The 144,179-nt window shown below is 35.2% G+C and overlaps 1 protein-coding gene and 2 long non-coding RNA genes across 8 annotated transcripts; 1 reads left to right on the top strand and 2 right to left on the bottom strand.

Annotated features, from left to right (window-relative positions):
- Positions 1-7,519: 7,519 nt before the first annotated feature.
- On the bottom strand, positions 7,520-21,883 carry LOC145957032 (uncharacterized). The gene is made up of 4 exons (XR_014433464.1): positions 21,492-21,883; positions 10,379-10,557; positions 7,946-8,202; positions 7,520-7,849 (listed from the first exon to the last, which is right to left on the bottom strand). It is a non-coding gene; the product is annotated as an uncharacterized LOC145957032 (long non-coding RNA).
- Positions 21,884-87,276: 65,393 nt separating this feature from the next.
- On the top strand, positions 87,277-102,219 carry LOC109789071 (uncharacterized). 6 transcript variants are annotated; one of them, XR_003803048.2, is made up of 6 exons: positions 87,277-87,672; positions 87,780-87,974; positions 89,194-89,263; positions 98,513-98,844; positions 100,491-100,545; positions 101,613-102,219. It is a non-coding gene; the product is annotated as an uncharacterized LOC109789071 (long non-coding RNA). The 6 variants fall into 6 exon arrangements; XR_002238795.3 differs by lacking the exon at positions 100,491-100,545; XR_002238796.2 differs by lacking the exons at positions 100,491-100,545; positions 101,613-102,219 and adding an exon at positions 99,839-100,477.
- Positions 102,220-117,257: 15,038 nt separating this feature from the next.
- Positions 117,258-122,543, bottom strand: LOC109789072 (cytochrome P450 71D11). Its single transcript, XM_020347938.3, has 3 exons — positions 121,069-122,543; positions 117,902-118,516; positions 117,258-117,546 (listed from the first exon to the last, which is right to left on the bottom strand). The coding sequence occupies exons 1-3, from the start codon at positions 121,981-121,983 to the stop codon at positions 117,496-117,498; spliced, it is 1,581 nt and encodes a 526-aa protein (XP_020203527.1). The 5' UTR covers positions 121,984-122,543; the 3' UTR covers positions 117,258-117,495.
- Between the last annotated feature and the right edge of the window lie 21,636 nt (positions 122,544-144,179).

The following is a 144,179-nucleotide window of genomic DNA, read 5'->3' as shown; positions in this document are numbered from 1 at the left end:
GTTATATCAGGGGTGAGCACGGCCTGAGATTGTTAAATGGGTAGCGTGACCTTGGCATAGTGTGAAGTGCAAGATTTGTGATGATTGGTGTGATTGAGAATTATGACGTGATGACGATGTATGATTGATTGAAATACGATATGTTGAAATATTTATGAATATTAAGTTATAATAAGATAATATGTTATGTTTTCTTATGTGCTATATATATAGATGTTTTCTTTTCTCACCGTGCGATTTGTGGATATTTTAGGTGAGGAAGATCCGGCTACGAGTGACATCTAGAATGCTAACGGTTGAGTTGTGGTTATGCTCTGATATTGTGACATCGGGGCAGAGGATTTTCTTTAGGACATAGATTGTTATATGAAATTAGAATTGTAAATATTATTTTTGAAAATAATTTGTAAACTCTCACGTTTCATTTTTATCGTTGTGGTTATTGAAGAACAATTTTGAAGATTCTCATGTGAACCCTTTTACCGAAATTGAAAATTGTTTTTGTTAAGTTTTCATTATTACAATATATGTGTTGGGGTAGTAAGGGTGTCACATTTAGTGGTATCAGAGCAGGTCGATCCAATCGGCCGTGAGTTGTGAGTCTACTAGGCTTGTTCGATAGATGAATGATGGAATGCATTGAGTGTGAAGCTTATTTATGTGCTAATGTGATGATTGATTATGTTGTTGTTATTTATTTATGTGCATTGTGTTCTCAGGATTTGTCTGTTAGACATGATATAACTTGATGATGCTATTTTTGATTGTTCTTTCTTAATCTCATGATTGCTTAATTATTTTGATACTTCTTGCTTATGTAAGAAGTAGTGGTTGGGTGGCATCGCTCGTGTTGCGAGCATAGGTGCAAGTAGTGGTAGTAGACGAAGTATCTTGCTAACCAACTAGAACTAGAGGAAGCTTGGATGTGGGTAAGAAATTGACTTATCGAATATATTAAGAGTTTACGATTGGTGGCGTTTCTGAAAGTTATAGTGGTAATGATTGAATCCAAGAGGTTATGTGTCGAGCGTTAGAACTTTGAGTGTTCTTGATGAAAGGTCAAAGTGTTGGTGATTTCCTTAAGTTTTGATGCTTGCATATTAATCTTGTTAGGGGTTAGGTTGCATGAGGATTTGATTTCAGCTCTAAGTCTTTTGTGGAATAGGTGAATTATTTTCGTTTAGGGATTGTAGTTGGAAGCTTGGATATGAGTTTAAGGTAGAAAGAAGTAAGTTCGGAAGGGTTGAGGTATTCTGTGGGATGTTAGTGCACTATTGTTGTCTAGTGTAGGAGATGTTTTCACTGTAGTTTTGTTATGCTAGTAGGAGTATCGTATTGATAGATTTGGATTTTGTGGTCTTCATGGAAGTTGTAGTCTTGGATGTGATCTTTTCAATGGCACTGGAATGAGGTAAAATGAAGGTTTAGAACTCCATTTATAGTTGTTTTGGTAATTAGAGGCTAGTTATAAGCGTTAAATATATCTGTTGTGATTTTGAATTGTTAGCTGAGAAGAGGATCTATTCAGAATCTCATGTCTTCATAAGAGTTATAACTTATTCTTTTATCTTTCTTTTGAGATAGGATTGAGATCGTTGGACAAGTGTAACTCTCTAGGTATCATTTTCCTTGACAGTTATTGATGGGATATGTATGCTATCATGATGTTTTTGAGTTACTAGGCAATGCAAGGATAAAAATGATTTTGTTATGATGTTCTGAGGTGTTGTCATGTGGATTGTAAGGTTATTCAAGGTTTTATGATGCTATGTGGTAAAGTTAAGTTCATGCACATGTTATATGGTGTGAAATAGTGATAGATTTATATATATGATTGGGAAAGATGTATATATGAAGGTTTAAATAGGTATTCTAATATGATATCCATGTATGTGGATATGAGGATAGATGACCTTATGAATTAATTAGTAAAAAGATTATTATTTAATTTTCATTTATAGGATTATATGTTTCTCATTATTTAATACATCATGATATATTAATTATCTATTTTAAATTATATAATTTATATTATTTATAAAAAAAAATTAATTTTGTTGGGAGGGTATTGATTTTTATTTCTTATCATTAATATTTTTATCATTATGAAAATAATATTTTATATTTTTATATTTGCTTTCATTTAAAAGAAATATATTAAATTTTAAAAAAAAATTTACATTTAGCGACCGATTTTAATTTGGTCGCTAAAATTATTATAAATAATAATATTTTTTTAGCGATCGATTTTAATTTAGTCGCTAAAATTATTATAAATAATTATATTTTATTTTTTTAGCGACCGATTTTAATTTGGTCGCTAAAATTATAATAATTAATAATATTTTTTTTTATTTTTTTAGCGACCGATTTTAATTTGGTCGATAAAATTATTATAAATAATAATATTTTATTTTTTTAGCGACCGATTTTAATTTGGTCGCTAAAATTATTATAAATAATAATTTTTTTTATTTCTTTAGCGACCGATTTTAATTTGGTCGCTAAAATTATTATAAATAATAATATTTTATTTTTTTAGCGACCGATTTTAATTTAGTCGCTAAAATTATTGTAAATAATAATTTTTTTTTATTTTTTTAGCGACCGATTTTAATTTGGTCGCTAAAACTATTATAAATAATAATTTTTTTAATTCTTTAGCGACAGATTTTAATTTGGTCGCTAAAATTATTATAAATAATAATATTTTTTTTAGCGGCCTATTTTAATTTGGTCGCTAAAATTATTATAAATAATAATATTTTTTTATTTTTTTAGCGACCGAAACTCGTTCCGTCGCTATTTTAATCAACAATTATTATTTTAGCGACTGATTTTTTGCCACTAAAAATTCGGTCGCTAAATAAAATTTGCAACCGAATCATATTCGGTCGCTAATTATGTCGCTATTAGCGACGAAAAAAAATCGATCGCTAATTTCGGTGGCTAAATTGACTTTTTTTTATAATGTGTTCTAGCTTGTTGTGCGACTTAGCTCCTCTAGAGTTTGTTGTTTGGCGATTAAAAGCTCATTGAGCAAACATATCAATTGATGGGTCCTTCTTATTAGGCGACCATAACTCGTTGAGTGATTAGAACCCCCAATGGATCTTTCTCGTTAGGTGTGCTATGTTTCACTAGGTGAGATCTAAAAAAGGCTACCATAGAGTCATCATCTTGTTGAAAAGAAATGACATCATTGAACAAGAACACGATTTTGGGCAGAGGATCCCCAACCTTGGTTGAACGTTGAGCAACCATTCATCTTGTTGGGCAAAAAATGTGAACCCTCCTTATGTAGATTCACCTTCTTTAATCAAAACTAACCACCACAAACATGACCTATCATATGCAAACCATCAAGAAACATCTAAACAACCTATATATCATGAATTCAACATCAATTTCACCACGCAACATCAAAACTCATAAATCACAACTTCCTTGGGTTACAAGTCTCCTTACACTTGAAAAACCCTAACTTTACAATTTAAAAAAAACTTCAACCCTTAACAACTAAGCCACCAATGGGCTAAAAAATTCCAAATAAAAATTTAAATCGTCTTAAAGTTTCAAATAGTAAACTTTTTTTACTATATGCTTCACAAAGCAAAGAAAAGAAGAGAAAATGGAGAAGATCTCGAAACCTCGTTCCTGACAACTTCTCACTAAGATTCACAACTCCTAGGCTTGATACTCTAACTCATCTACTCAATCACTACCTTAGGGAAGGATCTAAGCGCTCTAGGTGAAATCAGAATAAGAAATGAGCTTCCTTTTCTCTAGAGCTTATCTTTCTAAAATTTAGAGAAATGAACTTTGAAGTTTAAGTTCGTTAAAAACCTTATATATCTTTCGCAAAACTTGATTAAGTTTGACCTCAACTTAAATAACTCAAAAAATTAACTCTCAAGAATCCCTCGATCCTCATAGTTCTAAAATCAACAAAAGCTACAACATAACAACATGTAAAACAACACACACATATCATATAATCATACAATAAACTAATATCGTACAAAGTGTTACATGATATACTTTACCCTTCCTCTATTTGAAATATTTCACATTCCTTAGTGAGTGTACGCTTTCTATCTCTTTTCACATTGGAGGTTCCTTCATGAGTCATCTTTAATATGTCCCATAATCGTTTAACACTTTCATAATGTTTTTCCTTTTCATCTTTTGTCCAATCTTCCCATTCTTTTCTAGTTGAAACACCCTTAGTCTCATTCATAAGAATGAATGAACCCTTAATACTTGCTTTCCAAATATTAAGATCAATGGATTTCATAAAGATTTTCATATTTATTTTCTAAACAGTATAATTTTCACCATGGAAAATCGGTGGTTTGTGGATAGGACCCCCTTAAGAAAAACCAATTGGATTTATCATCTTTTCGGACCTTGAGCAAGATTCAAGGTGTAGATGTTGATGTTAATTGTTAAAAAAGATGATTAAATCAAGAGGGGTCGGGGTTGAATCGATTTGTTACAAAAATTTCCCCCTATAGATCTTTAGAATTTCTAACCGAGATCACTATGAATCTTTATGAACATTAATGATCTAATATTACATAAACAACAATAAAAAGATATACACTTTAGAAATCTTGAATGCAAGAAATGAAATGATAATGTGTATAGCAAGAAATCTAAAGAGAATAAACATGAGAGAAAATAGACAAGTGTTTTATACTGGTTCACTCTCTACTAATAAGAGCTACACCCAATTTCTCAACTAACCACTAAGATTCCACTATTATGTTAGATATCTCACAAAGATTCCACCTTGGAACAAGACTCTTCAAGATAATGCTACACAAACACCATGAGAAGACTCTGAACTTATTTCTTAGTCACACCAACTAATTCTTGATAATCTATGAATAGTCATGAAATATATTCTTTCAAATCTCTAAAATTTTGAATAAACATTTTCCGAATTGTTTTTAGAATGAGAGGTTCAAAGATTTGAAAAAAAAAATTATAACATGTAATTGATTACAATTATGTGGTAATCGATTACCAAGAGTTTTGATCTCTTCAAGACTTGCAAAACAATCATGATAATCGATTACAACAATTTTTTAATAGATTAGAATAAGAGATTATATTTCTAGAATACACTATGTAATGAATTACCATTAAGCTAAAATTGATTAAAACCAAACATCAAGATTGATCATGAAACCCAACAAGCCTTATAATCAATCAAAATAGAAAGAGTCATAATTTTTTCTTAAATAGAGAAGGCCTTTGTAATCAATTCCATTATTTTGTAATTAATTAAAATAGAAAAAAACTTATATTTTGAAAACAAAACACCATGTAATCGATTACATATTCTCTATAATCAATTAAAACGAACAAATGATTTCTCTTGTATAACAAACTTGTACTACACAATCGATTACCAGAACTTGGTAATCGATTATTTTGCTTCAAAATCATTAAGACTTTTCTCTTTTCATCATCACTTTGTGCTTGGTTCATTGTAATTATAAAAACCATCTTACCACTTATGAGTAGTCACTTTTTAATCAAGGTAGTAAGGCTTAAGTTGATTGAACCAACTGAACTTACCTAATAACTCATCTAAGTCTAAAAGGAATTATTTACAATGACAAAGACATGAAAAAGCTAAAAAACACATTTTACAATCTTCAACCTTTGCTTACTCATGCATCATCGTTGCTAACAATCCAATTCAATTTGAATTGTGATGCATCTATTAGTGAGGGTGAAAAGATGGCTGCTATAAGAGGCATTTTCATAAATCATTTAGGTATGGTGTTATTTTCATTTGCCTTAAAGGTTCGATCTTGTTTTGTCCTTTATGTTGAATTATGGGTTGTCTATATTAGAGTTAATCTTGCTCCGAACCAAGGTTTCAAATTTTTTAGTTGAATCTGACTCACAATTGGCTATTAATTTGCTGAAGAAGGGTTGCCCCTCCTATCAACATTGTTTTAGTGTTGTGTAGTGCGTGTTGTCCTTGTTGATGCAAGGGGTGTTTCAAAGTGGTCTCTTGTATTGAGAGAAGAAAATCATGTTGCTCTTAAGCTGGTGCTTTATGGGTGTCTCAGTGAAAGTATACAATTTTATAATTATGTTTTTACTGTTGTTCAACCCGATGTAAATGATTAAAATGAAAAGATATTAATTATCATGAGAAATAAAAATAATATACATTAATTATTTGATTATATTTAAATGATTAAAATGAAAAGATATATATACATGACTATCTTAACTAGTTATTTAACTACTAATTAATTTTTACTCAACTAATATGTGACCTATATAATACACATCAATAATATATATATATATATATATATATATATATATATATAGAGAGAGAGAGAGAGAGAGAGAGAGAGAGAGAGAGAGAGAGAGAAGAGAGAGAGAAGGGTTCAAACGACACCGATGTAAATTTTTCTAAGTATTACACCATTCAATAACTTTATATTAAAAATGAATTTTATAAATCCAATTGTTAGATTGAAAGTTCTTTACTCTTAGATTATATATACAAAATTTTATATTAATCCAAGATTATTTGATATTTTATTCTTATAAAACAAATTTGACGTAATATAAACATTTCAAAATATAATAAAATATGAATATTTTTATTACCTTCAAGTTGTTGTTCAATTTTAATAAAATTTGATATACACATAAAGTGATATGAACTTCCAATCTATCGGTTAGATTTATAAAATTCAAATTTAATATAAAGTTATTGAGTGGTGTAATACTTAGTAAAGTTACACCGGTGTCGTTTGAACCCTCCTCATATATATATATATATATATATATGAGGGATATGTTTACTGCAAGAGTAAATTAGACTTACTCTGTTTAATAACTCATGTTTTACATCAAATTTTAACAATCCAACAGTTGAATTTAAAGTTCTTAATGTATAGATTAAGTCTGCAAAACATTTAAAATATTTGAAAATTATTTGATATTTTGTTTCATTAATTCAAATTGACGAATAATTATAAAAGTATTTTATACGTTGATTTGAATTAATGAAACGAAGTATTAAATAGTTTCCAAAATTTGTAAAAATTTGCAAACTTGATTTATGCATTAAAAACTTTAATTCAACGGTTGGATCATTAAAATTTGATATAAAATATGAGTTATTGAACAATATAAGTCTAGATAGACGTATTCTTGAAATAAAGAGATACCCCCTTATATGTTGCTATTGTAAGAAGCTAATAAATTAAAATTATTAAATTATTTTGAATCGATAAAATTATAAAACTTTTTAAAGTGATTGAACGAGTTTTGACTAACTAATAAATTTTATGATCTATATATGATTGAAGTCTCAAACCACATCCTTAAAATACTTATTTATTTTTATTTTTATATATGCTTATTTTTTAAAGAAATATTTTAGCAAGCACCGTTTTAGATACCGTGTATTTTAAAAAGTATAAAATTATAAATTGATAATATATTATCTTTTTAAAAAAATATGAAAGGATATTAACATCTCTAAATATGTAGGTATTTATGAATGAGAGGATGGTAGTATACTTACCTACATACAACTACTGCATGTTAATTAAGGGAAATTAAACCCAGAAAACTTATGCATGTGACAAGCATGCTCAAAGAAGGTTCAAAAAGTTTATATGGTTTTGAGAGTTCAGAGTATCCAACCAGCAAGGAAGTGATATATGTTGCCAGAAGAAAAGAGAGCACAAAACTGCTCATACACAAAGCCCTGCTGGGTATGTTCAACTGTGCTCTCTATCTTCTGTCAACAATTAAGATATCATATGCAATTATGCATGCTCTTCATCCTTCATTCTCTCTGCGCATAAAATTACCAAAGAATATATATTTAGGATTGGGATTATGATCACACATATAGGGGGAGAAATTAAGTAAAGGGATATATATGTGGTACCTTTGAACAAAGTTGTGACACATGGTGATGTTCAATCTCTCTGCAAGAGAAACCCTAGATCGAGAAGATTGAAAAGAGGAAAGCTACCAAGTGTTTTAGGATTTGAGAAATGGAAGTGATAACAAAACATAAAGCGGCCATGGCCATTTATGGTTACGTCAGGAAGCAACTGGAGAAGAATCAGGCTGGCTGTTGGAAAAGTAGTTAACCAAAGTCTTGTCCATGAGATATTTAGAAACAGTGCCTAATTTCTAGACCTGTAGAAAACAACTGCTATGCTCAATTTCTGATATGGTAAATATCATTATTAATTTATTATAGGATTAAATCATCTGTTCTATATTTCTTAAATCTTTTTGAATTACAAAATGACACATGATTTGATAATGAGTTGTGATATTCATATATAATTTGTATAATAATCTAAATATTTTTTTGAATAATATCATTGTATATCATGTATATATTTTTCTCTTTTTTATCTCTTAATTAATTGTTGTACAAATAGTATTTTTCTTAAAAAAATCTACTTTCTATTTCAGTGATTATTTTTTCTTCAAAATTTTTATTGTATTTTTTAATTAAGAGACACCACCAAACAAATTAAGTGGTCATTTTCAAGACTATGATAGAAATTAAAGGATTTCTAAAGCTTTCTCTTTTGATTGTCTGGCCCAATTTCAGTACAGACTTAAAAGACCGGCAAGCTTTGACATTTGACAGCTCCAAAATGATCATTCGGGCAATACTATTCTGTGAACTGTGAAGCATAGGAACAAAATTGAAAACAACAATACTCTTTAGATTTAGACACTTAATTAACTCATTCTAGATTTAAGTCACTTTTTAAATTTCCACACGTTGAAAAATGAAAACCACCTTCATCATTTCCATTTATGTGTCTATTTCTTCTCATGTGACACAACGAGACAGAAAGTCTATAAGTATCTAGCTATTGGTTACCAACGGATCAAAATTCTGGAATTTCATAACCAAACGCATCCTTTTGAGGTCCTACCTTTATTTAATTTTGAAGAGGACAAAATGCTAGTTAAAAGCTACATTCCTACTCGGTTGGATATGGTTTCGCAAAAGTACAAAGTTGGGAAAAAAATATATGGAATTTTCCCTTCTTTCAACATTTATAGCTGATGAATGCTACAGTTTGGTCACTATAGCAACTTGCTACGTTTCGTGATTGTATTGGACAAAATTGAGTAGAAAGGACAGTAAATATTTTGTTTCATCACCATAGCCTGATAAGGGCTATTGCGTGGGGTTTGACTAAACGTAAACATGCAAGCAATTAATTAATGCTATTTGGCAACCACTGAATTTTCGAAAGATTCACGAAACGGGTAATATTCATAAGCTCTCCCGTTTTCGATCCGGGCATCTGAAGTTACTGAACCAACTCTCACTACTGATGCACTGTTGTTTTTTTTTTTTTTTTTTTCTAAGAGAAATATAATAGCAACAACGAAATTTAAAATTAAGAACATGTTGGCATACGAACTTATAAGATTTTTTAAAAGTTTAGAATTTAGAGTTGAAATAGAAACATACCGAGATCCATTCTTGTGTTATGAAGTACAACCCTGTTTGCCAACAAGCACGATCGTACTTCTTCTTGAAGCATCCGTGGTTAACGAAGCATGTCCTTACCATTGGATGTGTAACATTCAAAACCATATAAACACGTACTTGCCTTAGACTCCATAAGAAATTATATATATATGGTTTATATAAATTTTTTTTTACATATTTATTGTTTAATAATTTTTATGGAGCGATATCTTTTCCAAGATTTAATTATATAATTGATTCAGTTCATTCTTAAAAAAATATCTATCAGGATATAAAAAAATATTAAAATTTGGAGTTGTGAAACTTTTTATTGATAATTATGATAATTAATTTAGAATGTTGTTAATTTTGAAATGTTATGCTATTTAGTAGAAGTCACGAAAAAAATGTTATAATTTGATTTTCTAAATACATTTGAAAAACAATTGAGTTAAATTATTTTAACTACCTTATTCTTTTTTCCCTTTTACTTTTCATTTTTATATGCATTTGAAATTGAAGTAATTTTAAAGTGAATAATTAATTTAAATTTGTTATGGTGAATAATATTAATGTATAAGTATTTATATTTTTAGGTTTTTGTCATTTTATCCTTTTTCTCTTTCTTTCAATATCATTAATTTATATTTATTTATTATTATCCTTTTTATATTGTTTTAGGCTTAAATATGTTTTTAGTCATTGTAATTTTATTTTTATTTTTTATCCTTCTAAAATTTAGAATTATTGTGTTTAGTCTCCATTATTATGAAATTATTTTTAACTACTTTTTTTTAACATTATTAGGATCAATACTAGAATTTAGAAACACTCAAATATTATTTTTGTTTAAGGTAAATTATGTACCTCTTTCTGACATCTTCTATAACTCTCCCTTGGTGTCACAAAAAAACGTACACACGTGTATACGTCAAGAACAGACTCTTCCACTTGATCTCTTCCCCTTTCACAGATTGACCCCTTGATGGAATTGTGAGCTGTCAGAGAGCGTATGTATCTCAAGAATCAAGTGGGGATCCTGCCTCCTTTTAATAAAAGAATAAAATAAAAACATGGGTCACCTAATTACCGTCCATCATGAATATTAGGCCCATTAGGCCCTACACATACTACTCAGCACACTTGCATATTGGACTCAGCCCAATAATTATATGTACACATGGTGATTCTCAAAATCCAAAATATGATCACAGAATAACATATCAGATCATACATTCAACCCATTTTAATAAACTAAAATTACAACAATCAATAATAATCCAAATAAAGAAAATTCTAACATTCTCCCACTTGGACAATATTGATTGGGTTTTACGATGTTATTTTATTTTAAATTCATTTCAAAAATGACTCTCAAGTTGAACAATTGTGGCCACAAAACAACCTGAATATAATCACCACAAAACATGACTGATACCACTAACAAAATTATTAGCTAAGAGTCATAAGCAAAATTAAACTATTCAGAGTTTAGTTCACCAATGACCACGTAACTAATGACTTCATCAGCATGATCATAACACAAGTGTGCAAGTGTAGGTACACATTATAGCATAATATATGGTTCCTTTGCATGGTAATGTGTATGGATCCTACATTGTGTCCTCCCAAGAGAACACAACCATCCTCCCACGGAGATCACTAACATGTTTCTCATGAAACATCATTCCCTAAAAAGAAATACAATATCTCGAGACAAAGTACAAAAATTTCATTATTGCATTAATGATATGGAACTTCTACAAGAACATCACCAAAACAAAATGATACAAGTTCAATGCAATAAAATAAAATAAAACATAAAATAATGATAACAACTCCCACTACCAAATGCATCAAAAGACCCTACGATGCCCATATTCTCAACATGTTTCATAAATACCATGGGTCTAAGTCCTTTAGTTAGGGGGTCAGCAAGCATCCTCTCAGTGAAAATATGCTCAACAAGAATCTCTCCATTCTCCACCATCTCTCTGACAACCAAGAATTTAATCCTAATATGCTTAGAAGCTATAGTGGTTTGTTGTTCTTGGTAAAGAAAACAGCAGAACTGTTGTCACAAAAAAAAAATTAATGGTTTACAAATGCAGTCTACAATTCCAAGAGCAGAAACAAAGTTTTTTAACCACATAGCATGAGATGTAGCTCCATAACAAGCAACAAACTCAGTCTGCATAGTAGAAGAAGCAGTCAAAGTCTGTTTTACACTTTTCCAAGATGCAACTCCTCCAGCCAGCATAAAAACATATCCAGAAGTAGATTTCTCATCATTTGGACAACCGGCAATATTTGAGTCAGAGTAGCTAGTAACATCCAAGTTATCAACTCTCCTGTAAACAAGCATGTATTCATTTGTCTTTTGCAAGTACCTCATAACCTTCTTAGTAGCAACCCAATGAGCATGCCCAGCATTTGATAAGAACTTACCCAAAACACTAACAACAAAAGACAAATAAGGTCTAGTACACACCTGAACATACATCAAACTACCAACAACACTAGCGCAATGAACATTCTCCATGGAGTGCTTTTCAATATCATTCTTGGGACATTGATCCTTACATAATTTATCCCATTTGGCAATAGGGACATCATTAGGTTTACAATGCTCCATATTGAATCGCTTCAAAATACTATCAATATAAGCTTTTTGAGATAAACCCAAAACAAAAGAAGCCTCCCCGAGGTCCTTCATGTCAAAAGGCACTGATAATATGTTCTTTGTTTCAACAAGTAGATCATAATCATTGCTAGCAAGTAAGATGTCATCTACATAGAGAACAAGAAAAATAAACTTACTCCCTCTAAGTTTGAGATATATGTATTGATCTACCTTGTTTTCTACAAAGCCCATGGATGTGATGATCTCATCAAATTGAAGATACCATTGCCTGGATGCTTGTTTCAAACCATAAATTGATTTCTTCAATTTACATACCAAATGCTCTTTTCCACTCTCTACAAAACCTTCAAGCTGCTCCATATAAACCTCCTCAAAAAGATCCTTATTCAAAAAAGCCGTTTTCACATCCATCTTATGTAATTCTAGATCATAATGAGACACTAAGGCCATAATGATCCCAAAGGAATCCTTAGAGGAAACAGGAGAAAATTTTCTTTATAATCAATACCCTCCTTTTGAGTGTACCCCTTTGCCACAAGCCTTGCTTTTAAAACGCTCCACTTTTCCCTTAGAATCTTTTTTAGTCTTGAAAATCCACTTACATCTTATGGCTTTAGTACCATCAGGAGCTTCCACAAGCTCCCACACACCATTATGGTTCATAGAGAGTAGCTCATCATTCATGGCATCAATCCATTTATCATACAAAACACTAGAAAATAACTTCCTTGTAATTTTCTGGATCTAACATGCAACCAATATTGAAATCTGACTCTCCAAGAAAAGTATAATAATCATCAAGATCAACAGGTCTTTTTTCTCTTTGTGATTGCCTAAGAGGAGGATTTTTAGTTGGCTCTTCAGGAGCTGGTGGTGGCACATTTTCCACAACTTCTTGTTGTGGGACTTCACCTACTCTTTCAATTGGTTGATACACAACTCTTTCTTAAATAATAGGAATTAGAACAAAAATATGCTCTTTATTATAACTTGTTCCCTCATCAACAAAGATGTTAAAATCGCCCATATCATTTTCCAAGAATTTGGCAGAAATTGCCTCAATTATTTTTGTTCTACGGATAGGACAATAGAATCTGTAGCCTTTAACATTAATGGGATAACCAATGAAGTAACATCTGGTGGTTTTAGGACTTAATTTTGAGGTAGTAGGGTCATAAATTTTTACCTCAACAACACAAACCCACACATGAAAGGCTAGGTTTCCACCCCTTAAAAAGTTCAGAAGGTGTTTTAGGAACAAATTTGGAAGGTACTCTATTTAGGATATACATGGTTGTTTTAAGGGCTTCTTCCCAAAGGAATTCAGGTATTCTAGCCTAATTCATCATAGAGCTCACCATGTCCATCAAAGTGTGATTTCTTTTGTCAGCCACCCCATTCTGCTCAGGAGCCCCTGGCATAGTAAATTGTGAAACAATTCTATAGTTCTTAAGATATTTAGCAAAAGGTCCCTTTAATTGTCCAGTCTCACCATGTCTACCATAAAACTCTCCACCTCGATCCGACCTCACAATTTTAATCCTTTTACCGCATTGGTTTTCTACCTCAGTCTTAAAAATTTTAAATTTTTTTAAAGATAAAGATTTATCATTTATCTGGTAGACATAGCCAAAATGGGAAAAGTCATCAATGAAAGTTATAAATTATTTATTTCCACACAAGGTTGGTTTTAGAGGACCACAAATATCAGTATGAATGATTTCCAAAAGATCTTGACTACGTGTAGACCCTTTTCTATTTGTTTTGGTCAATTTTCCCCTTATACAATCTACACATTCTTCAAGATCTTTATAATTAAGAGGAGGTAGAACCTCATCTTTTATCAACCTGCCAATCCTTTCTTTTAAATATGACCTAGACGCTTATGCCATCAAGAAAAAAGAATTTTCTTTAATAAAAGCTCTTTTAGATCCAATTGCTTGAACATAAAGGGAATTTAAAACATTGGAATCAAGGTTCAAGCAATATAAACCATTAGATTTAACAGCTTTATTACCAACAACTTGGGAATTGAAAGACAAGTGACAAAATCCATTATTAAAATTAAAAGAAAAGCCACAATCATCAAGTTTTGACAAAAAAATCAAATTGCGCCTCATGGATTGTACAAAAACAGTGTCTTTCAAATACAAAACAAAACCAGACTCCAATTTTAGTTCAATCAATCCTATAAATAGGATATCAACTTTACTTTCATTCCTTACATATAGATTAAATTCAGCTTCACTTGGCTTTTGCTTGCTCTTGAACCCCTACAAAGAATTAACAACATGAATACATGCTCCAGAATCAATCCACCATGAATTTAGTGGAACATCTATTAAGCTAGATTCATGAAAAACGAAAGCAAGTGGCTCACCTTTACCCTTATTTTTCAAGAAAAATTTAAAGGCGTTACAATTTGATTTTATGTGTCTTGCTGATTTGCAAAACCAACACTTTATTTCTTTCTTTTGAATGACAGGTTTAGGACCAAGGGGCTTATGAGATGGATCGGGCTTCTAATCAGGACCATTGTTTGTTTGGAACTTGTTCCATTTTTTGTTAGGAAACTTCTTATGGTGAGGCTAAGAAACCAAATTCACATTTTTAGATATCACATGGTTCATCCCATCCTCTTCTTAGGCACAAATTGAAATAATGGTGTTTAAGTCCCATTCCTCTTTCAGCTGGGTATTATAAGAAGTTTTCAAGGCATCAAACTTACTAGGTAAGGAGTAGAGGGCATGATGAACAAGGAATTTTTCAGCGACGGGGCACTCAATGATGGAATAACACTAAGGCCAAGAAGTCCAAGAGGTGGTGTATTGAAGGAAGAAAAAGGAATGGGTTAGTGTTGAAAAACCATAAGAGGAGTGAGGCCACTTTTAGACCTTAGCTCCTAAGTTTTTATTAGCATAGCATTTATTTTTATTCCTATTTTTTCCCTTGTCTTTGATTTCCTATTTTACCCTTGTATTTTGGGGTATCTTAGACATAGGATCTATTTTACTTGTATTTCCAATTTTACCCTTGTATTTTGGGGTATTTTAGTCGTAGGATTTATTTTCTTTTGTATTTTCCATTTTATCCTTGTATTATGGGGTGCTTTAGATCATAGGTTTTTTTTTTGGGCTAAGGTATTTGATTAGGGTGGGAATAAAATCCTAGACGTATTTTTGTGGCTATTGGACCTATTTTTGGTGTTAGAAAGGCTTAGGCCCAAGTGGAGGGCAAAGGTTGCATGGTCTTATCATGCACCTAGATGTAGCCTAACTAAACCCAAAGATTCCATCCTTGGCCACCAAGTTGCATCTAGGGTTCATTTGAGTTTCATTTAGTGTGCATTTGGCATTGTGAATTTTGGCCAATGCAACCCTAAATGCAACCCTAGATGCCTCCCACTCCTATAAATACCCTAGGCTATGCATCATGTAAATACTTTGGATATTGAATATAAAGAGAGCATTTTGCCTTTATATCATCCTTAGTCACCTTGGCTAATTTCAGCCACCTCCCATCCTATCTCCACCTTGAGAGCTAAACCCTAGAAGTGGCCTTCATCATCATGAAGTGAGCCAACCCTAGAGTACCCTTCTCAAGCATTTCCTCAAACACCTTCTACCCAACCTCCATTTTCATCCATTCCATCATCATCCACCCTAAAACCTTGTGCCACCTTTGAAGAACTTGATCCTTGGAGTAGGCATTCTCTTCCTTTGCTCATCATCTCATGTTCATGCAAGTAAGGATGCCAAGTGGTATCTAGAGCCTTGGTTCTTCAAGGGTAACAATTTCTTTATCTCTAAAAAAAAAATATTCGGTCATGTCATGTCTTCCTTACATGTCTCCTAAGTGTGCCTAAATGAATCATCATCATTGTCATATTTTGATGATCCATAAATCTCTTCTCATGTGTTGATTCATACCATATGTTCTTTGTGAATCATCTTGGCATTTTAGGCTTTCTTATTTAGGTTCTTGCCTTTTTCTTTAAATATTTGAGTTGCTGGAAATTTTGGGCTGCATGATATACATTAATGTTTTTATTTTTTTAATCCATCCGGTTTTGTCATGAGCTTGTCTCTTTGAACTACCTTGAAATTTTTTTTCCAAGTTTTATGCTTAACCATTGAAATGAGAAAAAAAATATGACATGCATGCCATGTGTTTGATGAATTGGCCGTGACTTATATGTGCTTTAGAGAAGTCAATCATGCATGCTAATTAGTTCTAGCATGTTCTACATTCCTAAAATATCATGTGTGATTACATTCTTTGCACATCTTTGCCTTGAAATTTTGGCCAAATTTGAAGTATCTCCTAGTGCAATTGTATGCCTATATATTGTTTGATATTTTGAGCATGAGAGTGAATTTTATGTGCACATTTTACTGCTGGACATTTGCACATTAAAAAATTTTAAAATTCACTCAAGTTGTCTCATTAAGCCATCACAAAATATTATAAAGAATACTCCTAAAATTATTGCTAAACCATTTGTTGGACACAAGTGTAAAACCCAAGCAAAGGAAGGATTATAATTCAAAAAAAAAAAAAAAGTAGTTGGACTTTGAACATCAAAACCGAGACTTGGACAAGCAAAAAAAAAAGAACAAAAGAAACAAAAACAAGAAAAAGGGAACCTTACTAGACTTGTGGACCTTGGGACAAAAATTTTCCTACCTTGGCAATGGAGTTATTCTTGGACCTTTGAACAAATTAGTGTATGGCTGTAAGAAACATTAAATCAAACATATTAAGTGCATCATTCCATTTTAAGCCTACTTGCTAAATTCTATTCTAGTTCCATTCTAGGAATTATTCTCTTGTGTGCTTACCTTTCTTTAACGTGCCTTAATTTTAGTTTTTTGAGTCTTTCTTCTATTCTTAAGTTTGTCTCATCAATCTCTACTTGAGTTTAGCCTTTTTAATTGTGCCTTTTTAGTTTTTATTCCTTGGCCTCTTGTACTCTTGGTTTGGTTTATTCTTGGCTTAGGTGAGGAAAATTTCTAAACACCACACATTCTCTTGGTGGATTGAGTGGAGGGGCTGTATGAATTGGTGTCCAAGGTGCTTTGGAGGATCCAAAAACCACTAAGAGAGAAAACACCAAGGGGAGGACTAACTTGGGTGTTCATTGTGAAGGAAAGCAAGTTGGAGACTTGAAGACTTTATTTTCTTCTAAAAATTGTTTTTCTCTTATGCAATTTTCGGCCACTTGTATTTTTGGCCTTTGTTTTCATTGATTTTGGTTTGTAATTGGCCTCTTTAAACCAAGTAATTTTTAGGGTAATTCGAGTAGTGCTTGTGGGAGTGGCTTGAATACCACCAAGGTCACTTCAAGCTCCCACCCTAGGGAATCCGACTAGCACATGCTTTAGTTACTTTCTTTGCATGCTTTAGTGCTTTGGTAGTATAATTGTTTAGGTCTTTTACTTTAATTGTTTTCGTTTTATAAGGCTTCAATTTGCCTACTAGGGGGTCGTGCACACACACACACACACCTAACTTTAGTACAAAAATTGTTTTGTAAGAAAAGTGTGAAAGGGCTTAGTGATTCCTACTTGATAAGGCTTGGTTTTTAAGTGATTCCTTGTAGTCCACCTCCCTTTGATAGTTCAATTTGTACACTTAGGCCTTTTAACACCAATCCTACACCTTTAAAAACTCTTTGTGAAAACCTTTTATAACTCACTCTTTGTGAAAACCCTTTTCCAACTTTTTTTTTGAAAACAAATTTGTGAAAACCTTTTCTTGATCAAAGATGAGTGATCATTCTAGTGTACATGGTCATAATTCTTGTAGTACTAGGTCTAGTGTTAGAGATGAGATTAGAGAGTTAAAAGAGTACATAAGAAAAAAAAGAAGACGAACACATAAAAAGAGAGGAAGAAATTAGAAAAAGGGAAAAAGAAAATGCTAGGAATAAGGAGGAAATACAACAATTACTTGCAAAATTAGTTGAGGGGAGAGAAACTAGTGGATCCAAACCTAGGAATGTTCCAACTAGATCTCAAATAGGAAAAGAAGTTAAAGTCCCTAGGAGTATGCATGAGGAAGAAAATACAACAAGAGAGGTAGAACTTAGAATAAAAGAAAAAGAAAAGAAGATAGAAAAGAAAGAAAAAATAAAGAAAAAGTATAGAAAAAGTTCAAGAGTGGTTAGAAAATGAAAAACAACAACCAACACTCTTAGAGAAGAGTAAGGAGGATAATGTCTCTTCCAAAGGGCTTATGCTTGAAGAGAGTCACTTTCCCATTGAAAATGATTTAAAAAAGACTCTCTTCATTCATCAAGACCTTAACTCTTTCTCCCATGTTGCCACTAGTCATGAAGTGGAGATTCAAAAATAAATCCTTTTTAAAGAAAAAGAATCTCAACTTCTGAAGAAGAAGTGGACTTCACTTAGTCCCACTTCTTGTGCTACTTCCTTGGTGGTGCCCAAGGAAGATAAGCCTTCTTTCTTTAAGACTCTTTCTACTTTATTTGTCCTCAAAAAGCACCCAACTTTTGATTTGTATGATTTTTTGGATACATCTCATGGTGTCCTATTTTCTATTTTTGATCTTGAGGGAAGTTCAAACTTATTTGAACTTAACTTGGTTACTTCCCTACAAGACAAACTTAGATTATATGAGTTTTCTAGACTCCTCTTCACACCTTTTTCTCATATGTATCTAACAAATAATGCAATACAAAGTTGTTTAGGTAATTGTTTAGTTAAGTTTTCTTTATTTTCTAGTACATACCTAGGTCACTACATTGGGTACCTCCAACAAGATATTTTAGTTTTTGGGACTAATGCATTAGTGTGCTATAGTTTTAGTCTGTTTACCTTTTTAGGTTTTGGTTATACATCTAGACTTCACCATGGGGAGGATCTTATCTTTCGCATTAGAGAGTCTAGTCCTTTTAATTTAGACAATCTTTTTAGCATTTTTAGTAGAACTCCTCTTAGGATACACATTCCATTTCTAGCATATACTATTACCTCTAATGCTTATTTTTATGTTTTTGTTGGTCATGATTCCCACCACGAGGAACCTCTTGATTTGAGGTCAAATCCTTTTCAAGAGGGAGGGAATGATGGAATAACACTAAGGCCAAGAAGTCCAAGAGATGATGTATTGAAGGAAGGAAAAGGAATGGGTTAATGTTGAAAAACCATAAGAGGAGTGAGGCCACTTTTGGACCTTAGCTCCTAAGTTTTTATTAGCATAGCATTTATTTTTATTCCTATTTTTGCCCTTGTCTTTGATTTCCTATTTTACCCTTGTATTTTGGGGTATCTTAGACATAGGATCTATTTTACTTGTATTTCCAATTTTACCCTTGTATTTTGGGGTATTTTAGTCATAGGGTTTATTTTCTTTTGTATTTCCCATTTTACCCTTGTATTATGGGGTGCTTTAGATCATAGGTTTTTATTTTTTGGGCTAAGGTATTTGATTAGGGTGGGAATAAAATCCTAGACGTATTTTTGTGGCTATTGGACCTATTTTTGGTGTTAGAAAGGCTTAGGCCCAAGTGGAGGGCAAAGGTTGCATGGTCTTATCATGCACCTAGATGTAGCCTAACTAAACCCAAAGATTTCATCCTTGGCCACCAAGTTGCATCTAGGGTTTATTTGAGTTTCATTTAGTGTGCATTTGGCATTGTGAATTTTGGCCAATGCAACCCTAAATGCAACCCTAGATGCCTCCCACTCCTATAAATACCCTAGGCTATGCATCATGTAAATACTTTGGATATTGAATATAAAGAGAGCATTTTGCCTTTATATCATCCTTAGTCACCTTGGCTAATTTCAGCCACCTCCCATCCTATCTCCACCTTGAGAGCTAAACCCTAGAAGTGGCCTTCATCATCATGAAGTGAGCCAACCCTAGAGTAACCTTCTCAAGCATTTCCTCAAACACCTTCTACCCAACCTCCATTTTCATCCATTCCATCATCATCCACCCTAAAACCTTGTGCCACCTTTGAAGAACTTGATCCTTGGAGTAGGCATCCTCTTCCTTTGCTCATCATCTCATGTTCATGCAAGTAAGGATGCCATCACTCAAGGTCTTTGAGTTTATTGGAAAGGGTCACCATTTTCATTATGTATTGCCTAACACCATCAATCTCATCATACTTCATATTGATGAAATTATCCATCAATTGTCCAGCTTCGATTTTTGCAGAAACTGCATACCTTTCCCCCAATGGAAGCAAGAAAAGTTTTAGCATTCTCAAATTGTGGGATTTCCTTCACCAATGACTCATGAATGGATCGCTTGATTAGCATCAAACACTTACGATTAGCCTTTGCCCATTCCTTGTGATAAGCCTTTTGTTCATCAGTACTTTCATCAGTTATGATAGGCTCATCTTCCCTAATTAATAGCTATGTCAATATCCAACAAGCTAAAGGCCAACTCAATATCATCTTTCAATCTCTTGTAATTGTTTCTAGTCTAAAGTCACAGGAGCTGAAAAATATCAAGAAAATATTAACGATATGGCCAATCTATAGTAATAAAAAAATAACATTAATTAAGGGACATAATACATATAATATAAACTACCATGTGGGTGGAGAATATATTATACAAAACAACAGTTGCAAAAGTCCTACACCAGTGGGCAGAAGGATTTTACTGTCATGCTCACCCCAAAATAAACATGTCTCATCAAATTAATTAATGAATTAACCTCCTGTGGGTGAGTTAAAAAAAAATTAATTGAGTGACACAACATCCCAATAATAATTTATATATTTATTTATTTAATAGGTAATTCCACCAATTTTATAAATGAGCCACTGTGGTGAGATACATTTACTCAATTAATAGAGTTCCAAAAATGGATGTTCAATTGCCCAAAATATTTTCTCGTACAGCTCCATTTTTTTTTTGTAGATTTCAATCATAGTGGAACATATCAAATTGATATATTTCAATCCAAAAGTTCAGTGAGAAAATAAAAAAAAATGACAACACTGAACACAATTTGATCAAATAAATTAATCAAATAAAATGATTACAATCAAATCGATACAACGATTTCAAAATGACAACTGTAGTGCGACATTTCACAAATTAATCTCACTTGTTAACATATCTCAATTTCATGATTTTGAAACAGTAATAGCACTATAGCATTGAGGCATTTCTCGAATTTATAAAATTGATAATATATGTAGTTTCATCCAGAACAGGAAAAGTAATAAATTTTAGGATTCTAAATCTAGTATAATCTGCTCTGATACCACATTTTAACATTATTAGGATCAATACCAGAATTTAGAAACACCCAAATGTTATTTTCGTTTAAGGTAAATTGCTTACCTCTTTCTGACATCTTCTATAACTCTCCCTTGGTGTCACAAAATATGTACACACGTGTATACGTCAAGAACAGGCTATTCCACTTGATCTCTTCCCCTTTCACAGACTGACCCCTTGATGGAATCGTGAGCTGTCAGAGAGCGTATGTATCTCAAGAGTCAAATGATGATCCTGCCTCCTTTTAATAAAAGAATAAAATAAAAGCATGGGTCACCTAATTTCCATCCATCATGAATATTAGGCCCATTAGGTCCTACACATACTACTCAGCACACTTGCATATTGGACTCAACCCAATAATTATATGTGCACATGGTGATTCTCAAAATCCAAAATAATGTTCCAAATAAAGAAAATTCTAACATTTGTTTGTTCATTAAAGGGTTAAGTAATCATCTCAAATATTATTTGCAATTGTTAATAATATTTTATTAGTGTATGACGTATCTAAAAAGTTTCACAGATTCTTAAAATAAGTATTATTTATATATTTTAGGACCAAAATATAAACTCGTTCCTTTTATAGTGTGACTAAAAGATATTTAGATCATAATTTTATTACTTATTATAGAATTATAGTAATATTAAATGTCAAATAAAATATAATTTGATTGTGAAAGGTAAAATATTGATGAATAATTTCACAACTCCAATAGTTAGAAGATTCCTTAGAAAGTCAATAACTAATTTTATATTATTAAGTTTCTTTATAAATTTTGTCTTGTAGACACCCAATTTCATCCGGGGTACCCAAATCAATTACTAAGGTCTAATAGAGCGAGACAAACGACCCTTGAGGGGCTCAATGCGTTGGACAACATTTTTGTTATGATAATATCTCTCGTTATAAACTTAATTTTGATGATCCATCCGTTGAACTTAAAGATCAATGTATTGAGAAAATATCGTCAAAATTTAAGCATGATCCAATAGTTAATGAATGCTCTAGAAGCCTCGCACTGTAGTTGGAAAAAGTAGCACGTACAGCCCCTAAGGGCCCAATAGAGAACCTAAACGGGGCAAGATGGCTCCGAAAGGCCCATAAAATGAAAAAAAAAAACTTGATCCGGGGTGCGGAACGGCCGTTCCCAAATTGGAACGGGTTGTTCCTAATGTTGGAACGGCCCGCTCCCTTTTCAAGAAAATTTTGCATCGGACAGTATCTTTATTCTGATAATATCTCTCACTAAAGACTGAATTTTAATGATCCGATCGTTGAAGTTAAAGATAAATGTATTAAGAAGATATCATCAAATTTTTAGCATAATCCAACGGTTAATAATTTCTCTAGAGGCCACGCATTGCAACTAGAAAATATGAGTCTTATACCAAGCAATGTTTTTTTTATGATAGTATCTCTCACTGTAGACCGTATTTTAATGATCCAACAGTTGAAATTGAAAATCAATATATTTTGAGGATACTATAAAAAAAATAGCACAATCTGACAGTTAACGAGTTCTCTAGAGATCCTGCATGGTGCCTAGAAAAAGATTGTTTTTTTATAAAATTTAGTCCCACATCGAATAACTCTCTTATGCTTTTGTCTCCTAGTTGGCTATATAAGAAACCCTCTGGCCAAGGGACTAGGAGGAAAAAGATGCATAGCTTCCTCCCTCTCTATAAATCTTCGACTGATAGTGAGGATTTTGTAGAGCGAAGGGCTTCCAAAACGCGTCTCGCACGCATTTGGGAAGATGAATTCCCTTATAAAATGCTTGCTTCAGAGGTTCTAAATTCTTCTATTTTATTTATTATTTTTATTTATTTTATTTATTATTTCATTTCTTATTTCATTTATTATTTATTTCTTTATTTATCATTTTATTTATAATTCTTATATGCCAATAAATAATCATATAGATAATAGGTATTTTTCGTCATGTAAATAATATTAAATAATAAAAGAGGATAAGATATTTAAAATATTACTTATTATTATACTAATATCATCATAGGGTACCAATTTAGGACATTGTAGGGTGCCTAACACCTTTCCTACACGTAATCGATTCCTGAATCCAATTCTGGCTATGAAAGCCTTTATTGTAATTTCAAAACCTTTTCTTTTTCCAATATTTTGAGTAAAATATCGGTGGCAACTCCTTCAAAACTTTTTCAAAAGCCGTTGGTTAGGGATTAGTCTGGTCTCTAGACATTCCCTTGATAGAAAAGAATGGCTCAATCCAAGAGGGGGGTGAATTGGATTCTATAACACTTTAAAAAATTTCAGAGTATTTAGGATCTTTATTTCAATTAAACTTTTCTAAAACTGAATTTTCAATGAAGTTTCTAAAAGACTTGTTATTGAAGAATGAATCTTATATGCTTTCTTGATTAACCAATGAGGTTCAAAGATAATATCAATATGTAATGCTTTGATTCAGTTCAAACCAATGTTATTCATACACACATGTTAATCAAGAACAATCTTCTTTAATGCACAATCAAGATATTACACAAAGTAAAAGATAAGGGTAAGAGAAGATTACACAAGTCTTTTATCCTGGTTCAGCCACTCCACATGTGACCTACATCTAGTCCTCAATCATAACCTGATCAAGATTTGTTCCACTATCTTAATGAAGAAGGTTTACAAGCATACCATACATGCATATACTCCTACATTCAAGATAACCACTTTCTTGACCTCAAGAAAACACCCCTTGTAGAAACCCACTACAAGAATTCCTTACCACTTGAGAAACCCTCTCAAGATTTACAAGTATTCACAAAGAATTAAGGAACGAATTCACCTGGAATTCCAAAGAAAATCTTAATCTCTTCCCTTTCAAGAATGTGATGATGATGATCTTTTCTCAAAACTTTTCACAAACGTTTTTCTTCTTGGATTCACAAAGAAAACTCTCCAAGATTGTGACAGAGACTTCACAAAAACGCTTTTCTAATTTTGATTCTCAATTCTAACTCTGTTCTGAAGTTTCAAAATGTTTAAACTATTTATAAAAGTTTCAGAACCAGATAATCGATTATTTTAAAGAATAATCGATTATTTTGTTCTTCAGATTTTCTGGAAATCCACCAAGAACAATTTAATCGATTATTTTGCTGGATAATCGATTATTCCAGAGAGTCATTTCTGGGATAATCGATTATTTCACAAATAATCAATTATTGCAGCAAGGCATCCCTTTTTGCCTGTTGCTGGAATAATCGATTATATTTAATGATAATCGATTATTTTGAGTTAGTTTTCAAAACTTTGTTTTAAGTCTCAAAATAACTTCTTAATCCTTTTAACTCATCATCATACACTCCTTAATTAGATTAGATATAGATTTAGCTCATGCACATAGCACACACAAAAGATAAACTCAATCAAAACAATTTTATACACTATAAACTTCTCCTATTACATAGCATCTTCCTTTGACTTTGTTTTTGACTCCTTTGTTGTTGATGTCCTTGGTACACACTTGTTATCATCAAAACTCTTCAAACTTCAGAGGTGATCAATCTCAGGCTCTCCAATCCCAACATCCCTAACCGATAAGCTTTTCAAAAATGGAAGTCCAAACCATCTGTGAGCAAGATTAGAATTTTTTTAGTTCCGACATGTATTATGCCTCAAATTGTTTTAACATGACTTTACCACTGATGAAGCATGGTTGTGGTTGCCCATATGCATGGTTGAACTTCTCATTTTTCTAATGAAGCACATCATGTTATTAAACACGATCATATTTACTAAGATGCACATTTGTGCTTAAAAGTATGCCCTAAATTTGATTATAAATAGGAACGTCTAAACAACATTTTATTCATTTAGTTTTTAACTTTAATTTCTCATATTTTCCTTTTTTTTTGTATTCATAATTGAGGTTCTATAGGAGACTAAAATCCAAATCCTTAGAGAAGGAATCTTCCATTTATAATTAATTCTTTTCACTTTGTTTAATGGATTATAGCAGTATGTTGGGTTATTTGCCTATCTTGTTTGCCTAATCTCCCTATTTTAGGATTGTAATATAATTCTTCTTAGTGAACTCCTAATAATAAATTGTGTAGAAAAAAGAGAGACACTAAAAAGAGGAAGGTTGAATAGTGTCAATCAAAAAGTCACACTTTTTTTTATGGAAATAGTGAAGTTTACTTTACAAAGAAGTGCAGACACATAGTAAAGAAACTAAACACAAGGTATTTTTGTATTGGTTTGTCTCAACCATTGAGACTACATCAAGTTTTTGATCCAACAAGATTAAGTTCCATTATCTTATGCAAAGATACAAGTATTATTTTCCCAAGCCACTTCTGGCTCAAATTTAAGTATTAGTTGACTTGTCTCTTCAAGCAACTACCTAAGTATTCTTTCAACACAAAATCACCCTAGGCTTTAAAAAGAAAATGTTCTTTTAACACAAAGTCTATGCAAGCTTCAACAACCAAGTATTCTTTTACTGTTAAACCTCTCTAGGCTTAAAATAATAGCAAAAGGTTAAAGTTGTAATCTTCCCCTTTTTGATGGTGACAAACACATTCTTGAAAAGAAAGAGTTTTTAAAACAAATCTAAATATCTTTTTTATTATAGATGAAATATTGATTTCAAAAGTGCACAAATGATATATTCCTTATTGGAAGACTTGTTGCGTTTGTGTTAAAGGTTTATCTTATCAGAATAAAAAAACGTGTTTGAATCAAATCAATTATATTAATAACACAATTTTCATTTTATACAAAGATTTTTTTTTACCAAAACTTGTGTATAGCATATGGATTTATAAGAATTTTTTTAGATTCAAATCAAAGTTATTTTAATCAAAGATATTCATACTTATGCATTTTTATCAAAATATTTGTATATATCAAAGCAATTTAAATATACTAAAGCATGATACATTAGAGCATTTTGAGTATAGCAGAGCATAGCATATCAAAGCATTTAACTATATTAGAGCATTCAAATATCTATATATTAGAGCATGTCATTCAAGAATTATCAAAGTATTCAGAGTAAAATATAGTCATGTATCTATAATAATGAAGATAAAAAAATGTAGTTCCCCTTGAAATGAAGAAATTGTTTAAAAGACACAAAAACATACAAAAAAGAAAAATATGCAATGTTATACTAAAAAAATTATTTTAAAAACTAATACTACTTCCCTTTTGGCACCAACAAAAACTAGTCCAATTAGTCAAAATCCTCATCAAAGATGATGTTTGTGTTAAGTTTGGAAGAAGCTTCAAGAATTTTTTCTTAGAAGACTAATGTTGCCTTCGTATGGAGGCAAGAAAATCTTGAATGAGAAATTGGACCACTAAGTGCATAATGGCTTCACTTGTAGATTAAGTTGGTTCAGGTTCTAGAGTGGGAGGATCAAGATAAGGGAACGTTCAAGAAAATCATAAAAGAAAACAATATTTATAAGTAAATGAATAAGACTTTGAAAATTGAAAGGAGTGTCAAAATGAAATTTGCAGCATGGTTGGTAGAGAAGATTATTATCAAAGGGTAAAGTGGCCAGATGAGGTGGAGTCTGATGAATATAACTTCCTGTGGCATACAAGGGATAAGCCTTTTCCATGTTGAAAACCCCAGATTGATGATGTCGAGCAACTTGCATATGCTTCATATCATTAATGTAGGTAGCCTTCTTCTCCTTCCTTTTACAGAAAGAATATTGCATGTCTTTGGTCTTGGAGTGAGCAATGAAGAACTTGGTCCAAGGATGGATCATGCACAACCTTCATTGCCCCATCAATCATTAAAGGAAGATTATATGGATTTCCCTCATAACTTAACTCTAGAACAACACAAAAAGTATTCAAGCTTGTGGCATTATTGATTGATGAAACTCAAAGTCTAAGCATCCAGATGATGTTGACCATATAAATCAAGGGGAAAAACTTTAGTCTACATATTTTAGGATGGATGGTGATAGGTTTCTCATATTTATAGCACATCTAAAGATACTCTTTCATGTTATAGTAGGGATACCTCCTTGTAGAGTCATACATAGGGGGTTCCTGATGGAATAACACTAAGGCCGAGAAGACCAAGAGGTGATATACTAAAGGAGGCAAGAGGAATGGGATAGTGAGGCCATTTTTGGACCTTAGCTCCTATGTTTTTTTAGCATTTATTTTATTTTCTATTTTACCCTTGTATTTTGGGGTATTTTAGTCATAGGATTTATTTTCTTTTGTATTTCCTATTTTACCCTTGTATTATGGGGTGCTTTAGATGATTAGGGTTTTTAATTTTGGGCTAGGGTTTAACATTAGGAGGTGACGCATTTTTGGTGACCTTGGACCTATTTTTGGTGTTAGAAAGGCTTAGGCCCAAGTGGAGGGCAAAGGTTGCATGGTCTTATCATGCACCTAGATATAGCCAATCTAAACCCATAGATTCCATCCTTGGCCACCAAGTAGCATCTAGGGTTCATTTGGCATTTCATTTGGAGTGCATTTGCCTTGTGAATTTCGGCCATGCACACTCCAAATGCAACCCTAGATGCCTCCCCTCCTATAAATACCCAACACCCCACAACTTGTAAATACTTTGGATTATATGATATTGAGTGAGCCTTTTGTGCCTCAAAATCTATCCTTAGTCCCTAGGTTAGTTTCGGCTAGCCCCCTTCATTCTCCACCCTTGGAGAGTGAAACCCTAGAGTGGCCTCCACCTACACTTGGAGTGAGCCAACCTTGTGAGCACCAAACACCATTTCACCATATGCTTCCGCCCAACACCTCCTTTCACGCCCATCTCCCTTTTGTCCCACAAAAACCTTCCTTTGTCTACCCCTTGGTGAACCTAGATCAAGGGCAAGGAGTCTCCTTTCAACCACTATCATCATCCATGGAAGGAACTACTCCATCAGTTCCATATATTTTTCATCTATGGTAGCCTACTTCACCAGACATTCAAACTCGATTTCTTCCTCATAATCAAAACTCAAAATTTCAACATCTTTTCTTTGTGGTATTGTAGAGATGAAAGCTTTAGGGCTGCAAGGATCAGTAAAAACCAAGGAGGGGCTAATGCTCATAGGTATGGCCTTTGATACAAATAATTCAAGTGACAATTATGCAACACGTGCATCAATTATTTCTTATTGGACTTTGGGAGTGTCTTTAGCATCTACTTCATCAACCAACGTCTTAGTGACAAACACATTTGTCTATGCTAACTAAGAATCACTTTAACTTCAAACACTTTCATTTGAGTGGATGACGAGATCTTAGACCAACCTAGATAGATGAGTCTATTATGGCGAATTGCTCAGTGGACAAATGTAATGCTTCCTCCAACAGTTTGTCTTCTTTAGATGCACCAAGAATATTTTGTTGGACTATTGAGGTTGTTAGGCTTGGGTTTGTGTTTATGGTGGTGGTGTGGAGCGACAAAGATGGAAGGTCAAAGGTTTTCATCTAAGTCAAATGAAGAGTTATGAACATAAATCTTGAGTGGTATAGGGGAAAGAATCTTAATTCTAATTTTTGGTGGTGGAGAAGAGGCTTGTATTTGGGTTTGAAGTTAGGCTGATGGTTGGGTTATTGTTTGGGCTTGAGGATAATTGTGGAGGGTTTGTTGGATAGTGATAGGTTTCTTTTGGGTGGCTCATCCTTAGGCTAAATTTTCAATTCGCTTGGCATCCTTTTTGTTTTCTCAAACAAATGGACAACCTTCATTTGCTTCAAAGTGGTTGATGTGACCTCTCTAACCTTTTTTCCTTCTTATAATTGGAGGTATTGATGTTGACTTGCACAATCACTTTGCCAAAAAAGAATTTTGTAGGGAATGGCTGCTCTCTTGCTCCTTTTTTTTTTATCTCTTTGGCAGATAAAAGACTTCTAGTGGTTAATATAAACCAAATTGGGCAAATTAATCTTCACCCACAAACACAGATGGTAAAGGCCTAAATGATACTCCTAAAAATATTATCCTTAGAGCCAAACCTTGGGATGAATGTGTTGAACAATAGGTTATGTAGAAACCTACAAAGAGACTTCAATTTGTTGTGTAGAGATACATTTTCAAATGTATCTTGTCTGTTGGTCAAGGAAAGGGATGTAACATAACATCCATTGTATCTTGAGTGATGACCTCCTCCTAGTGGTTGGAGTAGGTCAAACCTTTTTCTTTGCAACTAGAGGCTATTGCAATGGTGATAGGGTTGATCCTAATCAGTATCTAGTCTATCTATCATGTAATGGCATGAGCTTCCACCCTATTAGAGGTCCCAAAATAGGTATATGGAACATGGAACCAGTCATTCTTGAGCTCAACAAATCTGGTCTATCTAATCTTATCAAGGTAGTGTTTCACTAGATACCCTTATCTCGTAATTGTTGAACTAAAATGTTTTTACCAAAATGAAAGGTAGTCTTATGGTATTTTGCAGTGGAATTTTAGTATTGGTGCTCACTTGAGTCTTAGATTCCATTTGAAAGATTAGGGTTTCTATTTGGGAAAGAAACATGAAAGTTTGAAAGAGAACAGAAAGGGTAATGAGATTTTTTGAGAACAATTACATGTTTGAAATTTCACAGGTAGAGAAATTTTGGTTTTCTGAGAAACATGTTAGGTAAGGTGAAAGGATAAGGAGAGAGAAGAAAAGATTTTTGATGCAACATGCTTCTAATTGTCCCACTATTCCATAATTTTTTTTTACCAAACCCTAGTTTATAATCATTGATAAGAATTTAAGAGCATTAAATACAAAAGTTACCCTTTCATAAGAGAGATGAAATGTTAGTGAAAATATAGTAATAAATTAATATGCCTTAGATTAATGAGTCAAATGAAACAAGTATGCCCATATAAGCATAAGATGATGCATGTCAGATAAAGAAAAAATATAAGTAAAATGATGATCAATATTAATAAAATTTATGTCAAAAATTCCTATTGTAAATAATCACGAATGAAATGATATCTTATTTCTACATTCTTTACTTAAGAATATTATGTGGGATTTTTAGAAAGATTAATGACACTAGTGTTAGCACAAGAAATAGGTATATTATGTTCAAAACTTGAATAATCTTCTAGTTTATACTTTACCCATAGTAACTTTGAGCAATAACTAGTTGTAGAGATGTATTTTGCTTCTATAATGGAAAGAGTAACTGAATTATATATTTTTCTTGCCCATGAAATGAGATAGGGACCTAAGAAATGGCATTCTCTAATTGTGTTTTTTCTCTTAATCCTATCACTAGCATATTTTGCATCACTGAATCCTGCTAACCTAAAATAATTATTTTTCTCCTAGAACAAACTTAGGTTAATAGTACCTACAAGATATTTGAATATGCATTTTATTGCTTTAAGGTGAGTCTCTTTAGGATCAGACTAAATATGAGCACAAAAACAAACAGTATACATGATGTCAGGTCTACTAATAGTCAAGTAAATGAGTGAACCAATCATACCTTTGTAGATCGTATGATCTACTAGTTTTCTTGATTCATATTTTGATAGACCCATAGATGAATACATAAGGTGATGACAGAGGCATAACCAAGGGACCCACCACTAGGGTCATGACTACGAAGATGTAGAAGGGTTAAGCCTATGTTGAGTTTAGTGGGCCTAAACTCTTCTTGAGTTGGGATATTACTTAAAGTCCAATACTTCTTATTTTGGGCCATGTATTATGGGCCTAGTAGTGTAGGGTTTATCGGGTTTTGTATTTCTTGGGTCAAGTAGTATGGGTTGGGCCTTAGAATTTAAAATTTGTTCATTTGGGCCTAGACACACATTTGATTTGAATTAGAAACATATATGACCAACCATGTGGTTAGGCACACATGGGCTCTTAAATGCAAACACATATGTGCATCACATGGCATTTAAATGCAAAAATCCAAATCCTAGATCCAAGTGCACATGTGAGCACATGGGGAAGGGAAGGTTCACACACCAATTTGAATTTCAAATTCAAATTCACACGCCAACCCACCTTGGTTAGTTAATCTTGGTTCATTTTTGAACCTTGGTTAAGCTAGCTTCTCCTACAAGCCACCTAGATCTATTTAAGGCCCATCTTTCCATTTTTTGTTTTTGGAGATATAAGATATTTGAGTGCATTGTCTTCTCTCAAGTTTCTCTCTTAGAAATCCCTAGGAGCCTAGTGAATTAGGTCCATTTTTCTTTCCAATTTGTGAGAGATTTAGAAGTGATATTGGCTTGTCTTCCTTCATTGAAGTGTGGCAACAAGTGTTCTTCTTGTTCTTCAACCATTCTTTGTTCTAAGTCTTTGTTCAGTCAAGTGGAGGTTTCTTCCATCATTTGATATGAAGAGCCTTGGTTCCACCTAAGGTCCTTCTAAACTTTCTTAACTCAAAATTTTATTCTGTCATGTTCAATAATCTTTGCTTGTCTTGTGTATGAACCGTTTGGATCTACCTTAGTTGCATTGATTCTATAGATCCAATAATTGTCTTGATGTTTATGGTTCAATTTTATGCATGTTCATATTGAATCATCCTTATAGTGCTTTAGGATTCTTAGAGCTATCTTAAGCATCAATTATTATAATTTTTTGTGGTTGCAAATTTGAAAATTAGATCCGTGATTGACACATGATTTTGAGTCATTTTATTTTTGAATCCATATGTTTTGTCTAGAGTAATGTGTAGTCCTTTATTGTCAATTGATTCCTTGTAGTGTGCTTTTAAATTTTGAAATCTAAAATTAAAAAAAAAAGTGTAGCATGATGAATGAAGTGGCCGAGACTTGAAAGTGAATGTCCAAGAAAGTTGAGTCTAATTTGATTTTAATTTAGTCATGTGTGCCTTTAGATCATAAGCATATTCCATGTGGATGAATCTTGTGTGAAACTAACTCCTTAATTCTAAAATCTTTTGGATTCAAGCTAGTATCACATGTGCCAAACCTAATTGTTTGAAATTTGAAGTTGAAACCATCAAAACATAAGTGGAAATTTTTGGAGCCAAAAATTTTATAAGATTCCTAGTACTAATCAAATTCCTCTAAGTATTTGAATTCAAATTTCAAATTCAACTCGTGCTAAATGTTGGCCCAATTTGTTGAAGTTACTCAAGTGTACATGTGTTGAAAGTAAAAGCAAGAAAAGTGTGTTTTAAAAAAAAGAGGTATAAAAGAAAAAAAAAATTTATCAAAGGAAAAATGCAAATTCACACATTAATATATATATATATATATATATGTATATATATATATATAGGCACATGTAATACTTGATTTGGTGCAATATCTTGAAACATTAATCTACACTTTTATGACCAAAAATGTGTACAAATTGAATTTCATTTTGATCCAAAACATGTGGTGAATCTTTGTTTTTAATTTGGTAATCCAATCTAAACCTATTCTAGGATTTCCTTTAGTGTGCTAGTCTTTTAAATTTGGCTTAATTGTTTTCAATTTCTTTCCAATCTTTCAAGTTGTCTTCATCATATTCTAATTTGAGTAGTCTTTTTCCTTAACTAGCCTTTTTCATTTTATTTCCATTTGGATTCAATTACTCTTGGTGTTTACATTTTTGGTGAAGGTGTGATAAGTCAAATCATTCTTAAAACTCAAAGATTTTGTTGATTGAGTGGAGGAACTTACTCACTTGATTCCAAATGTAACACCCCGTTTTTTAAAATACTATTATTATTATTATATAGTATTTGGTCAATATTATTTTATTATTATAAGGGAATGTTATTTCATATGTTTTAAATAAGTATTTTTATTAGCATTTTAAATAATTATTTATATGTTTTAAGGGATAGTTTGAGAGTTGATAAATTATATATTTTATTATAAAATCTAAAAGGTTGATTTTATATGATATTTTAATATTAAAATTATATTATTATATTTTAGGTTAAAAATATATTATTATTATTATTATTATAGAGAAAAAATATTTTATATAGTATGTGTATATATTTTATTTATTATTTTGGGGAAAAGAGAAGCGAGTCGAAAAAGAAGGAAGATGGGTTGGGTTGACCTAACCCAATGGATTATTTTAAGGAAGGGGTCAGACAGAGTTAACCTTATCTACTTCATTTTCATTCTAAAGGGTTAGGAAAGAAAGAGAGGAGAAACAAAGGGCTTTGAGGAAGAGTGCTCTAGAGTTGCTCAAAAACAATCTCAAATTGTTTTAGGACTATTCTATTTAACACAACCAGGTATAGGAGAAAAAAGTTTATTTGTATGCAAAGTCACATGAGGGAATGGGTAGAGAAGGAATTTCGTAGGGCTATTGGTAAATTTACAATTGTTTCTGTTTGAAGAATCGATGATTCCATTAAATTCTACATGTATTGAGGATTAGGAATATGCGAACAATTAGCGAAGATGATGATCTGGGAGAGAGAATGAAATTGTAGAAAATTGCATATGAGTTAGGTTTTGGAAAAATTGAGAGTTTTACTATTTGAGTTAAGATTCTATAAAATTGATGATTTAATTGGGTTTTACATTGATTTATAAATGTGGTTGTTATATTATTGGTAAAATTGATGATCTAGATGATAATTAGATTTATTGGGATGTGCTTCGTAAGTTAGGATTTTGTAGATTGATGAATACCCTTAATTATATGAATTAATGAGTAATTAGGAGATTTTACTTATGGACGTACCTTAGTATTTTTTGTAATATCTTTCTGTGTAATTAACCAAATCAATTTTCGTTTATTGTGTTAGAAAGTAGACACTTGGGGCTAGAATTTTGACTCTAGAATCGTGTAAAAATGTTAAGAATTGATTGAGTTATGTGAGTTATAAGTCCAGTCTCCATTCTAGTGCGTGAAATATTAAGTATTGTGTTGTCAGCCATGCGAGGTGACCATAACGAAACTTTTAGGCTTCATGTTATTCACAAAAGTTGTAGCCTTTGGTTTTCGTTTTCTAATGGCTTTAGAATCACTCAAAAAGGATGTGCATAACTCAAGTTATGCGCAAAATAATGAGTAGAGGTCAAGTTGTCAGCATTTACAAGTGTCCAACGCATGTATTCTATTTTAGTTTGCATTTTTGACATTTTGGGACTCCCTTTTTGGCATGTTTGTCATACTTTATGATTTCTTAGGGATGCTTTATAATACTTATGATATGATTGAGTGATTTTGATGTGGGATTGTGAAATATGGTATTATATTGATTGATTTTGATGATGGTTGTGAATCATATGATATCTAGTAATGACTATTGTATGAAGATGTATAAATGGTGTATGGCGAATGGAATGAATTAATTGTGAATTAAAGATTGATGTGTATGAGGAGGTTGTGCAAGATATGTGTATGACTTATGATGAAAATGTTGGTTGTGCATGTGATATGGAATTGAATTGTGAATTATGATGTGATGATTAGGCATAGTTGTATGCATGGCATCGGGCTGTAAGGACGTACACGTGATACGGTGCTATTTATATGTTGTTGTGGGCATGGTCATATGTGTAATACGATACAAGATGTGTGATGCATCGGTACAGTTGTTTGCCTGATATCAATGCCGGTAATGGAATGCATTGGCACAGTTGTGTGTGTACATGATGCTAGGCGTGTGATGCGACAACCTAGGCGTGTACGTGATACGGTGCTGGATGCGTGACACGATTTATATGTGAAATTTTTTTATATGTACATATGTGGATTGTGATGAGATAAAGGAATATGTGGATTGTGATGAGATAAAGGAATATGTGGATTGTGATGAGATAATGGAATATGTGGATTTGAGAAATGATGTTGAACATGTTTAAATTACGAATGTTGTGTTTATGGAATATATTGCTTTGAGATTGTTTTGTGGAATTTTGTTATGTGCTTTCTATATAAATAATTTCTTTTCTCACTATACATTTGTGGTTGTTTTTAGATGAGGAAGATATGGACATGTGTGACATTCAAGTTTAAAACTTTAATTTTTATTGTAATTGGGGTTTTTACATTTCCTTTGAAACTATTTACAAACTTATTTACATTGTAAACTTTATTTTAAATTGATCGGATTGAAAATGTATTTTCTTTTGGACATGTGAACCATTTTACCTATGTTAAATTGATATTTCTTTAATTTACTTTATTGTGTATATTGGGGAAGAATGTGTGTCACACCAAAGGCCTAAGAGAGTGTAGACACCAGATTTTGTCTGGGTTGTCATTACCAAGGGCAAAAGAATACTAGGACGACACAAGCAACCCTTGAGGACCCAATAAAGCACCGAAACGGACCAGAATGACTCCAGAAAAAGCCCTAAAACTCAAAAGCTGACTTTACTCGTGGAACAATCATTCCTAAACTAGAACGGGTCATTCCAAGCCATAAAATTGGCCTACAACCCTAATTAGGAACCAGTCATTCCAAGGGCCCATTTTATGTGTAAGTTTATGGGCCAGAACAGTTGTTCCAAGCTTGGGAATGACTGTTCCCCTTTCTGGAAAAAGGAGAAAAGCTTTACGTGGGACAACATTTTTGTTCTAATAATATCTCTTGCTACAAACCTAATTTTAGCAATCCAACCATTAAAGTTAAAGATCAATGTATTGAGAAAATATCATCCAAAATTTAGAATGATCCAATGGTTAACGAATTCTCTAAAGGCCACACATAAAGAGAAAATATCATTTGTGGGAAAGATGAGAATTTTTTGGGTTCTGAAAAATAGGAATTCAACATCTAAAGAAGAGTAGAAACACTTGCGAAGGTAACCACTTGTTGCTAAATTGTGCATGGAATTCATTGAAAAATAAGATATAGTAACAGATTTAGAGGCAAAAGTTTCTATCATTAAGTTATTCATCACAAAATTCATTGCAAAATCAATCTTTAATTATGTCGATGGCAATGGAAAATTTGTTTATTTTGTTGTATAAATTTTCTTGTTCACTTTTCTTGTAATATGGCCTTTGTGGTGTCTTGGGAAGCCTTTGTTGTTATGCCATATCCCCTAGTGTAGTTTTTGTATTGCATTTTAGACTTGTGGAAGTGGGTTGAAAATTTCGTATGTTCTTCAAGCTTCCACATTAGGAGATTCAACTTTGAAATGTTTTATTGCTTTCACGTATAGGAAATGTTCATAAGTTCCAAAGGTCTATTGAATCACTTTAGAGTCTCGAATTCTAGGTTAGAGTTTTCTTTGTTTAATCATGAGTAATCATTCTTCTTCACATAGTAGAAGTGATTCAACCTCTCCATAAACTTTTTCACATTAACTACAAGAGCTTAAATCACTTAAACTTTGGAGAAAGCAAGAAACTTTTACCAAAGAAAAAGAAATAATTGAAAGAGAGGTTCATCATGCCACTCTTGAAGAAGAAATTGGATTCGTTAAACACAAAGAAGAAAAATTGACTGAAAAGCTGAAGAAGAAAGAAAGAGAGAAGGAAGTGAAACATCTAGTACCTCCACTAAAGTGTTCAATCATGAAGGTAGCCTTCACATGAGTGAGTTCTGTAACAGCCCAATTTTTTGCAGGGCCAAGGGCCCAATTCGTTGCCCGGAACAGGCCGTTTCAAAAGTGAAACGGGTCATTCCAATTGGAGAACGGGCTGTTCTGGTTTGGAGAACGGGCTGTTCCAGTTTTAGAACGGGCCGTTCCAGTTGAGAAATTTGCGTAGGTTTGAAGGGTCCAGAACGGGCGTTCCACTTTTGGAACGGGCCGTTCCGGGAAGGTGAGCCTGAAATCCTATAAATAGCGCCTCTCACCTCTCATTTTCACACATCTCTCATTCTCTCTTCCTATTCTCTTCTGTTCTCTCTTCTTTCCCTCTTCTTCTCTCTGAAGACCAAGGGGCACTTAGAGGAGGAGACCAAGAGATTCCTATTTGAGTTCAATTGCTGTTTATCCAGGTACGGGGGAAAAATGGATTATTTATATGTAGAATTACATGAGGGAATTGGGTAGAGGAAGAACCCTAATTTTATAATTATTTCTGTTTAGAGAATTCTTTGTTTTATGTGATTATGTATGAATTTAGGATTATGAATATATATTTTATTTGTAAAAATGATGCTCTGGGAGAGAGAACAAAATTATAGAAAAGTGCCTGTAAGTTAGGTTTTAGAAAAATTAGACTATTTCTATTTAAGAAATTGAGGATCCCATTAGATTCTGTATGTGTTGAGGATTAGAAATATATATTTAATTTGTAAGAATGATGATCTGAGAGGGAGAACGAAACTGTAGAAAAGTGCCTGTGGGTTAGGTTTTGGAATAATTGGGGGTTTTACTGTTTACGTTAAAATTATATTAAATTGATAATTTCATTGATTATAATATTAATTTATGAATGTTATTGGTATATTATTTGATAAAAATTGATGATCTAGATGTGAATTGCTTGAGGGGTGTGTAAACCCTTATTTTGTTGGACTTGTCTGTTGTGTATGTGATATGGAATTGTGCATGGAATTGAGATATGAAATGAGATGTTGTATGGATGTGATTATGATTGTGATTGTGGTGCCTCACATCAATGACTAGGGATGACACGGCCCCTGGGTAGGTGGTGCTACAGGGAGGGCATGACCCTAGCATGGTGTGGGATGAGTAAGATAGTTAACACACACCACTTATGTCGATTATGGCAGCCCTGACATAGGGTTAATTGCAAGAGATTGTGTGGATTGCGATGTGATTGTGGTTCCTCACATCAATGACTAGGGATGGCACGGCCCCTGGGTAAGTGATGCTACAGGGAGGGCGTGACCCTGGCATGGTGTGGGATGAGTGAGGCAATTAACCCGTATCACTTGTGTCAGTTGTGGCGTGGCCTTGGTATAGTGTTAATTGTAAGATTGGCGTGAATTATGGATGTGGAAATGATATTGTTAATTGTAAGATTTATGTGGATTGTGATGGATTGATGTATTTGTGAATTGATATGTGAAGATAATGACAGATTGATAAATTGTGATATAAATATATATACTTGTAAATATTTTATTAAGTAATGAGTTGTGAATTGAGATGATATGTTGTGTGTTTGTATGTACTTTACATATAGATGTTTTCTTTTCTCACCGTACAATTTTGTGGATGTTTTAGGTGAGGAAGATCCAGCTGCGAGTGGCATCTAGAATGCCAACAATTAAATTAGGGGTATGCTTTGATATTGTGACATCGGGGCAGAGGACTTTTAGGACAGAATTTTTATATGGATTTGGGATTGTAAATATCATTTTGAAAATAATTTGTAAACTTTTGTGTTTCATTTTCTAAATCTTTAATATTGTGGTTATTGAAGAATGATTTTTGAAGTTTTTCATGTGAACCCTTTTTACCGAAATTTAAATATTTAATTGTAAAGTTACAGTATATGTGTTGGGGTAATAAGGGTGTCACAAGTTCTATCAACCTCCACCTAGAAAAGTTAGAAAAAAAAACCTAAGGTAAGGGAATCTAAGGTTGATCTCCCTTATTTTCATAGCAAATATGATATGGATTCTTACTTAGATTAGGAGATGAAAGTAAAACAACTTTTTACTTGTCATCAAGTAAAGGAGGAAAGAAAAGTTTCCTTAGCCACTCTAAGTTTTCAAGGGCATGCTATGTACTAGTGGGTTGCCTTAGAAAGAGAAAGAAGGCTCCACAACGATCATCCAATTCAATATTAGAATGAATTGAAAGGATCATTAAGAAGGAGGCACATTCCCTCATATTATGGAAGGGAGCTAATGGACAAGTTCCAATGGCTCTAACAAAGAAACATGAAAGCTGAAGAATATAAGAAAAAAGTAGAGCTTTACATAATGCGGGTAGGTTAGAAAGGAAGAGAGACTCAAAATAGCTATATTTTTAAGTGATTTTAATATGGAGATTAGAGATAAAGTAGAACTCCAACCTTATAAGGACTTAAATGATCTAGTTTGACTTTGCATTAAGGTGGAGCAACAACTATTGAGAAAATCTTTTAAAACTTTCCACTTTAAATTTTATCCTAAGAAAGATTACAAGTGGAAGGGAAGTTCCTTCAAAAGCTATCCCAAAAGTGAGTCCTCTAAAGAAAAACAAAAAGATAAAAAAATGAAAAGGGAAAGTTACTTCACACACTGGCTCTAAGACTAGTGACATTAAGTGTTTAAGGAAAGGCCACATTGCTTCTTAACTACCCACTAAAAAGACTATGATTTTGAGGGGTAATGACATTTATAGTAATGAGTCTTGCTCTTCTTCCTCTTCTAGTGAGAGTGAAGAAAAAGATAGTGAAGGTGAAGTTGAATAAGTTATTCCCTATGAAGGAGACCTCTTAATGGTTCGAAAACTTGTTGGAAGTCAACATAAGGAAGAACCAATGTCTCAAAGAGAGAATATTTTTCATATTAGATGTAATATTTCTAACAAAGCTTGTTTTCTCATTGTTAATAGTGGATTTTGCTACGATTGTTGTAGCACTAGGTTGGTAGAAAAGTTAATAACACTATTCCACATCCCAAACCTTATAATCTTCATTGGCTTAATGATGATGGAGATTTGGTGGATGACCAACAAGTAAATGTCAAGTTTTATATAGGTAACTATGAAGATCAAGTTACATGTGATGTAGTGCCTATAGAAGCTTGCCATAACTTATTAGGAAGGCCTTGACAATTTGATAAGAAATCCATTCACAATGGCCATACTAATGAGATAAACTTGACGCATAGAGAAATAAATTTGTACTTACTCTTTTATTACCTATACAAGTGGTAGAGGAACAAGTTCAAATGAAAAAAAAAAAGAGGAAGAGAAATAGAAAGAAAAGAAAAAGAGAAAAGAAAATAACAAATCCTCAAAGGGTAAGGAAAAAGATAAATAAGCTAGTACTTCTTCCTTAGAAGTCATTCAAAAGGAGAACATTTTTGCTAAAAAGCATAAACTTAAGAAAACTCTTTTTGTTGAACAACTTACTTATCTTCTCCTTTGTAGAAGTACTCTTGTGTGCACTACCACATCTCTTGGAAATGAAACTCTACCTATTAGCGTTAAAGAGCTTTTAAATGAATTTTAAGACGTATTCCCTAATAAAGATCCCAAAGGGTTACCTCCATTTAGGGGTATAGAACATCAAATAGATCTTGTTCTTGGAGCTAACCTACCTAACAAGCCTGCTTATAGGAAAAACCCGCACAAAACAGGAAATAAAGCTTCAAGTTTAAGAGTTTTTGGATAAAGGTTGGGTTCAAAAGAAACTTAGCCTTTGTGTAGTTCCTGTATTTTTAGTGCTAAAAAAAGATGGGAAATGAAGGATATGTTGTAACTATAGAGTCATAAGCAACATCACTATTAAATATAGGAACCGAATTCCTAGACTGGATGATATATTGGATGAATTACATGATTCCACTATATTTTCCAAAATAGATCTTAAGAGTGGTTATCATGAAATTAGAATAAAAAAAGGTGATGAGTGGAAGACTGCTTTTAAAACTAAGTTTGGACTATATAAGTGGTTACTGATGTCTTTTGGGCTAATTAATGCACCTAGTACATTCATGAGATTAATGAACCATGTCTTGAGAGTTTGAGTAGGAAATTTTGTAGTTGTATACTTTAATGACATCTTAGTTTTTAGTAAGATCCTAAGTGATTATTTAGGCCACTTAAGTCAAGTTTTATTAGTTCTTGAGGGGGTCTATGTTGACCTAGAGAAAATCAAGGCCATCCAACTGTGGCCTACCCCTAAGAGTGTTGGAGATATTAGGAGCTTCCATGGATTGGTTGGATTCTATAGACCTCTTGTTCCTAATTTCTCCATATTTTCTTCACCACTCAATGAGTTAATGAAGAAAGATGTTCCATTCCTAGAGAAAAAAGAAGAATAATTGATTGAAACCATGTGTCTCAACACAGATCACATGAATGTTTATATAGATTTATTTGATAGATTACACATGAATACAAAATATATGATTTCTGATAATCTATCTAAGATATTATCTCTACATACTATATTTAAAATCAAGATAGTAATGAGTTAATATTAGTAATAAGATGAGTTGTGTAGCCCAAACTACTGATCCACAAAGTAATTTTAGAGGCCTAAGTGGAATAATTTGTTTTTATCTAATTTTTCAATAGAGTAGAATATTAGAGGAAATTGTCGGGTCTGGCTTAGTAGACAAAGATGGTCCTACTACAACCATGGTACTTACAAAAAAAGAAGAGAGTAAAGTGTGTACACAATAGTGACGGCGGTGGCGGTCATTGAAAATATTGTTGGAGTAGAGTTCTAACCAAATGAAAGCAAACCAAAAATTAACACAGTTTGCAAAAAAAAAATTATTCTCTAGAGTGATAGCATTGTTGAATCACTATAAAAAAATTACTAGATTTTTCTCAAAGATTTGTAATATAGGAAACAACCTAGGTCATTCTTCTTGTAGAAACAATCATTAGGATCCAAAATTATCACGCAATTAGGGAGAAGATTTTTTAGATAATGAACAATAATCAACCATTAAAAGTACAAACAAAAAATTCAATTGGAAATTTCAAAAAACAAAATGTATTGATTCAAGATTTCAATCATTATGGTAAAATTTTCATGGTTCACATTATAATCCGAATTCAATCAACTTAAATCAACACAAACATAATAAAAAAAGTAGATCTGAATATAGATCCATTGAATTTCATAAAAACGTGAAACACTATCATAATCTTATAATTTTCATTAAATTCAAGAACAGTGAATAGTTGATTTAAGTTATTTAGGTTGTTTTAGGTTTAGAACTAAATCTAGATTCAAATTAATCTTCAAATATGATTTAGATCTATTAAAAAATTCATAATCATCAAGAACAAAAAATAGATCTAGAATGAAGAAGAAGGTGAAGGAAATTCGTACAAGAAAAATAGATTGGGAAATCAAATTTTGCTATAATTCATGAAACCTCGAATCAAATGAAAGAATTAGCCCTACATCTTCATCAAGATGCTACAATTCTTTCGTGTAGAAAAATAAAAAGAGAAAATTTTGAGAGAGAGAGAATTTAGAGAAACTATTTTTTTTTAAATGAGAGCTTAGGTGAGTGAGGCATCATAATAGAGCAGTCAGATCCCAACTAGGTTTGCACCTCAAGACCTACTACTCTAGAACCTTACACCTAAAATAACATAAAGTAAAAGAAAATATAAAACAAGAGCATTGGGGTACTATACCAAAACCCATAAAAATCAACAAAACCTAAAGGAAGGTAGTCCACATAAATTACGAAAAAACTCATTTTATAAAAGTAGGCAAGGTAGCCCACCAAACAAAATCACCTCTATTCATTAAACCATATCTAACTAGTGCATCTGCACATTGATTCCCTTCACACAAAAAAATATGTGAACTCACGAAGGCTAATATAAGAACAAAGTTGTATTCAATGTTTCTATCTATTGTGAATTGATTAAATAACTATGTTAACATTAGAATGAAAAAGCATCTAAACCAATTTGGAATCACACTCTAACCAAAACTTGTGTCAACCTCTCGTATATGCTTGTTCAATAACGAGCAATACCCCCACAAGTTTTACTGTGAAATTTGAAGAAATACCAATAAAAAAGGATTAACCCGCAATAAAAGCTCTAGTACTATCATGAAAAAGACCCCCACAAGCCGCCTGACTAAAGGAACCTATAGCACCACCATTATGTTGAACTAAACAAAATCCTAAATCGGAGGGTGCTAATGTACCTACTTCACTACTAGGGGTTTTGGTGGATGAGGATGTAAAAGGAACCTATGCACTATGCATGCATCCTGCCAAGAATATGAGATACATCCAAGTGAAAAATGATTAGAAAAAGAGATCGAGACCATTACACTAGAAAATGCATGATGAAGTGACAACATTTGATTCTTACAATGGAATCATTTCTAGCCACCTAGATAATCCAAATGACGTGTACTAGTTCTGAAATCAACAACTCCTTGATTTGACTACACCAACACCTGTCTATTGTCGCAACCCGAAAATTTCTGATCTCACAACCTATGGTTTAGACATCCTTTCGAAAATCTCATCAATTAAGGAATACCCGGACACTAGACAAATCCTTAATTAATGGTTTTGAAAAATGGTTCATGGAGTCGCCACCAATGTTTTACTTAAAATATTGGAAAAAGAAAAGGTTTTTAAAAGTCCAATAATGGCCTTGATAACCAGAATTCGGTTCGGGGGTCAGTTACGTGTAGGGAAGGTATTAAGCACCCCTACAATGCCCTTTATCGGTACCCATATAATAAAGTTAGCATAGTAAAAATAATAATATAAATACTTAATCCCCTTTATGAATGGTTATTTACATGGCTAAATTTAAATTAAGCAATTGACCCTAAAATGTCTACATATTTGCTTTCATTATAACAATATTTAAAATAAAAGAAGTGAAAGATAGAGTAAGAGATTGATGAGAAATACCTCGTAGCAAGCTTTATTAAATCTTCAATTATGGAGACTTTTAGGCACTTTTTGGCTACCTTTCACACTACAATATACCTCACAAAACTCAAGAAATACAATAAGAGGGAGAGAGAGAGAGAAATTTCGAGCTCTAAGGAGTCTTTGACAAAATTTTGTGGCCCTGAGAACTGTGCCCGAGTCTGCTATTTATAGGCATCAAAAACTGGCTAGAAAGGCTCGTTCCAAAATCGGAACGGCCCGTTCTGGATCCAACCATTTTCTGTTAATTTTGTAACTGGAACGACCCGTTCCTAAAACCAGAACGGCCCGTTCCAAAGGTGAGTTTAACACATAACTGCCTATGCTGGAATGACCCGTTCCAAACTAAGGTTTTAGGCCTTTTTTGTAACTTGGAACAGCCCGTTCCAATTTAGGAACGGCCGATTCCAAACTTAGGTTTTAGCCTTTTCTAGCAGCTTGGAGCGGCCCATTCCAGTTTGGGGATGACCCGTCTCAAACTAGGGTTTTAGGCCCTTTTGTAACTTGGAATGAATTGTTCCAGTTTAGGAACGACCTGTTCTAGTTTGGGAACGACCCATTCCAATTTTGGAACAGCTCGTTCCGAGCTACTAAAACCAGCTTATTTGGGCTTTAAGCTTTCTGATGTCATGTCCTATTGTTTCCATGCTTCGGGAGGTCCTTTCGTTGATAATAGACGTCCATTTCATTGCTTTTATGGGTCCGGACGAAATTGGGTGTTTACAGCTACCCCTATTTACTTGTCCTTTGGAATAGCTATGATGGAAATCTAATCCCCAAGGATCCCTTTGGAAGAGGTAAGACCAAGAAGGGTGAAGGTTGATCCAAGGAGGCTGTCCATGGTTAGGAGGCTAAAGGAGACTTCTACAGAGGAGGTGCTTCTTAAACCTATGCTCAATATGAGTGTTGAGTATGATTCCTCATTTTAGTCTCATAGTCTCTATTGTACATACATTGTATAGTTGATTTCTTGTACCTTGTATATAGTAGATACTTGTACAAGTATATTTTTCCTTTGTATTTGTGAGGAACTTTCTTTCTTTTATGTTAGGTTATCCTTTAGGAATTTAGGGTATGTTGCTTGGAGACTTTTGCTCCATTTGACCTTGTACTAAGGGTCATTCATTTTTGTATTTTTCAGTAGGAAAAGTGGGGTGACAAATAGCAAGGTGTGTAGGTGCAACTAGTAATTGGGCCAGAACTGGGCCTAGGCCAAATTTTACATATTGGGCTTGTTTTGCTCCATATTTTCCAAGTAATTGATTTAGCTAGGTCTCACCATCATATGGTGAACCTAACTAAACTAACTCCAAGATTTTGGATTGGATTAATTATGGAGAAAGACAAGTGGGCCGCCTAGCTTGGAGTCTTGGCCGAATTACTTAGCTTCTCTTGCACACTTGGGAAGCTTGTACTACAAGCTTCTAACTTAGGTTGCTTCCCAAGATTCTAAGTTAGAAGCTTGCTCCACAAGCTTCCTAAGCTAACTAGACCAGTCAAGCTAAGCTAACCATGCTTCTCTTGAACCATAGTTAGCCTAGCTTGCACCACAAGTTTCCTTCACCCTATATAAACCTTTTTCTTACATTTGTAATGACTTTTTGACATATTTGAGAGTAAATTCCAAAACTGTTCAACAATTTTCTCTCTTACAAAAGTCTCAACCTCTTTGATATTCATCCAATCCTCTTATCCTTTTCATAGAAAAGTGTGGTGAGGATTAAAGGGGCTTATCTTTCCTCCAAAGAGTGGCGCTTCTTGAAGGGTGTTCTCCTTCCATTGGAATCCTTTGGAGAAGCTTCAGAAGAATTAAGGAGCCAAAGATCGAGGGAGAAACTTGAAGAGAATCAACATCAATCCGGTTCTTCAACAAGTTTTCCATCATTTGGTATCAAGAGCTAAGTCTCCTTGGTAAATTCGTTCTTAAGCTTTCTTTTCTTATTTGGTTCGGTCAAAAACATGTAATATTGTGTCTAAACTGTTCCTACATTTATTTCCCTTTATTGTCTTGTGTTTGTGTGCCTTGAGTTGTTCTTGTGTCACATTAATAAATCTATACAACAAACTCACAGTGTCTTGCTTGTTTTTGATTCATGCACTACTTCTTATGAATCAATCTTTGTGTGTGACTTTAGGTATTCCTTGTATGTTCTTTTAATGTTTTATGATTGCTTTTATCTTCCATTGGACTCCTAATAATTCGGTCAAAAAGAAACTCCTAAAAAGAAACAAGAATACAAGCATTTTTCATTTCTTAATCTTCTAGTTTTGTCTTAGAGTCAGGGTGTAGTTGCTTTGCTTGTCGTTAAATCCTTTGTGTGCTTTTTTATTTTTGAATCTATATTCATTCATCTCTGTTCCTTTATGGTGTTATTTCTGGCTGGACATATATGAAATCTTAGATGTGCTCATAAAATGATTCCAATGCATGTTATTAGTCCTAACATGTTCTAAAGTCAATTTTTTGTGAACTTCAATTGCTATTAGTTTCTTAGCAATTTTTGGCCAGAAATTCCTTTTGTATTTTGTGTGCTTATTTTGAAAAACAAAATAGAGTAATAAGTGTGTTAAAAAATAAAATCAAAGGTGTACAAAAAGAAGAACAAACTAGAACCAAAACTAGTAACATTTGTGATTGAATTTTTTACTAGTACACTTACACTTCTTACTCTTCTTTTCTCCACCACTTGGAAACCTCTTTGTTAATTGTTTGGCCTCTGTTTTTAAGTTCTCACATTCATTATTAAAAGGAAAAAGAAAAGAAAGAGTCAAAAAGACAACAAAAAGAAAAGAAAACAAAAGAGAAAAAACCTAGAAAAAGAAAAGTGAAAAACAAAGAACTATTAGGAGCACTTGGCCTTGAAATTTTTGTGTGATTTTTCTTGAGGTTTGCTTGCTGTCCAGTGGCTGGAAAAAGACTTTTAAATACTCAAAATAATAGCACAATTTTTATTTTGGTTTTATAATCAATTTTAGAGCCGTTCCTAGGACTATTCCTTTGAGTGCTAGTGTTGAAAATAAACCCTTAATTGTTGCTTTGTGTCTTTCTTGGCTCTCTTTGAGTTTTGTCACATTATGTCCTATTTGAGTGTAGCTTCTCCTAATTGTGCATTTTTAGTTTTGCTTTTATTGGACTCCACATTCTCTTGATGGTTGTTAAGCCTTGGTGAAGATAATCCTTTTTCAAGCCATTACACTTGGAAAGGAGGGATAATTGAGACATATTGGGTTCATCTCAAAGAGGCCACCACTTGAGGAAGATTGAGGTAATAAAATCCTTGAGTGATAAACTTTGGAAAGGCTCACTTTTTTTCTCATTTTGCATCAAAGAAACTTTTTGTTTTAGGTGGAAGATTGGAGACGGTTTTAGAGATGGAAATAGTGATGGAATTGTGGAGTTAGTGACGGATTTGTGGAAAAAACCTACAACTCCTCAAATTGGTCACTAAAGTGGTTACAAGGGCTGTCCCTAAATTCGGTCACCAACTTCCTTGGGTGAAACTCTTCAATTTCTTGATCTTTATTCCTTACTTACTTGTAAATCTTTAACCCTACCCTTGGGTTAACTTTTACTTTTCTTTGTTAAGTCAAACTCACATTTAGGAGTGGTTGTTTGGGAAAACTCTCTTGTTTAAGTCCCATCACTTCCTAAATAGTTCTAAATAAAGATATCAAAACCGTTTAGTACTTGTGGAAGGGTCCCTAAAAGGCTTCAAGTGTCATTTGGGCTTCCACTAGGATTCGTCTAGCTTTATTGCTTTCATAGGACGTTTAGTACTTGTGGAAGTGGTCCAAGGGATTCTAAGTGTCACTTGGACTTCCACCCTAGGGAAAACCAACTAGTGTATGCTTTACTTGCTTTCCTTTACTTGTTTAAATTCCAAAGTTAGTTAGAAGGCTTCCTTTGCCTACTAGGGGTTTCGTGCACGCACACACAAATATTTGACTTGCTTGTGTGAAAAGTTGTTTTGTGAGACAAGTATAAGGGGGTTTAGTAATTTTCACTTGAAAAGGCTTGGTTATTAAGTGGCTCCTTGTAGCTCACCTCCCTTGATAGTGCAACTTGTATACTTAGACCTCTAAGTACTTAGTCTTGAACCAAAAAGAGAAAATCTTTGTGAAAACCTTTATCACTCAATTTGCAAAATCCTTTAAAAATTTGTGAAAACCTTTCTCTTGCAAAAATGAGTGATCATTCTCATAATAGTAGTGTGCATGGTCATCATACTCCTATAAGTCATAGGAGTACTAAAGATGAACTTAGGGAGTATATTAGAAAAAAAGAAATAGAAAATGAAAAAAACAATGAAAACATTAGAGAGTTGTTAAGAAAACTTGTGGTGGGGGGTGATTCTAGTAAACCCAAGGTCATGAGGACCATGGGCCTTCTAGGCCCAAAAGACATAATGGTGAAGGGCCTTCTAAGCCTCATAGAGGCAAACATGTTGAAGAGCACTCACAACCCAAAAGCCACCATTCACACACTCACTCATCTTCAAGTGAAGGATTTTATAGTAGTCACCATGATAATGTCTACTATCAAAGACCCCCTAGGCAACATAGGCCTAGGCATGAAACAACCTCTCTAAGGGAACCTAGAGTTGACCTTCCTCCCTTTCATGGAAAAGATAATGTGGATGATTACTTGGATTGGGAGATGAAGGTTGAACAACTCTTCACTTGCCACAATCTGAGTGAAGAGAGAAGGGTTCCCATGGCTACCCTAAGCTTTCAAGGGTATGCCATGTATTGGTGGACTTCCCTTGAAAGGGAAAGAAGAACTCATCATGAGCCTCCAATTCAATATTGGAATGAGCTTAGAAGTGCTTGAAGGAGAAGGCACATTCCTCCTTATTTTGAGAGGGAGTTAATGGACAAGCTCCAAATACTCCAACAAAGAAACATTAGTGTGGAGGAATATAGGCAACAAATGGAGTTGCTTATGATGAGGGCCGGTATTAGGGAAGAGGAGAGAACCACCATTGCTAGGTTTCAAAGTGGTCTAAACCTAGAAATTAGGGACAAGGTTGAACTACTACCTTATAGAGACCTAAATGAACTAGTTCAACTTTGTGTGAGGGTAGAACAACAACTTAGGAGAAATCCTAGCCTTAGGAAGGAATCTACCTCATACCCTAGGAAGGACTTCAATAAGGAGGGTCATTCCTCCTATTCAAAAGATAGACCACTAGAAAAACAAAAAGAAAAACCTTCCAATGAGACTAGAACTAGTTCCATTAAGTGTTTTAAATGCTTAGGGAAGGGACACATAGCTTCCCAATGCCCCACAAAGAAAACAATGATCATTAGGGGCAATGAGATCCTAAGTGAGGAAAGCACTTCATCTTCTTCATGCTCCTCAAGTGAAGAAAATGAAAGCCTTAGTTCTAGTGAGGAAGCACTATGTGAAGGTGACCTATTCATTGCTCAAAGGTTACTTACCAACCAACCCAATGATCAAGACCAATCACAAAGAGAGAACCTTTTTCCATTCTAGATGCAAATTTTTTAAGAAAACTTGTTCTCTCATTGTTGATAATGGTTCTTATAATAACTTTGTAAGACAAAGTTTGGTTGATAAGCTTAACCTAACTACTATAGCCCATCCTAAATCTTATAAAATTCAATGGCTTAATGAGGATGGACCTATAGATGTTAAGGACCAAGTAAATGTTCCTTTCTCCATTGGAAAATATAAAGATGAAATTTTATGTGATATAATTCCAATGGATGCAAGCCACATTTTACTTGGAAGGCCTTGGCAACATGATAGGAAGGCCATTCATGATGGTGTTACAAAAAAAATTCGCCTAGTCCACCTAGGCAAGAAACATACCTTGACTCCTCTTTCACCTTCACAAGTGTTGGAGGATCAAGTATTTATGAAATCAAAAAAAGAAAAGAGGAGAAAAAGAAGGTTCTAGAGTTGGAGGGTAGTGTCTCCTCCAAGGAAGTTGTTCCTAGAAGTCAACTTTTAATAAAACATTCTATTAAAAAATGTCTTCTAGTTGAACAACCTCTTTACCTTCTTAATACTAAAAATACACTACTCTTGGAAAAGAGTAAGGAGGATAGTGTCTCCTCCAAAAATCTTGTGAAAAAGGAAAGTCACTTTTTAATTCAAAATGATTATAAAAAGACTTCTCTTCTTCACAAAGATTTTTTCTCTTTTTCTACTACTGCCATAGACTTAGAGCTTAAGATCCAAAACCAAAATATTTTTGAAAATAAAGGATCTCAAGTTCTTAGTCTAATGAAGAAGAAGTGGACTTCACATAGTTCTACTTCTTATGCTATTACTTTGGTGGTGCCCAAAGTAGACAACCATTGTCTATTTAAGACTTCTATTACTTTAGTTGTTTTAATAAAGCACCCAATCTTTGGTTTATATTGTTTATTAGATACATCTCATGGTGTCCTATTTTCTATTTTTGATCTTAAAAGAAGTTCAAACTTCTTTAAACTTAACTTTACTACTTCCCTTTAAGACTAAATTAGACTACATGACTCTTTTAAAATCTTTACACCCTCTTCCATGTTGTATCTAAATAATATGATCAAGGGTTGTCTAGGTAGTTTCCTTATTATATTCACTTTGTTTTCTTGTAGAAGCCTAGGTTACTACATAGGGTACTTTAGGCAAGATACCTTAGTATGTAGGAGTACTTCATTAGTTTCTTATAGTTTTAGTACTTTAGCATTTATAGGATTTAGTTTTACACTTAGACTACACTATAGTGAGGATCCTATTCTTATGCTTAGAGAACCCATCCTTCCTAGTCTAAGGACCCTTGTTAGGACTATAGAAGGAATTCCTCATAGGGTGCACTTTCCACATATGTTATATGAATATATCATCCCTAATGCTTTGTTTCTTGTTTTCATTGTAGGTTATGCTATCTTTGTGGAAGGACCACTGGATTTGAGGAAAAATCTTTTTGAAGGAGGAGGGTATGATGGCAATCTAATCCACAAGGATCCCTTTGGAAGAGGTAAGACCAAGAAGGGTGAAGATTGATCCAAGGAGGTTGTCCATGGTTAGGAGGCTAAAGGAGGCTTTTACAGAGGAGGTGTTTCTTAGACCTATTCTCAATATGAGTATTGAGTATGATTCCTCTTTTTAGTCTCATAGTCTCTATTGTACAAACATTGTATAGTTGATTTCTTGTACCTTGTATATAGTAGATACTTGTATAAGTATATTTTGCCTTTGTATTTGTGAGGCACTTTCGTTCTTTTATTTTAGGTTATCCTTTAGGAATTTAGGGTATGTTACTTGGAGACTTTTGCTCCATTTGACCTTGTACTAAGGGTCATTCAATTTTTTATTTTTCAGTAGGAAAAGTGGGGTGACAAATAGCAAAGTGTGTAGGTGCAACTAGTAATTGGGCCAGAACTGGGTCTGGGCCAAATTTTACATATTAGGCTTGTTTTGCTCCATATTTTCCAAGGAATTGATTTAGCTAGGTCTCACCATCATATGGTGAACCTAACTAAACCAACTCCAAGATTTTGGATTGGATTAATTATGGAGAAAGACAAGTGGGTCGCCTAGCTTGGAGTCTTGGCCGAATTACTTAGCTTCTCTTGCACACTTGGGAAGCTTGTGCTACAAGCTTCTAACTTAGCTTGCTTCCCAACATTCTAAGTTATAAACTTGCTCCACAAGCTTCCTAAGCTAATGATGGGATCCTTCCTTCCATGGTGTGTTCTTTGGCTTCGAAGGAGGAGCTCCCTCTTTCTCCTCGGTCTAGGAAGAAGGATGATGGCTGGATGTTCCTCAAGGGTGGTGGAAAAACAATATTGAAGGGTGGAGGTGAAGATGGACGAAAATGGAGGTGGGAAGGTGGAAGGTGTTTTTGGTGCTCTTGGCTAGCTCTCTCCACCAAGGGTTGGTGGAGGCCACTCAAGGGAAACTCAAACTCTCTTTAGGGTAGAGAGGAGAGGAGGTTGGGCATGAGGACCCTAAGAGACTAAGGAAGGATTTTGAGGCACAAAGGCTCACTCAAAATGCATATATTCCAAAGTGGGTACAAGATGGAGGGACTAGAGTACTTATAGAGATAGGAGAGCATCCTAGGGTTTCTTGGGAGCATTTGGCCGAGACTTTCAAGTCCAAATGCACCCTAAATGAACCCTAGATGCAGCCCAAATGAAATGGCTCTCATCTCCCCAAAAAGACTAAAGTACCCTTAGTCCTAGAAAATGAAAGAAATGGACTTTTGACCTTACTAGTCAAGGTTAAGTCCCTAAATACATCCTAAGCCTATTTTTGCCCCATAATACAAAGGCTAAATAAAAATACACAATAAAATCCTAATAGATAATGTACCCCAAAATACAAGGGCAAAATAGGAAAGGAAAACAACAAGCTAAGGAGAGGGCCCAAAATCCACACACATGATGATCATGGCTTTTGGTGTGGTGTGTTCTTCATCTTCCTCTACTCTCCTAGCCATGGACCTTGTGATAGGCCCTATATGATGTCTCAAGGATGGTCCTCCATCAGCTAACTAGACCGGTCAAGCTAAGCTAACCATGGTTCTCTTGAACCATAGTTAGCCTAGCTTGCACCACAAGTTTCCTTCACCCTATATAAACCTTTTTCTTACATTTGTAATGACTTTTTGACATATTTGAAATTAAATTCCGAAATTTTTCAACAATTTTCTCTCTTCCAAAAGTCTCAACCTCTTTGATATTTATCCAATCCTCTTATCCTTTTCATAGAAGAGTATGGTGAGGATTGAAGGGGCTTATCTTTCCTCCAAGGAGTGGCGCCTCTTGAAGGGTATTCTTCACCAACTGTGGTGAATCCAAGGCTTCTCCTTCCATTGGAAGCCTTTCGAGAAGCTTCAAAAGAATTAAGGAGCCAAATATCTAGGGGGAAAGTTGAAGAGAATCAACATCAATCTGGTTCTTCAACAAGTTTTCCATCAAGCTATGTGTTACTTTTCCAAAGGCAAGTAAAGACGTAGACATTTTGTCTAGGTCTTTTCTCTGTCTCTTCGTGTTGGCACTTCTGCGTTGCTTCTCTTGGATAGGTGTATTTTCTTGTATCCTCGCCCTTTAGAGCAGCTGAGTATTGGGTTGCGTACTTTATTGTGTAACAAGGGTGACAAACTATACACCTGATCTTCAATCTTCGAGTAGATGCTCTATGGCATGGCTCTAATTACTTCTCTTGCGATAGTGAGGTGGAGATCCGGGTCTTCACTCTTGTTTTAACATTAGATGCCTCCACGTCGTTTCCTTCGAGTATATGTTGTTTACTGGTATCCTTGCCCCTTAGAGCAACTGAGTGTTGGGTTGTATGCCCTATTAGGTGTTCAAGGATGGTAAACCGAAACATCTAGGCTTCCAGTCTTGATGTAGATGCTTCCTACTGCTTTTGCTTGTCTCATGGTAGTGTGTTCCTTTATTTGTAGCTTGTTGAAGAGGGAGTATTTTCGTAGCTCAGCTTCCCTCACGGCTTTGTCGTATACCGGATTGGGAGGTGACTACAGTCTCTCCAAACGTTTCCTTCACGGCTTTGTCATATACTAGATTGGGATATCAGTATAGTCTCTCCAGACCTTTCCCTCACGGCTTTGTCGTATACCAGATTGGGAGGTGAGTACGGTCTCTCCAGACCTTTCCCTCACGATTTTTTCGTATACTGGATTGAGAGGTGAGTACAGTCTCTCCAGACCTTTCCCTCATGGCTTTGTCATAAACTGATTTAGGAAGTGAGTACAATCTCTCCAGACCTTTCCCTCACGGCTTTGTCATATACTGGATTGGGATGTGAGTACAGTCTCTCCAAACCTTTCCCTCACGGCTTTGTCGTATATCAGATTGGGAGGTGAGTACAGTCTCTCCAGACCTTTCCCTCATGGCTTTGTCGTATACCGGATTGGAAGGTGTTTTGTGATGCCTCTAGTTTGGGATGCTTTTGTCTTTTGTTCAGATGTTGTCAATTGGAATTTGTGTTTCCCTTTATTTTAAACTCGTGACCATGGGAAAAGGTCATGAGTTTGAGCATGAATTTAAATTTTTTTTTTTTGAAAAAGAGAGCCCTCTACTCTAGTAATCTCTTAATTTTATACTCCAAGGTCACTCCTCGTCATGCTTGTGTAGTGGGTGCTTGTCGATGCTAGGTGTGTTGGTGTCAAATTTCAACCACCCAGCGTCTATTAGTCCTTGCACACGGAATTGTAGGGCCTTGTATCGCTCCACAGAGTGCCCCGGAGAGTTAGAGTGATTAGTCACACCTTTCCTCAGGTTTGTACCAAGGCGGGTAAGGAGGGTCCATCTTCTTCGATTGAGGAAGTCGGACTAACATCGAAGCCTCTAGGAGTTGAGGTAGTAGCTCTGCGTATGTGGTGGGGATTTTGTTTACTACTTTGTCGTCTCTAGGCTTTGCCTGTTGTGTGGCTTGAATTTTTGGAGTAAAGATGACGACGTGGACCCCTTTTTCCCTCTTCTTTTCATAGACCGATGTGGGACTTCACAACTTGTCGGAGCCTTCCCTATCTTCCCGCTTTTTAAGCCTTGCTCAACCCTTTCACCTATGGTGACTATGTCGGCAAAAAGGGTCGACGTGTTCCCTATCATCTTGTCATAATAGGGTCCATTTAAAGAGTTGATGAACATTGTCACCATCTCCTTGTCAGATAATAAAGGCTCTAATTGCGCAGCCAATTCTCTCCATCTCTGTGCATAGGTTTTGAAAGACTCATCGCCCTTCTTTCTCAAGCTTTGTAAATTATACCTATCAGGAATTAGGTCGATGTTATACTTGTATCAACGGAGAAAAGCGTTGGCTAACTGTTTCCATGTCTAGATTTTCCCTCCATCTAGCAGCATGTACCAATTGAGAGCAGCATCTGAAAGGCTTTCCTGAAAATAGTGTATCAGGAGCTTTTCATTGCCCATGTAGGCTGCCATATTCCTACAGTACATTGTTAGATGTCCTTTTGGACAATTGGATCCGGTATACTTTTGGAAGTCAGTGATTTTGAACTTGTCGGGGAATTGGATGTCCTACACCAAGCACATATCCGCAGCCTCTTGAACGTCAAAATTGTGGCCTTCCACAACTCTCAGTCTTTCTTCCAAAGCGTTCAAATGATCTTTGGAAATGTCACCGACGTTGCTAGTACTATTGTCGTGCTGCAATTTGTTCATGGCCTCAAGCATTCTAGCCATTTTTTCCTTGCACTGTTGAAGCTCCTCATTGAGGACACGATTTCTTTCCTCTAGGCCTTCCTTAGCTTTTATCTTTTGAGCTCGTGCGAGTACAGAATGTTGAAAAGCCACCTTTAAAGGATAAGATAATTTCCTATCAAGCTTATTTAAATGGTAATGCATGAAGGGAGTTTCTATCAAAGACTTGATGGCTCATCCTTGTCGAGAGGTGAGTTATCGGTGTTCCTCTTCATAATATTTTATGATGTGATAGAGGTCACACTGATTTCTCGTCTTTGATACAAATCCTCTTGTGATCCTAAATATATGATATGCATGTTCCCTTTTTTATTGTCCTTTTATTTATTTATTATTATTATTTTATTTATTTTTTATTTTTTTAGAAGATGCATGATGCCCCTCTTTTTTTTTAAAGAAGGGATGTATGTTTCTCACGGATCTTATTTTCACACTAGGTTTTCTCTCACATGATAATACATTTTTATTTTTATGTTTTTCTTTACCTTAGGGGAATTATAAAAAATAAATGAATGCTTTGAATAGACAAAATCCAACAAACATATGCTCATACAATCAACAAACAGTCGCGTATAAATCCATCGTCTATGGTCCTTGTTAAGAAAAATGCATTGTATAGGGCGGTTCTAATTATCTTCACTTTGGTCTTAAGGTCCCCAAGTTGCCCCCATTATAGGGACCGAGTATCTCTGTCACCGTCACCTAGCAAACTCTAAGGTCTATCGCAGTATTTCAGACTAGAGTAACCAGTTATCACCTTGAGTGTGATTTTCGACAAGGCTCGCAAGCTCCAAGGCCAAACTTGGGCCGGTCGTACGTCAACCACTCCCTATGTTTAATACCCTCATGCCCCCGGATGTATGGGGAACTGTTGTGTGCAAAGGTTTGTGTACAATTTTTATTTCAAACATGTGCGGAATTTAAATAAGCATACAAATAATAAAGCCATACAGGTAAAACAAACAACTAAAGGGGAAAAATATTTAAATTATTATTCTTATCATGCTATCTTCATCATTTATATGGGCATGACCCTCTTTAAAAGTCCCCAGTGGAGTTGCCATCTGTCACAACCCGAAAATTTTCGATCTCATGTCCTATGGTTTAGACATCCTTTCGAAAATGTCATCAATTAAGGAATACCCGAACACCAGACTAATCCTTAATTAATGGTTTTGAAAAATGGTTCATGGAGTCGCCACCAATGTTTTAATCAAAACATTGGAAAAAGAAAAGGTTTTTAAAAGTCCAATAATGGCCTTGATAACCAGAATTCGGTTCGGGGGTCGGTTACGTGTAGGGAAGGTATTAAGCACCCCTACAATGCCCTTTATCAGTACCCTTATAATAAAGTTCGCATAGTAAAAATAATAATATAAATACTTAATCCCCTTTATGAATGGTTATTTACATGCCTAAGTTTAAATTAAGCGATTGACCCTAAAATGTCTACATATTTGCTTTCATTACAACAATATTTAAAATAAAAGAAGGGAAAGATGAAGCAAGAGATTGATGAGAAATACCTCGTAGCAAGCTTTATTAGATCTTCAATTATGGAGACTTTTAGGCACTTTTAGGCTACCTTTCACACTACAATATGTCTCACAAAACTCATGAAATACAATAAGAGGGAGAGAGAGAGAAATTTTTAGCTCTAAGGAGTCTTGGACAAAATTTTATGGCCCTGAGAATTGTGTCCGAGTCTGCTATTTATAGGCATCAAAAAGTGGCCAGAACGGCCTGTTCCAAAATCAAAACGGCTCATTCTGGATCTGACTGTTTTGTGTTAGTTTTGTAACTGGAACGACCCGTTCCTAAAACCAGAACAGCCCGTTCCAGAGGTGAGTTTAACACATAACTGCCTATGCTGGAATGGCCTGTTTCAAACTAAGGTTTTAAGCCTTTTTTGTAACTTGGAACGACCCATTCCAATTGAGGAACGATCCGTTCCAAACTTAAGTTTTAGCCTTTTTTAGGAGCTTGGAACGGCTCGTTCCAAACTAGGGTTTTAGGCCCTTTTGTAACTTGGAACGGCCCGTTCTAGTTTTGGAACAACCTGTTTCGAGCTACTAAAACCAGCTTATTTGGGCTTTAAGCTTTTTGATGTCATGTCCTGTTTTTTCCATGCTTCGGGAGCTCCTTTCCTTGATAATAGACGTCCATTTCATTACTTTTATGGGTCCGGACGAAATTGGGTGTCTACATCTATGATAGAAAAAATAGATTGCACTAAAGTGAGATCTAATTATTGTTGAAAAATATCCTAAATCCATTGCCAAAAAGACATCGCAAAACGGCACCAAAGGAACAAATGGCATGAGTCCTTTATGTGCTTGCCACATACTACACATTGAGACAACCGTTATACCACGAGAATTTTCATCTGTTGAAATTTTATTATGTAACAATCTTCAACTAACATAAGCTCATGAAAGGGGAATATGTTGAGCCCAAATGTACTTGTACCATGTAGAAGAAGGCATAGTGGCATTGATGTGGAGGAAAGATTCCTTAAAAGAAAGAATGGCATTATCTATATGCCTCCATATAGCCTGGTCTTGGCCATGCCCTGGAGGAAGAAAATGACACACTACCTGAGATAATTCAGGAAACTAAGAGAGCAAAATTGAGGGAATCACCAAAGAAGATCCACTCCAAAAATAGTTTATAGTGGCTAAAAGCTTATGAAGAATCGTCAAGGGAATGCCTAAAGCATCTGCTACAAACATGTCAAGACACCAAACATCATTCCAAAAGTTAACTACATTCCATTATCCAATACCTTTCTTGTGTTATCTTGAATGGTTGGCCAATGTCGATAAATAGATGACCAAATGGACAAGGACTTGAATCCCATCATAGAAGCTCCAAAATGCAAAAATCGGTTTTACATGAGAGAAGCCCATTACATATCCGAATGAGCAAAACCCCATTCAAGTTTAAAAGTAGCTACAACATTAACGGATGAAAGTGACTTAAGATCTAAACCACTGTCACGTAAAGATCTACAGACTATTTCCAAGCCACTGTGAGATGTTTCCTAACACTTGTATCACTATATCAAACAAAATTCCTAATCATACCATCAATTTTCTTCAACAATGATTTAGGCCACAAATAGATGTGAAAGTTATACAATAACATCCCCAAAATCATTGAGTTCACCAATTGCAGTCGAGCCACTATAGATAGGAGAAAACCCTTCCATTCTAACAACTTACTCTTGATTCAATCAATCATTCCTTGAAGATGGAACAAACGTGGTTTACCTTTGAAAATGGTTACCCCCAAATAGGTAAAAGGAAGGCTTCAAACAACAAAACCTAGAATTTCCTTTATACTTACCACACAAGTAGGAACCAAAACCCCATGGAAGAACTAAGACTTCACACAACTAATATGTTATCCTGACACATCATCATACATTTGGAATAAACACATGAGACACCAAAAAAGAGATCCCTTTACTAAGAATATCCTCTACAAGACAAAAGCGCAATAGAGGCAAAGGATCACTTTGACGAACTCCCTGCCTACAGGCCAAGTACCTTATAGCTAAACCATGTACGTTAAATGACAACCTAGCTGATTCTAGAATCATACAAACCTAACCGCAAAAAGTCCCATGAAACCCAAATGCTTTGAGAACAAGGAGGAGAATGTTCCAATCTAAAGTATCAAATCTTTACAAATGTCAAGCTTAATCGCCAAATTACCATAAAAAAATCCTCTATCAAGCATAGTAATAGCCTTAGATTCAACATTATGTAGTCAGATATACCTTTCCCACGTATAAAACCCCTTTGTTCAAGTTTAATAACCACTACTAGAAAAATTAAAATTAGAGAAAGAACGAATCCGTCACTAAATTTTATAAAATCCATCATAAAAAAAATTAGTGACGAAATTTGTGACAGAACTGATTTTGTCACAAAAATTGCCATCACAAAATATTTAGTGACGGATAATTTCAGTCCGTCACAATCAATGACGGAATTAAGGCATCACAAATATTATATTTTTCGTCACTAATTTCTAATATTAAATGTTCATAAATAAATAAAATTTCGTCACAATTTGTGATGGATTAACTCTATCACAAACTTCGTCACAAATTTGTGAGGGATATGTGCCTCTTATTAACGCCACAAGTTGAGAGGGATGTTGGCCTCTCAAGGGTTCTATTTTACGAAATTTCACTTTTTAGCGTACGTGTTTTATCCTTACTTGCACAATTTCTGGGAAACTTCCCAGAAAGTCACCCATCTTTATATTACTCCAAGTCAAGCATGCTTAACTGTGAAGTTTTGATGAGATAAGTTGCCAAAATGTATATGCATGTTGTCAGTATAACTTGTACAAATTAATTCATTTAAGTCATCCTCAACTATACAATCTCATACTTGTACTATAATAATAATATATAATAATTTTAGGCTTAAATATGTTTTAAGTCCCTCAAATTTAAGACAAATTTGATTTTGGTCCCTCAAATTTAAAACTGTTGTTTTTAGTCCCTGTAATTTTCAAAAGTTTTGTTTTAGTTCCTTAGGTTACCAATAACATAATTGAAAGTGACTAATTAAGACAGTTATGCAATATCAACCGGATTTAATGTGATATTTTCACTAATAGGGACACCAATAGGTAGATTTTATGCAATAATATTTGATAAATTTCTTAACAAAATTTGAATATAAGGACTAAAATAAGATTTTTTTGAAATTATAGGGACTAAAAACAACAATTTTAAATCTGAGGGACCAAAAACAAAATTACCCTAAATTTGAGGGACTAAAAATATATTTAGGCCTTTATAATTTTATAAATTATATTATCATTATAAATTATAAGAATAAATAATTTAAATTATAATTTTAAATAGAAATAAGTAGATTGTTAATTATAAAAATAAGTATATATAAATAAAGATTAATTAAATATATTATTATTATTATTCATAATATAAAATTATAAATATTTATTTATTACATACTTATAAATTAAATTTTAAAATTTTAAATAAATTACTAAATAATTCAATATATTTATTTATCTTAAATCAAAGATATAAAATTCAAAAAATGTATTTATCCTTGTTTTATTTTCTAACTATCAATCATTAATAAAAGACTAACTTAAAATCTTATCAAATTATATCATAATATTTTCACATCAAATTTAAAACCAGATATTAATTATACAAAAATATTAAGATCATATAGTAAATTTTCAATAAGATTTTAGTTAAATAATTTAAAATAATTAATGTTTCAATTTTATTGTTAATTAGCAAATAATTTATTCCAAAGCTAATTAATTTTTTCTATATTAATTATTAGTAAAATTTAATAACTTTTAATTTAACAATTAGATCGATGAAATTCAACACACACCATGAGTTATTGAGCGGAATAACTTTACCAAGAGTTATTTTGTAAGTTATTTGATTCCTCCTCTCTCTCTCTCTCTCTATATATATATATATATATATATATATATATATATAGAGAGAGAGGAGGGTTATACTAATATCGGTGTAACTTTTACTAAGTGTTCTTACCTAAGATCGGTCGAGAGGGGAGGTCTGTTGGGCAAGATTGGTGAGCTTCCTATGCTGGGTACGACGACTTTCGAGATGGGGGTAGTACCTGTAAAAGAGACTTCGATGCTAAAGTTAGTCTTTGATAGTGTAGGCGTATCATATATATAGTGCACGTACCTTGATGTAAATTAGGGTTTCCCTCTTGGGCGAGGATAAGGTTGATCTGGGCCTGAGGTTGGCCGCAGTCCATTAGACAGTGGGCCCTTGCTTTGGCCGACGTCCTGTAGCGCCTTTCCGATGTCGTGCGGCACTTGGATGCCGAGCTTGAGCTCGGTGCTTAACACAGATAGTACACTAGCCCCCCGAGCTCTAAGGACCTCGGGTCGAAGAGTTAATGTCGAGTGAGTGCAGGGTCGTGACCTTTCATTTCTGCCTCTTGGGTGAAGCGCCACGTGTCATGGAGGTGTTGCCTCGTTTCGCAAAACGCGAGGGCGGCTTGTAATGAAGAGTGGCGGCTTGTAATGATGGGGCGTGCCCTGTCATTATGAGCCCTATTAAATGTGTTGGTTCCTTTGTCATTTTTCTCATTTTTTTTAAAACACTAGTTCCTGTCTCATTCGTGTGCTCATTTTCTCATTCGCATTTGTTATTTTCTCTGTGCGTTTTCTTCTTCGTTCTTCCCCTTCGTCGTTGCTCCCTTCAAAACCTTCACCGTTGGTGTCTTGTCATTTGGTCAAGGAGTACCAAGTACTTCTTCTTCCTCGTTTTCCTCTTCCCTTTTCGTTAGTGGTATTGTGAGTGATGGCTAGTGAGGGTGGTTAGGGCTTGATTCCTCCTAAGGCCGCCTCTGGGCAGGCCAAGGGGAAAGGAAAGGCAAAAGTGGCCGCCAATGACGGCGAGCCTAAGAAAAATAGGGGGGCTAATAACCCCAAGGACTCACACCCCGCCATCTCCGTCCCTAGGTATGAGTGGGTTAGGGGAGATGTGGGTATCTTTGAGAGTAGGTTCAGGTCTTACCACGATGTGAACTCTGAGTTCAATTCACTCGTGATTAGTAGGTCGCCCGTTTCCGAGCTCATCCGGGTTGAGCCTTGCCAACCTGGGGAGCGTGTGTATATGGCGGGTACTATGAACACCCCATTCTTCTATATGTACCGTTATTTATTTAGGGACCCCGGTGTTTTCCTGCCCTTCACCGAGTTCAAGTGTGGGTTTTTGAGGTTTGTAAATGTGGCTCCTTGTCAGTTGCATCCCAACAGTTGGGGATTTTTGCGGGCCTTCCAAGTTTTATGCTTGGCCTTAGGGATGAGGACGTCGCTTTCTGTCTTTCTTCTTTTTTACCAACTTAAGTTAGGTGAGCCTCCTCTAGGTTGGGTTTCTTTGAGTGGGAGTAAGGTTGGGGGGTTATTCCAACTTTACTCCCAATCTTATAAGAACTTTAAGGAGGAGTTCTTTCGAATCTGACCTATAAACAATAATCCGATGACCGAGGAGGTTTTCCATCATGGGGGGAGCCAAGGTTCCCCTTCTTCTGGCAAGAGAGCCCGGTGAAATTTAATGGGTCGAGTTGTGTGCGCTTGTCAGACTCGGATAGGGACGACATTGCCGACCTGGAGGAGTTGTCATGCCCCTTGGACAGCAAACTCATGTTGTCCTTGGCGGGTTTGAAGAATAAAGAAAGGGGGTTGGAGCGTGAGTATTTGGATATTGTATTTATTTTTTTCATCTGAGTTGTTGTTTTTCTTATGAGTTGTGTTATTGTCCTAATCAATGTGTTTGCAATGCTTGTTTGCAGAGTTGATGGGGAAGAGTAAATGGCGTGAGCTTAAGGTGAGGTACAACACCGAGGAACCGGATGTGCCCAAGCCTGGCGAGGTGGAGCTCGCCCCCTTGACGACCAATCGAAAACGAAAGAGGGATTCCAAGGTGCTTGGTGAGGGCTTCGGCGCCCACAATTTTGAAGAGGTGTCTTCGAGGGTCGCTGACCCTGTTTCTCCGATTGACCTTACTACAAGTCCTGGGGCCGAGGTACTTGTGGAGAGGCCCGTGTTAGAGGCTACCCTGATCCGACAGGTACTTGTTTTGTCTCTTTGTTTGTTTATACGTATAATGTGTAACTTAGGAAAAAATATTGAAATGTATGTTATGGTTGTAGGTGGTTCCGGTGTCAACCTCGGCCGGGGTTGGCGAGGAAAATCCTAAGTTGTCTACCCTTCCGACATCGCCCCTTCTGACCACGACCTCGAAAAATCCTAGCGCGTCCTCGGCTTCGAAGTCTAGGTGCATTGTCCAGCACTTCGACGTCAGTCGGCCCTTGGTAAGGTTTGTAGACCCCTAAAATTGTCCGGGTCGGAAATAAAGCTTGAAGACTCTCGAAGACTGAAGGATAATCAGCCAGAAGGACTCCTCGAAGGCCCTAGGAGGGTTCTCTGTAGGTCCAGAGGTCTTAGAATAGCTCAAAATAAAGAAGTGGAGGGAAAAAGCCCAATACGGCCGTACTGAACTCAATACGGCCGTATTGAAGCTTCAATACGGCCATACTGAAGTCAGTACGACCGTATTGACACTTCAATACGACCGCTGCGAACTCAATACGGGCGTATTGAAATTTCTGACTTTCAATACGACCGTATTGAACTCCAATACGACCGTATTGAAGTTCAAAAATTTCAATACGGCCGTATTGGCCCTGTAGGCCGTACTGCGCCTATTCCCTATAAATATGACGTCAATTGGACGTCATTCCACACTTTTCAAGATAGTTTGAACCCTCTCCTTGAGTATTCTGGGGTTTTTGAGCAGTGTTCTGCCCTGGAAATCACTCGGAGAGTTGATCCGACGAAGTTCTTGAGCCCCGAGCCATTTTGCTTGAGGATCGAACCTAGTCGAGGGGAAATCTTTTTGATTCCCTTAGTTAAAATTTTGTTCTAGGAGAGCGAGGAGCGGGCTTGTAGAGCGTGGGAACGCCAAAACGCTTCCCAGTTCATTTTTTATAAAAAGCACGCTTCAAGAGGTTTCCCTTCAATCCTTCCTTTTACTGCTTTCTGTGTGCATATTTAAACTGTCATCATGTAGATAGTCAATTCATAATTGTTTAGAATAAATAGGGGTAATTTAGTAATTTTATACTGTTCTTTTAAAAATAATCTGTCATAGGGAACCCGAAAGGGGCGCCGTGGGGTGCTAACACCTTCCCCACGCGTAACCGACTCCCTTACCCAACTCTGGTTGTAATGGCCAAAGTTGATTTTTAAATCAATTGCCTTATCCCTTTTTCCAATGTTTTGAGTAAAACATTGGTGGCGACTCCACGAACCCTCCTTTTACGAAAACCACTAATCCATGGAGGGTCCCGCTTGGGATTAATATGGATTAGTGAGCCTTTTAATAAAATTGCTCGTTTGACGAGGTCTCAGTTTGAGAATAAGTCATTCTAGCAATCCACATTTTTCAAACAAATAAATGAGTCCAACCATCCTTCGCGAATGCCGAAAGCCCGTTTCGGGCCGGTGGCGACAGATGGCGACTCTGCTGGGGAAGCCTCGAGAGTCAGTCCCATTTAGTGACAGATTATTTTTAACAAATAATAGTTAAAATTACCTCATTACCCCTTGCTTGTATTATAATATGTTTTATTATATGGCTTTAAATAACTGTTGTATGTTTAAATTCCGCAATTGTTTGAAATAAAAACTGCACACAAACCTTTGCACACAACAGTTCCCTCTATACCCGGGGGCATGAGTGATTAACCATAGGGAGTGGATGTTAGTACGGCCGGTTGTCGAATGGGTCTATAGGTGCCCGTAGACCGTTGTCGGAAAACATCACTCAAGGTGATAACCATGAACTTGAGTCCGACGGTGCGTTGGAACTTTCCATCGACCTACGACGAGAGGAATTGGGTCCCTATAATGGGGGCACCTTGGGGGCCTTTGACCAAGTGAGAACAGTTAGATCCTCCTTGAATATGCACTTTTCTGCAGGAGACCCCTACCTCGTGATTCGCTCGTGACTGTTCGTGGATGAGTGAATTGTTTGTGTAAATGCTTATGTGCAATTGTTTGTGCATTAATAAATAACCTCGTGATAAGGTCTAAAAATAATCCCCATGCATAAAAAACCATGACATGAGAGGAAAGACCATGTGTGAAAATATAATAAAAGTGAGAAGCATGTACATCATTACCAATAAGACATCATGCATCCTCATAAAAACATACATTTTAGGATCACCAATACCTCTTGACATGAGTGAAAGAGACCCATGACTATAGAGATTCTCCGTTGGGGAGAAATCATAGACAAAGAAGGGTGGTAAACTTCCGTCTTAAAAAGGCAGCGCCTTAAAGATGGAGGTTTATCAAGCTCATGTTAAAGAGTGTATTCATTCCGTAAAATAAACTAACTAAATATTCATTTTAGAAAGTGGCTGGTCATCTCTTTGTCCTCACGCGCGCGCAGAAAATCAAGAAGATGGACGCGATGGAGGAGCAAATTAAGAAGCTTACAGCCGAGCTCTCACAGCTCAAGGAGCAAATGGCGCAAGTGATGGAACTCATGCGTCACCACAACATACACGGGGCTGAGCACAGTGACCATGAGTCCCATCATGTTGAAGGAAAAGTGGAACAAGAGCTGAAAAGTGGGAAGCTAGTTAAACCTTCCCAATCATTTAAAGCTAAGAAGACCTTTGGGAAGAAGAAGGAAGGAGGAGTCAATGCTATAACCATTTCCTCATCTTCTTCCACTTCGAAGTCAGGAAAATCGCAATTCAACCCTGTGAGGAAGTTTGATAAACTTCCGACCACATATAACGATCTCCTGCCGAAGCTAGTGGAAGCACGTCTTCTAGCTTACGTTCCACCAAGGAAGATGGATCCACCTTATCCCGAGTGGTACAAACCACAAGATAAATGCCTATACCACTCGGGGGCATCAGGGCATTCAACAGAGAACTGTCTAGCTCTCAAACACAAGGTCCAAAGCCTTATTGATGCCGGGTGGATCACTTTTGATTCAACAGCGCCCGACGTGAGTAAGAATCTTCGGCCAAAGCAGGAATAGAGAGAAGAACAAGCCACGATAGGGCCCCTTCATATTTTTCTTTTAGGGACTCATGATCAGTACCCGAGATCATGAGGACCTTTTCATGTAAATAAGGGTTTTGTACAGTTTTATATACATACATCAATAAAGAGGCATTTTCACATTACTCTCTTTTTGTTCTTTTCTCTCTTTCCTCATTAACATTAATAATTCTAAACCTAAATAGAACCAATAAAATAATTATGTCTGTAATTGTTCGCTCTGACCGGGATCCGAAGGTGAAAGGGTTGAGTTGGACAGTGATGAGGAGACCATTTCTCCGGATCTGCAAAGATTGCTAGATTAGGAAGCTCGTCAAGAGAAATTGGAAATTGTGAATTTGGGGCATGGCCGAAAGATATAAGAGGTCAACATGGGGACCCATATCAGTGATGAAATAAGGACACATGTTTCCGCTATGATTATAATAAAATCATTCTTCATTGCTTCTTTTCTTGCTTATAATAAAATTCTAAACCACATTATTTTTAACCCTGTTTGAATAAACATGAATGAGGTTAAAATCATCTTAATGATAATAAACCCACATCATTTTTATGTGGATGTGTGTGTGACAACTTGGAGCACCTTTTCTTGGCATCAATAAGTGCCATCATGGATAAAAGAAATCCTAAAGATAATAAGCTCGGCAGGAAACCCAAAAAGGGGACTGCGCAAAAATAAGAGCAAAAGACCCGCTAGGAATCCCACGAAAGGGTGACCTAGGCAAAAGATAGGGTTACAAAAATAAACAAAAACAAAGGTCCGCTAAAACGCCACAAAAGGGTGTTTTAGGCAAAAATAAGGACAATCAAAAAACAAAAGAAATCCATGATGGTACCATGAACCAAATTCAAAAAGAAAGGTTCAAGGGAAGCTATCCAAGTTGTCGAATCACAACACGATTTTTTAACTTCATAAGTGTTTAATCAAACAAGCCTAAACACTTAAGCCTACCTTGGCCACCCATTCTTACAAAAACCATTTTTGAAAAAATAAATCCCCTCTAAAACACAAACTTCAGAATAAAAATATCTTTCTTTTCTTTTCTCTCTTGTCCCAAAAGGATTTTAGGATAATCTAGTGGAAGCATGGAGAAATAAATCATCACTGATAATGGATCTAATCTGAATAATAAAATGGTGGAAGAACTGTGCCAAGAATTCAAGATCCAACACCACAACTCTTCCCCATATCGGCCAAAGATGAATGGGGCAGTCGAGGCAACCAATAAGAACATCAAAAAAAAAATAGTGCAAAAGACGGTTGTCTCATTTAAAGACTGACACGAGATGTTACCCTTCGCTCCTCATGGCTATAGGACTTCAGTACGTCCATTTACAGGAGCTACTCCATTCTCACTCGTTTATGGGGTGGAGGCAGTTCTACCCATCGAAGTCGAGATATTCTATCTAAGGGTAATCATGGAAACAAAACTTTCCGAGGCAGAATGGGTTCAAAGCCAATATGACCAGTTGAACCCTATCAAAAAGAAACGGCTGAACACCATATGCCATGGTCAAGCCTATCAGAGGAAGATCAAAAAGGCTTTTGACAAGAAAGTCCACCCTCGAGTCTACCATGAGGGAGAGTTGGTAATGAAGAAATTGCTACCAACTCAAAAGGACAAAATCGGAAAGTGCGCCCCAAATCACGGAGGACCATACGTGGTAAAACGAGCCTTCTCAGGAGGAGCATTGATCCTCACAGACATGGATGGAGAAGAACTTCGATACCCAGTCAACATTGACGTGGTAAAGAAGTACTATGCTTGAAGACGTTGCTTGCATAGGCCCGCTAGGATGAAAACCCAAAAAGGGCGTCCTAGGCAAAAGTTAGGGCAAAATAAAAAGCCTGCCAGTACAAGGGTACTAGGCAAAACAAAGGCAAATTTACCCCGTTAGGATACGTCCTAAGCAAAAGTTAGGGGCAAAAGAATAAGATATAAAAACAAAGCCAGCAACGATCACTTGAACCGAAAACCGAAAGGCGGTTCAAGTGATAATCTTCTAGAAGCAAGCGTCTTGCAGTATCTACACTCCTGGCTCAGGCATCTCACCCGAAACAACTAGGGAAACGGGAAGAGCAGCAATTACAGATATAATTGTTTAAGCCAAAAATGTATAGCCCACCTCGGCCAGCCATTCTTCAGAAATTCCCTTTGTAAATCTTTCTGTATAAACATTTGTGAATATCAATAAAATATCCATTTGTTTCTTTTCTTTCTTGACCTTGTGATTATGCCTTTAAATTGATGTTTCTAAAAATTGTACGAAACTCTTAATAATCGGTCAATAAAAGAAAATTGGAGGGGTTCCTGTAAAATCCATAATCTCCTGCATAAAGGCTCACAAAAATACTCCCTCGCGTCAAGAGAAAGTCCTCCAAGAAGAAGAGGATAGGGAGAGCCACTCACTTTTCTAAATAAATGAACAAAAATAAAAAATTGTATTGCATTTGTGCATCACACACACATTAGTTGCACATTCAAAGACCTTATCATGAGGCAACCGCATAAAATAGAAAAATAGAAAATTGCTTGTGTATGACAGCAGCAAGCAAAATACAAAGATTCAGAAAATCAACAGCATCATACAGAATAACTGAGCCTGGAGAGGCTTGCCGAAAGAATACTCTCAAAATAACTGAGCCTGGAGAGGCTTGCCGAAAAAATACTCTCAGAATAACTGAGCCTGGAGAGGCTTGCCGAAAGAATACTCTCAAAATAACTGAGCCTGGAGAGGCTTGCCGAAAAAATACTCTCAGAATAATTGAGCCTGGAGAGGCTTGCCGAAACAATACTCCCACAGAATAACTGAGCCTGGAGAGGCTTGCCGAAAAAATACTCTCAGAATAATTGAGCCTGGAGAGGCTTGCCGAAACAATACTCCCACAGAATAATTGAGCCTGGAGAGGCTTGCCGAAACAATACTCCTACAAAATAACTGAGCCTGGAGAGGCTTGCTGAAATAATACTCTCTCATAATAACAGAATTTAATTTCTTTGGCACTTTTAATTTCTGTACAGCAGAAGCCAAAAACATAAAAAGGCAAAATACAGAAAAAGCCAAATCAGAAGAAAAGGCAAAATACAGAAAAAGCCGAAAATGAAAAAGGCAAGGATATAGAAAATCCAACAAAAAGATCCCGCAGAATAACCGAGCCTGGAGAGGCTTGCCGAAACAATACTCATCAGTTTGTACAGAATAACTGAGCCTGGAGAGGCTTACCAAAATACTCCTCATCCTCCACATCTCAGAATAACTGAGCCTGGAGAGGCTCGCAGAAATAATACTCCCCAGAGGGAACCTCAGCTCAAGCTTACGGGAAAATCCCCAGCGAAAGCTATTAAAGCAAGATCGACGCAATCCCCAATGGAAGTGCGGCGATCACCCAAGCAGAATATCCAAGTCAAAGGACTTAAACTTCCTCAGTGAAGATAGCTCTCCAACTCAAGTGTCGAGTGAAGCTAAGCCTGTAGAGGCTTCCTAAATAATACTCTGGGATACATAAGATCCCCAAATCCCCAGTCGCCTACTCAAGAGGCATCCCTACAGAAGGAGAAGAAAATAAAAATCAATAATCATTCCCCAAGTGGAATCTGGCTCAGCCAATCATTGAACGTCAAGCTGATATGCCTAACAGAAGAGGCTAATCAAAATCAACGACAAAATCCCCCAGTGGATAACAGCCTACACAGAGGCAGCAAAATCAGAAAACCAAAAGAGACACCCGAACAAGGATAACCGGGATACTCCACCAACGTCGAAAGGACGTCAGCCAATCATAAGGCACCGCTCACATCAGAAAGAGCATCTTTGTGTCTGCACCCCAAAGGAATCAGAAATTCCCCAGTGGGCACCAACTACGCAATGGAAAGTTGGGACACAAGAACCTATGAGTAACTGCACATCCCCTAGACGGATCCCTGCGTTATCCAGCCCCTAGTGGCACAAAATCAGAAACAACCGTCGAAGCAGCACCGTGGACTGTGGAGACAAAATCGTCACGAATCCCTGGAAAGGAGATATTCACGCTACCCCGTCGTCACAAACACGGAGGTATGCAGCTTCCGGCTCGGACAATGAGCGAAGCTATCTCTGAAAAAGGGTACTCACCGCCTACCGTTGTCATAAAGGTACTTAGCTTCCGGCTCGAACAAAGAGTGAAGCTAAGCCTGGAGAGATGGTACTTACAGCTTCCAGCTTGGGCAACAAGCAAAGCAAGGCCTGGAGAGGCAAAACTCATACTGCTCACCGTCGTCACAAAGGTGCTTAGCTTCCGGCTCGAACAAAGAGTGAAGTTAAGCCTGGAGAGACGGTACTCACAGCTTCCAGCTTGGGCAACAAGCAAAGCAAGGCCTGGAGAGGCAAAACTCATACTGCTCACCGTCGTCACAAAGGTGCTTAGCTTCCGGCTCGAACAAAGAGTGAAGTTAAGCCTGGAGAGACGGTACTTACAGCTTCCAGCTTGGGCAACAAGCAAAGCAAGGCCTGGAGAGGCAAAACTCATACTGCTCACCGTCGTCACAAAGGTGCTTAGCTTCCGGCTCGAACAAAGAGTGAAGTTAAGCCTGGAGAGACGGTACTCACAGCTTCCAGCTTGGGCAACAAGCAAAGCAAGGCCTGGAGAGGCAAAACTCACACTGCTCACCGTCGTCGTAAAGGTGCTTGGTTTCCGGCTCGAACAAAGAGTGAAGCTAAGCCTGGAAAGGCGGTACTCAACCATCAGCGTCATCAGAGGCGCGTTGATGTCCAACTTCCGGCTCGGGCGTCGAGTGAAGTTGGCCTTGGAGAAGGTAAACTCAGCTACCGAGGATGTCAAAAGCGCCGAGGTATGCAGCCACCTGGAGAGGCTACTCGACATTTTCCCACCGGAAGACGCTACAAGTCAGAAGGTCGGCACAATACCCGGACAATTGGGTCAACTCCTTTACTTGTCAGCCGGTATACCAAAAGGCCGTCCGACTAAGTAAAGGGGGGGCAGCTGTAGACCCCTAAAATTGTCCGGGTCGGAAATAAAGCTTGAAGACTCTCGAAGACTGAAGGATAATCAGCCAGAAGGACTCCTCGAAGGCCCTAGGAGGGTTCTCTGTAGGTCCAGAGGTCTTAGAATAGCTCAAAATAAAGAAGTGGAGGGAAAAAGCCCAATACGGCCGTACTGAACTCAATACGGCCGTATTGAAGCTTCAATACGGCCATACTGAAGTCAGTACGACCGTATTGACACTTCAATACGACCGCTGCGAACTCAATACGGGCGTATTGAAATTTCTGACTTTCAATACGACCGTATTGAACTCCAATACGACCGTATTGAAGTTCAAAAATTTCAATACGGCCGTATTGGCCCTGTAGGCCGTACTGCGCCTATTCCCTATAAATATGACGTCAATTGGACGTCATTCCACACTTTTCAAGATAGTTTGAACCCTCTCCTTGAGTATTCTGGGGTTTTTGAGCAGTGTTCTGCCCTGGAAATCACTCGGAGAGTTGATCCGACGAAGTTCTTGAGCCCCGAGCCATTTTGCTTGAGGATCGAACCTAGTCGAGGGGAAATCTTTTTGATTCCCTTAGTTAAAATTTTGTTCTAGGAGAGCGAGGAGCGGGCTTGTAGAGCGTGGGAACGCCAAAACGCTTCCCAGTTCATTTTTTATAAAAAGCACGCTTCAAGAGGTTTCCCTTCAATCCTTCCTTTTACTGCTTTCTGTGTGCATATTTAAACTGTCATCATGTAGATAGTCAATTCATAATTGTTTAGAATAAATAGGGGTAATTTAGTAATTTTATACTGTTCTTTTAAAAATAATCTGTCATAGGGAACCCGAAAGGGGCGCCGTGGGGTGCTAACACCTTCCCCACGCGTAACCGACTCCCTTACCCAACTCTGGTTGTAATGGCCAAAGTTGATTTTTAAATCAATTGCCTTATCCCTTTTTCCAATGTTTTGAGTAAAACATTGGTGGCGACTCCACGAACCCTCCTTTTACGAAAACCACTAATCCATGGAGGGTCCCGCTTGGGATTAATATGGATTAGTGAGCCTTTTAATAAAATTGCTCGTTTGACGAGGTCTCAGTTTGAGAATAAGTCATTCTAGCAATCCACATTTTTCAAACAAATAAATGAGTCCAACCATCCTTCGCGAATGCCGAAAGCCCGTTTCGGGCCGGTGGCGACAAGGTTGGACCACGTCAGCATGTCACCTGATGTGACATCGTTGTGGAATGCCAATCTTACCGCCGAGGGGTTCTATAAGGAGGATTTGGCATTTGTGGCCGACAAGGCCATGATAGAGAAGGTGGGGCCAGTGGAGGGCCTAGACTCAGCTGAGGTCTTCATGCAGAGGTCGATTGCCATCATGGATCACTGGAGGGGGCGTTGGCAGAAGCATGAGGCCAAGCTAGAGAAAGCGCGGAAAGGCGCAGCTGAGCTTTCGGCTTTGAGGAGGGATTTCTCCAAGACCCAGAAGTCATTGGAGGTAGCTATGAAGGCCAACGAGGCCTATGCCACCCAGGTTGGCGAGTTGGTGGGTGCCGCCAAGTCAGCCAAGGGCGAGGCTGAGGTTGCCCTAGGTTGAGTGCGACTGCTGGAGGAGGAGAATGCCGCCTTGAAGGCCAAATTGCGGGTGGCCAAGGAGAAACATCTCTACGATGAAGTCCTTCTTGTTGGCAAGGGCGAGGAGGTTAGTGCCTTGAAGTTAGACCTTGAGGCGCTGGCTTCCTCAAAGAAAGAAGTGGAGAAGACGTTTCTTGAGACTGAGGGCACCGTGATAGTTGAGCATAAAAGGGGTTTTGCCAAGGCGGCTCGCCAGGCCTGAGTAATTGCTCCCGAGGTGGGCTTCTCGCTGATGCACATTGATAAAGATGTGCAAGATGGTCAGTTGGTGAATGAGGATGACCTATCTGAGAGCTCTAGTGAGAACATCGTTGCATAGGCTTTCCTAGTTTTTGCTTTATGTTTGGTAATAGTTGTAGTTTGGCTCCTTTCAGACTTTATAATGAATATTGATGCAAATATTTATGAAATGTTGCCTTCGTTTCTTCTCTATGCGTTGCGTTTACTTTAAAATTCGTACTTGCCTTTGTATGAATCTTACCAAGATATTCGAAATTGGCTAAGTGTTAAGTTCACCAAGGTTCGATTTCGATCTTGGCCGAATATAGGTCTTGCTGAGGTTCGAGTTTGACCTTGGCTTAGTGTGCATTGCGCTAAGGTTCGAATTCGACCTTAGTCTAATATGAGTTTGGCTAAGGTTCAAATTCGACCTTTGTTTATTGTAAATTGTGCTAAGGTTCGAATTCGACCTTAGTCTAATATGAGTTGGGCTAAGGTTCAAATTTGACCTTTGTTTATTGTAAATCGCGCTAAGGTTCGAATTCGACCTTAGTCTAATATGAGTTGGGCTAAGGTTCGAATTCGACCTTTGTTTATTGTAAATTGCGCTAAGGTTCGAAATCGACCTTTGTTTAATGTAAATCGCGCTAAGGTTCAAATTCTACCTTTGTAAATCGCGCTAAGGTTCGAATTCGACCTTAGTTTAACATAAGTAACGCCAAGGTTCAGATTCGACCTTGGCTTAATATAGGTTAGATAATGTGAGATTGAAGAAGTATGGGTGAAGTGAGTCATTCTTATTGATGTTGTGGGTGTGCCTTGTTAAAAACCCTCTCAGCCAAAACCCATTTTTTTGTTTTTTGGAAAAAAAGACTAGGCAGGGAAAAGAGTGCAGTGCCCCATTTTTACAACTTATCTAAAGTAAAACTTGAGGTGGATGGCATTCCATGTTCTCAGGATGGTTTTTTCACATAGTTCTTCTAGATGGTAAGCTTCATTTTCTAGGTCTTCGGTAACTCGGAACGGACCGTCGTAGTTAGGTGCGAGTTTTCCCTCTACTGGGTCTCTCCTTGCCTCACCTTGTAGTCGCCAGACAAGGTCTCCTGCTCAGAAGGCTCGTGGTTGGACATTAGTGTTGTAGCGTCTGGAGGCGCAGAGTTTGCATGCTTCTTCTCTGATATGAGCTTCTTCCCTGATCTCATCTTTCAAGTCAAGATCGGCTACTAATTCCTGAGTGTTTTGCTCGATGTTGAAAGTGTGTCGCTGATGGGAAGTCTCGCCGACTTCGACTAGGATCATGGAATCCCCACGATAGGTCAGCCTATAAGGTGTTTCTTGAGTTGTCGATTGTGGGGTGCAATGGTATGCCTAGAGGATGCTCGGGAGCTCGTCAACCCACTGTCCTTTAGCGCTCCCAGTCATTTTTTGAGTTCTCAGAGTACGACCTTATTGGCAGCTTCAGCTTGGCCATTGGTTTGGGGATGCTCTACCGAGGTGGCAAGGAGTTTAATGTCGAGCTCTCGGAGAAAGCTTTCAAAGCTTTGTGCGATAAATTGTCAGCCGTTGTCGGTGATGAAGGAGTGTGGGATACCGTGTTGAGCTTAGGAGAGCTGAAGACTTAAAGAGTTTTGATGATCACAACAAGTGTACAACAACAACTTGGAACACAAAAACAAAGTCAAAGAAGAGTCAAGGAAATGCTTTGAAATGGAGCTATGTAATAGAACTTAGGAAATAAATTGTTGTGAATGAATTTTTGTATTGTGTGTGCTAAGTATGCTTTGTGCATAAGAAAAACTTATCTAAATCAAGTAGGGAGTAGATGATGATGAGTTAAAAACATTGGAGAGTTATTTTGAGGCTTAAAATGAAGTTTTAAGAATTAACTCAAAATAATCGATTATTGTTAAATATAATCGATTATTTCAGCAAATAGGCTAAGTGGAATGCCTTGCTGTAATAATCGATTATTTGCCAAAATAATCGATTATTTCAGGAACAACTCTCTGGAATAATCGATTATCCAGCTAAATAATCGATTAAATTTTTCTTGGTTGGTTTCCAGAAAACCTGAAGAACAAAATAATCGATTATTCTTTAAAATAATCGATTATCTGTGTCTGAAACTTTTATAAATAGTTTGAACTTTGAGAAACTTCAGACATGAGTTAGAACTGATAATCAATTTGTGAAAAACGTTTTTGTGAGTCTTTGTGACATCTTGGAGAGTTTTCTTTGTGAAATCCAAGAGTGAAAACATTTGTGAAAAGCTTTGGTAGAAGATCATCATCATCATATTCTTGAAAAAGGAAGATAAGGATTTGTTCAAGAATTCCAGGTGAAATCGTTCCTTTTATTCTTTGTGAATCTTTGTGAAAAATCTTGAGAAGGGTTTCTCAAGTAATAAGGTTTCTTGTAGTGGGTTCTACAAGGGGTGTTTTCTTGGGGTCAAGAAAGTGATTATCTTTTTGTGTTGAAGTATATGCATGTGTGTGTGCTTGTAAACCTTCTTGCTTAAAGATAGTGGAACAAATCTTAATCAGGTGGTGATTAAGGACTGAATGTAGGTCACATGTGGAGTGGCTGAACCAGTATAAAAGACTTGTGCAATCTTCTTCAACCTTATCTTTTACTTTGTGTAATTTCTTGGGTGAACTTTAAAGAAGATAAAACTTGATTAACAAGTGTATGTGAATCTTGATGGTTTAAATCTGTAATTGAACATTATTGTTGAACCTTATTATGTTGTAATCAAGTGAGCACATTGCATTCATATTTTCATAACAAGTCTTTAGGAGGGCTTCATTTGGAAATTCTGTCATAGAAAAGTTTTGATTGAAATTAAGATCCAAAATACTCTGATAAATTTTTAAAAGGGTCATTGAATCCAATTCACCCCCCCTCTTGGATTGTTCCATTCTTTTCTATCATACCGAATCTGCAAATGATGTGTTTCCATGTGAATTTTTTCACGTTCTCGGCGGTGATCTTGGCGAGCGGGAAGGCTTCAATCCACTTGGTGAAGTAATCGACAACGACGAGTAAGAATTTTAGTTGACCTTTCGCAGGGGGAATGGTCCGAGGATGTCCATTCCCCACTAGGCAAAGTGCCATGGGGACGCCATTTGATGGAGGACTTTAGGTGGTTGTCGATGTGCATTGTCGAATTGCTAACATTCTTTGCATCTTTGTACGTAAGCTTTGCAATCTCACTTCAGCGTGGGACAGTAATATCCAGCTCGGATCACCCTGGTTGCCATCGAGTTTGTACTAGAGTGCATGCCGCATATGCCTCGGTGGATTTCTTTGATAACATAGGTGGCTTGGGACTTGGCTAGACATTTTAGTAGAGGAGTCGAGATGCCACTTTTGAAAATTTCACCTACGGTGATTGTAACGATCCGTCATGGTCTCTACACTTAGTGAAATCGCACTACTGCTAGTGAAACTAAAAAATATTAAGCTGGATAACCCATACATACATGTACAGATAAAAATGAAAATAACTAAGTTTCCGATTATAAAATAGAACGCCATATATGTACAGTCATCCCAAAAAAAATATTTCCTAGTGCCAGTCAAGCACAAACAAAATCGTTAGCCAAAATGGTAACTCTAACACGAGGATCAAACTCCCCGTCTCGCAGTGGTCACCTCAACTCCAAGCTAGCCCTGACCTGCTCCCATACCAAGTATGATCATCGTTGTTCCACCACATGGAAACAGAAGGGTAAGCTAGAGTTCAAAACTAATCATACAAGTACAGAATTAAATTTTTACTATACATCATCCAACTATCAATCATGTTCATAGAGTCACACCATACACTCTATCCAACACTACTCATGCATAAAGTACATTACACCAATCATGAAGTCAAACACCACACACTTCATCATATTAATAATCATGCAATAAATGCATCTCATGACAGATATCAATGCATATCAATCATCTAATGCGTCGTCACGCATACACCTAGGAGATCTCCATAACAATAGAGTTGTATAAGTGACATTCCATCCTACCGAAACCACCCCAACCATTTTCACGCCCAATGCGCCCGCTCAGTCACAGCTAAACATGATATAATCCTCACTCGGGTTTACTCGGATGATGTCACTTACACAATTGGAAGTCCAGATCCACCGTCAGGTATAGCACAGCTGGGTACGAGCTTACCACAACCTTGGCATGCATAACCAAGTCAATTGTGGAGTTCGCCCACCGACTATCCACAAGGATCCACGCACCTTCCCGAGTACTTGGTTAAGGGAATAACCCTTGACCTCATACCCTGCTCCAACACTAGCTAAGGACTTAGAGGAGACTCACCCAACCCAGTGGCCTATTTGAGCACCACTCTCCCAAATCCAGTGGCCTACCTGAGTACCACTCTCATATATCAGTGGCCTATTGATGTTGTGTATTTTACTCGTATTTTAGCACTTTAATTCACAAGAATTCATAGCAAAATCATGCATATCTTTCATGTTTTTAATAAATTTTTATATCATTTTCCTATTTTATGCTTTTCTTGGTATGTGTTGTGTTTTCTCTAAGCAGGATCAAGATTTAAGAATTAAAGAGGAAATGCTGAGCTACAGGGAAAATCACGGCCGTGATTCTAAATCACGCCCGTGATTCACCAGGGACAATCACGGCCGTGATTCTAAATCACGCCCGTGATTCACCAGAGAAAATCACGGTCGTGATTCCCAATCACACCCGTGAACGCCACTGACCCTTCATAGATGTGCTCCAGAGAAGATCACGGTCGTGATTCTCAGTCACGGCCGTGATTCACTTCGCGTCCCAGCTGTTTAAGTTTTGTTTTTATTTTTTATTTTATCTTTGTAATTTTTATCTTGGTAGTTTTACCTTTTTACCCTTTTAGGTTATAAATTAGATTAAGTTAGCCTAGAACGGGGTTGGTTTCCGGAGACAGTCTTTTAGTTTTCGACACTTGGAGAAGGTTGGGCGCCTGTGCCATCGACTCTAAGGTTTACTTTTCTTTTATTCTTTTCTTCTTGGAGAACTACTATGAACTCCTGTGAGTAGTATCCCTTTTTCTGGGATCAGGGCTTAGCCTCTGAGAACCTCTTTATTAATGCATTATTCAGTTTCTTAATTTTATTCCAATTCTTGATCTGTTCTTTTATATTTTATATATGAACTTTAATATTATTGTTTTCATAATAACATTAATTAAGGATGAACTGAGAGGAGAACTTGATTATAATTATGATAAACAATTAATCTTAATTTTCATAATCATAGATAATTAGGGATGAACTGAGAGGAGAACCTAATTATCGGAACCTAAAGGAATAGACTTGAGTGTTAAATCACGAGAGTAGATTTAAGCTTTCGAGGAGCAATAGATTAACAAAGATCTTAACGGGTTTAATTGAACGTAATTACCACGAGAGTAGGGATTAATTTTAATTAAACACGTCCTCGTAGCCTGAGAAGGTGCAAGGATTAAATTAGGTTAAGACTACCTTCAAGATGGAATAGAATTAATTAATGAAAATAATAATTCAATAATGTTGGAACTCTTTGTGCGAACCCTAGATTCCCGGAAATCTCCTTATCTTATCTTAAAGTTTTATCTTATTCATTAATTGCATTACTATCTCTTTTACCATGAAATCTGATCTTATCATATCAAAACAGAAATTCCCTCTGTTTTAAAATTCAAATTAAAATACTAGTAATTCTAGGTCAAACACGTAGTCCCTGTGATTCGATATTTATTACTTGACGACAACCGTACACTTGCGGTTTTTCACACATCAAGTTTTTGGCGCCGTTGCCGGGGACTACGTCTCTTGATTTAAATTACAATTATTTTAATTCAAATTTAATTTAAAAAAAAAAAATATATATATATATATATATATATATATATATATATATATCACCTAGCACCCCTTTGAGGTCATAGGTTAGAGGGAGAATATTCTTAACCTTAGAAAACTAAGGGAACTAATTAGCTACTGGGGAATTGTTTAGTAAAATAGCTAACCCCCTTTGAGGCTACATGTTCTTGAAATTATCATCCTCTCTACACTGATTGGCTACTGGGGAAATGTTTTAGGTGAGACAAAAACAAAAATAAAAATATTACCCCCATTTGTGTCACAAGCATCGAAAAATTATTTCTGTTAAATTATCTTCATTTGACTAATGAGCTTTACAAGATTTGACATCATGAAACCCTTAGAAACTAAGAGTTGGTGCTAGTAATGAAAGATTAAGATTCTAATTAGACCTTGTGAGACTAAGAGTGAAGATTTTAAATGCTCAGTTAATTCTTGATGAATTTTTTTTCAAAGTGCTAATTATTGTTTGAGGACAAACAAAAGTTCAAGTTTGGGGTTATTTGATGTTGTGTATTTTACTCGTATTTTAGCACTTTAATTCACAAGAATTCATAGCATAATCATGCATATCTTTCATGTTTTTAATAAATTTTTATATCATTTTCCTATTTTATGCTTTTCTTGGTATGTGTTGTGTTTTCTCTAAGCAGGATCAAGATTTAAGAATTAAAGAGGAAATGCTGAGCTACAGGGAAAATCACGGCCGTGATTGTCCCTGGTGAATCACGGGCGTGATTTAGAATCACGGCCGTGATTTTCCCTGTAGCTCAGCATTTCCTCTTTAATTCTTAAATCTTGATCCTACTTAGAGAAAACACAACACATACCAAGAAAAGCATAAAATAGGAAAATGATATAAAAATTTATTAAAAACATGAAAGATATGCATGATTATGCTATGAATTCTTGTGAATTAAAGTGCTAAAATACGAGTAAAATACACAACATCAAATAACCCCAAACTTGAACTTTTGTTTGTCCTCAAACAATAATTAGCACTTTGAAAAAAAATTCATCAAGAATTAACTGAGCATTTAAAATCTTCACTCTTAGTCTCACAAGGTCCAATTAGAATCTTAATCTTTCATTACTAGCACCAACTCTTAGTTTCTAAGGGTTTCATGATGTCAAATCTTGTAAAGCTCATTAGTCAAATGAAGATAATTTAACAGAAATAATTTTTCGATGCTTGTGACACAAATGGGGGTAATATTTTTATTTTTGTTTTTGTCTCACCTAAAACATTTCCCCAGTAGCCAATCAGTGTAGAGAGGATGATAATTTCAAGAACATGTAGCCTCAAAGGGGGTTAGCTATTTTACTAAACAATTCCCCAGTAGCTAATTAGTTCCCTTAGTTTTCTAAGGTTAAGAATATTCTCCCTCTAACCTATGACCTCAAAGGGGTGCTAGGTGATATATTTTTTTTTTTTATTATATATTTTTTTTTTATTTACCCCCCAAAAGCTTTTAAGCACGAATTAAAAAGAATTTATCTTCAAGAGACTATTTTTATAATTCTCGATCATTTCAAGCCTCAATACTAAGAACCAAGTGCTAGCCACAAAACCAGCTAATTTTTCAACCTTTTGTTCTGAGACTTCAAGATTCAATTCATCACATTCAGTGTTTTCAAAGACGAACAATTTCATTAAAAATATTTACTTTTCAAACACAAATTCAAGCTGGGATTAACTGAATATGTATATATGCATGAATTTTTTTTTTTTTTTTTGCATGAATGAATGAAATGCGTACATCCTCCTAACCCCAAACTTAAAGATTTGCTTGTCCCGAAGCAAAGAGCTAATGAATGCATGATAGATTATTTTGACACAATTATAAAATGCATGAATATGCAACCAACCCACAACAGAAAGGAATGCTTGTCCCTAAGCATCAGAGTAAAATAAGGAATAAGAAAGATCTCACTGTGGTGGAAAATCATCTGGATACCGTTGAATGTGCCATTTATACATTTGATCAACCATGTAATTATAATGCTGCTGGCGTTCATCCATTTGTTGCAGCCGGTTATCCATTGATTGAATAGCTGCTAGGATAGCAGCATTGTCCACCTCAGGTCCAGGATGTAGAGGGGGTTGTTCAGGAGCTGCTTCCTCATCTGCAGGAGCCGCTTCCTCAGCTGCTGGAGGTCGGTCCTCTAATGGCTCCAGTGGAAACTGCCAGGTAGCCCGGTTCTTCACGGTGTATGTTGGATTTGGTAACTGGTGGTGCACTCCCGACTGGGTTACTACAAAGTAGTATTTATCATCTTCATCTTTCGCAATGCAGTTCATAGAAGAGCAGGTAGCAAAATTAATAGTACGGCTTCCAGGGAGTGGTTCTAACTGGTCCAGCCAAGCGTGATAGCCAAGGTGTTTGGCTATAGTGGTAATGAGGCCGCCATTCACAATCGCACCGTGGCTGGTATTGGAAATACTCTGGAACTGTCGTGCCAAATGACTGCCAGAATCAATAGGCTCCTCTCTGTTTTCCATCATAGCCCATAAAAGTAAAAGGTCGCTCAAACGAACCTTTCCTTCAGAATCACCTCGGGCCAAAACAGTAGAGGCAATAAAGCGATGCATAATACGGATGGCGGGATGGCGGAAAGCAGAGGAATTACATTTTCCAGCGACCCAATTACTTGTACCTGTCAAACTATACCAAAAAGAACCAGGGTTGAAAGAACTTGGGGTTCTCGTGCTCCCTCCAGTGGGAAATCCAAAAATATTATTGAACTGAGCTAGGGTTAATTCGTGTTCTTGGTTAAACATACGGAAAGAAATCAACCCTTCAGAACAATTTGGCCCAGATAATATTTCCGTGTGGAGAGAGCTCAAGAACTCAAGAACTAGTCGAGGATAAACAACATCATTATGCATGGTAGCAAAGGTTGTCCACCCAATGTTAGTTAACATGAAATTGATATCAGCACGTAAACCCAACTTACGAATAAATGGGAAGTCGAGATACCTGGTAGGATGGATAGTGCGGAAGCGTAATACCTCGTTCCGCTCACGCTGTTCATCGTTCCGATAGAACCTCGGAGGAAGTTGCGGAATTTCACTTGCTTCTTCCTCGTAACTGTGGGTATCGGAAGCGGTGGAGGACGAACCAACGGTACGGGTGCGCTTGGGAGCCATGGATGAACGGAAGGAGTGAATGTGGGAGGAAGAGGGAAGAAGAGGAAGAAGCAAGTGAAATTCCGCAAGTGTGAGCTCTTCCAGTTCGAAAATATTTTTCCTCTCCTCAAGTCCTAGGCTAGACTCATGCCATAAGGCATCACATGCAATCATGCATCATACATCATACATGGTCTGCCCACCATCATGATCAACAATCATACACATGTCATAAGACATCACATGCAATAATGCATCATACATCATACATGGTCTACCCACCATTATGATCAATAAACATACCCATATGAACATATACACATGTCATATCATATTCAACCATTCATACGTATCATCACAAAGCATACATATGAATCATACTTCACCATACATCATATATCATACATACATGATCTAAAACTTCAACTTTAAACATGCATAAGCATCAATTTAAATCAATTACTTATAAATATATTCACGTTCGGCGCAATCAGCTCGCGTCTGGCCTAACACCAACCCGAGAGCTCTAAGCTCTTCCACGCCTGGCGCGCTCAACCCGCGCCCGGCCTAATCCTAGTTAGAGAGTTTTAAAACTCTCATCCAAGCCAGCACATCCAGCCACATGCGAACACAAAACATAATGCATAGGCTCCATACAACTCAAAATAAACTTAAATCTCACATGCATCCAACCTATGCATCAAAATCATCAAAATTCTCCTTTTTCTCAAAACCCCAAAAAAATGAGATTTTCTCCAATACATCTATGGATTCTCAACATTCATGCATCAATTGAGTTTCTAAACTCACATGCAACCTAAACAACAAATATTCTAGTTTCCCTCACCTGAAGATTGGCTCAAAATAGCCAACAACTGAGATGAAATAGAATTCCCTTCCAAAGCTCAACCCAGAACTTCAATCCTCCCAGAGCAAGCTTTCTAATCTGAATTTCAAGAAAAGACAGAAGGCATTAGCGATCTAGAGGAGAAAAGGAATCATACAGAGAAATTTAGGAGAGAAAGAAGCTCACAGACCCAAAGACCTTCTCACTAAAACTTCTCTCTAAAAACTCACATTCTCCTCAAGGCCCACAACCCCTATTTATAAACATTCCGGAGTAGCCAGAATGGTTTGTACCGAATTCGGAATGGCCTGTTCTGTATCCCTTCGTCATGTGCAAAAACCACATGCAGAACGACCCGTTCTAAAATCAGAACGGCCCATTCCGGAACTCATCCAGAACGGCCCGTTCTCCATCCAGAACGGCTCGTTCTCCAACCAAAATGGCCTGTTCTCAACTACGATTTACAGGTCAATTTAATAGCTTGGAACGACCCATTCCAGATTGGGAACAGCCCGTTTTGGGCTACTAAATCACCTATATTGGGCTTCTAAAACAACTTGTTACGTTATAGTGATGGTGAAGTTGGATGATCGTACCCTCACCTTCCGAGCTTCGTCCTTGTCCTCGGGTAGTATCCCTTCGTTTAAGTAGTTCCATATGTCTGTCATCCATCATTTGTCCTTGACGTCATTGGTGTTGACGACTTTGTCTTCTAGGCTGGGGGAATTGAGGGTTTCTTGGATAATAGTCTGATGTTGTCTAGGGCATTTTGTGCTGGCGAGTTTGGACAGGAGATCAGCTCTTGCATTCTTCTCTCGGGGCACATGATGTATGGTGAATTCTTCAAAAGATGAGTGTGTGACGCTGTGTGATAGTATCTTTGTAGTAGGGCATCCTTAGTTTGGTAGGTTCCGCTGAGTTATTCTACCATGAGTTTTGAGTCACTACTGCAGCTCACCCTTCGTGCTCCGATGTCGCGTGCCAACCTCAATCCTGCCAGGAGAGCTTTGTATTCTGCTTGATTGTTGGTGATCTTGAACCCGAACTTGAGGGATTGCTCGATGACGACCTGGTTGGGGCCTTCGAGTATGATCCCTGCACCCCCGCCTTTGATGTTGGAAGATTCATCGACGTGTAAGGTCCAGGTTTGACTTTCCTGTGGCAAGGTCGGGGTGAGTTCGACCACAAAATCTGCTAGGCATTGGGCTTTCAGGGGTCCTTGGGCCTCGTATTTAATGTCGAATTTGGACAACTCTACTGACCACGCGATCATGCGTCCTGCAAGCTCGGGTTTATTTCTCAGTATTTGCCTGATCGGGTAGTTGGTTTTAACGACGACCTGGAGGCTTTGGAAATAAGGTCGGAGACGCCGAGTTGCGGTGACGAGTGCCAATGCCAATTTTTCGATCGTCTTGTACCGCTTTTCTATGTCTTGAAGGACTCAGCTAATGAAGTACACGGGGACTTGCTCCTTGTGGTGCTCTTGTACGATGACCACACTGATTGCGTCCTCAGCCACGGCCAAGTAAAGGAGGAGGTCAACGTGGTGATTTGGCTTTTGCAGGGTTGGCAGAGTCGCGAGGAATCTTTTGAAGCTTTTGAAGGCTTCTTCACATTGGTTGGTCCATTCGAAGTGCTTAGGCTTCCGTAGTTGGTTGAAGATAGGTCCTGCTTTCTCTGCCAACCTAGGTATGAAACGAGAGAGGGATATTAACCTACTTGCCAACCATTGGACATCTTTTGACGTTTTGGGGGTTGTGCATCTGCATGATGGCCCTGCATTTTTCTAGATTGGCTTCAATGCCCCTATTGGTGATCATGAAGCCGAGGAACTTACCTCCCTGGACCCCGAAGACGCACTTCTCGCGGTTTAGGCCCATGTTGTATTTTCGTATCTGGTTGAACACCTCGGCTAGGTCAGCAACATGGGCGTCGATCGATGTGGTTTTCACGACCATGTCGTCTACGTAGACTTCCATGTTTCGTCTGATCTGCAGGTGAAAGACCTTGTCCATCAGCCTTTGATAAGTAGTTCTCGCGTTTTTAAGGCTGAAAGGCATCACGCAGTAGCAGAAATCATCTGCAATCATATTGATAACTCCACGTATGGGAGGGTTACCTGTGTCATGACTTACCTCAGCCTGCACCGTCCTGCCGATGTTTTGTTGGGAACCAGAGGGTTTGTCTGTCCGGGCATTGGAGCCCCGTCCTCGTCCTCGTCCACAGCCATGTCCATGGTAGCCTCCCTTATCAGATTATGACCGTCAGACATATTGTCCGAGGTGTCCTCCTTGGATGAGTTCCTCAATGCGGTCCCTGAGTGTTCGACATTCCTTGGTTGTGTGGTCGTAATTTCTATGGTACCGGAAATGCTTGGATTTGTCGGCATTGTTGGGGTTGTGCCCCGATGGTGGTAGGGTAATCAGGTCGATGTTACTGGCTTCCTCCAGTATGTGAACTTGGGGCACGTTCACGGGGGTGTAGAAGTCATACTTCCCGCCTTTATTCTGCTGAGGCTTTTTGAATTGGCTGTCATTGGAGACTCTCATCTTGTCCTTGTGACCGTGGTCTTGCTTTCCCTGTGGCTTTCCACGGATTTGATCTCGGAATGTCGTGTGCTCCTCCATCTGGATGTATCCGGCGGCCTGGGCACAAAGCTTGTCCATGTCCGGGGGAGGTCACCGACAAAGGCTGTCGACAAAGGGACCCGACTTAAGCTCCATGAGCATGGCATGTAGGGCAACCTCATGGTTCAGGTTGCGGATCTTGATGGCGATGTTGGCAAATCGCTCCATGAAATTGCGTAGCGACTCGGCGTCGCCTTACCTGAGGTTGACTAAGGCAGCTGAGGTGATGTGATGGGGTCGACTTGTTGCATACTGTGCTGTAAATTGCCTGACCAAGGTGTCAAAGTTGTTGATCGACCCAGGCAGTAGTTGGGTATACCAGGCGAGTGTCGATCCTTTCAATGAGGTTTGGAAGACCCGACACAGGATGACATCATCGTTGGTGTAGAGGTTCAGCTGGGTGACATAGAGATCTATGTGTTCGTTAGGATCGGTGGACCTATCATATTTGTCGATGTTCAGGGGCTTCCATCCGAAGGGGAGAGGTGTCTCCATGATGTCATCCACGAAGGGGTGGCGGCGGACATTGGCCCGCTGTGACGGAGCGAAGGTTGGTGCATTGTTGACTTCCTGATCTGATCTTCGTGTCGGCGCACGTGACCGATGTGTCGTTGATCGGTGAGTGGCTGTCTTGGGTGCTATCGGTGGTGGAGAGATCGATTGGTGTTCCTCCTCGTGGTGATTGCTTGGCTGAGGAGGTACAAGTGGGGGCCGTTGATGGAGTTGAGCTCAAATGCGCTCGTTCTCTACCCGTAGCACCTCCAGATCGACCTCGTGGTGAGTGCGCATGTTCTCCAAGTCGACAGTGTGCCGCTACTGTATCTGTTCAACCTGTTTGATTAGTCGTCGTAGGGTCGCTTCTCCTTCCATCATGGATGCTTGTTGCTCTGCTTCGTCTATTCGGGTGAAAACCATAAATGTGGCCGATAAGAAAATTCTTGATCGGCCCCACGGTGGGCGCCAAATGTTCTTACCTGAGATCAGTCGAGAGGGGCGATCTGCTGGGCAAGATTGGTGAGTCTCCTATGCTGGGTATGACGAATTCCGAGGTGGGGGTGGTACCTGCAAAAGAGACTCCGATGCTAAAGTTAGTCTTTGATAGTGTAGGCATCTCATATATATAGTGCACGTACCTTGATGTAAATTAGGGTTTCCCTCTTGGGCGAGGATAAGGTTGATCTGGGCCTGAGGTTGGTCGCGGTCCATTAGGCAGTGGGCCCCTGCTTTGGTCGATGTCCTGTAGCGCCTATCCGATGTCGTGCGGCGCTTGGATGCCGAGCTTGAGCTCGGTGCTTGACGCGGATAGTACAGTAAGTATTACACATCGCTCAATAACTTTATATTAAATGTAAATTTTGTAAATCCAACCGTTAGATTAAAAGTTCATATCACTTTATATGTTTATATCAAATTTTGTTAAAATTGAACAACAACGTGAAGGTAATCAAAATATTCATATTTTAGTATATTTTGAAATGTATATATTACGTTAAATTTTCTTTTATAAGAATGAAGTATCAAATCATCTTGGATTGATATAAAATTTTGTATATATGATTTAAGAGTAAAGAATTTTCAATTTAACGGTTAGATTTAACAAATTCTAATTTAATATAAAGTTATTGAGCGGTGTAATACTTAGTAAAAGTTATATCGGTGTTATTATAACCCTCCTCATATATATATATATATATATATATATAATTTTATTAACCTTTTTTAATATATGATTGTCAATTTTCATAAAGAAATTCTTACATTTTCGACAAATATAAATTTGTCGAAAATATTCCATCAATAATATAATTTTTTCTACGAATAAATTTGTCATAATTTTTAAAAAAAATTAAGATATATTCTTTAATTCAGCATAATTATTATATATAAAAATTTCATAAATAAAATTTAATATTTTGAGAGAGATCAATAATTCCTCACAAATTTCATCATAAAAAATTTTAAGCTATTTGTAACAGAATTTGTGACAAAATACAAATGTTGACAAAAATTTTGTCACAAAATTTGTCACTGACTTATTTATTATAGTATTGTGACACATTTTTGTGATAGAATATTTATAGAAGAATTTAATCCATTACTAATTTTATTTTTTTATTCAATAATAAAAATTATAAATTTACATCGCTGATGTAAATCTGTACCATTCTACATCAAAAATTGATTAACCGATGTAGTAGTGAAAATATTCTACATCTATTTAAGGCATGATCGATGTAGCATTGAGTTATCCTCTAACATCGCAAACTCTCTAGCAGTCTGGAAACACATTGGATATCATCTGCTCTCTAGCCTCCACCTCCTCCGTCTTCCGCTCCTACGCCCACCACATCCTCTCCTTCCTCCCCCCTTTCCACCTTCTCGAAACTATAACTACCCTTAACCCGCTAATCTCTATTTCTCTAACTAAGTAACACTCCTTTTTTCTTTCTCTCGCAGGACGTTGCCCCTTTTGTTGGCTTCCTCTGACCCTTGCTTTTACCCATTCCTTACCTCACCGCTTTCAAGGTCGTTTGCACTCGCCTCGACGATTTTGCCATCGCCTTCTTGCTTAAATCATCCGTGCACAACCTCTCTCTCCACTCTTAATCTAGTTACTAATACTTCTGGTAGGTATGTCTTCTCCCCACCTTTTCTTTCTCTTTACAATCTGTTACTACCATGAATCTCCCTATTGTTGAACACATTGGTTTGAACTAAGCGGTTGATTCTCAAAATAGGAAAAAAGGGCTGCTGGTGATATTGGGAGTGTTGTTTCAAATGGTATACATTCAAACAATGTGACAACTTCTAAAGTGCTCTAGTAGGAGACAATTGAAGATAGACAGTAATTACAAGGAAGAGACAGTTCAACATCTGGTGAACGCCACATGGAGCTGATACCACTATCATATCAAGTACCCCGATAACTACTGGTGAGTCCTTTAAGGTCAAGTAGTTTTTTGTTCATTTTACTTCTGTTAAATAGAGTTTTACTATTCTAGGCACAAGCCTGATTGGTGGCTCTAAAATTTTATCTAAGGCACCAACAGGGATTAATTATAATAGACAGTTTCAGTGTAAAAAAAATTGATCCCAGAAGGTTTTGGTTGAGTCTTTGTTATTTGAAGGGAGTTGGTTTTAAATGTGATCTTTTATATAGTTTGATAGAAATTAGACCAGAATTATAAGAAAATGGATTTGCACCTCCCAATTGCCTAAAACTCTTCTCAATTAATAGGATTTGTTAGATTGGGATTGGGTTTGGCACAATGACCCCAAGCTCCTTTGCTAATTTGATACAGAGCAAATTTTGAGCTACAGCAGTTAGGAAAAAAACACTAGTATTACCAGTAGACTGCCAAAGGTCACAAAGGCATTGTACAAAGTCACTTTGTTATCACATAAAAGACAAAACTTAGAAGAAAACTAAAGGCTATCTTTTGATTCTTTTCCTCACATGAGAAATCCTAATGCCACAATTTTTGCGTCTTTCTCAATAAAAAAAACGAGTATTTGATCATAAACAATGCTAGCTTCAGTCAGCACTGTTTGATTAAAAGTTGAACTTTTCCATTTTCTTGTGCCTTTTGGGTCAACAACTTAAACTTGTAACAGAAGAACAAGACTTCCTCTTTGGCACACACATTACACGGACCCACTACCAATAGGATAGAGAGGATACCATGTCAGTCTAACATGTGTTAGAGGAGTACAATTCTAGAACATTTGATTGTATCTACTTTTAACTGCTTCATATTCTCTTGAATTATCAATCTCATTTGAGATATTTTGAATATGTTCTTGAACTTCTACAAATTGATTTCTACGATCAGACTTCCTTTTAATTATGCTGCAGTACGTAATTCATTTTTGAACAAATTTAATTATGGACTTTGATTCACAACACAAGGGTAGGAACTTGCTGTAATTGATTAAATCCTATTTGTCTTGTAGTTTTGTTTATGATTTGATTAGATTAAGCAAGAAAATCTCGATGATCTTATATTTTACTATACATACTGGCTTTTCTAATAGAATAGACCCCGCCTTTCATTAAGCATCACATTTTTTACATAAAAGCAAGGCATGACAGATAACATTTTTTCATTTCATTATATTTTTCTGAGCTTATTGATTTTAATGTTATGATAGGTTATTGTTAGCACGTGGATTCTATCAATTATGGGGAGCTGGTGGAATTTCTCGACCTTTTTCTACATTGGTAAGAATATTTTATTCTGGACTTATATATAATTTTTTTAGAAGGTATGAATATGAACTATGAAATTATATTGATTTGCATAATGTAAGTCTGTAGCTTTTGTATTGTTGCATACGGTTGTTGTGTTGTATGATAAGTGATATAGGAAAAGAATCACATTTAGACAGCAAACGGCCAAGATAACATCAATATTCTTCCTAAAATAAATCTAAATAATTGAAGCCTTCCTACCTATTAAGATCAAAATGCACAAGTTGCATATTAATTAACTAAAAAGAAAGTCATTAATTAACTGAAACGAAAAGGGTGATTAAACCCATCTTTTATTTTATTTTTTATATAAAAATTATCAAGCCCCCACCAGAAAAATTATACTTGACATATCCTATTTTACACATTAAGTTTACCAAAACATGGGTTTTAATATAATAAGTCATTAAGTATGGTGATCAATTGACAAAGACACCTTCTAGGCTCTAGATGATTTCATTTTCATCCGAAAAACGGAAAGTTCTATTGTTCTGCTGAGTGGATAGAAGACTATCAATAACAAGTTTTCTTGAGAATTGAGATATTGAATTTGATTTATGAGTTGCTCTCATTTCTATTGTTGTTGGATCCCTCAATTTCTTTATTGAGGTTGATGGATTTAGTTGGTTCTCTACTTTTCGGTACCAATATCTGCACCAGTGAGTGGCAGCAGTGAAATCAGCTAATCCAAGATAGCATTAATGTTACAAAATGCAGGAAATTAACACATGTAGTATGAAGCATAGTAGTCAATCCCGGATAGCGGCGCGGAGCGGCCGACCCTAAAACTGGGATAGCGGGATGACGCGGAGCGGGATAACCGCTATTTAAATATTAATTTATATATATTAAATAATTAATAATATATATATAAAAGCTAAAAAAACAAAAAAATAACTCTAAATTCATGCATTAAACATTTTTAATAATTAAAAGTTCATAGTACTCAAACAATACATAATATAATATAAAATGTCTCCAAAACAAAGTGTTAAAGCTCTAAGTAAGTAAAAAATTAAACATTATAATCAGAAATTAAAAATAAAATTTGCTAAATTAAATTTAATCAGAAATTAAAAACAAAATTTGTTGAATTAAATTTAATCAGAAATTAAAAATAAAATTAGCTGAATTAAATTTAATCAGAAATTAAAAATAAAATTTGTTGAATTAAATTTAATCAGAAATTAAAAATAAAATTAACTGAATTAAATTTAATCAGAAATTAAAAATAAATTTTTCTGAATTAAATTTAATTAGAAATTAAAAATTAAATTTGCTGAATTAAATTTAATCAGAATTTAAAAATAAAATTTGTTGAATTAAATTTAATCAGAATTTAAAAATAAAATTTGTTCAATTAAATTTAATCAAAAATTAAAAAAAAAATCAGTTGAAATAATTTAATAAATAATTAAAAAAAAATATGTTGCATGTTGCATAAAAGACAGAACCAAGGAGAATAGGGGAATAGAAGAAGACAAACGCGAGTCGGAGGAAGAAGAATAGAAGACAAACGCGCGTCGGAGCTTGCGGCCACGTCGGACCTGGAGGCTCGTCGGAGTCGGAGGTGCGTCGGAGCTGGAGGCGCGTCGCCGATGGAGGTGCGTCGGAGCCGGAGTTCGTCGGAGCTGCACGCGATCGCCAGAGAAGAAGAAACAGAGAGGGAGAGACGAGCCGAGGTGTTTGTTTTGGATGAGTCTGAAATTGCGAGAGGGAAGGGATGATTAGGGCAAAAAAAAGCCCATTGAAAAGACTGACTTACCCTTAATGAAGGGTAAGTCTGAAATCGCGCCCGCGAATCCGCGATTTGGGCCGCTCCGCTACGCCTCCGACGCGGCCGCTCCAGCCGCTACAGAAATCCGCCACGCGACAGCAGCCACATTGCGGGGTGAGGCCGCTCCGCTCCGGAGCGCCGCGATAGCGGCCGCTCCGGCCGCTATTGACTACTATGGTATGAAGTGTGTGTAATCAGATTAAAACAAACGTGTCAATGTCAAAATGAACCAAATGATTGTTTATTTCCAAACCTAGGAAACTATGCATGACAAATACGTAATTGAGTGGAAACTAGTCTTTATAAAGTTACTGCGGATGATTGAAAAAAACAACTTTCGTAGAAAGTTGTCATAGTAGTTCCAGAAGTTAGTGAAGGAAAATAAAATATTCTGAATGCCATGATTTATCATTATTGCAAATTGCAAGAAAAAAACAGATTTTATAGAAAATAGAAGTGGCATGACAAAGCATATGGCGTCCCACTTGTCAATAGTTATTAATTTGACTGCAGTGTTGCCTTGTTAATGCAAAACTATTAGAGTGGATCCTTCTCTTCACCTTAACTATCACCTTTCTTATATGCTACACAATACAGATACAATGGTTGGATTTTGGGTCTTAATTTACATACTACTTTTATTATTTTATTTTGTTAATTTTTCACCATGCTCTTTTATTGTGTGAGTCTCTAATTTAATTACTAAATGTTACATGTAATCAAATTATAGGTGAAGAAAATTTTCTCTTTAAGTATTTAATAAAATTGTAAACTTAAAATTCGTATTTGAAGTTACTTATTAAGCTTTAATTTATTAAATTACAAGTATTAATTGTATAAAATTAGTTGTTTGTTGAAAAATATAAAATAACGTCTGCAATTGAATTGAACTAGATAAAACTTCCTTATTAGATTGAGAATCGGATATAAGATTAAAATCACATTATTTAACCTTACAAACCAACCTTGTTAAAAATATGGTGTAAAACTTATTAAAGTTGTTTTTTAACTGGACATATCTGGCTTAGACTAGTTCATTGAATTCTTCTATTTTTAATTAAAATGTTATTATTAATATTATTAATAATTATATCAATTATATTTATTTAATTTATAATTATAATTACAAATGAATACTATTATGTATAAGAAATGGTAGATAATCAAATTCGATACCATTATTAAATTCTCGAACTAAAGACAATTTTTTTTATTAGTCGAATTAACACTACTATAGGATGTATTATCTACATCGGTTCTGCGAGGTAATCTACATCGGTTCTAAAATCGATGTAGAATGACTTAGAAATACACATAGTAGTCAATCCCGGATAGCGGCGCGGAGCGGTCGACCCTAAAACTGGGATAGCGGGATGACGCGGAGCGGGATAACCGCTATTTTAATATTAATTTATATATATTAAATAATTAGTAATATATATATAAAAGCTAAAAAAACAAAAAAATAACTCTAAATTCATACATTAAACCTTTTTAATAATTAAAAGTTCATAGTACTCAAACAATACATAATATAAAATGTCTCCAAAACAAAGTAGAAAAGAAATTTTAAAAAATTGTTGAATTATATTTAATCAGAAAACAAATCTGATAAATTAAATTTAATCAAAAATTAAAAATACAATTTTCTGAAATTAAAAATAAAATTTTCTGAATTAAATTTAATCAGAAATTAAAAATAAAATCAGCTGAATTAAATTTAATCAGAAATTAAAAATAAAATTTACTGAATTAAATTTAATTAGAAATTAAAAATAAAATTTGCTGAATTAAATTTAATCAGAAACTAAAAATAAAATTTGTTGAATTAAATTTAACCAGAATTTAAAAATAAAATTTGTTGAATTAAATTTAATCAGAAATTAAAAAAATAATAATAATTTAATAAAAAATTAAAAAACAAATTATGTTGCAATGTACATAAAGGAGAGAATACTCGAAGGAGAAGACGAACTAAGCGAGGCGCGTCGGAGCTTGCGGCCACGTCGGAGCTGGAGGCGCGTCGGACCGGGAGGCGCGTCGGAGTTGGAGGTGCGTCGGAGCTGAAGGCGCGTCGGCGACGGAGGTGCGTCAGAGCCGGAGTTCGTCGGAGCTGCACGCACGATCGCCAGAGAAGAAGAAACAATCTGAGAGGGAGAGACGAGAGAGGGCTGCGACAATTGAAATCGCGAGAGGGAAAGGGAGACTTAGCGCAAAAAAAGCCCCATTGAAAAGACTGACTTACCCTTAATGAAGGGTAAGTCGAAATCGCGCCCGCGATTCCACGATTTGTGCCGCTCCGCTCCGCCTCCGACGCGGCCGCTCCGGCCACTACACAAATTCGCCAAGCGACAGCAGCGAGATTGCGGGGTGAGGCCACTCCGCTCCGGAGCGCCGCGATAGCGGCCGCTCCGGCCGCTATTGACTACTATGGAAATACATACATTTCTACATCGTTTTTGAAACTGATGTAGATTTGTGCAAAATCTACATCGGTTGTCAGTAAAATAGATGTAAATTTGTACACAAATCTACATCCATGTTACTGACAATCGATGTAGATTTGTGTACAAATCTACATCAGTTCTACTAACAACCAATGTAGATTGCATTTTTTTTTTAATAAAAGGCTTAATTTATTTTTTTAGATTCTTTCTAATTACCTGTAATAAACATATATATATATATATATATATATATAAATCTCAAATAGAAATTGTATGGTGCATTATTCTTACTCATTGTGTAGGATCAACAAGATTAACCCAAATGTTTTCTTAAGGAGAATTATTAAAAGGAAAAAAAAATGCAGAATTTTTTTCTTACTCTCATTGTATAGGTTCCATTAAGTCCATTAATAGCTGCCAAAGCCATATCTCTGTGTGAGTATTTAACAAAACCACATCCTTCAAGCAAAATAAGACAAATTATTATATATATAATATTAACATCACACACATACAGAGACACAAAAATGTAACCATTGAATAAAAAATTGTGATGCCTCCAAACATTAAAGGGGAAGGTAAAAAATAATAACACGCATTGCACCAACCAATTCATACTCTCCTCAACAACATCTATGAAACTGAAGCACATAGAAACCAATCCCCTCACTCCCATGTACAAAGCTAGATGTTGTAAAGAGAATTAAAAACTTCCTAGCGAAAACAACAAATAATTGACTAAGCAATTTAAGTGAATAGTTTGATGAAAAATTAATAACCAAAACATGATAACCAAGCTTTAACTACTTAGTTTATTTTATTTTGGGATAAGAAAATAAACTATAAAATAAAGGCAATTAAGTGATATAGTATAGTAACATCAAATTATTGTCTATAGCTGCTCATTGAATCTTGAATATAGTACTATCCTTTCTCTCTTAATTTTATGTCATTCTTTATAGGTGGTATATAAATTTTAATACAAAAATAAGAATAGTCTAGTTGACTAGGACAACCCAAATTCTATGCTGGCTCACTTGTATAAAGTTTTATTTATGCCTTGTTTAACCTCTATGTTGGCTCACTTGTGCAACTTCAACCTCCCACTGTCAATTTATGTAAAACATCAAGTTTAATTACCAAGTAAATTGATTTACTAATAACTGAAACAAACTAATACTAGTCCCTACAAAACTACTTTTTTTTAAAACATTTTTCTTACTTGAGCTAAACTATAAATCACATTCACTAATTAATATACCTTGCTGTATCATTACCAGATCCTAACTTTTAAAATAAAATTTAGCAGTTAATAATAAAAATATATGACCATTTTTTGGGTAGTTATAATTTACAAGGATAGTTTTTGAAAATATAGTAGAATCTAGCATTTCTAAGCATCTCATATTTCTATCAGCATTAAGGATTTTTACTAAATGGCAGAAACTTAGATCAAGTCTATACATACATGGGAAAGTAGAAGTGGAAGTCACCAAACTACTAACTGAATATTTAGATGCTCTGGAATACAACATACCACTAACCATCCTGATTTACCATACTAGACAAAATGTTCACTGACTTAGTTTCAAGTTACATAAAAGGATTAAAAAAAATTGTACTATCCTCTGTTAAACATTACAACCAACAGAAACAAAATCATATGCCAACCCTACTAACACAAGGATCCTATGATAACAGACAAAATATAATTTTATGTTAGCATGCTTATTCAAAATTCACATTAGTTCCTTTTATGAATCAGGAACACAAGCTATAAGCCGTCAGGGACATTTTTGAATTAAAATATATGAATCAGAATCAGGCACACAAGCTATAAGCCATTAGGGAGATTTGTCAATTAAAAATAATATATATATATATATATATATATATATATATATATATATATATATATATATATATGAATCAAGCACACTAGCTATAAGTCATCTGCACACAAGCTATAAGCCATCAAGGAGATTTCTAAATTAATATATATGAATCAGGCATACAACCTATAAGTCATCCGCACACAAGCTATAAGCCATCAGGGAGATTTCTAAATTGAAATATATGAATCAGGCACACAAGCTATAAGTCATAAGGGAGATTTCTGAATTACAATATATATATATATATATATATATATAATATATATATATATATTATATATATATATATATATAAATATATATATATATATATATATATATATATATATATGAATCAGGCAGATTTGTGAATTGAGATTTTGTTGATTCAAATGGCACGAAATAGAACAAATTAATAGTAGCACTTGACTCCTAATTTGAGGAACACAACGCACAAACAAATGAAAATCCGTATTAGGTTATATGATGTTTGTTTGATGTGTAATTTGGCTACTTGTTACTTTGCACTTTGAACATCAATACAAAATCAAGCACAACATAAAAATGCATTCACAGATTATGTAAACACAAGCACAACACAATTTTAATTTTGATTACTTGGTGATAATGAACTAGTTATGTTGAATAGCAGGGCTGTATCAAAAAAGTAATATCATAAACAGTTATGATATTTGTACATAACAGTAATATGATAAACAGCAACCTAACCGACTAACATAAGTTTAACAACTATACTATACAATTCCCAAAATTCATGATTGACCCTGCTCACTTAAAGTGCGAAACTTTTATGCATATTCAACAACATAGACCCTGCACACTTATATTATGATTTAACTTGATTCTTCATATTTTTCTTTCAATCAAGACATGAAAATTTTGACCATTAAGTATTTGAGTGCTCTTTTATAAGTCTTTGTGATCAGAATATTTACAACAAGTAAACAACCAAAAGTGCCTCACTAATGTCATGCAATCATCCTCTTTAACAAGTAGAGGTGTTAGGATACAAAAAAAAAGTACGAGACTTTCAGCTAGCAGATAGAAACCTTAATGTGACTAATTCCTTATAGCAAGGATGTCTTTGATGAAAGCAACACAAAGGCAACAACAAAGAGAACGTTCACCTTTTTATGGTCCCCAGAGGTGTTCCTTTCAATATTACTTTAGTTTCAGCTTCAATATTTTTGGCCACGGTTAGAGTCTGCTTAAGGATTATTGCATCATGTGTGGCAAGGTCATGAATCCAAAGCAAAACTGCAGTCTAATAAACAGAGAAACACATGGCTTGGTCTGTCTTAAAAAAAATGATTAACATGATATTGATCAATGGGTATATAATTGATGAAGTACAATCAAACCCTTGGTTGAATTATCAATAAAAAGCTTGAATTAAAAATTCTAATTCTATTTGATCAATGCCCAAAATTAATTATTCAAAGGCCCAATTGTAATTTGAAATCTAGAATTCCCAAGCATAGTTAGACAAGTAAAAGAAACATATCATCAATATTGATTGCAAATGCAAACATCCTTTGAATTAAATTAAGGTTAACAGTTCAATATTTTGTCTCCTTGAGTTAGGATTCCAATACGTGAGTTTTGTGAAATAGAATTTACCGCAACAAGTAGGGAAATTATCAAAACTAAAGTGAATAGTAATGGCAGAACATATCCTTCCACCAGAACAAGGGTATTAAACAGTTGATAACAATATATTATGTATGTTAATTAAGAAACATGTATAATACTTTAATAGTAAGTTGAGAAAGAAGCCAAGTTTGTTTGACATCTAAGCCTAAAGCAAACTGTTACATGTATAGTAATTTATATAGAAAAAATTATCAATTGAAGTTGTATGTAGAAATGAAAATGGATAGTGATTTATATACAAATTCTGGTTTCTTCTAACTCTAATAGTGATCAATCTAAATATTAATTTCTCATGATCCTAAATATTGTAAAACTTTGCTTACTTGCATAGAATGATAATTAATATTGTTACAATCACTGAGTAGTTGGTTACACCTGCATAAATACTTATACTAACAGTAACTAACATTCTGACTTAGTTACAGCCATACAAACCTGCCACATATTGAAATAAAGCTAGTACAACAGTGGAATTGTAGCTGGAATAGGTTGAGGGACAGGAATAGAAGTAGCAGAATACGGTGAGAGGAGTTCTTTGTAGGGAAATTGAATTGCATTGAACCATTGAAAATGAACAATTTACCAGCATGAGCCATGAGATAAGCATTTGTAGCCCTTGTCAGAGGGGAAAAAGAATTTTTGTTAAAAACGTGATGTATAATTTGAATTTGGAAAATTATTATTCCTAGAAAATATATTAATTTCACAAAATCAAGAGAACCAGCAAAGTGGTTTTGTCTTGTCTTTGAGCAAGTTAGCATAGTTGTTGGCGGTTAAGATGGATGTAGTAACCTGTCTCAAGCATTTAGTGGGATTCGGTTGAGGTGTTGAACCAATGGATTTTTCCAAATAGAAAAACTTGATTCTGATTGAAGTTGATCACAAATCTTTTTCCTATGAAGTGTATGAAAGTTCATCCTTTTTATAATCTTTATATTATATAACATGTTTAGGCACAATTGCAATAATCAATCTATGGTGGGGTATCCTCTTGTGCAGAAAATATATTGTCCTAGCAAATGTTTTTTAACAATATAGTTCTAGTATATATAATATATAGTTTAAATGGCATGTATAATGATATAAGATTTTATTGCAATAAAGTTCTAGTATATGTATAATAAAGCCTAACTTGATATAATCACTTTAGGCAGATTTTATTGCAGTCACTCTTTTGATGTGACATAGCCATCTTAGAATTAAAAAATATATGCACTTATCAAACTACATATTGTACCACTAGACTTGATAGACTTTGGGTGCTTTCCTTTTTTCTACCCACATGCTTTCACCTTTCAAGGCTTTGGTCTAATTAAGAAGATAAAATTCATTTTCGCACTATATTTTTCAGTATAAAATCACTTATATATATTTTTCATGTACTCATGCTATTACAAAGCAATTCAAAGCTTGATGGAAGTTTTAACATGAAAATAATTCCATGTAGAATCATTATTCATGACAAAATAAAGCAAACAACATTAAAAGGATGATTCACTGCCCCCACACGAAAACAACATTAGAGCTTGAGGGACAAGTACAGCTTCTGCAACTTCTCTTGCTTAGACTTCAAATGACTAATGCTACCAAAGCAATAACCTCCAAAATCCTCTGTCACCAACCTTGTTGAAAACTTGCCTAACTTTGGAATACTATTAGCCAAGGATGATTCAGTTTCTGCCCCCACACGAAAATTCCCTATTGTCGGTTGTGAATCCAAAGGCTGCCTCTGACATCCATTGGAACGGCACAACCCAAAAGAGGGTGTTTGAAAAGAAGGTTTGTTAATCTCCTAATAGGAAATAAACTTGTCCACACTTTTCAATTTATTTTAGAAGATATCTGCAGGATTCTTTTGAAGTATTAAACTTATATCACTTTAATCCTTTTCGAGTTATTTATTAAATTCTTAGCAGAACATGGATTTAGACTTAACTTAATTCTATAAAACCATGAATATGAGTGACAACTAATAGACCAATTAACTTAATCCTATAAAACCGTGAATGTGAGTCTCAACTAATAGACCAACTATTTAAATAGAAAACTACAAATACAAATCCTGTGTAGCAACTAATCTTCTATTTAAACAAAGTGGAAAAGAAAAACTGTAAAAGAAAATCATTATCCTCTATTTTCATGCATTATATATGAGGGATTATTTTCTAAAGAAAATACGAACAAGTTATCATAACATGTGACAGTTGGCTATTTTGTATTTATGTCTTTTATGTATTTTTCATTATCGTGAATCAGTTATTCCCAAAATTTAAGTTGTTCAAGGATTAAAGTCCTAACCACTAAATTATTAAAGCTCCATAAACTAATTATTTCAAAAGCTTAAACTAAATACAGAAAGGAAAATCTTTCAGACAAATTAATATAATTGAGGAGAATTTGATTAGAGCTCATTAACTATGGGTTTTCATATTAAGAGAGATTAAGAATTCTCACTATTTAATTTATTTTTAAATACATTAATCCAATTCAATCACGCAAAATCTTTCATTCAAACTTTTTTCATCAAAAAGGTTCTATAGAGCTCCCCAATTTGAAGTATTTTACTTTCACGCAAGTAACAGGGTATAATGAGCAATTAATATTTCACAGTTAATTAAGGATGCAGTTTTATATTCATATCATGCATAAACATCATCAATCTATAAGCTGTCTTATTTTTCTAAACGGTAGTAATAGACAACCAAAAACAATTAATGGCCTTCTTTCAAGATGTAATCATTCGAGGTCTTCTGTTTCTGTAATCATTCTTCAGAGTTCAGATGAACCCTCTACACATACAAACAAGCAACCAAAGATTTGAATTGTCGCCTTAAAGCCATGCAAGAGGAATATGCTGCCCTCATTGCAAATTACACTAGGACATTGGTGTCACCACTTCCCAATGTCGATGTAGCACTAGGCCCTACATCGATGTTTCAAACTACTGATGTGGATAGTGTGTTCATGATTCAGGCTCAATTTACGAAATAACAATTTAATATATATATCTATATATATAAGAAAATATATTGAAGGGTCAGAATATGGTGTTCTTTAAAGATAAATGCAGATGATCAGTGTTCTTTAAAGATAAATGCAGATGATCAACCATGCTTTTAAATTGTAGTTTGCAACTTTTTTAACTTTAAAGTATCCACAATGACATTGCACATTTTCTCATAATTTTCTGTCATTTCAACAATTGTTAACTACTGCAACTACAACATTAATTTAAAACCATGCTTTGAATTGAACTAACCATAGACAAGAAGTGCATGTGAAAATGCTTAAAGCAAGTTTGGTTGCTCAGGGATTTTCATAAAAATATGAAACTTACATCAAATTTTCTGACCTGTCGTTTGACCAACCACTATTAAAAATGTTCACAACCAGATTTCACTAACGGGTGTTTTTATTATTATTAGGTTCCTTCGAAAGATTGTCATAATGCAAACAGCCAGAGATTCATAATTAATAACGGTAGGATTGGGATCTCTTTGCCATCATGAGAAGTTGCAAAGTTGCAACCTTTACTGCCACCACAAACATAAACATATTAGAAACCCTACTCACCATCCCCATCACTCCTATTTGATTTAAGAAAAATATTTAAAAATAATTAATATAAGAAATTGTATCACGAAACAGAGGAAACTATTTGAATATTCCACACAAAATGAAAATCCAAACAATGCTATTCTACGGATAAAATTGGATTTCAGAAGACTATATCAAACAAAAAGCTGCAATTGTGACCACTATTGTGCCCACACACTACAACAAAATTTGTTATTAACAACAATTATTTAATCGTAATAATTTAATTGTCGTCATATATAAAAATATTAATGGCTAATATATAATAGTCACTAAAAATATATTTATATTACACTAAAGTTTACTATTAGCGACAATTATTTATTAGAAAAAATTTAAGTCTCACATCGATTAGAAATAAGATAATTAAATAGTATATAAGTGAGTAATAATTATATCACCTTACAGGTTCATTTTATAGGGTTAACTCCTAATTCACTATTCTAAATTGGTATCAAATCACCCATTATTACCAAATTCAATAGTATTATAAAACAATTAGAGAACAATTTTCACCTTATAAATCTCACATTTCTTAAGAGATACGAAAATTAAAAAATATATAAATAAAAGACAACCCTCATCTTACAAATTCTACATCGAGTAGATATAACAAAAGTATATAAGTTATGAATTTAGAAAAGGAAATTATTGGAATAAATTATTTAAAGTAAAGTAGACAATTGAAAAAAAATAAATTTTAATAGCCTTTAAAATGGTTACTAGAATTGCCACTAAAAAAAATAAGTTTTTCTAACAATTTAGTAGATCTTTACCAACATTTTATATAAATGTCGGTAATAGTATTAACGACACTGGATACACCAGCCTTTATTTAAATACTGGTAAAAAATATAATGGCCATTTATATAGTCACTAAATAATAAATTAATTTTCACAAAAAATTAATTTTGGTGTAGTGACACTTCTCAATTTTTGAAACCAAACAGAGTTGCATCATCAATCAAATAGATACCTTCGACAACGGACTCGCACGATAGGACCACCGCGTTTCGAGAAAGCTCTTCTGGGAGTGTCTCCAAACCCTACACTATCAGCACCTAGTTGTACATTAGTAGAAGAGGAAAAAAGAAGCAAAAAACAAAACTAAGATACGCAGCTAAAATGGCTTCACTACGTTGTCATTCGTCAAAGAGGGCTTCAATGCTTCCCTGGACAGTCGTTCGTTGAAGATCAACGAGCCTAGACCGTCATTAGTAGAAGATTAATGAGAGCTCTTTAGGCCCGAGAGTTTTAAGAGGGTTTGCATACGAGAGTGTGCGTCCGAGAGTGTGTTGAGAGAGGGTAAGCTTCTTCTGTGTGTTCGGGCGGGGAAGGGGAAAAATTTGTTCATCCCTTCTATATTGGTCAATAGGAAACCTGATGTAGAATCATTCACTGATTTTATTTCTACACCGGTCACTACTATAACCGATGTAGAATTGTTCATATTTACATCGGTCACTACTATAACCAATGTAGAACCGATGTAAATATTCTTATATTTTCTACTTATCTACAAAATTTCCACCGCGTATTTTTTTACATCATTTTTTAGGGAACCGATGTAAATATAGCGACGTTGAATAGTATTTTTCTAGTAGTGTAAAGATTGCCGGGATCAATTGGAGTGCGCACTTGTTAATCAATACCATAATATAATATTGCACTAGGTTGGCGTTTCGTGCTTGTGTGTAAAGATATTACCAAGGTACTAATGGAATCACACTAAGGCCAAGAAGACCAAGAGGTGATATATTGAAGGAGGCAAGAAGAATGAGTTAGTTTCGAAAACCATAAGAGGAGTGGGACTACTTTTGGGCCTTAGTTCCTAAGTTTTTATTAGTATAAGATTTATTCCTATTTTTTCCCTTGTCTTTAATTTCCTATTTTACCCTTGTATTTTGGGTACCTTAGACATAGGATTTATTTTTCTCATATTTCTTATTTTACCCTTGTATTTTGGGGTGTCATAGTCATAGGATTTATTTTTATTTGTATTTCTCATTTTACCCTTGTATTATGGGGTGTCTTAGATTATAGGATTTTATTTTATAGTTAGGGTATTTTATTAAGGTTGGAAACTAGGCCTAGACATGTTTTTTGGTAGCATTGGATTTATTTTTGGAATTGACAAGGCTTAGGTCCAAGTGGAGGGCACCTAGGTTGCATGGTCTTATCATGCACCTAGATATAGCTTAACCAAACTCAAAGATTCCATCCTTGGCCACCAAGTAGCATCTAGGGTTAATTTAGGTTTCATTTAAAGTGCATTTGGCTTGCATTAATTGGCCATGCACTCTCAAATGTAACCCTAAATGCATTCTCCCTTCTATAAATACCCTAGGCTAGCTTCCTTGTAAATACTTTGGAATTTATGATATTAAGAGAGCCTTTGAGCCTTAATATTCTTTCCTTAGTCCCCTTGGTCATTTCGGCCAACTATCCTTCTCATATTCACCGTGAGTGTTCTCACCTTGAGGAGTGGCCTTCATCCGTCAATGAAGTGAGCCAAAACCCTAGAGTACCACCTTAGCATTTCATCAAACATCTAGCCTCCATAAACACCATTCACCCATCTCCATCACCAAGGCTAGAAACCTTGAGTTCCATGATCCAAGGAGTTCGGTTTTCCTTCTTTGATGCTCCTAACTCAATCCATGCAAGGAGGGTTGCTATCATGTGGTATCTAGAGCCAATGGTTCTTCAAGGGTAATCTCTAGCCTATTTTGAGTCTTTTAAAAATCCGTTCATGTCATGGTGTCTTCTTGCTTGTCTTGAAGTTGTGCTAAATAGATCATATTCATGCTATATTCTCATGGTCTGTGTCTTGTTTTGTTCATTGATTCATGCCATAAATTTTCTTGTGAATCATTTTGGTGCCTAGGTTTCTTTGTAGGATTCGTCCATTTTTGTTTAAGTTTGGGTGGCTGGAAAATTTTGTGCATGATAAGAAAAATGATGATCATGTGTTTTTATTTTATAATCTCTTAAGTTTTTTCATAAGAGTATGATTCTCCCTAATTTTTCTTGAAAGAAAATTCCAAATACACATGCCTAAACACTTTCATGATCAAAATATGATATGCATTCTATATGTTTGTCACATTTATCTCCACTTGAGTTTAGCCTTCCTAATTGTGCATTTTTAGTTTGTATTTCTTTGGACTCTTGTACTCTTGGGTGGTTTCTTCTTGATCTAGGTGTGGAAAGCTCCTAAACTCATCATATACATTTTCGGTGAATTGATTGAAGGAGTTTGTCCGATTTGACTCCAAGACCTTTGGAAGGAGTTCTACCATCAAAAAGAGTGAATACACCATTGAGAGGCTAACCTTGGGTGTTCCTTGTGAAGGGGTGGAGAATTGAAGACTAGAAGATCTACTTTTATTGTTAACATTTCTCTTTTGCACAATTTCTTTTAGGCCACTTGTGTTCTTGGCCTTTGTTTCTTTGTTTTTTTTGGTTTGTAATTGGCCTCTTTAAACCTATTAGTTTTAGGGTAATTCGAGTAGTGCTTGTGGGAGTGGCTTGAATACCACCAAGGTCACTTCAAGCTCCCACCTTAGGGAATCTAACTAGCACATGCTTTAGTTGCTTTCTTTGCATGCTTTAGTACTTTGGTAGTATAATTGCTTAGGTCTTTTACTTTAATTGTTTTCGTTTTAGAAGGCTTCAATTTGCCTACTAGGGGGTTGTGCACACACACTTAATTCTTGTGCAAAAATTGTTTTTGTAAGAAAGTGTAAAATGGCTTAGTGATTTTTACTTGAAAAGGCTTGGTTTTTAAGTGATTCATAGTAGTCCACCTCCCTTGATAGTTCAATTTGTACACTTAGGCCTTTTTATACTAATCTTGAACCTTTAAATACTTGTGAAAACTTTCATCACTCACTTTTTGTGAAAACCTTTTTGGGCCAACCTTTTGAAACATATTTGTGAAAACCTTTTCTTGATCAAAGATGAGTGATCACTCTAGTGTACATGGTCATAACTCCTATAGTAGTAGACCTAGTATTAGGGATGAACTTAGGGAATTAAAAGAGTACATAAGAAAAAAAGAAGAGGAAAACACAAGAAGGGAAGAAGAGCTTAGGAGAAGAGAAAAAGAAAATGTAAAGAATAATGAGGAAGTAAGAAATTTACTTGCAAAATTGGTTGTAAAAACTAGTGGATCCAAACCTAAGGTTGTTCCAACTAGGTCTCAAATAGGCAAAGGGGTTAGAATCCCTAAGAGTATGCATGAGGAAGAAAATACAAAAAGAGAGGAAGAACTTAGAAGAGAGGAAAAAGAAAAGAAAATACAAATAAAGAAAGAAAAAAAGAAGAAAAGTATAGAGAGAGTTGAAGAGTGGTTAGAAAAAGAAAAAAAAACAAACAATACTCTTAGAGAAGAGTAAGGAGGATAATATTTCTTCCAAAGGGCTTGTGCTTAAAGAAAGTCACTTTACTATTGGAAATGATTTAAAAAAGACTCTCTTTATTCATCAAGACCTTAACTCTTTCTCTCATGTTACCACTATTCATGAAGTGGAGATTCAAAAACAAATCTGTTTTCAAGAAAAAGAATCTCAACTTCAAGAATTAGTGAAGAAGAATTGGACTTTACTTAGTCCCACTTCTTGTGCTACTTCCTTGGTGGTGCCCAAGGTAGATAAACCTTCTTTCTTTAAGACTTTTTCTACTTTAGTTCTCTTCATAAAGCACCCAACTTTTGGTTTGTATGATTTGTTGGATACATCTCATGGTGTCATATTTTCTATTTTTGATCTTGAGGGAAGTTCAAACCTATTTGAACTTAACTTGGCTATTTCCCTACAAGACAAACTTAGATTATATGAGTCTTCTAGACTCCTCTTAACACCCTTTTCTCATATGTGTCTAACAAATAATGCAATACAAAGTTGTTTAGGTAAGTTTTTAGTTAAGTTTTCTTTATTTTCCAAGACATACCTAGGTCACTACATTGGGTACCTCCAACAAGATATTGTAGTTCTTAGGACTAATGCTTTAGTGTGCTATAGTTTTAGTCTTTTTTACCTTTTTAGGCTTTAGTTATACACCTAGACTTCATCATGAGGAGAATCCTATCCTTAGCATTAGAGAGTCTAGTCCTTTTGGTTTAGAAAATCTTTTTATCATTTTTAGTAGAACTCCTCTTAGGATGTACTTTCCATTTATATCATATACTATTGTCTCTAATGCTTATTTTTATGTTTTTGTTGGTTAAGACGTCCACCATGAAGAACCTCTTGATTTGAGGTCAAATCCTTTTCAAGAATGAGAGAATGATGGAATTACACTATAAGGCTAAGAAGACCAAGAGGTGATATATTGAAGGAGGCAAGAGGAATGGGTTAGTTTCGAAAACCATAAGAGGAATGGGATTACTTTTGGGCCTGAGTTCCTAAGTTTTTATTAGTATAGGATTTATTCCTATTTTTGCCCTTGTCTTTAATTTCCTATTTTACCCTTGTATTTTGGGTACCTTAGACATATGATTTATTTTTCTCATATTTCCTATTTTACCCTTGTATTTTGGGGTGTCTTAGTCTTAGATTATAGGATTTTATTTTATAGCTAGGGTATTTTATTAAGGTTGGAAACTAGGCCTAGACATGTTTTTTTGGTAGCATTGAATTTATTTTTGGAATTGGCAACGCTTAGGCCCAAGTGGAGGGCACCTAGGTTGCATGGTCTTATCATGCACCTAGATGTAGCTTAACCAAACTCAAAGATTCCATCCTTGGCCACCAAGTAGCATCTAGGGTTAATTTAGGTTTCATTTGAAGTGCATTTGGCTTGCATTAATTGGCCATGCACTCTCAAATGTAACCCTAAATGCATCCTCCCTTCTATAAATACCCTAGGCTAGCTTCCTTGTAAATACTTTGGAATTTATGATATTAAGAGAGCCTTTGAGCCTTAATATTCTTTCCTTAGTCCCCTTGGTCATTTCAGCCAACTATCCTTCTCATCTTCACCGTGAGTGTTCTCACCTTTAGGAGTGGCCTTCATCCATCAATGAAGTGAGCCAAAATCCTAGAGTACCACCTTAGCATTTCATCAAACACCTAGCCTCCATAAACACCATTCGCCCATCTCCATCACCAAGGCTAGAAACCTTGAGTTTCATGATCCAAGGAGTTCGATCTTCCCTCTTTGATGCTCCTAACTCAATCCATGCAAGGAGGGTTGCCATCAGGTACTCTTGAGGTGCACATGTCTGATTTGATGAATTTATTTATCTAGTTGATGAAATTATTTGACTTTTACTTTTACTACCATTTATTAATTTTTTTCATGATTTTTATGTAACTAATATCTTATGATGTATGTTACAACCTTTTGACGATGTTGCACCGTGCCAGAAACCAAATTGGAAGACATTCAAAGTCAATGGGCAAACTTTTTTTTTGAAAAATTTAGAAATAGAGCGTAATTCTTAATGTAAGCCAACTCTATGTAATTTCTATCATTGATTTATTTTCTAAAATATCTCAGTGATTTATTCAAAGTTAATTTGTTTGTGTGATTTTTGTTATTATAATTTGGTGGCTGAGTTAATCTTAATGCATATTATTTGTTCATTATATTTATATATTTAGAACCGATGTAGAAGGACATAGATTTCTAAGTTGCTCTATTCTACATCGGTTTTAGAACCGATGTAAATAATTTTGCAGAACTGATGTAGAATATACATGCTGTAGTAGTGAAACCTGCCAGTTTCATAGAAATAGGGGTCATACTACCGAAGAATGCATAGCCCTTCAGGATCGCAATGAAGGCCTCGTAAAAATAAGACATCTCCAAAGCTTTGTGCAAGTCCCAAAAAGAGGCAAACAAGACCATCAACCAGATCGAAGAACCCAAAACTGAGAAAGGCAAGATAGAAGGCCTCTAAGAAGGGTAATTAACATTATCTTGCCTAAAAACGCATTAAGTTGGCGCGACAATCGCCGAGATAGAGATCCCTTGAGAAGGGTAATTAACATTATCGCAGGCGGATTCGTATGAGGCAGTGGGACCTTTTCAACTCACAAGAGACATCTATGGCCCATTCGATCGGTAAACATGGTGATGCGGGCGAACCTTGTCCTCATGCCAACTATCACATTCACCAATAGGGACTTTCAAGGGATCGACCCAATATAAGATGATCCCATGGTAATTAGCATCGAAATTAACAATTGCCTCGTAAGGAAAAGTCAGGTTGATCAGGGTAGCTCAGTAGATATCCTATATTGGAAAACGTTCAAACAACTCGGTATCCCCGAGCAGGAACTAACACCATACCATGAACCCCTACTCAAATTCTCGGGGGAAAAGGTGGATACCAGAGGATCCATCAACCTTTACACCTATTTCGGGATGGAACAAGAAGGACGATGCATCAAAGTATGGTATGTGGTGGTACATGCCAATACCTCTTACAATATCCTACTTGGATGAACCTCCTTGAACAGGTTGCACGCCATCGTGTCAACCCCACACTTGGCCAAGAAGTTTCCATTGGAGATAGGAACAGTGATTATGCTACATGCTGGCCAGAAAATAGCTCGCGAATGCTACTTTTCTAGTTTGAAAATACAGCCATTACCTAAGTATTCACATGACGTTAATGTTATCAATATCCCTCACAAAATCGGGGGTGACAAAGGTTTAGAACTTGACCCTGTTCAGATGACGATCATAGAGTTGAACCAGTTGAGACAACTATTTCTTTTCAGCTCGGGAAAAGTGAAGAGTATGTCACCTACTTAGGCTCCCAATTGACAACCACTAAATGTGAGAGCATAAAGAAGGTTCTTATCAGAAATGTTGATTTGTTCGCCTAGACTGCAACACACATGCCAGGCATCGATCCGCACTTTCATTGTCACCGACTTTCAATATGTCAAGATGCCAAGCCCATAGACCAAAAAAAGAGGAAAAAAAGAGGTGAACGAGCTCGAGTAGTGAAAGAAGAAACCACCAAGTTACTCGAAGCCAGATTCATTAGAGAAGTTCGATACATCACTTGGCTAGCCAACGTGGTTATGGTGAAAAAGGCCAATGGTAAATGGAGAATGTGTACTGACTACACTAATTTAAACAAAGCATGCTCGAAGGATACCTACCCTTTACTTGAAATCCTATGGGCTTACCGTTGCACCCCATAAAGCTCCACCTAAGAAATCCCTTTTCGGTTAACATATGGAGCTGACGCAATGAAACCTGTGGAGATTAGAGAACCTTGGCTAAGGCGACAACAGTTTGATGAGAAAGACAACATCAAAGCACTTAATGTGGAGTTGGACCTGATCGATAAAATAAGAGACCGAACACTCATCAATATAGGAGTCTGTAGAACAAAGATGGCAAGACGATTAAGAACTAAGGTCAGGCCACGTGAGTTTCAACAAGGGGATTTAGTCTGGAGAGTTACTGGAGAAGCTAGAAAAGACAGGACACAAGGCAAGCTAGCACCCAATTGGGATGTCCTCTTTTAGGTGTTACACAATTTGAAGAACGATACTTACAAGATTGAAGAACTCACAGGGAAGATTATCTTGCGCACTTGGAATTCTTCCCATTTAAAACATAATTATAGTTAAAATCCTTGAATGTATCATTCGGTGCACTCTTTTCCTACCCTGGGTTTTACCCTCTTAAAAGAATGTAAAAGAGGTTTTACCGGGAAGGTTTTTAATGAGGCACCATATTAATGAAAATCATCTTAATTATCAATTTTTGCAATCTACAATACAATCTTCAAAGGTTATAGGCAACGTACCATTTCCTCCCGAGCACACGTACTCGACCAAAGATGAAACACACCATTCCCTCCCGAGCACACGTACTCGACCAAGGATGAAACATGCCATTCCCTCCCAAGCACACATACCTGGCCAAGGATGAAACACACCATTCCCTCCTAAGCACACGTACTCGGCCAAGGATGAAACACATCATTCCCTCCCGAGCATACGTACTCGGCCAAGGACAAAACACACTACTCCCTCCCGAGCTTACGTACTCGGCCAAGGACGAAATACACCATTCCTTCTTGAGCACACATACTCGCCCAAGGCTAGTACACATTATTCCCTCCCGAGCCTATACACTCGGTAAAAAAGGTATACATCACTCCCCTCAAGTCCACTAGGTTATCCTCACCTGAGTCCACACACTCAGCCAATGCCTTGGCCAAACAGACGACCCTATTATTGTACCCTAAAACTAAAATCTACAACGACATGAGCTAAACACGTACACTCGATCTCAAAAAATGTATCACTTAACCAATGGCGCAACCAAAAGCATAAATGACTCATCATAGGAAATAATACCCATAGTAGAAGTATATTCCAATAATAAGTAGGGATTACAAGGCATAATTTAAGCAGGCACTATCGGCCTCAATTACAAAAGATGTATCCCACCCCTTACAACAAAAAGAATAATTTACCCCTCTATCTTTTACAAAACAGACAACAGGCACAACTACTCGGCTACCCTAGTCCTTGGAAACGGTATTACCATCCCCATCACCAACTTGAGTGTCTTCATCTTCCTAGATAGTAGTACTAGGGTCTTCGTTAGCAACCGACAAAGCAGGGTCATGGTCGTCAGTCTAGGCGTCATTCGGCATATCATTGTATTCCATAAATTTTCCCCAGTAGAAAGTCCTTGTTCACCTCAAACCAAAAATTGTGCGAAAGACGATAAAAATATGACGCTTGACATACGACATGCATGAAATTGGCCTCATGCTCAAGGACTATCTTATTCTCACATTCTTTGCAAAAAGATTCCATGGCCGACTTGGCCTCCTCCTTCGCTCGCGTCTCTTAGTTCAGCACCTCCTTCAACTCACCCACCCGCATCCTCTCAAGCCCTTCGACCGCGATGGCTCGGCCCTCCATGTCAGCCAAGGCTTCCTTCAATTTAGTAACCTTGGCTTCCAACTCTAATTTCTCAGCCGAGGTGGACTCGTGAGCGTCCACAGATTGTTAAAGAGTTGTCCGAGTCTCCTCCAACAAATTCTTTAAATCATTGGCCTCAGAAATGGGTTCCAAAGCCAACTGCAAAATAATAGCACTTGCATGAACTTGAAGTTTGCAAGCAATGGCCCACTGAGCCATCGGGCTAGCTAAACCAAGCAAACAACGACCCCTTTTAGAAAAGACTTCGGTGGAAATCATTCGGGCAAGACAAGCACCAGAAGCCAAAAAGTCTCAAGCAACAATTGTCGATAGGATGGCGAGATCCGAGTGCAAACCCTCAGTGCGTCTACTCTTATGGGCCCGAGAACCATCTATAGGAGTGCTCAATTCCCTAGGCTGAGAAGGCTCCAACTCCTTCCTTTTGTCCGTCTTCCTTTTTGCATGAGCATTGGGAGGAGCAAAATCCCGACGAGGGGGTCGGGCCTTAGCAACATTAGGGGAAGGATCCACAGCCATGTTTCGATTCTCCTCAATCGTAGTGTTCGGGGGGCCCGATTACCCACTTCTTGCCGATACAAAGTGTTATCCCCTTTTGCACCATTAAACATGCAACAAAACACTAATCACAAATCAACCCAACATGTGACATAAACAAGTCATGGACAACACACCGTTAAGGTTAAACCAAGGCCGAGGTGATTTCGGCAATAAAACCAAAAATCGAGCCAGGATCTCTCCGAGTAAAGTTAGCAAGTACTCCAAAGACGATACTTCATTCAGGCTAAGAATCTCCATCGGATATTCATCATACTTCCAAGGCACCCTCATCTAATAAAAAGGAAACAAAGGAGTCCCTTCAGAATCATAGAAGTAGTTCTGGCCGACCACGGGGTTAATTATTACTTTCAAAAATCCTGACTTGAACCCCTTAAAAGACGAGGTAAAGGGTTTGAATAATGGTCGATCCACATGCCTTATCAGTGAAACCCACTTCACGATTTTATTAGATGGACACGTACAAAAGAAATGTAAAAATAATCGTACACTAGGTTCAATATAATGATATTTACACAATACCCAAAATTCCTGCATAACCGCCCACCCATTCAGATAAAGCTCGGTCAAGGCCAAATTTACACTCATAAAACACCCATTTGGAACTCATCATATAGCAAAGACACCTCGAGCTCTTTGAATAAGCACTCATGCACATAGAAAAAATCCCCTTGGTCGCCTTTCTTCTCGAGAAACAACAAATCAGCGTCAGCTCGGCCATTGACTCTACAACACCATAACATTACCGGGTAAGGGTCCTAGTTTTCCCATCGGGCCAACGTGCACCATTTCATCAAACTTTAACAGCACCTCACTGATAAAAATGTGAGAAATATGTTGCGACTTCCCCATCCACCGATTCATACCCTAGAACCTCACACTGGGGAAATTTTTGTTTGTAATCCTGAGCCTTTATTTTGGCATCAAGGAGCTCCAAACCCGAAAACCCAAAAGTGTTTGAAGTTCCATCGTCTAATGATCGGCTCGACGAAGATTCAGACACCTCCCCTCCATGGCCTAGGGCTGAACCACTAGAGCTGGACGAAAACCCACTCGATAGAAATATCTCACTGATTGTTGCCATTGCAAGTAAAACCCCCAAGAGACCTGACTAATCGAAGACGTAACACCCTAACACACGCAAACGTAAAGTCATAATTCATTCACGCTGTTAGATTAACCACCATTTAACGAAAAGAAACAGGCGATGTTTATAGTCACAACATGAATCCCAAAATAACTTCGCATGAACAATTCAGATACCCCGCAACCCCCAAAGGACGTAACTTGAGTCTTGAAACATGAGGGATACACCCTCTCGGACAAGAATGAAACCATGCCAACCACTTTCACCCAAACACCTAACCCCTCAACTATGACATAAAATTGAACGTTTCCCAAACCAATCCTTTGAAGAATGTGACCTCCGTGCCCCTACCACCAACTCCTTTACGATCGAACCTAGAAGCCCTTCGTCTTCCATCCTCGGGCTTGGGGGGTAGTGTGCCAGGGAAACCATAATAACCCTCCAGCCTTCAGGTTGACTGGCTAGGTCTTCGGCCTTAACATCGACCGGTTGCCAAACCAACCCTTTGACCTCCACACAAGCTGGAAGAGCCTTTAGACCTCCATAACGACCGAAAACCCCTTCGGCTTCGTTCTGACCCCAACAATAGCCACAAGCCAAAAAAAAAGGTTGGGCCCTATTCGGGAACGAAAAGAATTGAGTACCCATTTTGGACAGTCGATAACCCGAAGGGGTACTCGACCATGATGGAAGCCGAACCATCCCTTGTCATCAAAATTACATTACCTTATTTATGGAAAAATAATAAAATTCCATGTCAGTAGGGATCGGGGAGTGAAAGTCAAGGTATTAGCCTAGTAATCCAAAGGGCCCATCAGGCCCAAATATGTCATTATAAATATAGCATTGATGGGACAACTGAGGTAAGGTAATATCATTTAATATAGCCATATTTATTGCTCTGAACCGAATACTCACTTGAGCGTCAAAGTGCCTTAGCAGGTACCCTTCCCACCACACGAAGCAAGGATCTGGGTGACCTCTATCTTGAAGCCCAAAAGGTCAACTAGTAAGGAGTGACTCAACAAGTAAGTGTTCAGCAATAGGAACAAACCAGAACTTGGTCTCGTATCTCCTAACACAGATTGATATCCACTAACACCCACGCATAATGGTCCAACGTCTTATTCACTATTGCAGCGCAATGGCGATGGAAAAGAATACAAGGGTGCCAATATTCTTGAGGCAAACTAGAAATACATACCCAACAATATGCATTGGACTGTCAAACAGATAAAGGGTTGAAATTCAAAGTTCACAAAAACAAATGAAGCACTCCCAACGAGATGGTGCAAGAACCCACTACAAGTCCACATCTGAGGAGAATGAGAATTCAAAATAACCTTTTCCAAGGGAGATAACATGCCAGACTACTCCTCTTAGTTTCCAAAGATCACCTAACCCTAACTTTAGGTCTTGAAACTTCAACGGAGTGGCACCCTTGGGTAAAGACACACAATTGTTATGATGCTTCTTGCACCCAGCCAAGCCCACCTAATTTTCTTTCTCTAGGATGGAAACTACAAAAGCCACACCTTTTAAACATGGAGCAGGAAGAAGGTTTGAAAAAGAATCACCATCCTAAAGAACAATTGAATGTACTGCTTGAGCAAAGGACCTCTTATTCATGACGACGAGGTTCATTTTTGTAGGAGAAACTCCAACGACGAGGAAATTCCATGGGATGAACATGTTGGCACCCATGATTGCATGCATGCATGCAAAACCCTAACAGAGCATTCAAAACCCTATGTCTCAACCCAAACTTGATTTTCGTACCATAGAGAAATTTGTATAATAAGTGTCGTAACCTGAAAATTTCTAATCTCACAACCAATGGTTTAGACTACCTTTTTGAAAAATCTCATCAATTAGGGAATGCCCGGAGACCAGACTAATCCCTAATTAATGGCTTTGAAAATGAGTTCATGGAGTTGCTACCAATGTTTTATTCAAAATATCGGAAAAAAGAAAAGGTTTTAAAAAATCCAATAATGGCCTTGACAACCAAAATTGGGCTCAGGGTCGATTACGTGTACGGAAGGTATTAAACACCCCCACAACGCCCTAAATCGGTACCCTTATGTTGAAGTTAACATGACAATAATTAACTGATTAGATATTAGATCCCCTTTGTTAACAGTTACTTACGTATGTGAAATTTAAATTTACACATTTTTTCTTGAAGAGTCTACATGATGATTATTGGTTTAGGGAAATATTTAGCAAAGTGAGATGTATAAAGAAGGGAAGAATATTGATTGAAATACCTCGTAATTGAGCTTTTATTTGATCTTCAAACTTGAGACTTCTTAGGTGCTTTTTGGCCACCTATCACGCTACAATTCGCCTCACAAGATCTCAAGAAATACAAAGATAAGAGAGAAAAGTAGAGATTTTGAGCTAAATGGAGTTCTGAAGCAATTTTTTCGACCCCGGGAGTAGTGCCTGAGTCTACTATTTATAGACGTCAGATCTAATCAGAACGACCCATTCTGGGTCATTCAATTATGAGTTAAATTTGAACCTAGAATAGCCCGTTTTGACGACAAAATGACCCATTCCAGATTTGAACGTATCTCATAACAAACTGCACTAGAATGACCCATTTTGGCCTGTTCTCAATTAGGGTTTTCTAGGCCTTTTAAAAGCTTGGATATGCCCGTTCCACTTTAGAAATGGTTCGTTCCAACTTAGGAACGACTTGTTTCGGATTTAGAACAGTCCATTCTAGGCTACTAAACCAAGTTTGTTGGGCCTCAAATACCCCCTTTGTTGACATATGGTGTTGTCTCCATGCTTTGGGAGCTCCTTCTTTTCATAGTAGAAGTCCATTTCATTGTTTATGGGTCCGAACAAAATTGGGTGTCTACAATAAGCACTCTAAAATCTTAAAAATGAGTATAAAGTATACATAACAAGTTTCACAACAACTATTAATATAACAATATAGTAGGTTGAATTAAAATATTTACAAGGCCCGACCCATTAATCAACCAATTAACAAAGCTAAGCTAATCTAGGTTCAATTTTAACCATGGTTGCCTAACCTATAGTGTGTTTGGACGTCCAAAATGGATTCAAATTTGAATTCAAATTTCCACTCCAACTTGACATGTGCATCGTGTGCTTCTGGATCTAAGATCTAATCTAGCCAAGAAGAAAAGACCATGTGGCAAGCAAGAAAAATGTGACTTAATTTGGTTCCCATGTAATTAGCATTTGCATTTAAATTTAAGCTACACAATGTGCGCTTCCCTTGTCTGGCCATGTGTATCTTAAATTCAATTCAAATGTAATTCCTTGGCCTAAAATTATATTACACGTTCTAGGTCCAAAATTACACATTTAAGAAATTTACAACAATGTCCCTATTCTACTTGCCCCAAAATAAAGGAATTTACCTACTATTCCCAAAATAAAAGGCCCAAAGACAATATGTATAAGTATATGAGAGGTATTGGGCTAATATCTTTAGTGGCCTATAGCCCAAGATGAGCTAAGGCCCACTAACCTCAATATGGACCCAATTCTCTTAAGCCTTTCTAGCTTAGCCCACTCCTTTAGGCTCTTTCTGGATTGTATCCCTTGCCATGACTCCATCAAATCAGGAATTAAGAAAATCACTTTTATCATGTGAATTTTTGAAATTCAGTTATTGTAGATTTTATTAATTAAAAGAGTTTGATCTTACATTTTCAATTAAAAACACAAATGATAGAATAATGAACATAAATAATTCATGAATTCATCATTGGGAGTTCACTAGGAACAATTACACCACATCCTAAAATAGAGAAACTAGCCAAACATATTGCCAAAGACTTAACATTAAATTAAGGCAAAAAAAATTGTGAATTATAAATGTAAAAGTACCTAATTATTTGGGTTACAATTGATTAAGTTTTTATGCCAAAATCATGTTTCACAATGTAACAAATTTAATTATAAATGTAATCATTTCAATTAGTGTAAATTTTAAAACTCAAAAGAGGAAACCTCTTGTTGTAATCAATTACAACAAGTGGTAACCGATTGCACTTACACATTACATATTTTTGGAAAACCCATATTGCCAACAAGAGCAACATTAATAATTACATAAATTTCAAATATCTTCTTTGAGTGAAAAATAAGTATCAAACGCATGAGGGTGATTTACAAGACACATAATAAATCAAAGAGGTGAAAGATCTTGAAGCCTTTTCAACCAAGAATTTGGTTCTTCTTTTTTTTTTCTTCAAGAAACTAAAAAGATCAATTGGAAAGGCTTCATATAGGTTATTTTGTTTCATATTATTTTTCTTGTGTAAATCTCAACATAGGTTGTTGTTCCATTAATTTGTAAAGCGTGTAATCTTGTGACATGACTTCTCAAGTTTATAGGTTAGGGATGGGTTCCCTAATTGTAATATGAGTTAAGGGTTTCTATCAGGGGTTAGTAGGAATACTCAAGATGTAATGATGATCCGGCTTGATAGTTATGTAATTACAACTCTTTGTATATAGTGGGTGGATAACAAAAAATTTGGAAGTAACTTTTGGTTTTGAAAGTGAATCAATATAAACTTGTTGTGTGATCTTTCTTATATCTATACTTTGTTTCTTCTTCATCTAACATCTTGATTCATTGCTTTAATCAATCGAAGGATCTTTAATTCATTGCAATGGCCATTTGAGTTTCATATATTCATGACAATTAATGCATTAAAGAATTTTTTTTTTCAATAAAGAACCTTTACAAGATGTGTACATGAGGAAGAATCATGCTTCTGTGTGAAAATGTTTATACACTAATTCAACCTCCCTTCTCAATGAACCTTCATTTAAACATATATAAATGAAAAACAAACTCTATAAATTAAGAGAAATTCTAATAGCACTCTATGTCTCTCTCTCATGTTAATAACACTCTTTCTAACACTTTCTTACCAATACTCTGTTTACTATTGATTAAAAATAAGAAATTTTGATAGGTGTTATCACTTAATCAAAAGTGAAACTTATTAAAAGATACCAGATTCAAACGAAATTTGATTTCTAATAAATTTTGGCTAATAAAAAAAAGTGTTTAAAAGATCATAATAGATCGTAAATTATTAATGTTCTTAAAATTAAAACATCATAATAACATCTCTTAAAGACTTGGTCTACTAACCAATTATTCACCAACTAAACCACTAAGGCATCTTAATTACATCACTGACGTGCATTCAAATTTGGGGACTTCTTTGATCATGGCTCTAATCCTACTCATCCTTATTTTCCTGCACGTTCATTACTTACTTCCCTAGTATCTGCACCAGTTCCCTGCAAAAAAAAAAAAAAAAAACCATGAACTGTTCTGTTAATCTCCTAATAGAAAGCTTTAGATAATGATTTGTCAATTTGTTATATATGTTTATTAAGCATGTTTGGTTGATGCATATGCATTTCTTTTTGGTTACTATGTATCAATAGACTAGCTAAATGGTAATTTTTTACAATTAAATTTCCCTTTTAAGAATAGAGCATCTAAATATAATTATCAGACTTAAATTAGTGCTTCATAGAATCTTCAAGTCTACTAAATGTAACAAAGATATATACAAAGTTTTTTTTCAAGTAGTTAAAGGGTAATAACAAATTCAAAGGTCATAACTTCATCTTGTATGGTTTATCTTACCAGCAAAGGACGAGAAGTTACAGGTATCAAGTATAGGTCACCCTTTCTTCTAACAGCCGCTCCAAATTCCTCAGTCATGTCCATGTCCTCAACTTTCATTCCATTTGGAAGCTTCCAATCAAAATGATACAACAAGGTCGCAAGGGCCAACTCAATATGTATTGAAGCCAAGGTGATGGCTGGGCACATTCTTCTTCCAGCACCGAATGGAATGTACTCAAAATTTCCCCCTTTGTAGTCAATAGAGCTATCAATGAATCTCTCTGGATAAAATCTATCTGGTTCAGTCCAATGGTTAGGATCTCTTCCAATAGCCCAAGCATTGATAATTATCTTACTTTTGACAGGTACATGATACCCATGAATCTCACATGCTTGTCCATTTTCTCTTGGAAGTAAAAGAGGAGCTGGGGGATGTAACCTTAGGGTCTCCATGACAATTAATTTCAAATATTTGAGTTCTTTTATGCAAATTTCATCTACCCTTCCTTTCCTATCGAATACCTCCCTCACCTCAATTTGTGCTTTCTTCATTACTCTTGGATCCTTTATCATCTCTGCCATTGCCCAATTTATGGAAGTTGATGTCGTTTCACCTCCAGCACCAAATACATCCTGTAAAGTAATGATCATTGAGTTTCAGATAATGCAATGATATCCAAATTATAGTTATTGATTTTAGTTTCTAATGTGAGAGTTTAATTACTAGTGTAAAGTGCAGTTACAACTATTACTTAGAAGATGAAATGTTTAGATTGAGAAAAATTCATACTATGAAGTTGATAAAATAACTTAGCACTTGATTTTCCAATTAGTAGTCATAACTTTGCGCTAACACACCCCTCACTTCGAAGAAGTAAAACTCAAAAGGTATATGCAGAAGCCATCCAATAAAACAAGTAGAAATTGCCACATACAGCATAAATTTAATTAAAGATCTCGTATTTAAGAGGTTTTGATTTTAGTATTAAACAATCGTCTAAGTTTAAGGGAGGAGCAAAATAAAATGAACTAAACTTAATATATTAAATAGCAATGAAATTAAAAACAATTTACTTAAATAGAACGGAATTAAAAATTAGTTTAGACAATTCAACTAGACTACTTTTTACTTCATTGAATTGAATTACAAATTAAAAATTTGAACAAGACTACAATTTGAACTAAACAATTATTTTAGTGCTTTGAAGTGAATTCTTTTAACTGATAATGTCGAATCACACCAAATTGACTCATTTTATTTTACATTTTTATTTCATTTTAGAAAGGAAATTTTTAAAAATTGACATACCAAATAGACACAATAAATTTCAAGTTTGAGAATTAGTTGCTTAATCTAGTTAGCCTACCAAACCAAATTGACCAACTTTTTTTCAAACCATTCTTTAGAAGTAGTTCATTTTTGTCACCTCTAATTTTTACCTAAATATAAAAATATTTTAGTTTTTATAGTTCAATTTAGTTTTAAAATAATCCAATTTTTCTTTAAAAAAAATAGTTTAGTTTGATTTTTATTTTATGAGAATAGACCAATTATTTCAATAGTAAAGTTAAACAATTTTTTGCTCACCACTATTGAGTTCTATAAATATAGGAGCAAGATTAACATAATCACTACAAGAAATGTTACATAAAGTGACTTACAAAAAATGTTAATATAAATACAATATATGTAGATATAAATGTATTTGACATATAGCTACATAAATTTTTTGTGTTGATTATGAATTAATTTTAACAACATATATTATGTATCACTATAATTTATACATACATTTTTTAACAATCTATCAACATATATTGTATTCATTGTATAAGTAAAAGTAATTTTTAGTGACAAATATTGTCATTACAAGAAAATTGTTATATAGTGACATACTCTATAGTGACACAATACGTGTCACTTAAAACTACTTTTGTTCCCACAATAACTATAATATATGTTGATACATTATTAAAAAGTGCAGGTATAGACTATAATGACACATAAAATATGTTGCTAAATTTCATTCAAAATCAACATTAAAATTATGTGTAATTATATGTCATTACTAGAATTTTTCTTATTACATGCAACTTTTCATGCGAATTTTGTATTAAAATTCGCAGCAAACATTATTCCTACGAAGTTTTTTGCGAAATTTTATCCGCAGATAATACTTTCGTGGGTAATATATTTTTGCAAATTTTAAAATTCGCAAGAAATTTTCCTGCAAAATTTCTTGCGAAAAAAATTCGTAGGAAAGTTTCCTACAAAAAGAAATTCGCACGAAAATTTCTTGCAATTTTTTTCGCAGGAAATTCTACAGGAATATTTTTCATGAAAAAAAAAAGAAATTACAACAAATTATTGAATTCATCCGAAACATTTGTTTTCATGCCTTCAACATGTGATACATAATCTTTTAAATTTTAAGATTGTAGATTATAAGTCTAACACTCAACCATACAAATCAACTTGTAAGGTAAGTGTTGTCCCAACTTATATACTCTTTAATTGTTATATTTTCAATTGATGTGGGACTTAAAGTTTTTTTTAAAATATTAAACTTATAAATTTAAATATATTTTTTTATTTTTCCTGCAGATTAAAATTGGCAAAAAAAATTCGCAGATAAAAGTTACATGCGAAATTTTTCTACCATTTAGTAAACATTACCTGCGAATTTATTTTTGCAAGAAAATTTGCAAGAAACAAAATAAAATTCTTACAATATTTTCTACAAATTTTTACCATGGGAAAATTTTTTTATGATCATTAAAATTGTAGCAAAATTTGCAAAAATTTCTTGTAGATTATTTTTCATAAAAAAAATTGTAAAAAATATCTGTAAGTTATTTTTTGCAAATAAACTTCGTAAAATTTTTTGGTGAAATTATTATTGCAAGAAAATTCGTAAAAAACTTCTGCAAATATTTTTTTGTAGGAAAATTCGCATGAAAATGACACTTTTCTAATTGTGTCAAATACATATATATATATATATATATATATATATATATATATATATATATATATATATATATATATACATATAGTGATACTTTTTGTATGTCACTGTATGTAACATTTTTTATAGTATGTGTTACTATATGACAATTATTTCTTTTAGCAAATAAAAGAAAGAATTTACAATATGTATTATCCTATTCCTTACGGGCCTTACCTGTATTATAGCCTTCATATTGTTAATTGTTAAGCAAAAGTCCAAGTTACTATCATTACCATCCTGGAATTTTAGGAGAACATCTACCAAATCTTCTTGTGCTCCTTCTTGGCCTTCTTTGGCTTTTGACTTTGGCTGTTTGTGTTCATTGATCATGATTTCTAGTAGCTGTTCAACTTTTCTTTGCAGCCTCTCAATCTTTGGCCTCAAACCAGTAACAAATTGAAGCCAATTAGCAGAAGGAAACAAATCTGCTACGGTCAACCCTGCAGCAACTGGTACCGCTTCGTTTAACAGTAAGATGAATTCGTCTTGGAGTTTGCATCTTTCGCCAAAAATAATTCTTGAGATGATGGTAAATATCGTTGAAGATATTGTTGCTGTGAGGTTGATGGGAGACCCATTATGAGAAGCAACCACTTTAACGAGATTGGTGAACTCTTCTTCTCTTATCGGTTGGAATGAGTTGACACGCTTTCGGGAGAAAAGCTCTATTGTACATATTTTTCGTACCTGTCTCCAATAATTTCCATAAGTTGAAAAAGCAATATTTGTGTATCCATAAGACACTATATCTGTAAACAGCATGCGAGGCCTTGACGCAAAATTGACATCATGGGTTTTCATTATCTCCTTAGCATACTCCGCTGAGGAAACAATGATTGTGTAGACTTCTCCAAGTTGTAGATGCATGAAGGGTCCATATATTTTGGCCAAGTCTCTTAATTTATGATGTGTTGGTGTTGATGTAACAAAATAGGGTATATTTCCTATAATTGGCAGCTTCCATGGTCCTGGAGGTATATTTGGAGATGAGTTGGTTCTCTTAACATTTCTCCATATTTTCAGTGCAACAATCGTGAAGAGGAAAAAGGGCGTGACAAGGGTTAGTAAGTTATGTATATTAGAATCCATGAAGATAAAAATGAGTTGTAAAGTGATGGTGTTGAACAGAGAAGAAGAGTTGAATATTTGGAATATGGTTGTTGCTTATTACTTGTTATTTATGCTTTCGAGAAAGGATTTCAATTTTAAGATGAAGAGCAGACACGTAAAGATAAAAATATAGGTGTAATAAAAGATTAAAGTTTAATTATAATTTTATGTGCATTTGATATAGCATAATAAACATATGGTGGTCCTTAAATAGATTTTAGATAGTTATCACAATATTTAATATCATTTAATTTATTCGTTAATTTTGCAAGTAAATCTTAAAAACTTATTAATAATGACATTTTAAATTTTATCTTTTTCTTTCCTTTTGTTTTCATTTTTTAATTCAAATGTTGTTTTCCCCTCCTTAATCCATAAAAAAATTAAATAACTTATTATCATATTGAATTTTTTAAAATAAATCTATTGTTTTATAAAGAAATTTAAAATATTAATCATAATAAAGATCTCTAAAATTATTTCAATTTCTTAAATTTCAACTAAATAATATACAAAATAAATATATATTAGGGTTAAATATATTTTTGATCCTCCAAAATTTAACTCTATTTGGTTTTAATCCCTCCAAAAAAATCATTTTGATTTTAGTCTTCCAAATTTATATAATACCAAATTTTAATTCTTTTTTAAAAACTATTAACTTTATTGTTAAAATAGGTCACCTCAAAATCTAAATCACCATAAGTTTTATTGACATCAAATTTTTAAAATTTAAAATATATATTAATCATTTTTGGGTTATATTATGTTTTAAGATAAAAACTAATTATACATTTAAAATTTTTTACTATTCACTCTCAGAAACAAGTATGAAGGTTCCAATAACTCCCTTTTTACTGGAACAAAGAGTCCCCTTATAACACGCCATTTTTCATAATATATATATATATATATATATATATATATATATATATATATATATATATATATATATATGAGGAGGTTTATAATTACATCGATGTAACTTTTACTAAGTATTACACCGCTCAATAACTTTATATTAAATGCAAATTTTGTAAATCCAACCATTAGATTGAAAGTTCATATCATTTTATACGTGTATATCAAATTTTGTTAAAATTGAACAATAACTTGAAGGTAATCAAAATGTTCATATTTTAGTGTATTTTGAAATGAATATATTATGTTAATTTTGTTTTATACAAATGAAGTATCAAATCATCTTGGATTAATATAAAATTTTGTATATATGATCAAAAAGATATGAACTTTCAATTTAACGGTTGGATTTACAAAATTCGCATTTAATATAAAGTTATTTAGCGGTGTAACACTTAGTAAAAGTTATATCGGTGTTATTATAACCTCCCTCATATATATAATATTTTATTAATAATTTTGGTATTTTTATTTTTATTAATAGGATTTGTTAAGTATTTATTTAATTATTTAATGTATTTTAGAATATAAAGTGTATTATCATTTTTTTTATTAAAATGTTTTATTTTATTAAATTAAAAGGCGAGAAAATTAGTAACTAAGGTAAAGTGTTTTAATTGGAGGGCTAAAGAGAGATTAAGGTTTTTAAAAGAACAATTTTCTAATCAGACCCTTTTAAGCTTTTATTTTATGTACTTTCTTTAGAGCTTAGAGAATATGAGCAAAAAGGAAACCACCTCAGAGTCTCACATCTGTTATCTAGTGCTTACCTAGGTAAGGGGAAGTGAGAAACCTCACTTTGGATGTAGGATTATATGTTGGATAGTGGGATTAGCCCCCTAGTCTTGTATATGTTGTATGTTTATGCATGAAGGGTTTCCCCAAATGCGTCTACTTCGCCTCTTGTTCTTATACATTCCCAGTGCAATGAATTGTTTGAATGATTAATCAATTATATGTTTTGAATTGTAATTGTATGATCTAAGGTCCTTCTAGGTCCCCATAGGGAACCCTAAAGGAATGCATTGATAATTGTATGAGGAGATTGCTTTGATAGGTAATTGTATGCATGAATTATGTTGTTTAAAATGATTATTACATAATTTGGAATGTTTTTACCGATTAGATGTTCTCTTTTGATGAATTCTAGTGATGGAACGAGTTTCGAGGTCCAAAAAGTCAAAAATTGCACGATCAGGTTCTGTTACGGGTGTGACCGGTGAGTCATGTTTGTGATTGATCAGTCATCGTCATAGGCATGATCGATGAGTCATGGTCATGAATCATTTGGATCTCGACCCTTTGGATTTCACCGAGCTAGTCACGAGTGTGACTTATTAGTCATAGGCATGATCGATGTCACGACTATGATCCATGAGTCATGGTTGTGACCCATACTGATGCTAATGTTTCTCATTTTTTCTTGTCTTCTTTGATTTTTTTTCTTTTCCTTTATTACTTGAGATAAGTTGTGTTCATCAATTTGAGATACTATATATGATACTTTATACTTGTGTATGAACCATGTATGAAATGGATGATGTATTACCTTGTGATCTGGATACTACCTTTTTACTAATGATTAGCTTATGTATTCGAGAATGTACATGAGTTCTATGATGTGATATGAGGAATATATGATATATGAATGTAATGCATTGAGTTTTTCTGACATACATCATATGAATAAAAGTATTCTTAAGGGTACAATAAGGAATACATCATTAAGGAAATCCCCCTTGTGTAAAATCTTGGGGATCAATCCTTACGGATAGCTTGATTTGGGAAAACCCCAGTCTTATACTCATGTGCATGGGACATATCTTGCGCGACTTATCTATCTCGACCAAACTTTGGTAGTATTTTCTCCTAGTGAGAGTGCATAGATAGTGTGACCTGACATGTACTCCTAGGCTACTCTACCTGTATTGCAAGTGGCAATGCACAAGTGTGATGTGTGATGTTTTTACTGGTGCCACATGCATGATAATATGTAGTCTATGTTCATTGCATGATGCATTATAATGTATCTATTATTGTTTATTATGTTATAACTAAATAAGTGTCATGATAATGTTTATCTATGTATGTTATTCCTTGTTGTATGCCTTATTTGTGTTTGACTATCTGATTTGCATTCTTGCACCGTGAGCCAGAGTGAAGTATTTCTCACTCCCTTTACTTTGTGTTATTTTCCTTGTTTGTTATGTAGGTGATCCTTAACAAAGGTTGAAGATGTTGGTGATGAGGCTTAGGCTTCAATGTTGGGTTTTGCTCTAATAGGACATGTGATATTGGGGCATAGCTAGGACTAGATTAGAAGGATATTCTATTAAATTATTTTGGACATATTAAATTTATTTTCTTGCAATTTCATTTGGTTATGTTAGTTTTTTTACATTAAAAATGTGATACTTTCTATCTAAACATGTTTGGTATATTTTTAAAGAATTATGTTATTCAAATTCTATTAATTATATGTTATGGTATGTGGGGTTAAGGGTGTCACATTTAGGGGTATCAAAGCCTGATTGATTTAAACCAGTCGTGTGTGTTGTGTGTCTATTTGCATTTTCATGCATTATCTGATTGTGTATTTGTTATGTCTTAAGTTATAGTTAATATGTTGTTATTGTTGTGTGTCAAAGTTATAGCTAGTAGGAATGATTGCATTATTGTTAACGTTTTTCTAGTGTTAGTAAATACTATTAGGACTGATAGAGCTAGAGATCGATGCTCCTACTAATTAGAGCATTTTTAGCGTATCCATCCACCTTCTTTCAAAGGAGGATATGACCTAAAAGGTTCAATGATCTGGTTGATCAAGATAAAGAAAATTTTCAAGGCAATGAAATGCTCTAAGGTGACCTTGGCTACCTTTTCGCTGACATTTGATGCTTACTTCTAGTGGGAAAATCCTTGCAAAGAATTATGGCTAAAGCAACACTGGTCAACTAGGATAACATCAAAAGGGTTTTCCTTTAGAAGTATTTCCCTGATGATGAGGAGTTAGAAAGAGGTGGAATTCCTTGAGCTAAAACAAGTGGATGGTATAGTTGTTGAATATGTCGCTAAGTTTGATGAGCTTGTCTACTACTGTTCTCACTACCATTGTGAGGGTGGTGAAAGGGCTAAGTGCATCAAATTTGTGAATGGCATTCATCTTGATGTGAAGACAACAATCAACTACCAAGAGATCTACCACTACCCAATGCTTGTGAACAAGTGTAGAATCTACAGTCATGACAACCGTGCACGCATTAATTGCTACAAGGGAGGTGGTCATGTTCATGATGAGAGATTTGGTGGTCAAAGTAGGAGTAAGCCTTATTCCACTCTTGCCAAGTTTCAAGGGAATCATGCTAGAGGTAGTGGAAGCAAATATGTTGTTGGAGGATCTTCTGTGAGTGGAATTACAAGTGTAGAAGGCTCTATTTCTACACTAGCCAATAGCTGCGAGAAGTGTGGGTGACATGGGCATGAGCACTACAACTGTCCTAACAAGGAGATCACACATTTCAACTACAAAGGCAAGGGCCATATTAGTACTCATTGTTTGTAGTCGTCGAAGCCACATATAGCTAGAACTAGTTCTCAATTTGAATGTCTAAAAGCTACAAGAAGAGTATTTGCTCTCAATTTGAATGTCTAATACAAGGTATTTGTTTCATAGATGACAATCCTTTTTTTGTATTATTTGATTATGGTGTAACCATTCTTTTATTTTTCTTTCTTGTTTCCAAAAATTGAAATTACTCATGTCTTGCTTGAATTATGATCTGATTGTGGTCCCATAAATACTTCTAGTATTTGTCTTAAGTGCCCCATTTTTATTTCTAAAAAGCAGTTTCTAGTTGACCTTATATATTTGCCTCTTAGTCAACTAGATATCATTCTTGGAATGGACTGGTTATCTTCCTATCATATCCTAATAAACTATTTTGAAAAATCTATTTATTTCGGAAAGAGTAAAAGTGTGGAATTTTTAAGTGCTAATAAAATAAAAACATGTTTAAAAGAAAATGATAGGGTATACATGATTCTTACCTAGTTGAAACTTGAGAAAGACAATGTATTTAGTAATATCCCCTTAGTGAGTGAGTTTCTTGAGGTTTTTTTCTAAGGATATGTTTAGCTTACAACTTGAGAGAGAGATTGAGTTTTCCATATATTTAGTTCCTAGTATTGTACCCATATCTATCGCACCTTATAGGATGTCCCTAAGGAGTTAGTAGAGCTTAATTAAGAAATAAATAGAAGAGCTTCAGGAAAAATAGTTCATTAAGCCTAGTGTGTCATTATGGGGAAGACTTGTATTGCTAGTGAAAAAGAAAGATGGGAGTATGAGTTTGTGTGTAAACTATTTCTAGCTTAACAAAGATACCATTATGAATAAATATCCTTTGTATAGGATAAATGACCTTATGGACCAGTTACTTAGGGCTTGTGTGTTTAAGATAGATTTGAGATCGTGTTAGTACCAAATTTGGGTGAAGTTTGAGAATATTTCAAAGACTACTTTTAGGACCTATTATGGGAACTATGAGTATTTAGTTATGCCTTTCAATGTGACTAATGCACTCAAAGTATTCATGGATTACATGAATATGATCTTCCACACATACCTTGATAGGTTTGTAGTAGTCTTCATAGATGACATCCTTATATATTCTAAGACTAGGAAAAACGTATTGAGCATCTTAAAATATTGTTGTAGGCCCTTATGTCATGTGACTTCTGAGGGATGAATGGTTATAGATCATTCTAAGGTAGAAATTTTTTTATAGTGGAAAAGACCTAAGTCGATTTTTTAAATTGGAAGTTTCCTAGGATTATTTGGGTATTATAAGAGGTTTAAGGAGGGTTTTTTAAATTAGTTTTGCCTTTAACCAAATTGACTAGGAGGTACCAGCCTTTTGTGTGGGACTTTAAGTATGAGGAGAGCTTTTAGGAGCTGTTAAAAGGAGATTAACTAATGCATCTGTTTTAGTTTCACCTGACCCTAGTGAGACCTTTTTAATGTATTTTGATGCATCAAAGATGGGTTTAAGGGTGTGGTTATACAAAAGGGGAAGGTAGTAGCTTATACATCTAGGCAGTTGAAAACCCATGAACATAAATACCTTATTCATGATATAAAGTTAGTTGTCATAGTTTTTGTTTTAAAGTTATGGAGGCATTACCTATTTGGATCTAGGTTGACGTGTTTAACGACCATAAGAGCGTTAAGTACCTTTTTTACCAGAAAAATCTTAATATGAGACAACAAAAATGGTTACAATTTCTTAAGGACTATGATTTTGAGCTTAGTTATCACCTTGGTAAAGTTAACACTATCAGAGCAATCCCATGATTCAACTATTGGCACCTTGAATGCCACTCATGTCCTAATCTTCCTCACCTAAAAACAACCATAAAACATACGATGAGAAAAGAAAACATCTATATGAAAAGCACAATAGGAACTTGATCACATGAAAAAATCTCAATTTAATATAATATGCAAACACAATATCCATCATTCAAACATTCTCAACATCATAAACACTAAATCAAACCATTTCATTATCTCATCACAAATCATATATACACCGTGTCACACATCCAGCATTGTATCATGCATAGGCCCATGCTGACACATCACATGTCCAGCATCATGCCACGCACACGACTATGCCAATGCATTTTGCTACCAGCATCGAATCATGCACACGACCGTACCGACGCATCACACATCTAGTACCATGTCACGCATAGATCGTGCCCAAACATCACATAACCAGTATCGTATCAAGCATCACACCAAATTTGCAATTCAATCCAATATCTCAACACAAACCAATATTTCCACATGAACTAAAAGAATCATACACATCTTATAATTCATAGCTAATTTACATCACATCCAACATTCAACAAAACATACGTATTAACCCATAAAAAATTAGCAAATACATCATAAATCTACAATATCCATTCAGACTCGTGCCCAACGAAATTACAATTTTTCCCGACATGAGCTCAACCTAAGAGCTCCTTGTTACACCCTTATAGTTTAATAATGTAATTAAATTAAGGAAATAAATTTTTCAACACTGGTAAAAGAGTTCACATAAAAACCTTCACAAATGTTCTTCAATATAAAATGATCCAAAATGATTGAAAATGAACATTGGGAAAATAAAATGTAAGAGTTTACAAATTGTTTTTAAAGTAATAAGTACAACTCCAAATCCATATAAAAATCCATGTCCTAGAAATCCTCTTCCCTGATGTCACAATATCAGAGCATACCTAAAATTCAACCGTTGGCATTCTAGATGCCACTCATAGTTGGATCTTCCTCACCTAAAACATCCACAATTGCACGGTGAGAAAAGAAAACATCTATATGTAAAGCACACAAGGAAAAACACAACATAATCTTACCATAACTCACCAATTAATGAAGTATTTACAAGCATATCCATACATTCTAATTCTATCAATCATGCATCATATTCACATCACAATTTCACAATCACACCAGTCTATCACAAATCTTGTAATTAACACTATTCCAATGATCATGCCACCTCAAGGTCGTGCCACTCTAGACATAAGTGATACGTATTAATTGCCTCACTCATCTCACACTATACCAAGGCACGCCATCCCTGTAGCATCACTTACCCAGGGTCGTCTCATCCCTGGTCGTATGTGTGAGGAACCAAAATCACATCACAATCACAATCATCACAAATCTTACTATGTCAAGGTCATGCTACCTTTCAGCCTAGGTACGTGCTCACCCCTGACATAACACTGTGCTAAGGTCACGCTACCCTTTTAGTAGCCTAGGCTCGTGCTCACCCTTGACATAACATTGTGCCAAGCTCACGCTACCCTTTTAACAGCCTAGGGCCGTGCTCACCCCTGGTCATCAATATGAGGATCCACAATCACGTCCCATTCACATTCCACACATCTCATTTCATAACTCAAATTCCATATTAGATACAGATAAGTCCACACAATATAATGATTCATATACCCATCAAGCAATTCACCATGAATACATATCTATAACAATAATATAACAATAATATTTATAAATTAATATAAAACCAATTAATTCACCAATTTAATACAATATTAAATCAAATAGTAAAACCTGTAATTTTTCCAAAACCTATCTCACAGGCACTTTTCTACAATTTCGTTCTCTCTCCCAGATCATCATTTTCACAAATTAAATATATATTTCTAATCCTCAATACATACAGAAGCTAATGGGATCATGAATTCCTCAAACAGAAATAATTATAAAATTTCCTATAAACCTAACCGATTCTTCCTCTACACAGTTCTCTCATGTAACTCTACATAAAAATAATTCCTTTTTCCCCCGTACCTCGATAAGTAGTAGCTGAAACTAAAACAGAGATCTCCTTGTCTCCTCCTCTGAGTGCCTCTCGGTCTTTAGAGAGTGTAGAAGGAAAAGAAGAGAATGTAGAAGAAAGAGGTCAGAACTGAAAAGTGTGATTTTTGGGAGTGCTAGAGCGCTCTATTTATAGGCATCAGGCATCGCTGGAACAACCTGTTTCAAATCCAGAACGGCCCATTCTGGACTCTGACGGCATGTGTAAAATTTCACATCCAGAACAACCTGTTCTTAAACCAGAACGACCTATTCTGGAGTTGCATTTAACCCATAACGTCCATATTTGGAACGACCTGTTCCCAATTAGGTTATAGGCATTTTTGGTTGTTTGGAACGTCCCGTTCCAATTTGGGAACACCCTGTTCCCATCTAAGATTTGTAGGCAATTTTAGTATTTTGGAATGGCTCGTTCCAGTTTGGAAACGGTTCGTTCTGGACTACTAAATCACCCTCGTTTTAGTAGTTTGGAACGACTCGTTTTGGGCTACTAAATCACCCCTATTGGGCTTTGGGCCTTCGTACAATCTGTGAAAATCAGGCTGTTATAATTCTCCCCTTTTTTTAGAAATTTCGTCGCCGAAATTCACCTAAAAACAGAAATGGGTAGACTCCTAACATCTTGCTTTCTAACTCCCATGCAACCTCACTACCTTACTGACGTACAACTCTAACAATCGCACCAAGGAATATCTATTATCAACGAGGGTAAGGCAAGTAAGCTTGGTGATTCTATCCACTATAACCCAAAAAGAATCAAATTTCATAATCATCTTAGGAAAACTTACAACCAAAGTTTATCTACACACCATCTCACTTCCAGAATGGGACGTCTAAAGGTTGTAAAAGTCTTAAAGACTTCTAGCATACTAAACACGAGTACACAAATTCCTCTACTCCTCTCTTCACCTTAGGCCACTACGCTTCCGCTGCGCCACTTTGATACATCTTAGTAGCTCCTAAATGAATGCTAAGAGTATTCTTATGTCCCTTTTCTAAGATCATCTTCCTTAATTCGAGATTACTAGGAACCCAAATTTTGTTCTTGCACCTCGAAACAATGTCAATTCCTACTTAGAAAAAGTTATCTATACCCCTACCAATCTTCTCCACATGGTTCACTAAGAAAGGATCTGACTCTTGGTTTCTCTAATCTCATTCATTAACTCAGTATTCACTTTCAACATAATCAATTCAATGCTTCTAAGGATAATCTCACACGCCAAGCTTTAAGTCTCTAAACTCTTCAATCAAATTCAACCTTTAAATCATAAAAACGATAGATGAATGATCATCCTACTCAAGGCATCTGCCACAATATTAGCTTTACTTCTATGACCCTCTCCAAAGATCAAACACCTAAGCATAAGTTCACTGGGTTCACATACTTGGTCTGAGAGTCTTACTACTCCATCTATACCAAAGGCAAACTCTTATATATTACCTTGTCTTATAACTTCATATCTTGTCACCAAAATGAATCAACTAATTATGCTTCTCCAATTTCTTTCAACGATCCCTTGTTACTCAAGACATACCTAGTTTTACACTACTAGGAGTAATCTCACAAGTCAAACTAAAATCCCCAATTTGAGCAAAAGATTCATCTCTCTAATCACAAGGGAAGATAAATATAAAGGTTTCCTACTCAAAACATCAGTCACCATATTGACTTTATCCAGTTAACAACTAAGATTAAAATCCTAGTCCTTAAGAAATTCCAACTATCTCCTTTGTCTCATATTTAACTCCTTCGGGTCAAACAAATATTTAAGGTTCTTATGATCACTAAATACCTCAAGCTTAGAATCATATCGGTAGTGTCTCCAAATCGTAGAATAAATATTACAACTGCTAACTTAAGGCAATGGGTAGGTAATTCCTCTCATGAATTTTCAATTGCCTAGAATCATAAGCTACAACTTTTCCTTCTTACATCAAAACTCCACCCAAACCTATCTTAGAAACATCAACGTATACCACAAAAAACTTACTAAGATCGTCCAATGCTAACACGGGTGCACTAGTCAATCTTTCCTTAAGAATTTGGGAACCTAATCTCTCATTTGCCATCCCACACAAAGGCAACTTCTTCCTAGTCAATCTAGTCAAAGGTAAATATATATTAGAAATTCACTCAATAAATCTCCAATAACAATGAACTAATCTAAGAAAACTTCTAACCTCACTAACTGACTTAGGTATTTCCCACTTAAGCACAACTTCTACCTTAAATAGATCTATATTATATCTCCGCTAGAAATTACAGGACCTAGAAAAATCACTTCATACAATCAAAAATCATACTTAGATAATTTAGCCTAAATCTATCTTGGATACTTCTTCATCCTCATCTCCAATATGATGATATCACACCCTAAGGTTAATCTTACTAAACACATAAACACTCGCTAATTAATCCATAAGGTCATCTATCCTCATATCAACATACATGCATATCAAATCATATTAGAATACTTACTTTAAACCTTCATATATAACATCCATAAGCATGTACGAATCAATCACCATTTACACCATATAGCATGTACATGAACCATCCTTATCACATAGAATCATACCATCTTAAACAACCTCTCAATGACAACAGCTCAGAACATCGTATCCAAATCAGTTTTTATCCTTGCTATGCCTAACAATTCAAAAACACATCATGACAACATACACCTCCCTTCAACAACTGTCAAAGCAAACGACACACAGAGAATTATACTCATCCAAATGATCTCAAACCTATTTCAAAGAAAGATAAGAGAATAATGTACAACTCTTATGAATACATAAGATTCTAAAAAGATCATTTTCTTAGCTAAAAATTCAAAAACCACAACAAATATATTCAGCGCTTACAACTAGACTTCTGATCACCAAAACAGTTATAACTGGAGTTCTAGACCTCCGTTTTACTTGATTCCAGTTCTATTAGAAAGATAACGTCCAAGGCTACAACTTTTCTGAAGACTACAAAATCTAATTCTGTCAATACGATACTCATACTGGTACAACAAAACTGCAGCAAAAATATCCCCTACACCATACAGCAATAGTGTACTAACATCCCACAAAATACCTCAACCATTCCAAACTCACACCTCAAACTCATATCGAAGCTTCCCACTAAAATCCTAAACCCAAAACAACTCACATATTCATCACAAAAAACTTAGAAAATAAAAATCACATGCTACCTAAACCATAAAAGGTTAACATGCAAGCACCAATTCCTGAAATCATCAACACTTCAATCTCTCCTTAAGAATACCAAAACTCCAATTCTCAACATACAACCTCCTTGGATTCCATAGCTACAACTATAGATTTCAGAAACTCCACCAATCGTAAACTCTACTCGACAAATCAATGTCTCACCCATATCCAAGGTTCTAATAGTTCTAGTTGGTTAGCACAAGGCTTCGTCCACTACTATTGGTACATATGCTCGCAACACGAGCGATACCACTCAACCACTACTTCTTACATAAGAAAGAAGTATCAAAACAAATAAGCAATCATGAATATCATCAACTAAGCTATATCATGTCTTTTAGCCAAATTCTAAGAAAACAATACACAAGTAAGCACAACACTAACAACACAAGGGAAACACATCATCATCATCATTATCCTCATCATAAAGCAAAACAATGTTAGAGTACACACAATTAAATAACAACAAACATAATCAATCCTCATACTAGCATATCAATAAGTTCCACAATCAATTCATTCCATCATTCATCTACCAAACAAGTATAGTAGACTCATAACTCACAACCGATTGGATCGACCTGCCCTGATACCACTAAATGTTACACCCTTACTACCCCAACACATATAGCGTAATAATGTAATTAAATTAAGGAAATAAATTTTTCAACACTAGTAAAATGGTTCACATAAAAACCTTCACAAATGTTCTTCAATATCCAAAATGATTGAAAATGAACATTTACAAATTGTTTTTAAAGTAATAAGTACAACTCCAAATCCATATAAAGATCCATGTCCTAGAAATCCTCTACCCCGATGTCACAATATCAGAGCATACCCACAATTCAACCGTTGGCATTTTAGATGTCACTTATAGCCGGATCTTCCTCACCTAAAATATCCATAATTGCACGGTGAGAAAAGAAAACATCTATATGTAAAGCACACAAGGAAAAACACAACATAATCTTATCATAACTCATCAATTAATGAAGTCTTTACAAGCATATCCATACATTCTAATTCTATCAATCATGCATCATATTCACATCACAATTTCACAATCACAGCAGTCTATCACAAATCTTGCAATTAACACTAAGCTAATGATTACGCCACCTCAAGGTTGTGCCATTATAGACATAAGTGATACGTATTAATTGCCTCACTCATCCCACACTATGCCAAGGCATGCCATCCCTGTACCATCACTTACCTAGGATCGTTTCATCCCTGGTCATATGTGTGAGGAACCACAATCACAATCATCACAAATCTTACTATGTCAAGGTCACGCTACCCTTCAGCCTAGGGTCGTGCTCACCCTTGACATAACATTGTGCCAAGGTCACGCTACCCTTTTAGCAGCCTACGGCCGTGCTCACCCCTAACATAACATTGTGCCAAGGTCACGCTACCCTTTTAACAACCTAGGGTCGTGCTCACCCCTGGTCATCAATATGAGGATCCCCAATCACATCTCATTCACATTCCACACATCTCATTTCATAACTCAAATTTCATATTACATACAGATAAGTCCACACAATACAATGATTCACATACCCATCAAGCAATTCACCATGAATAAACATCTATAACAATAATATAACAATAATATTTATAAATTAATATAAAACCCAATTAATTCATTAATTTAATACAATATTAAATCAAATAGTAAAACCCCCAATTTTTCCAAAACCTAACTCACAGACACTTTTCTACAATTTCGTTCTCTCTCCCAAATCAACATTTTCACAAATTAAATACACTAGTACAAAAGAGGTATTCTACGTCGGATATTTTGAGCTTTTTACGTCAGAAAAAATACCGACGTAAAAGCGGGAGACGTAAATTTACGTCGAACCTGTAAAACTGACGTAAATTTACGTCAGACATTACGAAATCTGACGTAAAAAAGTAGTAAAAAAAACAAAAAAAAAACATAAGAATGCAAGCAGAACGGGCCGTTCTGCTTGCAGAACAACCCAAAAGAAAACGCCAACTACCTATACAAATAGAACAACCAAAAAATCAAATAAAACAGATAGTCACAATGCAAAGTAGAAAAGTGTTAACAAAACCTTTATTCATACCTGAGGAGCAGCAACAATGTGCGAATGAGTAACAAAGAGTTCATCCCTCTGCAAAAGACAAAAAAACGATTCAGTAACAAAGGAGAGGGAGAGGGTTTACAGAGAAAAAAATGAAAAGTGATGAAGAGTGAATGCGCGTGGTGTGCCTCACGCTCTCTTATTCAAATTTGCGTCCTTTTTTACGTTGGACCTGGTAGGGTCCGACGTAAAATGTCTAATCTACGTCGGGCACAACATACCTCCGACTTAGATTTGACTTTTTACGTTAGACCCTACTAGGTCGGACGTAAAAAAGTTCGCAAAAAGTATAAAAATGCCACCACATTTTTTTTACGTCGAATTTTCGTATTTACGATGTAAAAGGGGTGACGTAATATGCTAATTTTCCACTAGTGATATATATTTCTAATCCTCAATACATACAGAATCTAATGGGATCATCAATTCGTCAAACAAAAATAATTATAAAATACCTATAAACCTAAGGGATTCTTCCTCTACCCAATTCCCTTATGTAACTTTACATACAAATAATCCCCTTTTCCCTCGTACCTCGATAAGTAGTAGCTGAAACTAAAATAGAGATCTCCTTGTCTCCTCCTCTGAGTTCCCCTCAGTCTTCAGAGAGTGTAGAAGGAAAAGATGAGAATGTATAAGAAAGAAGTCAGAACTAAAAGAAGTCAGAACTGAAAAGTGTGATTTTTGGGAGTGCCAGAGCGCTCTATTTATAGGCATCAGACGTTGCTATAACGACCCATTTCAAATCCGGAACGACCCATTCTAGACTCTGACGGCATGTGTAAAATTTCACATCCAGAACAGCCTATTCTCAAACCAGAATGGCCTGTTATGGGGTTGCATTTAACCCATAACGTCCATATTTGGAACGACCCTTTCCCAACTGGGGTTATAGGCATTTTTGGTGGTTTGGAACACCCCGTTCTAGTTTGGGAACACCTCGTACCCATCTAAGATTTGTAGGCAATTTCAGTATTTTGGAACGGTTCGTTCTAGTTTGGGAACGGCCCGTTCTGGGCTACTAATCACCCTCGTTTTAGTAGTTTGGAATGACCCCTTCCAATTTGGGAACGACCCATTCTGGGCTACTAAATCACCCTTATTGGGCTTTGGGCCTTCGTACAATCTGTGAAAATTAGGATGTTACACTCTTGCTCTCGTCTACGCCCGGGGCCAAGACATCTTGCCCGGTGCTAAGACTTGGCCGAGATCACCTTTAAGCATTGTGCTCGACGAAATTATAATTTCACCCGACGAGTAGGCATTCCAAAATTTCATGCCTATGGAAATTATATTTTTTCCCGACATAAATATCCTGAATTCCACATCCATCCGATGAATGTGCGCCTAGTGCAAAGAACTAAGCCCGACGCCAACGTGATTTCCAAAATTTATGAGACAGTCAGAAATACTCAAATCAATCCAAACCCAAACACAGAATACCTCATTTTAGAAATACAATAGGTCAAAACACTAGGTTTTGCATGAAATACAACACACATCATCAATTTTACAAGAACATGCATCAATTGATAAACCACCAATTCCTCAAGAACCCTAACTTACATACACATTTCAACAATTCAATATTTCTCCCAAAACATCAATTTTAACAATTTTTACCTGAAATGCAATCACAAATCCATATAGGGTATATTAGAACCATCAATTGTCCAAACAAAAACAAATAAAGAATTACTAAAAATCTTATGGAACTTTCCTTCTTCCCATTCCTTCATGTGACTTTGCATATAAAGATCCCCTTTTCCCCGTACCTGGTTGCGTTAAATAGAATAATCTTAATACAATTTGAGATTGTTCTTAAGTACCTCCTAAGCACTCTTCCTCAAAGCTTTTTTTTTCTCCTCTTTGATAGAAAAGAATGGCTCAATCCAAGAGGGAGGGTGAATTGGATTCAATGACACTTAAAATTTTTTCAGTGTTTAAGGATCTTTATTTCACTCAAAAACTTTTCTAATATGAATTCTCAATGAAGTTAATTGAACCTTTAACAGATGGGAATGACTCCTATATGAATTCTTGATTAATCTTTATTGAACTTAGTCTAAGAAACAACTAATATGCAATTATAATGTTTCAGTTTAAACCATTATTAATCATACAAGCATGTCAATCAAGAACAACCATTTTAGCATTCAATTAAAGATGATTCAAGGTAAGAAATAGAGAAGAGAGAAGAATGCAAAGTGTTTTATCCTGGTTCAGCCACTCCACATGTGACCTACATCTAGTCCTCAATCATAACCTGATCAAGATTTGTTCCACTATCTCAATGAAGAAGTTTTACAAGCATACCACACATGCATACACTTTACATTCAAGATAGACACTTTCTTGTCCCCAAGAAAGCACATCTTGTAGAAACCCACTACAAGAATTCCTTACCACTCGAGACACCTACTCCAGATTTCTTTACACTTTACACAAAGAATTAAAGGAACGAATTCACTTGGAAGCTGAATAAATCAGATTGTGAATTCCTGACAAATCTTAATCCTTCTCTTCCAAGAATGTAGTGATGATGATGATTTCTCTCAAAGCATTTCACAAGATATTTCTCTTCTTGGTTTCACAAAGAAAACACCCCCAAGAAGGTCACAAAGACTTCACAAAATCTGTTTTTCTCTCTTCTATTTTCAGTTCAGCTCACTTGTAATGTTTCAAAGTGTGAAAACTATTTATAAAGTTTTCCAGACCCAGATAATTGATTATTTCTTAGGATAATCGATTATTTTGTTCTTCATGATTTCTGGAAACCACTCAAGAACAGAATAATCAATTATTTTGTAGGACAATCGATTATTCCAGAGGGTACTTCCTGGAATAATCGATTATTTCTCTGATAATCGATTATTACAGCAAGGTTCCCTGAACCTCTTACTGGAATAATAGATTATTCATAATGATAATCGATTATTTTGAGTAAGTTTTCAAAAACTCAATTTCACACTTTTTGAAAACTTTCTAAATCTTTCCGAGTCATTTAGATCATCATCATACTTACTCTTAGTCAATTGAGATTAAGATTTACTCTAGCACAAAGCATACACATGCAAAAATAACTCCAACAAGGCAACACAAAGCATAAGAACATATAAGCTATCCCTATTACATCTTGTATTCTTTCATATCTTCCTTTCTTGACTAGCTTGCCTTTTGCTCTTGGCTTGTATCCTTTTTTATCATCAAAACTTCTCAGATCTTCAAAGCCGAGCTTGATTCATCACCCATGAATCTCAACACTCTATTTCTCTCCTAACCCTTCAAATCGCAAAATAAGATAGATAGGGTTAATTCACTACAAGAAAAATATTGATTTCAGATGGAAATTTTTGACGAAAACAAGTAAATTTGCGCAGGATTTTTTTTTCTAACGAATTTAAATCTGTCGGAAAAAGTGGCGTCGGAAAAAGAAATCCGTCAGAAATAATTTAATCCGTCTGAAATTTTTGACGGAAAATTCTGTCAGGAAATTCTGACAGAAATGTTCGTTGAAATTATTTTTTTTAATTTTAATAAATTTATTATTGTAACAACCCTCATATTTGACCTCTCAAGGGTTCTATTTCATGACCTTTCACTGTTTAGCGTGTTTTATCCTTACTTGCGTAATTTCGGGGAAACTTCCCAGAAGGTCACCCATCCCTGTACTACTCCAAGTCAAGCACGCTTAGTTGTGAAGTTCTGATGAGTAAGCTGCCGAAATGTATATGTATGTTGTCAGTATAACTTGTACAAATTAATTCATTTAAGTCATCCTCAAATATACAATCTCATACTTGTACTATAATAATAATATATAATAAATTTATATTACGAATAATAATAATAATAATAATAATATATTTAATTATTCTTTATTTATATGTACTTACTTTTATAATTAACATATACTTATTTCTATTTAAAATTATAATTTAAATTATTTAATTTTATAATTTATAATGATAATATAATTTATAAAAATATAAATATTTATTTATTACATACTTATAAATTAAATTTTAACATTTTAAATAAATTATTAATTAATTTAATATATTTATTTACCTTAAATCAAACATATAAAATTCAAAAAATGTATTTATCCTTGATTTATTTTTTAATTATCAACCATTAATAAAATACTAACTTAAAATCTTATCTAATTATATCATAATATTTTCATATCAAATTTAAAATCAGTTCCTACATTTTCGACAAATATAAATTTGTCTGAAATATTCCATCAATAATATATCTTTTCTGACAAAATTTTTCTCATCAAAAATATAAATTTTCTGACAGATTTAATTTTTTTTTATAAGAAATCATCTTCGATTAATATAACATTTTGTATATATGATTTAAGAGTAAAGAATTTTCAATTTAATGGTTGAATTTACAAAATTCACATTTAATAGAAAGTTATTGAGCGGTGTAATACTTAGTAAAAGTCACATTTAATATATATATATATATATATATATATTAAAGTTTGATTTACAAAATTTACATTTAATATAAAGTTATTGAGCGACGTAATACTTAGTAAAAAATATACCGGTATAATTATAATCTCCTATATTATATATATATATATATATATATATATATATATATTAAATGTGACTTTTACTAAGTATTACACCGCTCAATAACTTTATATTAAATGTGAATTTTGTAAATCCAACCGTTAGATTGAAAGTTTATATCTCTTAGATTATATATACAAAATTTTATATTAATCCAAGATGATTTGATACTTCATTTTTATAAAACAAAATTGATGTAATATATTCATTTCAAAATACACTAAAATATGAACACTTTAATTACCTTCCAGTTGTTGTTCAATTTTAACAAAATTTGATATACACGTATAAAGTGATATCAACTTTCAATTTAACAGTTTGATTTACAAAATTCACATTTAATATAAAGTTATTGAGCGACGTAATACTTAGTAAAAAATATACCGGTATAATTATAATCTCCTATATTATATATATATATATATATATGCAATTTTAAGCTTATTACTTCTAGAAAATAATTTTTTTTCTTATAAAATTTCAAACTACTATTTATGTTAAATAAACTAATATATGCACTAATTATTTAATAGAAAACTCATGAAACACACAAATATAAAAATATTCACACTTGAACTTGCTTACTATAATTTTAAAGACAATATACTAACATCTCTAAGTAGTTTATAAATATTTAAAAATAAATATTATTTATTTAAAATAATTGTTAAGATTGAAAATATTAATTTTAGAAGGTTTAAATATATTTTAGTCCCTATAAGATGAGTGATTTTGATTTTGGTCTTTGTAAATTTTTTTCTTTATTTTTCATCCTTGTAAGATTTATAAAGATTATTTTCTACTTGTAAAATAAATAAAATATTTTTCTTTGATTTTCATCCCTCTAAAATATAAATTCACTAGTTTGATTATTTTAAGGTAGATAAATAATATTTATTTTGAAAACTAAAAAAAATTTAGAGGTGTTAAATATCAATACGATAATAGTACGCAATTGTTGTAGGTGACACCTAAGATAATTATTTATCTTTTTAAAAAAAATAAAAAGTAGTTAAAAATGATTACATAAAAAATAAGAATTAAAAAATAAAAATTCCAATTTTAGAAAATGAAAATAAGAATTAAAAAAAATTAAAAATAAGAAATTAAAATAAGAAATTAAAAATAAGAATTAAAAATAAGAAATTTCTGACAGAAATATAAATCCGTCAGAAATTTCCGATGGATTTATTCTTCGGTTAGAAATTTCTGACAGAATTTTCCGTCAGAAAGTTTCTGTCTGAAATTTTCGACGGATTTATATTTTCGTCAGAAATTTCTGACGAAAAATTTTGACAGAAATATAAATTCGTTGGAAATTTCTGATGGAAATATCTGTCAGAAATTTGCGTTTTTCTTGTAGTGATTCTGCTTGACCCCTTTCTTAAAAGTAGTTCATTAGGCTAGGTCAACCCAACCCATTTTCATTCTTTTCCCAACCCGCTTCTCTTTTACTAAAAAATAATTAAATAAATAGAATAAATAAATATATAATATAAAATATTTTTCCCTTATAATAATAAAAATAATATTGACCAAATACTATATTATAATAATAATAATAATAATAAGCGAGGTGTTACATACTTAACATGATATTAAAGATTCGTGCAAGATATGCTCCTAACTTTATGCATGTGATACAATCTCCAATATCTTCAAAAGGTGCTCTAGTACAAGGTAACCAAGGAGTACATGGAGCAGATCAACACACACTAGGTGACCCTATCAATCCACTCTTGAAGTTATGGGAAATCTACCATGATTTAGTTGAAGCATATAGTCGATTGTGGTTTCCCCCACACTCGTTTAGGACTCCCTACCATAAACCCCTAAACCCCTAAGGTCTGGGTAGACAATCATATAGAATCTCATATATATATATATATATATATATATATATATATATATATATATATATATATATATATATTGATTCACACCACCTCACCAAATAAAGTATGCATGCAATGTATGGACCCAACATAACAATCTTAATACAAGAAAAACAATGCGATGATACAACAAAAACTTGTTAGATCTCTCTTGTTTGTAGTTCTCCATAGTATACCAAACTACCTATATTTCATTAGTGTTAAGCCTCTACCTAGACTTAATCAATTCATCATCATCATTACCACTAATCAGTATCATTCATTATTCTCATTATTTATATTCTTATCATTTACTTTTATCATACTTACTCCCTCTATATCTTACCCAAAAATAGTTATATAGTTTTTCTCTTTCTTTCTATCGTTCTTTGTTTATGAAGACCCCATTAATTTCTTCTCTTTAATAAATTATTTAAGATTATTTACTCTATTTATCTATCTTTCTTTTATTTTCTTTTTTTAATTCTAATAACATCATTCCTTACAAGCTTTTCTACTATTCATTATTCTTGAAACTTAGTCCAATTTCAACAATTACACAATGCCATAAAAGAAAATACTCACACCCAACATAGAGAGGTCAAGGATCCCTCTAGTGTTTTGTGCCTGACATGATCCTAATCACGTTCGACATCATCTTCCTTGAAAAACAACATCACATCATGTCGCAACCCGAAAATTTTCGATCTTGCGACCTATGGTTTAAACATCCTTTTGAAAGTTTCATCAATTAAGGAATGCCGGACACTAGACTAATCCTTAATCAATGGTTTTGAAAATAGGTTCTATGGAGTCGCCACCAATGTTTTACTCAAAACATTGGAAAAAGAAGAGGTTTTTTAAAGTCCAGTAATGGCCTGGATAACTAGAATTAGGTTCGAGGGTCGGTTACATGTAGGGAAGGTATTAAGAACCCCTACAACGCCCTTAATCAGTACCCTATGACGAAGTTAACATTATAAATAATAATAATATAAATATTAAATCCCCTTTTATTGATGATTATTTACATGCTTGAAATTTAAATTAAACAATTGACTCTAAAATATCTACATGATTGTTTTTATTATAACAATATTTATAAAAAATAAGAAATAAAAGAGAGAGAAGAAGATTAATTGAAATACCTTGTAGCAAGCTTTGTTAAATCTTCCGATATGGAAATTCTAGGTGCTTTGTGGCAACCTTTCACACTACACAAATACCTCAAAAATCTCAAGAAATACAATAGGAGGGAGAGAGAGAGAAATTTTGAGCTCTGAGGAGTCTTGGACAAAATTTTGAGACCCTGAGAATTGTGCTCAATATGTCTATTTATAGGCATCAGAATGGGGGCCAGAACAACCCATTCTGGATTCAAAACAGCCCGTTCTAGATCCGAACATTGTGTGTTAATTTTGTATATTGGAACAACCCATTTTGAAACCAGAACGACCCGTTCCAAAGGTGAGTTTAACACATAATTGCTATGTTGGAATGGCCTGCTCCAAATTAAGATTTGAGGCCTTTTTTATCACTTGGAACGACCCGTTCCAATTTGGGAATGGCCCGTTCCAAACCCTTTTTAAGAGCTTGTGTAACATCCCAGTTTTTATTATTATTATATGGTATTTGGTCATAATTTTGTGATTATATTTTACTTCAATTGTAGCTAATTCACATTTCATTTATGCTTAATTGTAGGCTTTAGAAATATATGTATATTGTTGGGCTTAATTAGATAGTTGTAAACTTTCTTTTCAATAAAATCGTTTTCGCTGGGCTGACTGGCAAACCTCGGTGTTTAGGGCATAACTTGGGCTGTGATGGTCCAAATGATGCAAAATTGGTGTCAATGGAAATCTAAGAGAAAAACGCACAACTTTTACAGAAATAGCCATTTGCAAAATCGGTCGTTTAGGAGGTCAAAATTGGAATTTGATTGATACAATTGGTTCTCGCTGGACTGATTGGCAAGCCTCGGTTTGTGGGGTATAACTTGGTCGGTGGTTGTTCA

This window comes from Cajanus cajan, chromosome 4, assembly GCF_000230855.2.
Source record: "Cajanus cajan strain Asha chromosome 4, NIPB_CcT2T_4, whole genome shotgun sequence".
Taxonomy (NCBI): domain Eukaryota; kingdom Viridiplantae; phylum Streptophyta; class Magnoliopsida; order Fabales; family Fabaceae; genus Cajanus; species Cajanus cajan.
Note: the sequence above shows the minus strand (reverse complement) of the source record. Positions and strands in the feature narration are given on the sequence as shown.

What these genes read in the sequence shown, in the direction of transcription:
- LOC109789072 (XM_020347938.3), bottom strand. Translation starts at nt 121,983, where the DNA reads ATGGATTCTAATATACATAACTTACTAACCCTTGTCACGCCCTTTTTC. An exon ending in ATATGAAGGCTATAATACAG is followed by an intron (nt 118,517 to 121,068) that starts GTAAGGCCCGTA and finishes ATTACTTTACAG; the next exon opens with GATGTATTTGGTGCTGGAGG. An exon ending in TAACTTCTCGTCCTTTGCTG is followed by an intron (nt 117,547 to 117,901) that starts GTAAGATAAACC and finishes TTTTTTTTGCAG; the next exon opens with GGAACTGGTGCAGATACTAG.